General features: G+C 50.2%; 1 protein-coding gene across 2 annotated transcripts; it reads left to right on the forward strand.

Moving 5' to 3' along the window:
* Positions 1-2,725: 2,725 nt before the first annotated feature.
* PKNOX2 (PBX/knotted 1 homeobox 2) lies at positions 2,726-99,134 on the forward strand. Of its 2 annotated transcripts, XM_047071560.1 has the most exons (11): positions 2,726-2,824; positions 20,969-21,077; positions 36,773-36,912; positions 54,281-54,452; positions 66,297-66,485; positions 77,946-78,075; positions 78,529-78,626; positions 79,422-79,541; positions 96,732-96,808; positions 97,711-97,889; positions 98,873-99,134. In XM_047071560.1, the coding sequence occupies exons 2-11, from the start codon at positions 20,991-20,993 to the stop codon at positions 99,097-99,099; spliced, it is 1,419 nt and encodes a 472-aa protein (XP_046927516.1). In that variant the 5' UTR covers positions 2,726-2,824; positions 20,969-20,990; the 3' UTR covers positions 99,100-99,134. The 2 variants fall into 2 exon arrangements, with proteins under 2 accessions (XP_046927516.1, XP_046927517.1); XM_047071561.1 differs by lacking the exons at positions 2,726-2,824; positions 20,969-21,077; positions 36,773-36,912 and having other exon boundaries at positions 54,285-54,452; positions 77,958-78,075; positions 78,529-78,638; ... (1 more) ...; positions 98,805-98,949; positions 98,992-99,134.
* Positions 99,135-111,801: the final 12,667 nt, after the last annotated feature.

Raw genomic sequence — 111,801 nt, forward strand, 5'->3', positions numbered from 1 at the left:
TCAGCATCTATTGTTTTGTGAAGATAATGAAAATTAAGTTGCATTAAAATATTGACCTTTACAGGTTGTTTTAAGAGTTAGGGGGCACCTGGGTGACTCAGTCGATTAAGCGTCTGACTTCAGCTCAGGTCACAATCTCGTGGTTCGTGAGTTTGAGCCCCGTATCTGTGCTCACAGCTCGGAGCCTGGAGCCTGCTTTGGATTCTGTGTCTACCTCTCTCTCTCTGCCCCTCCCCCACTTACGCGTTGTCTCTCTCTGTCTCTGAAAAATGAATAAACCTTAAAAAAATTTTTTTTTAAAAGAGTTAAAGAAGATATTACATACAAAAGTTGTTTGTAAACTGAAAAGTTACAGATATAAGACAGGGTCTCTGCCCATGAGGAACTTCCAGTTTGGAAGTTATGACAGATACATAAGATAACTATAGCATGAGACAGAATGTGGCAAGAGCTGTCAGAGAACGATAAACAGCATGTTACTTGGAAACACGGAGGAGGTAAAATTACTTATGGTTCTAGAGGAGAGCGCCAGAATGTTTGAGTTGAATATTGAAGAACGGTTAAGGTTCTGTCAGGTAGAAATATAGAACTGGGGCAGCAAGCAAAGCAGGAAACTGTGGTACAGATTTGGAGAATGGAAAAAGTTTGTGTTTGGATGGAGGGTAGAGACCATGTGGGTGGCAGAGAAAAGGAGAGTCTAGAAGGGTATTACGGGGCCAGGCTGCAGACACCTTGAAGGCTGCACTTGGTGAAATGCCATCAGTGAACCTTTGTTGGTGCCTTCTGTGAATAGGGAGCCACTGAAAGTTCTGGGAGAGGAGCTGACACCGGCGTAAACCCATCAGGGGTAGTGAGGTTCTACCTTCTCTGGGGCCTGGGATGGATGCAGAATAAGGGCGTCTGCCTGGGAAGCTCAGTCTGGAGGCAGCAGAGGAGCTGGAGGGGCAAACTGCGGGGACAAGGAGGGGCTTGGCCACCATGGTTCTGTGACGGGGCATGAAAGGGAGGGAGGACCATCTTCTGCCCTGACTGGAAAGGGATGGGAAGTGGTAGAAGAATGAAATGAGAGGGTGATCTTGGAAGGAACTAGGACACCTCTCCCAGCGTGGCTGCCTGGGGGGGGGGGGGCGGGGGCAGAGAACTGGGAGCCATTCACAGAATTCACCCAAGGCCCCAGGGAGGAGGAACAGGCTGGGGGCATGAGGAGTGTGACAAGAGCAATCTGGTGCTCAAGATGTGTTCCCCTCAGTTGGTCCTGATCCCTTGGGCCTCTCTGTGTGGTATCCCAGGGGCTGGCAGTGGCCAGGGGGGGCCTGGCTCCCTGCTGCTTTGAATGTGTCTCTATTCCTCAGCTCCTGGGAGGCATCTGAGGGGTGGGGAAGGGGGTTGTTTCAACCCAGTGAGTTTTTGTTAATGGAAATTCATTAAGCAACCCACCTATCTTGGAAGCTTCTCTCAGCCCATCCCACCCTCCTAGCATGCCCCAGCTCACTCTTTCCTGCAGGTGGGAATTCATACCCCCTCAGGACCCCGGATACTCTGTCTCTCTGTCTCTGCCACTCTCACCCCCAGGGAGGCGCATGCGCGTGTGCGTGTGCGTGCACACACACACACACACACACACACAGCCCGGAAGGGAGACGGGAAAGTCTTGTTCAGGCAAATGTCTAAATTTCCATTTCCTCACTGCAACTCCCAGCCCGGGCCACTGTTTAGCTCCTCCTGTTGTCATGTCACTAGTTAATTACATGCTTTACTGAGGTGCAAATGTGTTTTTACAAGGAGACCAAGATGGTGTTAACTAGAAAGGAACTGTGAATGTTAAAAGATGCATTTACCTCTGGTTGTAGGGCCGGGGCTCTCGGCTGTATGCCCCCTGGTGCTGCCCTAAAAATGCAGCCCAGGCATCAAGCAGCTCTCTTCCACCCTCCATCCCGTGACCCTGCCATCCTAGCCCTAAGCGCAGCCTCCTTGGGGTCAAATTAGCACCTGGATTCATAAGAAGAAAATTAACATAAGTGTCTGGGAAGTGTCAGGTCAGCCCTTAGAACAGTACAGACCACCAACCTCAGTTTCTGAACATCTAAGTTCATTTCAAATATTGAGAACCAAAATGATTCACTTCGATCTAAAAATAGATCAGTAAGTGGTACAGCCAAAGCCACCTGTAGGCCAAGGCTGTCCTTCACTGCCAGGCTCTGCTCGGGGTCCACTGCCCTCCTGACTCTTCATCCCTTCTGCCCCCAGACCTCCTCCCCACCCACAGTAGTGTCTCCCCAAAACCCCAGCCAAAGTCTGCCGATGGAAAAGGATCTGAGACTCAGATGCACATCTGGAAAGGTTGTGACTACTACCCTTCCTTTGAGTTCCCTACAGTTTAGAACAGGAAGCCAGCTCTGCCCTGCCCAGGGCCCAGAGTCACTCAGAGACCTGCCCACACGCTGGGGGAGAGAGGACCGAACATACAACCGATATCAGGAGACCAGAAGGTTGACAACAGGGCACTTGGAACCGTGACAAGGATTTGGGCTCTAAAATGGCTCAGTGGGCCCGAACAGCCACACTGAAGAGAGAGACTGGCTTGGCACATATGGCAGGGAGGTCTGTAGAGCAAATGGAATGCTCTCTCACAACCAGAGTGGGCACCCCCTTGTCCTCTGACACCCCCCCCCCGGGCCTCTAACCCCTTCTGAGAGCTGCTCTACCCTTTTTTACAGGTGCTCTGGCACCAGGAGACAGGAAGAATTTCTGGCCCAGCTGGGAGTGAGAAGAGGGAGTGAGTCTCCTGAGGGCCATCCTCGAGTCTGCCAGGATCACCCGAACAGTAAGAAATGCTTCTCCATCCTTAAGCACATGTTGAAACCCTCCAGGCAGATGATCTTTTCTTCTGAAAGCCTCGAGAAGCAGCCCATCACATTAGCCGGCACTTAGCATATACGACCTAGGAACACACACCTCGTATCATTTTGCTTCACATCTTTCCCCCTTAGCTCCTTGAGGACAGGGCCAGGGTTGTGCCTTATCCCTACGTACCTCTCTTTCTTCTGTGCAGTCTGAGAACAATAAAGTGATGTCGATGCAGATGGACAGGCTGTTGCTTACATCCACAGTGATGATAACATTGTACAACCTTCTGGAGCAAGCGTTATCACCTATGAACCGCCTACGGGCATTTGTTAAAAAGCACAACCTGGACCTCGCACCAGAGAGTCTGATTTCTAAGCCGAGGTTAAGACCGAAGCTGCACCCCAAGTGTTTCTGATGAGCACAGAGGAAACTGCGTTCCAGGTGTTTCTGATGAACTCTGCGAAATGGTTCTTTAGAATGTATAAGGCATTTTGAATGGAGAATCTCATTTAATCTTATCAGATAGGGGTTTTTTTAATCCCCTTAAGTAACTTCATGATCTCAAAGACATAAGTATAGGCAGGGATTTAGGAATCCGGTTATCCAGAACAACCCTTTTTTCTTTCCAGTAAGCCATGAGAAGGGCTGGATCTGTTATGGTGAGATTGGGCCCCAACTCCAAAGGACGCTGCCCAGGACTTTGGAAGTTTCTCTGCTGTTCTAGAGCTGCCATGACCTTACAGTTCATCGGCCTTCATTTTGGGGGGCAGTCATCATTGCCCGATTCCTCACAAAAGCTGGTTTCCTTGGAGAGAGGGAAAGGGAGACAGTTAACCAGAAAGGTGAATGTTCCCAGGGCCAGCTCCCCAAGTTAGCAAGACCAGAGATATTCCAGACGACCACACGGGCAAGAACTGGCTCACAGTGCTTGTCCCAGTTCCTATGCCTTCTAGCCATGTGGGGAGCTCTGTGTATCAAGCAGTGGGGAGCACGCTGAAGCATGCTGTGGCTCCTAGAGGTAAACGCCAGAGAAAAAGACATATCTAGAGGGATCAAGGCTTCACCCTTGAGCAAAGGGATTTGGCAGTGTCCATTTCAGGGACAAGTTGACAATCTTTTCAACAGCCTTCAACGAGCCTGTGTGCACGGCCATGTCAAAGGGAGATCACTGCAGACAGTAGTTGTGGTGAGGGCTTAAAGAAGATGAAGAGAGAGAGAGAGAGAGAGAGAAGAAAGAAAGAAAGAAAGAAAGAGGGAAGAAGGAAGGAAGGAAGGAAGGAAGGAAGGAAGGAAGGAAGGAAGGAAGGAAGGAAGGAAGAAGGAAGGAAGGAAGGAAAGGAAAGGAAAAGGGGACAGGGTTAGAGACTCCTGGTGAACCTGTGTGCACAGGTGTTGTGGCCAAGTCCGGGGGACTTTCTCTGGGACTGGCAATCATGCTGAGGTTCTTGCTGAACTACTTGATAGAGTCCTATTTCTCTCCACTCCAAGGCTGCAGATACTAGAGTCCAAACAGACCACAGCATGCCTGGGAGAATGGAGGTGCCCCAACCCTCCTCACCTCCTTACATGCTAGAATAAAGGGAAGAACGGAAATGGGTTGATGGACTGGTAACGATCACTACCGATTGTGTCTTATAGAATGGAAAGTTTCCATGGATGACATAGAGGCAACCTCAAATATCCTGACCTCCCCTCACTCTCCTTATACACACACACACACACACACACACACACACACACACACACACACTGACCACCAAACTATCTTGCTGAATGTCAGACAAGTCTGTTCCAGGGGCTAAATACAGTTGACACCGTTGCTTGGATTGGTGCAGTCGGCAAGGACAATTTTTGCAGCTAATGCTGGCAGTGTGGCAATCAGAGGAGCCGCCAGCTGTCTCACTTAAATTCTTAGCTCTCTCGTTCTCTTTTTTTAAAATCGTTTTGCTTACATAATCCACCCCCTTTTTATTTTCTAATTCTCTCCTTGCAAAGCTGGCACCAGAGGGGAAGGGCTGGGGCGGAGGGGTAGCAATTACACATCAGTTTGGGGAGCATTTACATTTTGCAATTACAATTTAAAAATAAGCCTCGTTAATGATCTCCACGTGTCACCGACAAACCCTAACTGACATACTCTCCTGGGCTTGCCTGCCTCCCCCTGAAGGCAGAGATACCCAGGGAGACACAGAGGGAGGCCGGGGGCAGCATGTGAGGGGCCACAAGAGCAGTTAGTGTGCCCTTGAGATTGGTGGAGGACAGGTGTGGAGCTGAGCACCTAGAAACCAGGAATACGGCTGAGCTCCAGCCGCTCTCCTCTTCCCTGTGCCCATGCTTCATCCTCAGCCCCTCTCCTTCCAGGCTCTGGAACAGCAGGACTCTATGTCCTCAGGAGGCAATGTCAGTCCTCAGAGCCTCCACTGCTGATATTCTCCCAGGTGGGAATTTTCACTGTGCTGTTGGGCAAATGTAAATCCTGGTCCCCAGGAGCCAGCCAGTGTGCCTGAGTATTCGTGGACTGAGTAGAGGGACTGATCACACACGCGGGGCTCAGGAAGAGAACAGGATTAGTTGTTTCGCGGTTCAGGAAGGACATTTCTCCTCTTATAATTGGTTGACATATATTTAATGAAGCCCTCTGATCCCTTGGGCAGGGACTTTGGGACCAGACGCACCCAGACTCAAATTCTAGCTCTGCTGTTTGTCGGCTGTAAGATTTGGGGCAAGTGAACTGAACTTTTCTGACCATCATTGTTTTTATGCAATTGGGATAATCGTATTTACCTTAGAAGCCTTCTTCGAGGATTAAATGAGATAACGTACTAGAAAGCACCTCACACAGTAGCTGGCGCGTGATAAATACTCCGTAAATGTCAGCTCCTTGCCAAGCCCCTCCTTAGGAGCCCCAACACGCTTCCTCCTGCCTCCATTAATGTTTTGCCTTTCCGGCTACCGTGGACACTAAGGAAGGGTGATCTGGTCTAATTTTGCCAGGTCTCCACCTCCAGATCAAGCCATCTGAACGTTGAGCAGCCCCTGAAGGAGATCCCCCAGCCCCTCACACATCTCCCTGTAGGATTCTCTGCAGAGCCTTGGCCTCAGGCCTCCATTCCAGCCCTTCCACTTCTCATGGGCTGGCTCCCCAATCTGGCTTTCAACAGCCCAAGTTCTCTTTTCTGGACACTACTTCAATGGAGTGACCTTTTATCAGGCCCCACCTACGTCCTTCATCTGTGAAAGGAAGGAGGTGGGCCAGGAGCTGTCTGAGGTACCTTTCAGTCTTGACATCTGTAAGCCTCAGATCCTCCTTCCGCGGCGGCTTCCTCCAGGCCAGTCTTGGGACTGACCACTTACAATCAAAAACTTCCATCTGTTACTTGAAACATATATAAAATAGCTCTTCCCTGTGGCAAAACCAGATATGCATCTTATAAAAACCCGAGACAAGCAAGACTTCCAAAAGCAAGCCCCTTGGCCTGGGGCAGAGAACACAGGAGGGGACTATAGCTTACTGGTTTGGGTGCTTAGGCGAACAGACTTAAATATCATATTTTAAATACTTTTTTTAAACATTTATTTGTTTTTGAGAGACAGAGAAAGACAAAGCATGAGTGGGGAAGGGGCAGAGAGAGAGGGAAACAGACTCTGAAGCAGGCTCCAGGCTCTGAGCTGGCAGCACAGAGCCCGACGTGGGGCTCGAACCCACGAACCGCGAGATCATGAACTGAACCGAAGTCAGCACTTAACTAACTGAGCCACCCAGGCGCCCCTTAAATACTTTTTTAAAAAACTTTCTTTTTTAACCTATGTTACATAATGAACAGCTTTTCAGGTGAAAATAGATTGTCTCCTTATTTTCAACTGCTGAATATAGTATTCTCTTAGATGGATATTTCATTATTTAACTTTAGGTATTGTTAAATTGAAGTAAAGTATGTATGTGAGGAAAAGGCAGGGTAAAAGGCACAAAATAGAATAAAAAGTGACCCTTCTTTCCCCTACCTCTACCCACAAAGTCCGACAATCCAAAGTCAACCACAACGAACAGTCTCTGATTCCAGTTATTTGGTGGCCAATGTTTACTGTTATATAATATACTTACGTCCCTCTTTCTTCATTTCCGTATTTATCTATTAACTCCCTGCTATGAAAGCCAGGGAAGTTAGCACACATTCTCCCCTTCCAATTTGAATTAGTTTGATAATTTTTATTAAACCATGTTTGACATTATCTATTTTTAATATATAGTATTATATAGAATATGGTGTTGGGGCGCCTGGGTGGCTCAGTCGGTTAGGTGCCCGACTTCAGCTCAGGTCATGATCTCACGGTCTGTGAGTTCGAGCCCCACGTTGGGCTCTGTGCTGACAGTTCAGAGCCTGGAGCCTGCTTCCGATTCCGTGTCTTCCTCTCTCTCTGCCCCTCCCCTACTCACACTCTGTCTCTGTCTCTCTCAAAAAAAATGAATAAACATTAAAAATAGATATTAAAAAAATAACAAAAAGAATACAGTGTGTATATATTACATGTTCTACACTATATAGCACATAATACTACATATAATTAACTCTATGTTTTATTTATGTAGTGTAATAGCGGTTTTACAGATTTAGAAGATTTATAGTCTATCACTGTAGTTCCCTCTGCATTTCAACTATAGGTTGATTGTAAGATGGAAATATTATCCAACCACAGAACTGAATGGTGTGATTTGACCAGGGAAAAGGAAATGGAACCCTCTACATTACAACTTGGCTGCTGCAGTAGAATCTTCCAAGCCCCCAGGGGTAACCGCCCACCCTTCATTCCCATCCAGCTCTCTCCCCTCCCACTGGGTCACATCAGGTTGCCACCATCCTATGTATATGCTGCCCTCTTCCTCTGATTCCTCTGTCTTACTGGAATACCCCGCTAATTATTTCTGATATTGATGGGTGGGAAATAAACTCTGAGTTCCTTCATGTCCGAAACAGGCTTTATGTTGTCTTCAAACTTGATGCATAATTCGATTGAGCTCAGAATCCCATATCAAAACCTTCTTCTCTTAGGTCTTGAAGACATTGTTCTACCGTCTTCCTATCTCCATCTTGCAATGAGAACTTATGGAAACATTCAATTTTCTCTTCTTTTGCAAGTTCGAGAATGTCACCACTGTGTGTTTGATTTTGTTTGCCTTTCTTTTTTTCATTACCCCTACTCAGGCCTTGGGACCACTTTCAACCTGAAATAGTCACCTGTCTTGCTTCAGCTCAGGGATATGTTCATTTCATTATTCCTTTGTTTGTCCTGCTCACTTGTCTGTTTCCTCCTGGAACTTCCACTGCCCAGCACAGAGCCTGGTGCATAGTAGGCGCTCAGTAAATGATTATCGAATTTGTTCCTTGGGACCTGGGTTCTAGTTAGGTCCCTATATTCAACTCACTGCATGGACTTGGACAAGTTTTCTCATTTGAGCAGAGAAGTCAGACCTCATGACTGGTCAAGATGCTTCCACTCTGCCAGTCCTCTGACAGTCCGCCCTGGAGCCCGGAGTCCCTGCTGCTCCTGGGATTGGGGAAAAAACTGAGGAGTGAGAAGGGAGGGGAAGGCAGAGGTTGGGCAGGAGGGCAGCCACAGCGGCCAGCCTCCCACTACCGACATTTCCCCGAGCCTTTCATCTGCTCAGCATCCCCTGCCTGTCCCCCTTGGGGACCTCTCTCCTTGACTTTCCTGATCATTCTCAAATGGGCCTCTTTTCCTCTTCATCTCCCTGCTCCCTACACCTTCTCAGCTCCCCTCCACACACAGGTCCCATTAGCGAAATAATCTCTGACCATGGCAAGTGTCTCATTAAGTGAGATCTTTTTTTTTTTCACTTTTATGAATTCCCGCACAAAGAGACTTCCCTCCGCAATGCTGCACAGCAGATGCTTTGACCTGAGACAGCCAGGCCCTAAAAAGAGAAGAAAGATTAGAGCGGCCTGCCGATAGCTCAGATATGCCCCAGACTTAGGCTACCTTGTACCCTGGGGGAGGCATCTTGGGTGAGAATTCTCACTTGCCCCTCTTCCCCACCCCAGATACTGCTCTGGGAGCAGACACCTCACACGCAGCTCCCCTGACTGCCTAGACCGACCTGCTCTGGACAGAACCTCTGGATCTAACCTCTAGATCTGGGAGCCAAGATGCTTTGCTCCTTTTTCCTGAGAGGGCCAGAAAATGGAAGATCCAGATTAACAAGAGCTCAGATCCCAGAAGATCATCCTCTGTTCTAAGTCAGAGAATCCTAATTGGTCCCCAAGGGCCAGAGTCTACTGGGCAAAATTGTCTTCTCTTCTTCCATCCCCTGGTCCTTGCCCTGCTATGACGAGTGGGGTCCCCTCTTACTGGAGAGAGAAGAGGGGGAAAGTAGAGGCACGAATTTGAACTTCAAGTCCACAAAGATTCTGTACTGAAGTCAGGACTCTTTCTTTCCACTGGGGGACCACCATGATAGAATGTGAGTTGGCATTGCAAAAGGCAGAATTAAGGTTGGAGGTGAATTATACTTTTCAGACAAGTTAATATGAAACACTTCTTGGTGCCTGAGTGCAGTGGAAAGGGCCAGCATATGAGTAAAGGTTTCCCTATTAGAAGCCAGAGAACTACAGACCCCTTTCCAAGGCTGGAGTTTAAAGGGGCTCGGCAGGGGACAGGCAGGAGCCAGTGGAAGTGGAACACAGCTCTGGTCCTCTGCACTTCTGTTTAGCTGCTGCCTGCTTGGGAGGCTGTAGGGAATAACCCCGCTGCTGGCCTGCAAAGATGTCCTCATTGGCCACCCATTTAGATGGCTGCCTGGAGTCCCTCTGGGCTGAGAGAGGAGGGTGCGCAGGAAGGAGCTTCTGCAGGGTGATAAAGCTAGAACTTGGGGAGACAGGACAAGAGATGGGATGCCCCCTAAGGATGAGCTGCCCCAACTTGCAAAAACCAATACTGCTCCACTGGGCAGGCTTTCCAAAGATACAGCCAGGTGCCTCTTCACCTGTGAGTCATGGGTACACGTCCCCCCCCCCCCCCGCCCCAGAGCAGGGGCTTCTTTGCAGCTGTGGGTGGTCCCTGGAAAACCATGGGTGGGGTGGGGAAAGAACTCCAAGGGGAGACATGGAGAGCAGGTGGACAGTCACTGGCGCGCTCCCTTCCAGCCCACCCGGCCCCACCTGGGCTGCCCCACCTGGGCCGAGCAGAGCCCAAGAGTCCAGCTGACAGGAAAGAGACGCTGACGGAATCACAGTCAATGTGAGTCAGAGCCCCGGCCCTGGTGCCACAGAGTGTGGGGTCAGCCTACAGGCAGGCCCTGCTTTCGCTCTGCACGAGTCCGGAGAGCCGTGCCCCCAGACAGCTAAAGCACATGACCCAGTTGCCACTTACGCATCACCTTTTAGATGCAGTCTTCAACCTTGTACTTCTGTCGTTTCCTATTCATTCTTTAATTTTGTTCTTTCCCTTCATAATTGAACCCACAGTCCAGTGAGTCCACGACGGAGACTCAAGACTCGCCTCTTTCAGCACGCTTAATGTTCTCCATGTTTGTCTCAGTGGTATGATGTTTACGAGACCCCTACTTCTTATAGCTGGTATCAGCACTTCCAGTTTTCCACCTTCCACTCGTTTTTATGAAATAATGAGAGCAAAATGCAATAAAATATTTAAATAGATGTGCGCACACGCTGCCGTCCAAAGACGACAGGGCTGGCAGAAGCGAACTGCTGTCTAAGTGGAAGCACCTTCCAAAGGCGTGAAGTGCGTGTGCATTAATGGAGGCACAGATGCCCAGATCTGGCATTCGGAGGACATTTAGGGGGACTGCTAGAATATAATTCGTGGAAATGCAGGGCATGTGAAGGTGAAAGGGCAGCCTGTAGTGGATGGCCCAACTCAAAGTCAGTAGCTTGTTTCCACACTCATCCTTGCCTTTTCTGTACTTCCCCAATTCCCCGGGGGCCTCTCTCCTCCTCTGGGTTTCCCGCCTCCACCCTGGGACTTCTAGGTTAAATGTTCAGAATCTGAAAGCAGACCGGGTGTCACATTGGGAAACTTCCTCAGCCGCACTAAGCCTCAGTTTCCACGTCCATGAATGAGGACAGCCATCATGCCTATGCCATAAGGTGGCTGGGAAAAAATAAACAAGGTTATGTGCATCAGAAGCTTAGCATAATGCCTGGGGCGTGGGGAAAGCTCAATGCACAGCAGCTGTTATTAATTGCATTTACCATCTCACCCCTATCAAAATTTGCTCCAGGGAAACACACTCATTCTCACTGAGGTGTAAGTGACTGCTGGAACTTGAAGAGCTATCTTTTCCAGATTTGTTTTACATTTTAACAGGAAGCCAAAGAAATTAAATTGTAACTGTGTATATATTCAAGCTCCATGAAGAGATAGAGCTTGTGAAATCTCTATCTCATAAGATTTATCCCCCCTAGAGAGGAAAGGCAAGGAAGAGCCATGATCTGGTCCACCAGGGAGCACAGGGTTCAATGGGCAAGATAGGCCATGTGGATGGGAAGCAGATTTTCCATAATATAGAAACACACGTAGTGATCATCCATGCTCTACTTCTCCTTCATGGAAGAGTAGAGTTTTGAGCAAAATTTTGATGAAGGAAAGGACATGAGTGTGTGATACAGAGACCTTGATGGCAGCTGAGAAGCACAGCAAAAAGCATGGAGGAAAACTCTCATTAGTGATAGAGAGCATGTCTGTTCGCTGGGGCTTGAGTCCGGTTGGCAAAGCCCAGGAATGCACTCTCTGCCCAGCATCACTTTTTTGCACATGGCAGCCACTATCCTCCCTTCCCTGGGGCTCCCTTTCCTGACAGATGAGGAACACAGAGCCAGTGGACCTGTCCTTGTTGCCAACAGCAGTGACGCCAAGTTGAGGGAGGCCCCTGGGCATCCTTTCCCCCTTCCCTGAGTGGACCTCGTTGCTCTGGACTCTACCTGGTCTCCCTCCCTTCCATGAGCTGGGGAAGGAAGTATCAGGGATGAGTGGCTTTTCTATGATAAGCTGAGCCAGAGAGCCACTTGCTCCAACAACCCTGACTCTTGACCATTTCTTTCTGGAGGCCATTAAAAAAAAAAAAAAAAAATGGAACCAGGTATCATCCAGCCAGAGGACATGGTATGGTTCTGAGGACCAAAAGGAGCCTGGCTGACCCCCTTAGGATCCTCTGGTTCCAGGAGAATCTGAGAGCATCACAAGGGACAGATGGGATGGGAGTCAGGGTCCCTTATCTCTATGGATGCCACCCTCCTCACAGTCCTGTTGCCCCACCCCCCTCCCAGCCCATTCTTGCTTTCCTTCCTCTTTCCAGCTCCCCAGGAGTGCTATCCTCCCTGTGTGCCTGCCTCAGAGAAGAGAAAGATTTATGAGAGGGAGGTAACTGCCTCACTCCTCCAAGAATCAGAAGCTCTCCTCCCATCTGGGATCCCCAGCATCTGAGCTGCTCCTCTGTCTCTGTTGAGTTGTGAGCCTCAGGGGCCCAGCCTGTGTTGTTTTCTCAGCTCTGTTCCCGAGCAGCGGCTGCCGTCAGCTCTTGACAAATAATAATAAACCTGGGGATCAGGTTTGTCGAGGGGGATTTCGGTCCCTGGGTTCATTTTTAGATTTGTGTGTGTGTGTGTGTGTGTGTGTGTGTGTGTGTGTGCAGACAAGAGAGCATGTGATGGTGTCTTGGGGGAGCAGCCCAGGGCTCCCAGGTGCCCTGGCCATCCACCTTCACTATACCTGTGGAAGAGCTGGAGGGCTCTCCTCTGCCCCTGACCATCAGGGCTGCCTGCCTGTGTAAAAGAAAAGAGAAATAATTGAATGAAAGGCCTGTGACTCTCTCCTTTCCCTGTCCCTCCCCACCTCACCCACTCAGGCTATTTGGATGGAGTGGCTCGAAATGTAAAACAGAGGGCAGAATCCCAGCTCTAGGTTTGAGAGTTGCCTGAGTGATGGGTGGGAACTTCGCCACAGGCCCAGGGAGAGAGACTCATTGACAGAACCTTCACATGGACTCTACCCCATGTGGCAACAGCATGACCCACCCCCCCCCCCTCCATTCTTGAGGTGTAGCACCAAGGGAGATGTTTCCTGGAAGGGGAAAAACGTTCCAAGTCAGGCATCGCTGCTGGCAAAAGCTGGCCCCAGCCATGGGTGAGTGTGAAATTTAGGACCCCAACATGGTGCCCCTGTGGGGTAGAACAGCACCCACTTTCAGCAGTTTGGAGGTGGCCTTTGGAGGTCATTGCTGCCATCCCTGCCTCCAGGCAGGCGAAAGCACAAACCACTTACCTGTGAGGCACATGCAAGGGCAGTGCTTACCCTTATAACCTGCATGCTTCTCCCCCCCGCCTTCTGTTTTTTTGTTTTATTTTGTTTAAAGGAACCAAAGGGGGAAAAATTGCCAAGTTGTGAAGTGCTTTAAGAGGAGATGAGAATCTTCATCAAAATGCTAAAAGCTGGAGGGGGAGAGTAATGTGAAAACTCTTGCCTGCTATTTATGGGATTGATTCTCAGATCAAGAAGAAGCAAGCAGTCGGATGAAAGGAATTATTGTTAAAGCTCCTCGGTAGGAAGATCTAATGGACAATTGCCGCTATCAGGGGGAATTAAATTGCTGTTTCAGTTTGTAAAATATATCAGCAGCTTTTTGAAGCCGGGAAAGGTGTGACAGCCCAGGCAGGGAGGAGAGGGGGTTCTGTCACTTTCTGGCCCTGGCGTGGGGAAGCAGGAGGCAGGCAGGAAAGAGGGCTGGAGCAGAGCATGAGCATGAGCTGCTATCCTAACTCTGACCCTGGTCCATGTGTTTGAAGACAAATTGAAAAACAGCTAAACTGGGGGAGTCGAGGGACAAAGCAGCAGCCCTGATGTGCCCAGAGTCTGGGCCCTGATGTGCTCAGAACCTCATGTGTCAGAGAGGCATGGCAGGAAGCAATAGGTCAAGATGGGGGCTCGTGTCTGGGAAAGCTGGTCAGGGGGTGATGTGGGTCTTTGATTGCCAGCAGCCCCACTCACACCCAGGGCGGAGTCGAATCCTCTGCCTTCCATGACCACTGAGCGTCCCATCACTAAACTGAGTGCACAGAGGGATCCAGTGTGGATTAAAACAAAAACAAAAACAGAAACAAAACAAAACCTCTCCTCCTAGAATGGGGTCTCTAGGCTTGGGTCAGTGAGTGCACAAATGACCTGCTGACCCAGCCACACACACGGAAGACATACTGCTATTCAGGATAAAGACCAAACCACAAAATGGCTTCAGGAGCGGGGAGTGGAGAGGAGTGGAGGCCCTTGGAAGGAGGACCACAGCCGTCTGGAAGAGACTATACTCCTGGTATAGGGGAGCAGAAGGGTCCCTGCCTTCTCTGATTTCACAGAAGGCTCTTACCCCTTCCAAAGACCATTTGCCCCATGTGGCAGTTAAGGGCTGAAGGAGGAGAGAAAAGTGGGGAGAGAGAGACATTTTCACATCTCCCAGGGAGTCAGAAGCCAGCAGTCCTAGTTAAAGCTCACTCTGGCTTCTGCTCTGTCTCCACTCTGTTCCCTGGAGACCAGCATCATAATAATAGGGCATGACCTGGTACCACCACCCAAGTGGGCTTCCCAGAAAGGTAGCAAATGATAATTCAAAGAGCTCTGGTGGCTGAGGGGTCTGAGTTGCCTGCTGTCTTGCTGAAGTCACTAGAGAATTCTTTCCTATCGAGGGTCCCAGGAACCAAGCAGGAAGCAGAGGGGCACCAGGGAAGTGGCCTTGCTGGCTAGGGCATTCTGCAATGACTTGGGCTCCATGCCAGGTGCAGTATCCCTGGGGACCTGGGTCATGGTGGAGCGGTGGCTCATTCTGGAGCTTCAGTCAGCCATCCTTCAGGACAGTAGTGAGCAGGGGTCTGATCCCGAGTGCAAAGCCTGCTTGATTCCCCTCCTGCCTGTCTGGCCTTCAGTAACAGAGACACAACTACTTTCCAGTATCCCACACCCCACTCTGGACCTGCTCTGCTCTTAGCACACTGGAGGACTTCCATTTGCCCCCAGCACCCACGGTCAGAAAGACGGGGGCAAAACAACGTCCACCAGGCCACGGCATTCCTGTCGCCTGAATCCTCCGGCCCCTGTGCTACCTACCACCCAGTTCCTACAGCACCTGGTCCAGCATTTGGTGGGCTCCTGGGGGGCTGGCCCCTTCCCCTTCATTCCTCAAAGGCCCTTCACTTCTCCCTCGCTTGCAAACAGTGACCTTCTCAACCAGACCTTCTCAGATTTTACAGCTTCACAGCCCACAGGTACATCCTCCCTCCCACCTCTGTCTTCTCCACCATTCCTGCACTGGTCCTGCCCTGTCACTGCCCACCGCTGACTCCATAAACCGGGCACAGTGACCATCGTGCTTCAGATTTCTAGCCCTTCCAGGGTTTTGCAAAGAAATCTGGGGTGTGTGTGTGTGTGTCTGTGTGTGTGCGCGCGCCCCTGCATTTCTTTAGATAAATCCACAGAGTCACATGAAATCAGTGACAGGTTGACACCGTTATTTCAAGATTCATCGCTCTGAGTTGCCAGCACAGGAGACCTAGCCAACTCCTTCCCACCAACAACACTTTTTTTCCAAGCATAATTTATAGCAGTGGGGTGAATTTGTTTCCAAAAGATGAATATCACACTATCAGCAACAGCTGCCTCTCATTTTTATTTGTTTTTAAATTTGACTCAAAGTCCAATTCTCTATACACATCCGAAGCTGTAAATCCTAAGGCGACTGATTACATGATTTAGTAAACAGGTTATATTATATAATGCAATTAAAGTGGGGCTCCGAGGTGCCACCTACAGGCGGCTCCTGGGAAGGGAGCTGGGCCAGAGACTATCATTTTGGAGGCGGCTCTAGGCTGAAGGAAAATAAACGGGATTGCGCCAGGGTTGAGGCGGCTGCTCCTGAGGGAGAAGTTGCAGCCAGCCAGGTTACTAATGCAGCCTTTTGGTCCCTCCTGCTGAGTTCACTCTGTTATTTCAGCCTCCTGCAAATCTGTCTAGACGTCAGAACCCAGGCCTAGGCAGCCGCTCAGAGGGGCCGGCTTGGGGTGGCGGAGGAGAAGGGGGGGATTGGGAACCACCTGGGGGCTTCTGGGCAGGGGGTGCTGAGGAGAGCTCCTGGCTCTCTGGCCTCAGGGTTCTCCTCCCTCCCTCTCAAATGGGAAGTGAGGTAGAGAAGGCTCCAGCTTGGCTAGCCTTTGGAATGAAACTACAACCCAACTATTTCCATCCCCTCAACAAAGCTTGTGTTGAGGGCTAATGATGGGCAAAGATTTTCAGACTATTCTGGTGAAACCCCCCAGTTTGCAGTCCGAGAGGGGAAAGAGGCTTGTACTAGCCACAGATAAGTGGCAGAGCTAGATAAGGAATCCAGACCTGTTGACCCTAAGCACAGGCAGGGTCATGGGCAAATTCATGGGAATTTGCAAAAGAAGAAATTGAGGCCCAGGCAGGGGGCAGGACTTCCACAGCCTCTTCGTGTAGCAAGGCAAGGAAAATAATGAAAATACTGCTGGTGTGTGTCAGAGGACAGAGGAGAAGAGCTTCCAGGAGCCCCTCAGCAGTGTGTCTTAGGAAGGAAGGGAGGGAAGAAGGGAAGGAAGGGAGGGAGGGAGGGGGAGAGAGGGAGGGAAAACCCAGGGTCCATGCTCCCTCCCATCACCCCTCTGCCCTAAACTACAACACTCTTCAGATGAATCAGATTCTGGGGCCTCAAGGATTCTAGCTTCTCCAAAGAACTTTTGTAAGACTGGGCCGCGAATAACTGGGGAGAGGAGCGGGGACTTTCTTCCCTGGACACTAAGAGAGAAACTGGACCAGACGGGGGTGGGGGCAGAGATGGATGAAATAAACAGGACTATCAGAGTCCAGAGGGTAGAAATACACCCACACCATGTCCTGTGCCAAGCATCCACCCAGTCTGCCGTCTGGGGCAATGAGGTGCGACAGTGAGGAGCCGGAGGGAAGCTGGTCCTGTCCCCCCTCCTACCGGATACACTGTAGTCTCAGCTAGGGTCAGAGGGCAAGCACAAATGCTGTTGGGCCAGCTGGCCAGAGAGTTCCCAATTAGACTTTGTTTCTCATCCTTAAGGCCCTGAGCCCCCAACCCCGGCACCCTAGCCCAATTACTGCCGGGCAGCATTAACCCCTTGGTGCCCCAGGCCGTTAATGGAATGTTAATTGGTCTAATGGGTTTCATGTCAACAAGTCCTAATGAGCTCCTTCCTAACGAGCTTGCTATTTTTTTTCTAAGCCTGTTTGTCAACACACTGGAGTTTGGGCTACAGACCCAGGGCCTCACCTTGCAGGGCAGGGGGGAAGCAAGAGTTGAGGAGACAGAGGGAGTGGATGCTCTAGGGCTGCCATTCCTACTTCCTAAAGGGGTATCTTTGTGTGCCCCCTCAGCCACCCACAACCCATGCAACATGGCCTTCCTCAGCTCCTGAGCTCTGTAAAATGGCAGTGTTAGCTCCTTTTGATAATATCAGTGACACAAATTATTTCTTCTTGGATATCATTGTGGGGTTGAATGTTGCATCAGGGTTCTCCCCCCCCCCCCCCCCCCGCCATTGCCTGTCACATAATAAAGGTTTTCAGCACTAAGAACAATCTTTTGACATGAGCCTCTCTTCGATGGCATATTTCTCTGTGGTAAATCAGTGCTCGGTGTCCTCCATTTTGCAATCTTGGCTGTGCTCCCTCGAGTGCCCTGGTGTCTGGTAACAGAGTGCTGAGGCCTCTGGACAGGGCGGAGCAGCCTCTCCGGCCCACTGACAAATGCTAGAACCCTTTCCAAATCCCCAAAGAAAGTTCAAAAAGGGCCGGGCACCCAGCTATTGCTCAATGAGCAGCCCGCACCCAGCTGTGGAGTCTCACTGGGTCCAGTTTCAGAACAAGAGAAGTCGGATTCCCATGTTCCTTTCCAGGGTGGTTCCAAATGGCCCCTCAGCCCCCCAAAACAGCGGGGTTTCCCAAGGACCAATGCGGGGAGGGGGGGAGTGCATATGCGTGTGGAGTGGTGTGAAGAAAAGAGCAAGCTTCCCGAGATGGGCGTGGGGTCTCCCCCAGTGTCTTGTTACCAGAGGCTTCTGTGCCTGAGTGAGCACAGAACCAACGAAACTTAAGCCCCTGATGAAAAGGCCTCCTGTTCTCTGGCAGGAGAAGCCCCCAGAGGGCAATGGGTTAGTGGCCTAGTGGCCTGTGGTGACCCCAGAGAGGGGGAGGGGAGGGGCAAAGGCCATCTGGGGCCTCAGAAAATTGTTCTTGTGTCCTCTGGTGAGGCAGGTCTGGCCCCTGCTCACAGCCTGACAGACTCCAGACTGAAAAATCTCCCCTCAGCCTTGGCAGCCGTGGTTGTTTCTGGGTGCAGACCGCTTTTCACCATCTCTCCTTGCAAATATTTCTAGGGACAGCAACACTAAAGTGCCCCCACCTCCCATTCATTGGACAGTGAACAAAAGAATGCAGATTAAAGACTCTATTTAGCCCCAACCCTCCTCATTGAGCGTCCTCTGCTTTGCCTTTAACTCACTTTCTCATCCGTGGAATTAGGTTACCCCAAGACCCAAACCTGAGGTTAAAGGGAACTAGTTGCCCCTAAGAGGGGAGAAAACCGCCTAGAGGGAGCTCCCACCCCAGACTCTGCCCCCAGGCTCCCTCTTCTGGGGGCTGCTGGCACTACAGCCCCACAGTGGTTTGCTTTTCCGGGGGCCAAGGATTGGCACTCTTTGGAAGAGGTCCTCAAGGCAGGTCCTGAGGCCCCAACCAAAGTTTCCTCATCTTCCAGAGTTCCAGGAAAGGCTGAGCCTAACACACCCCTGAAATATCCCTATTTCCTTTTGTCCCTCTAGGTCCAAAAGAGAGATTCCACACCCATTTCAATATCTCAAAAGTCTTAATTCTGGACGTTTCTTCTGACATCACAAGGAGTCTCTATCCTCTTTTTTCCTCGGGAACCCTTTTCACTCTGCTCTTGCCTTCCTTGGATGTTTATTGCCACCCAAAGACCCAGCCATGAAAACAGGCATCGGTTCTCCCAGTCCTGAAGTGATGGGCTCCTGAGGGCTCATTTCTGAGATTCTGTGAAAATAAAGAATGATCTGGGTGCCGTGTGTGTGTGTGTGTGTGTGTGTGTGTGTGTGAGAGAGAGAGAGAGAGAGAGAGAGAAAGAGAGAGAGAGAGAGAGATGGGGAGACCCTGAGTGTTTTTATTGCACAGATATCCCAGTGGCCCATCATCTGAAGTAAGGCCAGGGTAGGTGAGGTGTGGGTAGCAGTGGGCCACGTGGAATCCCCTGCAGTCACAGAAAAAGTCCTCTCTTCCTACACTGTCTCCTCTGGAACCTCCATTTCATTTTCCTCTTGCCCGCTGGACCATCACCTCCCCGACTGATAACACTCCTCGGAGAGATCTTGCCTCCTGTCATTTATTCAACCACACCTCCTGGCTCAGTCCTTTGCATGTAGTTGACACTTGATAAATAGTCCTTGAATGAGCACCTAAATTTCCAGTGCATTGCGCACTTAAGGTCAAAGCATGCCTGGTGCTTCAGAGACTCAGTTCAGGCCAGGCTTTCTATTTTCTCCTCTTCCTGAAAAATAACCAAAACAACACCCACACATTTTCTCTCTCTCTCTCTCTCTCTCTCTCACACACACACACACACACACGTCCTGGAGACCAGCCCCCTTCCCTTAGGCAACTCCAAAACACCCTCAAGTTCCCACAGAATTCAGGTATGTGAAGATTTCAGAAGACCTCTAGGATAGGTGTGGGAGGGCATCCGTGGGAAGAGGGTGGGGCCCCTGAGGGCCCTGAAGGAGAGGAGAGGAAGGGTCTGAGTCTGTGTCACAAATGTTTCTAGCTCATTAGCACCCTCCAGCCCGGGAGAAGGACAGGTCCCTTGCCCCACAGAGGTTCTTAGGAGTTTCCAGGCCCCACGGTGGACAGGCCTGCATCAGGCAAGTAGCCGCTGCTTTCCAGCGCTAAATATTTCAGGGCATCTACTGTAGCTAAACAGCTTTCCGGGCATTCTGTTTCCTTGGGTGGTATTTCCAGGCTGTCTCCACTTACAGCACTACATTCTAGTTCAAGAAGTAACCTTGAGGTCCAGCAGGGGCAGCTCACTTACTGGTGATGGGAAGGGGGTAGTACAGTGGAGGACACAGGGAACAGGAAACCTGGAGATTTTGGTCCAATCCCTGCTTCACTGCACACACACACACACACACACACACACACCCCGCCCCCCCCCCCCATTATTCCTCTTTGCCTCTGTCTCCTCCTCTACAAGGAGGGCGTGGACTTGGCTCTGACTGCTCTTCTGGCCCCCGATGCCTGGGACGCTATACTGAACCAAGGCTAAGGAGTCTTACTTAATAGAATGTTGCAGAGACATCCATATGTCCATAGTCACAAGCACACACCTAGAAAATTTCGGCAAGTGACGGGGCGCTCACCCGGGATCTCAGATGTTCCCCTGCCTCTTTCCCTTCCCTGCAGAGCTCCAACGGGTCACCCCCTGCTGCTGGCTCCACCCTCCAGTCAGAGGAGCCGACCTGCGCCCCACCTCTCTCTTCGGCCGCTAGGGGGCGTGGCGAGCACACCTGGGAGGGGTTAGTCCGTGCTCGCAGACCCTGGGGCGGGGAGGTGGGGTGGAAGTGGAAGGGCGTGAGGCCTCCTGCCCCTGGGAGCGCAGGTGGCTGCTCCAGAAGCCTGGGGAAGGGACAGCGCCCGTGCCCTGTGGGATACCCGAATGGCCGCCAGTGCCCTGTGCTGCCACCGGCCAAGCCCAACCCCTTCCCCCACCTCCGCCAGGACCCAGCTGATGCTGAACAAAGCATGGTTGCGGTTGCACAGGTTGTTTCACGTGCGATTTGAATATCGTTTCTTTCAAGTCAAAATAGCACAGCAAGCCCCTCCCCACCCAGGCCTCTCCCCCTAGTTCTCATTTGTTCCCCTAAAGGGCCTCCAGCCTTTGCTGTATATCCCGTCAGTCCAGGTGGCCCAGCCTGAGGAAATGTCGAGCCGGCCGGTCCCCAGGGCTCCCTGCGCTCAGCGTATTAACGGTGCGGCCCCCTTTCTCCTGCCACAGATCCTCGATGTGAATCAATCCCATGATGCAACATGCCTCCCCAGCCCCCGCTCTGACGATGATGGCCACGCAGAATGTCCCTCCCCCACCCTACCAGGACAGCCCGCAGGTGAGTGTCGACTGACCAGATGACGGGGAAGGGGGTGCGGTGGCCTTCCCCCGGGCGGGAAAGAGCTAGGCCTCCCTCAGCTGTATCCTGGCCACTCTGGGTTCTTTCCCCCGCCCCACTCTGGAGAGCCGGCAAACACACACCCCTGGAGGTCATGTCATTGCATCTGACAAAACCAGGTTCAGATCCGACTTGAGTAGCTCTGTCACCAGCATCTGGGACCCTTGTCTGGGGCACCCAGTCATGGTCTTGCCCCCACCCCCCACCCTGCTCCCCACTCAGAGCAGATATCAGACAAATGCACGTAACCCCTCCCTCAGATCCAGATGCCGGTGAATCGCTTCTGCGTTTGAGTATCTGGGGAAACTTCTTAGAGGTTCCTTTGCACCAGATCCCCCCTTAACTGGTCACTGGAGACCTTATCACTGGAGCCCTTCTCTGCCTGCCCATTCCAGGAATCGCCCTTCTGTTCAAGATTCTGTCTGCTTCTTTCTAGAAAAAGGCCAGGACTGTATCTCTACACTCTCCAGCCATTTCCTCCTGGTTCCCAGTTTCCACCCCCCAGCTCAGACACAGCAGCCCCCAAGTTCTTCTGAGACTCCATCCTGGTTGCATCTCTTGAGAAGGCGGCATCTTTGTGCTGTCTTCCTGTTGTCTCCTCTCCTCCTTCTAGAGGACTGGCCCAGCTTTTGTGAGTTGGGCTCCCCCAGTCCTTTAGACTGACACTTCAGATCCGTGCTTCCCCTGTGCGCACCTTTCTCCACACATGGTTTTCTGGAGACTCTGAGTTAGTTACGTGCTGGGCTGTCACAGACGCCTCCATTCTCTGACCCTTACCTTCACTTTCTCCTATTTTCTCTACCTTGGTCCCTCAAGTCAGTATTAGTTCATTTGGTGTTTATTGAGTATCTGTAATATGAAATGTGGCCAGCTAGAACATTCATTCATCATTCAACAAACAGGCAGTGAGAGCCTACTGTGTGCCAGGCAGTCCTTCTCATGCTTGACCCAGCAGCTGGTCTTTGCTCTGTCTGATGTCCTTTGCTCCTTAGCATTTCACACACGGCCGTTTTGAGGGCCCACGTGGAAGATCTGTGCAGTGTGAAAAGGATATTAAGGTGCAGATGCAGGGGGGCAGGCCTTTGCTCACATTAGGTCCTATGACCCTGACACCCCCAGCCTAGTGTGAGCATATAATGGCTGCTCAATCCATCCCTGTTGCCCCCTCTTGCCCCAGGAAATCACCACATTACAGAATATCCAGCGTGTGGACCGCCACTGACTCCTCTCCCCCTTGAAAATCCAAAAGCACTCGTCGTTCCCAGACCTTTGAGCACACGTCCTTTTGTCCCCATCCCTGTTCTAACATGTCAACGCCGTGCTCCTTCCTGGGCTCTCCCCAGCCTAGCCTCATATGCAGCAAACCCTCTGCCCATGTCATTAGCTTTCCACGAATGACCGTAGGCTCGGACTTGGCATTTACATGGTCCTCTATTTGAAAACTTCCAGGTGTGTGACACTATGTCCAGCCTTCCCCTCCATAGTCAGAATGAAGTACAGGAGGCCTGGGCTGTAGGGACCCAGGCACCTAGGGGTCATAATGGGGGACGAGCCTCATTCTCCCTCAGTGGACACAGACCGCATCCTCTCGTCTGCTCAGGCAGTGTTGGGGATCCCTGGGGCACTGATAAAGGGGCGGGAACTTTGGCTCTGTTTCTTTTGTCGTTGGATACTGCTCTCCTAGCTCCACAGTAGAAATGGGGAGTGGACACGGGCCACTTCCTGTATTTAGCCAGTGGTGGGTGCAGAGGACTGCGTACACAAGGCTCAGGGACAGACGACGCAGGGCCAAGAGCTCAGAGAGCATTGAACTGGCATAGCTTGTGGCTGCTGCCTCCCTCCCGCCCACCCCACGCCTGCAGGGGCAGCTGGGAGAAGTTTGGGTTTGGTGCGGATTAGCCAGAGAGCAGCAGCAGGACCCATGTTGTCTAAGCATGCTGATCCAGGTGTAGTTAAGAACAGGAGCCTGATTTAACTCTCAGCACACAGTCGAGAACTAATACATCCCAGCTGCTGGGGGAGGTGATAGATGTGGGGCTGCAGCTCCTAGGCACTCGGCCCCCCGGAAGCCACCATTGAGCAGCCTTTTGAGGGAGGAACAGAGGCTTCAGCTCCCCGTCTAGAGCCTCAGAGTAGAAGCCCTGTGTGCGGACTGTCCCAAGGCTCTCCTCTCTGAGGAGCCACCAGAACTTCGCCATTGAATATATAGTTATAGCAAAGGAATACATTGCTCTGAGGAAGCCACACATCTATTTGTAATCCCAAGCAAGGTCCAGGAAAGAAGTGTCTGACCGGAAGTGTCAGTGTCCATGGTAAAGTGACCAAGCCGAAGTCTGGGGTCCTTATGGCCTTAGCTAGTCCACTGGGGAGTGGGAGTAGTCAGGGCAGAGATGGAATGGATGGGATGGAGGAGGTGAATGAGACCCCCAGGACAAAGACCTCTGACTCACAGGGAAAGGCACTTCTCTCCAGAGAGAGCTAGACTTTCATGTCAGTTGGCTTTGGGAGGTGGGGCGGGGGGGGGTCCCTTCTCCACACTCTCTGGGGGCTTCTGGAAGTGACTCCCACATAGGAATGTCTTCAGTGTGAGTCTTCTGCTGGGGAACTTGCTCTGATCCTCCTACTGTCTTCCCTTTGTGCTGTCAAGAGGCTGAGCCCAGCTCCTCAGGGGACGCCCCGCTCCACTGCCCTCCTAAAGCTCATTATCCTAGAGAACCAACTGTTCTTTGACACTCAATGTCCTCAGGAAAGACAGGCCTAATAGGAACATGGGTCAGGCACACAGGGGAGTCACTTCCAAAATTGGGCTCTCTGGAAAGGGACTCTCCACTTCCTCCTATTCCTTTAGGTCTCATCCCATTACTTCTGGACCTGGTATGACTTGTTTCCTCAAGGCCTGGACAGATGAGCACATCTCTCTATCACCTCCTTGGAAACCCAGTTTCTTCTACAGGCAAAAATGGACAGTCTCTGATACGAAGTCCCCAAAATGAAAAAGGAAGCGAGAAGCAGAGCCCTTCCTCTGAGACCCACGCAATCGTTTTAATAATGTTCCCGTTGTGCTAAGGGCTAGCAATACTGAGCATAATCTATTCAAATGCACAGGAGAATCTCACTTTGGAAAATTAGGAATCTGCATTAAAAAATTCCCAAGCCCCGGACCTTCTTTATAATAAATTAGAATTTTTTTTTCAAGGCAAGTTCTTAACTTGGCAATTTCATTTTTGAAGTTTGGGGAATAAAGTTATTAAAAATGAGGGAGGTTTTTTTTTCTTCCCATTTCAGGAGAGAACCATTAATGGTTATGGCCCCATGCTATCTGGGCACAAGCCAAGTGGTATGATGGCCAAGCAGCTTCTGGCCCCGTAGTTCCGTCTCAGTCCATCCTGGGGAAACTGTGATTACTTGTAAGGATGTCACTCTGTGTTTATTGTGCACTAAATGCAGACCATAAGTTTGAAAGATGCAAAACCAACAACCCACTGAAACCCTTCCTGTGGCCTGCTTCCTCCTTCTGGTGGCTTCTGCTTAACTTCTGTTAGAGCCGCAGCGCCCTCTATTGTCTAGCTACAGTACTTCGATTCCAGCATCATGTCACTGAGTCCTTGATCCTCACTTTATGCCCTGAGAGGTAGGGGCAAGTCACTGGGGACTGTGGATTTCTACAATGATTGTTTAATGAAAACATTGTCTCCAGGGAGACGTGGCTATGAGCTAGGTGTGTGGTCCCCCTGTTCGGTACATGCTGTTAATTCCTACATCACTCTTTTTCCCTCTTCTGCATCTCTGCAACAGCCAGCCTGGCCATCTTTCACCTGGACTTTCCCAACCCCCTCCTCCCGCTGCCCCAACCCACTGCCACCCCACACCCCAATCTGAATGGAACTCTAAAAGTTGTGTTCTCTACTCTTCTCCCCTCCCAGCAAGTCTCCCCCACCCCCTCCAACCCCCGAATCTTCAAGGTAACACAATCACCTTCTCATTCCTTCTGGGCATATACCCTTCATTCACGTATTCTGTCTTCACCTCTGAACATCATTCAAGTTCTTCTACTTCCTGTAACACTCCACACGCAATGTCCACACCAAGCAAAATTCTCCCTTCTGCAGTTCCATTGGCAAATTCAGGAAACCATTTGGATTTAACCGTGAAAGGAGTAGATTCCCCTCCCTCACCTTACCCACACACACCAACCCCTGCTATCAGCAACCTCCCCCCACTCTTCCTCAAACACAGACACATACCTACCGTTCCACAAATATCTTTGCCCTTGGCTTATAGGCAAGACAAATATTTTATCTGGTCTATTTGTGTATGTATTCAATGTTTAGTATTCCTCTGTCTGCATGTCCCCGGCGTGTCGGGCTACGTGAGCATTTGACCAGAAAGCAGACATCCTGGCAGGTCCCAGTCTGTCCCACTAGGCACAGCCCCCTGTGGATGTGGGCACTCAGTTAGCACTTTAGGAACAAACTGGTACGTAGGTAGCATGACTTGATGATGGGTGATATTAAAAATGTTTTGGCCATTCACCCGGGATTAGTGACCAGAGGGAGGCAAGGCAGGCCAAGTCAGAACTCTTCGATCAGGACCAGTATGGGAAGCTCATTTCAGTAGGAAGTCAAGCATGTGCTTGGGACCCTTTGGCATAAGCTGCGTTCCTCCATCCCCTTCCATCCTCCTGCCGTCCCCGGAGTGAGGAGACTGGTGCTCAGGCCCCAGAAGACTGTGCGTGGAGATCTGGGGTCAGAAAGATGCTGTCTCACCTTTCCTTCAAGAGGAAGGCTAAGGCCAGGCCAGGCAAGACCCGCCTCTCTTGCCCCCCCCATCCCCCCAGGTACCTTCTTTCCCTCCCTCTCAGAGCACCGTTCCTACTGTTCCTACTCCGGGCAGAGCTAGGGGAGCTGACATCCTGGGGAAGCTGGATGGGCTTTGATCAGTCATTAGGATCCCCATGCTGGTTTCATTAGCTGGAGGCAGAGGGGGTGGCTGGGGCCCCTGGCTGTGAATGGCCCCCATCCAGGCCATGCAGCTGTGACGGGCAGCGCGAGTTCAGATGTTTTCACACTTTCCATTCCTCTCATCTCTTTAAGGGCTGGAGCCCCCTGCCTTGCAGGGCCCTCTGCTCAGCTGCCTGTGAAACACATTCACTTTGCAGCAATAGAGTTAATTCAGCAGCTTTGAAAGTCCCCCTAAGCCTTTTCTGTGGTTGTGATTGACGGCTCCCTCTGCCCCTGGGGGCAACACCCCAGGGACCATATGGGTGACCTGCCTTCCCTTGCTTTGACTCATCAAAATGGACTCTTCTCTTTCTTTTTTATTTTTTACTGGGTCTTTCTTCTCTTTGTGCACAGTGACCTCTCTCCCTGGCCTGCTTGGGCCACCCATGTTTTTAAACCGGACATGTCCCCAAACTCCAACTCACTCAAGACCTTCATTCCTCATTGTGGAAAAGGCAAAGCAGCCTACAGGTCTGACCAGGCGGGCCTTTGTGTCCCCGACTTAGGAGATGGTAAGCATGCAATAGGACTTCTAAGCTTGTGAAGAAATGCTCCACTGGTCTTGTGTAGGTTTTTTATTTGATGAACTTATACCTCAATTCTGACATTTACCAAAAGCACAGAGATTTGATTGTCTATCCTCTCACCTCCAAGCAGGAGATGAGTGCCCCAGACAGCTACAAAAATAGTTAATGGCCCAAGTACACAAAGCTTAAAATAAATCAGGGAACAGGTGATCAAAGTCCGCAGCGGACCTGAGGAGCACTTGAACTTACTTTGCCTCCCTTTCCTGTGTGATTTTCTAGGAGCTGGGGTGTCTACATTGCCTAGAGAGAGGGGGATGGGTGAGCAAGGCCCCAGGGGTGCTTACTGTCCCTGGAGTTTGTGGTCTGGAGAAGTGGGATGACTCCACGTGGCAGAAATTCAGGAATCCTAGGCCTTGGCCCAGCTGCACTGCTGGTGAATTACACACATTTAGGCCAGTCATTTCAGTAAGATTTCTTTCATCCACACATCCATTCAATAAATACTGAAAGCTTCCTGTGATCTTGCAGAACTTGTGCTCAATACTGGAGATACGAAATGAATAGTTCCTGCCCTAATGGAGCTTATAGTCCATTTTGGCCCTTGGTTTCGGCATCGGTAAAATGGGGATAACTGTGCCCTCCCTGCCTCACAGGATTGTTGAAAGTGTGGACATGAAAAGCAGACTGCTCTTTCCCGGCCTCTTTTCCTCCATGACCCTGACATTGATTTTTCACTTATTCTCTTCTGTACATTTTCAGTAGCCAAGATTGCATTGAACTTTAATTCCTTTTTATTAGGAATATGATAGGAATATCAAATATTTGTTTCTAGCTGTAAACACACCCCCTTGCACACAAATGCGCACACACACACACACACACAGGCACATACCTAGCACACAGAGGCACACACACACTGAGATTCTGATATACCAGCTAACTATACTGGAAATCACTGGTTTGGGACTGTCATATAGGTGAGGGTTCTCCAGAGATGGATGGGAAGGGTGGGGAGCAGACAGTTGCCAGGAAAGTGCCCAAGTGCCCTTTCAGATTTAAGTTCACAGCCTTCCTCCTATTAGCCACATGTCAGTAACACCCTAGAAGTGCAGACAGGGCCAGTGAACATTTTACAAGACTCGTTTTATAAACCACTGCCTACAAACCCTTTTAAAACTAATGAATTAACTAAGACCCCTCATTTTACACCACAGAGGCAATTTTTCTGTGGTTTGTTCTATTCAGTCAGCCCTGGGATCAGAATGTAGGTGACCTAGGCCTGCTGTTCCAGGAGCCCCTTCAAGTTAAATTGGTCTGGCCTGGGTCTGCTTTCAGATCATCCCCTCCCTTCTCCCCCCCTCCCCCAGTTCTGACTGGGTCAGGGGACGTTTAGAGGAGCCCTTGCCAACCCTGAACCTTTTAACACCTCCCTCGCACTCATTCTCTCGCTCAGTCTGTCATTCAGTCGTTTAACAAACACACTGGGAGCCTACTGGGAGCCAGTCATGGTAATGGGAGCTAGGAAACCAGTCCACTCAGGAAGACAGACCATTAAGGGCCCCCAAGTGTTACAGGCGTTAAGGTTCAAAGCATACACAGATGAGCCGAGTGTCCAGGCTACCTAGGTCCGGGGGCTGTGGAGTATTGGAAAGGCTTCTGGGGAGACTTAATGCTCCAGCTGAGTCCTGAAAGAGGGGTAGGTTTACATATAGTTGGGAGGGAGGGAGGGAGGGAGGGAGGCCAGGGAAACGTGGACATTTCCTGCTGAGGCAGCTGGGAGAGCAAAGGCATGAGGATGTAAATCATCGGGCATGTTCAGGCAACCCTACATGGTAGGGTCTGATCAGGGTACAGCATAAGGGAAGGGGGCTGTACTGGAGACAAGACCAGGGTCAGCGAGCATGCCCGGGCCTGGAGTACCCTGTGGGCTGTGCCCTTCCCACAAAAACATCATTTTTTGGCCTTGCCCCCTGCTGCTTCCCACCTATTGGGGCCAAATCCGATGTTTACCAAATAGCTTCAAGCCCTGACCTCCTCCCAGGTCCTTGGACTCTCTCCTGGTTGTGAGGGAACCAGATCCTGCCCTGCCAGCTTGCCCGGGCACCGCAGAGAGTGCCAGCTCCCGGGCAAGCCCAGCCCAGCCCAGCCCTGCTGGCGCCCCAGCGGCCCCTAGTGGGCCAGGCGCGTGCAGCCCCCCCCCCCCCCCCCCCCCCCCCCCGGCTCACCACAGCACAGTGCTTCTGTGGCCTGGTGGGGCAGGTACTGGGAATGGGCAACTCCCACCTTGCCCGGGTCAGGTGGAAGGCTCAGAAGAGGGGCTTTCCTCTTTGGAGGGGTGTTCCTGCTGAGTCACGCTGAGAAGGTGCAGGCCTAGGTTGTCCAGGGTTGGAACAAAGGACTCTGTGAGAGATTCCTGGGTGTCGGAGACACAAAGAGCACGTGGGGGGAAAGGGCATATGTAGGGTGACACGGGAAGCGTGGGTGCTGAGGTGTCCGGGGCAGGATATGGGCAGGGAGTGGAGTTTGGATTCAGAGAGAAGACTAGCAAAAAGGAATCATAAATATGCTTGGAAACCAAGGTTTACTGAGTGTCCACCATGTGCATTTCACCCTCACGTATGGCTTCCCTGTAGCCCTGGGAAATGAGATTATTAGCTCCATTTGTCCCTGATGGAGAAACCGAGGCTCAGAGAAACTGAGTCAGTCACCCAAGGTGACATAGCTGATGAAGAGTGATGTCTCCTTCCACAACACCATGGCCCCCTCTCCCTGCGCCTGAACCCAAGCCTGCCCCACCCCCCCGGGTGCTTACAAGAGAGCAGATTCCTTCTACAGGGTCAGGACCCCCTCCCCCTCCAGGTAGCCCGTGGTACAGAAGCAACAGAGGCCAACTCTGAGGGTGGGCTGCAGATGGTGGATTTTATTACTGATAACGACCATACACCATTAAGTGCCAGCTGCTTTGCACACATTGTCTCATTTAATTCCAACAACACTGCACCTTAGGTATTATTACTCTCATTTTATAGATGAGGGCCCTGGAACAGAAAGGTTGAGTAACTCGCCCAAGTCACACAGGCAGAGAGTCAAGTCCAAAGTAAATGCTCATGCCAGTACATCATACCATGTCCCATGATCTCCAGCCCTGGGTGGGATGCCTGCTGCTCCCAAACAATATGCAGGCACGAACTGTGACTTCTCTTTTGTGGCCTGAGGCATTCAGTGTCAAGAAAGTAAACCTGCAGCTAAAAAGGTATAATTTGATGAGAAGCCTATCTACTCCACACCAGTCATGCCTGCATTCAATAGATATTTTGGATACTCTCGCTGTCAAACACTGAGGCTACAATTGTAAACCGAGAAGACATAGCCCATGCCCTGCAGGGTCCTACTGTCTAGTTGATGACAGAGGCAAATAAGCACAGGCAGCTAAATCATGTGCTCGGGGCCTTGGGAACACAGGGCAGATGGGCCTGACTGTCGCCAGGGCTCAGCTAGTGTCCACTGAAGGAGGCAGCAAACCTCATGACAGTGGTGACTGGTGGGAGGTAGGAAGCGTCACCACCGGTTCACAGATGAGGAAACTGAGGCCCTGAAAGGTAAAGTTACATGTGCAAGGTTGGCCAGTGGTGGGTGGCAAAGGTGGGATTCAGTGCTGCTTGATGCCAGGGTCTCCTGTGGGGTGCTGGAAGGACTCTGGTGTCATCCCTCGTCCTGAGTCCCCCTCCCCACCTCCCAGGAGCAAAAGAGAGAAGCCCTGAATGGAAGCTGGCAGCTGGCAGTGATGGAAGGCTTGTAGCCCGTGGGATCAGGCTTCGCCATCTCTAGGTCACTGTGACCTAGGTCACAGGTCCTTCCTCCGCAGCCTCCCAGGAACGTGAACTCAATAGCACTGAGCCACCTTCAATTCATGAACCACCCATACCTTCCTGCTTGGGCTCCACACAGAAGGACTGTTTCTGGGATGACCCATGACTAGTGTTTGGGGAATGACTTGTGTATGGGAGGCCTCTTGGGTGTTGTGGAGAAGCTGGACCGCAATGGGGACAAGTAGCTGCATGGGAGACCCACCAGCATGGCTGAGAGGTGAGACTTCAGCCCATTTTTGGCTCCCTTCCTTTCTGTCCCCTTTGTCACTTGATAGGGAAGCAGGGGGGTCTGTCCATTCTCCTCTTCAAAGAAAAAAAGCTCTTAGTTCTTGCCCTAACAGTTCGTGTAAACTGTGATTTCTAGCAATTTCTTCACCTCTGTGGGCTTCAATTTTCTCATGGAAAATGAGAATGACACTAACTTATTGCACAGGATGACGGTTGGACATGAAAGCCTATAGAGGTATTTTATTAGCTCATTAGAACATAAGTGCCACTCTCCTCCTACAGTTGGAAAAGGGTGGTGCTTAGCAGAAATGAAAGCATGGATGGGCGTTCCAGTGTCCGTGAGGGCAACGGGAGCAGGTAGGGGAGAGGAGCTTCTCAAGTCATCAGCACCTCTCAAATCACACCATGGAGCATCTCCTACTCATTTTCATGGTCAGACTAGATGGTCAGAGAAGCTGACAGGTTTGCCTGCACATTTTGCCTTCCCATATACACAATTTGCAAATGTCAACTCATCGCAGTCCATTTTCGGATGGGGGTGGGGCTCGTGAACTTTCATCTCAAGGTGTTTCAGACCAAGAATCTGGGCCCTTCCGCTCCAAGCTTAAGGCAGGGCCAGTTCTGGCTGAATGATGGAGAGAGGTCCAGTGGTTATAGCTTTTATGGAAGGAAAGAGCATGGAGTGGTGGCCTCAGGGTGTTTGCCCCAAGAAAAGGACTCTAAGGTGAACCCTAGAACCCTGTGTGGGCTCTCACAGCACCCCATCTCTTGATGCCCCCCTTTCCTGGCCATTAGTCATTGCCCTGTTCTCTTGATTACTCCTCACAGCCTGTGTGGTATTATCCCTTTTTTAAAAAACATTTTTCTAAAGCTTATTTCTTTATTTTGAGAGAGACAGAGACAGTGCAAGTGGGGGAGGGGCAGAGAGAGGGAGAGAGAGAATTCCAAGCAGGCTCCACACTGTGAGTGCAGAGTGGGCTTGAACTCACGAAACTGTGAGATCATGATGTGAGCTGAAACCAAGAGTCAGGCCTTGACTGAGGGAGCCACCCCAGCGTCCCTCCCTTGCTTTTTACATATAGGAAAACCAAGAGTCAAAGAGGTCAGGAAACTTGCCCCGCAACATGTAGCTAATCATTGACAGAGGAGCTTCAAACCCAGGCTCTCAGATTCCCTGCTCCTTCTACTCACTGAGACCTTTCTGATCTTCGAGAAAACTCTCAAGATATTGTTCAACTTTGCCTCTCCTTCTCTGTGCTCAGTTCTCCTTGTCGAAAAGGGACTGTCCTTGTGTCTGGGCAATGCCATACCCACACCCTGTTTGCCACCAAGGCAGAAGTTCCAGAGTTCTCTGAAGCCTCCTTGGAGAAAGGTTCAGAGTCTGGAGTGGCCGGTCCTGGAACCAGCTGTAAACATGCCAAGTGGCCACGTGGAGTGTGTATCACTAGTTTTTTTACATGCCAGACAGAGGAGAACCGGACAAAGTTACTTGGAGAGAATGCCTGACACTAGGTGTCCTAGTAAATAGCTGACAGCCAGTTCGGGGAGGGGCCCTGATTTGTAGCATTTGCCAATTTCCATGGTGTAAATGCTCAACCAGGCCACTTTCGAGCCACCGATGTGATATCAACCAGCTTGCAAAAGTCCAGAAGATTTAACAGTTGGCTTTCACCAGCCAGAACCAGGGAGCTCCAGCATGTCATGTCACTTAAGGACCCTACCCTACCCCTGGTCCCTCCAGCCTCTCCCCTGCTCCTGCTCTGGGCGTGCTACCCAGGAACCTCCCAGAACCTCCACGGTGGCACCCCCTCCTCCAGGCCCTGAGGCAGCTGCTGGGGGGCTGCTCCTTTGGAGCTCCAGTTCTTGGGAAATGGAAGTCTCTGGATAGAAAAGGGGATCTACGATCTCGCGGTCCGGGAGTTCGAGCCCCGCGTCGGGCTCTGGGCTGATGGCTCAGAGCCTGGAGCCTGTTTCCGATTCTGTGTCTCCCTCTCTCTCTGCCCCTCCCCCGTTCATGCTCTGTCTCTCTCTGTCCCCAAAATAAATAAACGTTGAAAAAAAATTTAAAAAAAAAAAAAAAAAAAAAGAAAAGAAAAGGGGATCTATTTGGAGGTAAACACTCATTCTCCAAACCTGGAGAAATGCAGTTTGCTGACTTGGCCCCCAGGAGCTAAATAAATCTGAATTATTGTCCCGCTCAGAGTAGATCTGTTCTCTTCTGCCCCCACCCCGCAACCCTCCCTGAGCCCCAGGAACTGCCTCTCAACTGGGGCCTCCTGGGATGCCAGCAAGTGACTGCCTTTGATTTATTCTCATTCTCTGCTTCCCTCCATAACGTAGCAGTCTTGCCTAGAAAGGGGAGATGAGAAGAAAAGGAGTATGTCCCCTCATCCCTCTCTCTCTCTTAGCTCATCTTCATGGAGGTCCTCTGTGGATTCCTTCAGGGGCACGAGGAAATGCACCCTTAGTGGGCAAGGCAGAGCCATACCAGCCTTCCCTACACTTCACCCCTAAACAAGCTCCGTGGACATAGCTGTGCCTTGCTTTAGAAAAGAAGCTCATTTTGGAAATCGGGTGTTTAATGACAACAACCACCCCGCCATCTTGGGAGCCCTTCAGAGTTTCCCAAGCACTCCCACATTCTGTACACCATCTCGTCTGAGCCTCTCGTCAGCCCCATGCAGCCGGTGGTGATTGGTAGAGTTCCCCGATGTGTCTGAGCCTGTCAGGGTGGGGACTTCAGAGGCCACCCAGCTGGAGCTTCCAGTCCCCTCCACAGGGGACCAGCTGATCAGTCTCCACTTGGCCGCTGGCTGCCGCAGTGGAAACTCACGCCTCCTGGATGCAGCCCATTCCGGCCTCAAAATGCTCAGGGGCTTGGAAACGTATTACTTGGGTTGAGCCCAAATCTGTCTCTGTGATACAGATTGAATGCATTGTTTTGTCGTTTGACCCTTTGGGAGCACGCAGAGCAAAGCTGATGTAATCGAATCCCTTGTTCCGATATTCAAAGGGTGCTCTCGTGTCTCATCTCCCCTGTCCCTCAAATCTTCCTTACATATCCCAGATTCAAATATTCCTCCCACGACACAGTGCAGAATGCCTCCACCAGCCTGATCTATCCTCTGAGTGCATTCTCCTCCACTGGTTTCAGCAGAGACGAATGAGACTAGAGGCTTTATGTGAGTCATGCTTCTGTTAATGCATCCTCAGATAGCGTCAGGTTAGGTTGCTTGTCTTGGTTTTTTTGACAGACACATTACACTTTGGATGTATGAGCCTTCTGTCAACTCAAACACTTCTGTTAAACTGTGTCTCTCCTGTTCTGCACTTATATTATTGATTTTTTTTTTTTTTTGGCTCAAGTGTTAAAAGTGTTACATTCCAACTTAGTAGATGCAAATTAATCTCATTAGACTTAGCCTGTGGCCAAAATCTGTAAAGATCTTTTGGATCTCAGTCTCATGTCACCTATAAATTTGCTGAGCATTTCTTCAGACACCCTCTAAATCACCGATAAAAATATTGAAAAAGAGGGCTAAGGAGAAAGCAGGTGGCACTATCCTAGAAGCCTTCCTCAAGCGGACATCTATCCTTTAAATGTCATCCTCTGGGTATAGCTTACTAATCCACACAGTTGTCCACCGGTCACAGCTCTCAGTATAGTCCTCAAGGGTGTCATGGTGTCATGGGAGGTGCCTTGCTGAGGTCATTGACATGTCTGTATGTTTTCCTTACCTGCCAGCATAGTCATTATGTTAAATCCAGAAACTGAGTTCCATGAGAACAGGCACTCATCCTCGGGACCTCAGTGCCTACCTAGCACGGTGCCCAGTACGTTGCCAACAACTCAGGAAATATTTGAAGAAATGACTGCTTACATTAGTGGATGAAAGAAACTGGCCCAGATCAAAGTGAAGATTAGCAGTGTGTAGTTTTTCTGATTCCACCTTCTTTCTCTGTTTTGAAAACTGGAACATTTGTTTCTACTTTCATCCTTGTAGCACCTCTTTAATACTTATGGATCCTAGGGGCGCCTGGGTGGCTCAGTCAGTTAAGCATCTGACTTTGGCTCAGGTCATGATCCTGTGGTTCGTGGGTTCAAGCCCACGTCTGAGCTGTCAGCACAGAGCCTGGAGTCTGCTTCAGATTCTGTGTCTCCCTCTCTCTCTCTGCCCCTCCCTGATTCATGCTCTGTTTGTCTCTCTCTCAAAAATAAATAAACATTAAAAAAAAAAAACTCCTAATAATGGTATGTGAACTTAAAAAAAAATACTTATGGATCCTAAAATGACATCAAATGGCTTACTGATGAGAAAATAAGAGTTCAGGAAAAACAACGGATTTGCCCAAGGTCAAAGGCTAATAATGGGAGACAGCAGGATTCAAGCCATTGTCTGCTGGCTTAAAGGTATCAGGATGCTATGTCTAGCCTCTGATGCTGAGTTTGGGTGAGTCCCCCCAGTTCAGCCAACAATGAGAAGGGTGTTTCTTCCTAACAAAAAATGATGGGGAGCCAGTACAATAAACCAGATATGTGTCTTTTAAGACATGAAAGATCTCATTCACCACCTGTCATTCATTAATTCATTGATTCAACAAATATTTATTGAGTATCTACCAGTGCCAGGCTATGCTGGGCCCTAGAAGTACAACTGCTAGTCAAGCCCTCTTTGAGCTTCAGTTAGTTGGGAGTGGAAGAGAAAATCACTAAGCAAGTAGATATATAGTATCTGATCATAGAAAGGCCTATGGAATGAAGCAGAGTATGGGCATAGGAAGGGACAGAGGGGCTCTATTTCACTCTGAAGACGTGACATCCAAGCAGAGATCTTGAGAAAGTGAGACAGCAAAAGCAAATGTCTTGGGGATAGCAACAGCATTAGCAACGATGTGCCTGTGTTGACGGGAGAACTATACTTTTTCTTCCAAAAAGCAGGGACCTAGATCATATGATGAGTATTCCAGCTATAAAACATCTGATTCTTTTAAGATGTAGTCATTCATTCATTCATTCATTCATTCATTCATTTTCTCAACAAAGGCTAAACACATACTCTGTCAATTGGATGCTATGGATGAAGGTGTAAACAAGGCTTCAGTGGGGAAGTCAGACAAGTGTATCAGGCCCAACAACACTGGTGCTATGGACAGGCTGGCAGAAAAGAATAGTTGAGGCATGTCACCATTCATGACATTTTAGGGATCCATTTGACTAGAGAGAATATATTATAAAAGCATTAAACTCTGTAAGGGTGGTTATCAAAAAAATGTAAGCCATCTCATAGTTTCTTAAAATTTTATATAGAAAGCCCAACATATAACATTAAAAGGAGTCGCTCTGATTGGTACAAAATTTGGGGCCTGGGGATACCTTCAAAAACATTACATAGGACAAAAATCACGGCCCTAAATATTTGTTACGGCTGAGAACAAAAGTCTGTCCAGTGTCCACTAAAACCTGCTTATCTCCAAACACCCAGGTAGACCAAATTTGGGGACCCATTCAATGATCAATCAAAGCCATTAAAACAGTTACTCCTGTCTTGGGTTAAACGGAGTAAACTTCCACCCAAATGAGAACTGATTCAGCTATTTTTTTTTCCTGCTCTTCAAAGTCATGAAATCAACTTACTACTGCCCAGTCCAGCCCAAATGACTCATAAGCACAATTTAAAGGGTTCATCATTTTGCTTCTGCTTCTTGGCAGAGGTCACCACCCTAATTTGCATTAAGAAGAATCAGTCATCTCTTCTAAAGAGTGCCGGTGCACCACCTGGTTTTGTAGGCTCCTAAATTATTCTCTAAAATGTTCTCACCTAGGGAATGCTTCCTTCTCACTGTGGCATGCAAACAAATGGATGCTGGTTGCACACCCACCGTTCCCTTGCCCACCTTCTCTTGTTCACACACACACACGCCACAGGCCGGGGCGGGCCTCCCAATTCCAGCTGGGGAACTGGCTGTCCTGGCCATACTAACCTGTTCGCTCCCCTTTTTTCTCTCTGCAGATGACAGCAACTGCTCAGGCACCCTCTAAGACCCAGGCTGTCCACATCTCCGCACCCTCAGCTGCTGCCAGCACGCCTGTGCCCAGTGCCCCCATTGACCCCCAGGCCCAGCTGGAGGCTGACAAGAGAGCTGTGTACAGGTAGGAGACACTTCAGCTGTGTTGAAAGCCCCCGCCCCAGTCAGCCTCCGGCCCAGCTCAGCCCTGGGAGAGGAGAATGCAGGCCAGTGGGTGGGTGCATAAAGACAATGCCCAAAAGCTGCTCTCCTCACCGTCTTCTCTCTCAAATCCATCTGGACATCCCTCAGCTGGCCCATGTGGATTGACGCTAGCTTCCTGGGATTGTCTGGTGAGGGCCAAGAGGGCCCGGGCAGCATCTTCCTGGAGGATCCTTTTCTCATCCCAGCTGGGGATTGAGCCCTCTTGAGCATCAGAAACCCTCCGCTCAGCAAACTGCCACCTTGAGAGGCTCTCCTCGCGTGTCCGCCATTGTGCCTTCACTCCAGCAAGCCCAGGGGACATCTGCTGGTCCCGTCTAGGACTTGGCATTACACAAACTTTAATATGCCTGAAAATCACTGGGAGAGCTTATTAAAACCCGTATTTCTGGGCTCCATGCTCAGAAATGCTGAATCAGTAGGTCAAGCTATAGGAAGAGGACTTTTTAAAAAGCATTCCAGGTAGATCTAATGCAGCAGGTCCTTTTTTGATCCATGATTGTCTTTGTCTCGTAGCAAGAGGCGTGGTGTGTGGCTGCGTATGTTCTGGCACCCTCCTTCCAGAGGGGGAGGGTGCTGAGAGCCGGCAGCTGAGAGCAGGGCCAGGCCCTGAATGTTGCGGAGGCTGGGAGGGGCCCAGGGCCTGTCTGGTTTGTCCATGTGGTTGAGAAGATGCAGTCCTCTGAGAGCCGCCCTGGCAGGGATGTTAGTCATTGTCTTTCTGTGGGGCACCCACACGGCTAGAAAAGACGCCCGAGTCAGCACTCAATATGGAGGTGACACCCTAGCGCACGCTCACTTGTGTGAGCACATACATTCACGTGTACCAGTAAACGCGTCTTACCTGTGTCTGGACACACACTGCAGCAGGTGCCAGTATCGTCACATGGGGAACGATCCAGCCAAGATGAATGGGAAGAAGATTGATTCCTTCCTCACTCCTCCCCACGGTGACAATGCTTTTATGGTAATGGTGGTAATTATTGCTGTTATTATCATTACCACTGGCATTATTTTTAGTTACTCAGATGAGCCGAGTGCCTCTAATGCCAACACGGAGTCCAGAGCAGTGAGCCCTGATCCATAGGTCCCGCCACGAGGGTCTTTCTCAGCCTTGCTGGAAGAATAAATCACCATGCCTGTGCCCCGCTCTGCCCAGTGCACTGGCCAGGCCCTGCTGCCTGCCGGGAAAGAACTCTGCTTTGGACCCCAAAGAACTCCCACATCTGGTCACGGTACCTGTCAAAGAGACTGGACACTCCTGTCCTCCTGTCTCTCCTTCCTTCACACTCTTGTATTGAACCCTTACTATTAATATGTGGAGGCGCTGAGCTGGACTCCCAGCGAAAGAGGGTAAACTATCAAAGCAAACACATCTCTGTTCCCCATGTCTCCAGGAACAGATAGATAGGCAGATGAGAAACCAACACAGTGTGGTCAGAGCTTTTAACAGAGAAGGCTTTACCGAGTAGACAATATTTGAGCTTGATCTTAAAGGCTGGTGAGAGAGTCCACCAGGAGAAATGGGCTGGAGTAGAGCCTTCCAGACAGAGCAGAGCCTCTGTGCTCCCAGAATGGCCAGTGGCCAGAGCATCTGGGTGTGGGGAGATGAGGCTTCACAACCACCTGGAAATTAAACTGCGAGGTGGGCTTGTGCTTTTGTAGTGAACATGAGAAGGGAGAGTACCATGGCATCTGAAAACCACCTGATGGTCTGATGGCTTGGGGGTTAGAGCCATCATACTCCATGTAGATCATTGCTACCCATAGTATGGCCCAGGGGCTAACAGCACTGTATCCCCTGGGAGTTCTTGAGAGACGCAGACTCTTGGTCCCACTCACACCACGTGATCTGTGTGCATCATCCTGGGCACCTTCACAGACAGGGGACCTGTGGTGAGCACAGATCATAGTCTAGAAAGACCCCTGGTTCATGATACAACAGAAAGTTTCTGGACACCCAGGCTTGAGTCCCAGCTCCTTTTGTGTACTAATCTCTGTGAGCTTGAGTTTCATGACAGAAGCTAACCAGTAGGTTCAGTAAGATTGTTGAGACAGCTCATGTAAGCACCTGGTGCTGTGGCCCTTCCCAAGATCTCAGGCTCATTTCCCACCCAAGCCAACCTGCAGGAGATGTGGGTCACCTCTCCCATGGGAGCTGTTCATCATGATGTCACTTGAAACATAAAAGCCCAGAAGGTCCTCCAACCAACGCTTCTTCCTGCTCACCTTCACACCTGAGCTTTACCTTCTCCCACCGGGCTGAGCCCTCAGCAGCCCTCAGCAGCCCTCAGCCTTTGCCCTGCAGCCTTTGTCTCTGCAGCTGTCTGACCGTGAAGAAGGAATCCCAGGTTGGTTGCCACCAATTGCCCAGACAAACATGGCCACCCGGCATCTCAGGACAACCAAGAGAGCTGACACCAGCACCTTCGCCCGGCTTTTCTCCACAGTCCCTCCTGCCCAGGGGCCCGGGGTTTTCTCCCACAACCACACCTCTCCCATTAATACCAGCTGTTCTCTCTACAGCCATTGCAGGATGACCGGGGAGGGAGCTCAGCCTCCTGAAGGTTCGGGTAATTTTAATTAGATTTGCCTGCCTTGGGGCAGCCTGGCTGCTCCAAAGCACATCAGGGAGTCAGCATTTTATGTCAATAAATGTAACAAGACTTTTCAATTCAGATTAGTGCCCAGCGCCGACTTCTGGGAGACCCCACTGTGGCCCCTCCCAGAACCACAGATGAAGGAAGGGTGGAGGGAGCCCCTTTCTGACCAGGCCCCTGCAGGGTGGCAGGGGGACAGTGTGACAAAAAGGAGGGGTGTGCCTGTGAGCCCTTGGAGCGTCCAATGCCCCTGAGGTTCTATTTGTGTATAAGGACGTGTTAATGAAATGTATTGGTTCCTTCTGATGTGGAAAGTGTGTGTGTGTGTGTGTGTGTGTGTGTGTGTGTGTGTGTGCGTGCGTGTAGTGGGGGAGAGGGGAGGCAGTCTGTCTTTAATTGGATCATACCAGAGCATCATCTGGGCTAATCAGCAAGGCAACCAGGAGCTCCCGCTCAGATTAATGATTGCAGTCTAATCCGAGCAGATCCCATGATTGGATGCACATCGCGGGTAATTGTGTTTGTGGCCCAAGAGCAGTGCTGAGAGGGGGTCTGAGGAGGGGAGGCCCTGTGCAGTGAGGACCACCGCAGGTTTGGACCTAGCTCAGTTCTCCCCTTCCCTAGTCCCCCACCTCAGCCCTGGGACTTACCCCCAAGACGTTCAAACTTAGCTTGGACCGCCCCACTCCACCCCTCCATGCGGATGGACAGTGTTAGGTGCTGTCCAGAACCTGGTGGTTAGATGGCCAGGCGTGCAGAGATAGGGCCAGGAGGGTGGGGTTAATCCAGCTTTCACTCTCCCTCCTCCCCTCCAGTCTCCTTCGTTCCCCTTTGAAGTGAGTGGGTTCCCATGGAAACCATGATGTCCTGGGGAGCAAGCAGAGTGGCAGAGAGCTAGGCCTGGCCAGGTGCGAGGTGGGGAGGAGGTCGGCTTTGCTGAGAAAGCTCTGCTAAGGCTAAGGTGTTGGTTCTCTCCCACAAGGCTGAAAAGCTCTCCAAGAACTGGGGAAGGGGCCCGCCCAGCGCAGAAGTTACCTGCTATTGATAGGAAATGCCAGGCTGCAGGCTTGAGCAGCGAGGAAGTGGCAGGGGCAGGGTGCTTTGCTTCTGCGCTTAAAATCCTGGAGAATCGAGATGCCGTGCAGGTGGAGAGGGTGGCTGACTGCTACCCAACCCCCCCACACACACCCCGTATTTCTCCTCTGTGGCATGGCTCACAATTAAGTTGATTTCATCAACGGTATTTCTGTTTCCCCCACTAGATGGTTAACTCCATGAGGGCAGGGTCTATGTCTGTTTTATTAATCGACCTATCCCTGGCGCCCCATACCATACCTTAGAGTCAGCAGCTTGGACAGAGTGTGTACTAGAGCTTGTTGAATGGATTGATTAACTCAGGCGAGGCAGCACCTCATAAATACACAACAGTCCTAGGCTGGTGTGCTGGCTATCGGGGGCGAGGCGATACAGAGCCCTGGTTCGTAGCATTTGCTGAATTCCACTGTGTAAATGCTCCCACCAGGGCCCACTTCAAAGAACCAACACGATACCACTGACCAGAGTTGCAAAGAGGGGCTCCCATCTGGCTCTTGCCTGCCTCAAGTACAACCCCCATACAGGTAGGCAAGTTACAGGCCCACAGTCTCTGATTTTAAACAGGTCGATACATCTTATAACCAATTCTTTGGAATGGTTTTATTTTTATTCATACCTTTAGCCATGAGCCCACACTTCTCTGTTGTCCTCATGGGCCTGTGCGGTCTACTCCTGGGTTCTAAATTTGAAATGTTCTCTCTTAATGAATTAACTACTTCACACAGTGCCCAGCACGAAGTAGGTGTTTGCAATTGTGATTTTTCACCGTTAACCCTGAGGCAGTGAATTTTCTCCTTCCTAGTTTCTACCCAGCACCGTCGTCTCTTCCCATCTGCTTGAGCAAAGCCCTGCCTTCACCCCCACACTCCCGTCTTCTCCAAGTGGATTCCAGGCCCTTCCTGGTTTACCCGTTAACAAAAATTCCTGCATCAAACCAGACTTCACCTCCCCTGCAGTGTCCCAGCTTCGAGAATCTTGACCTTGCCCTGTGGTGCTTCCAGGTCTTCAGGACAGCTCCATCCCCCTCCTCAACCACAGACTCAGAACTTCTAACCCTTGCGTGACTACCCCTGAGCAGCTCATGCTGGACTCCATCTCTAGTTCAGTAAGGGCAATACACATTTCTAAAGCCCTGTCTGTGCTCCACTTCTTCCAGCCTCCTCCAGACCGGGTCCCTCTAGAATGCACACTCACTTGGGGAAGGATCGGAACAGGGCAGTGGCAGCGTTCGGATCGCTCTATTGTAAGAGACCATCCTTGTAAAGGTCACTGAGGCTCCGGGCTTGGTCCTGGCAGCCCTGGAGTTAGAGGTGTAAATGCAGGAGAATGGCCATGCTGGGCCGTGCCACGAGCCCTAGAAATAGAGTTGGTGATCACTAGCTTTGTCACCTTGGGTGAGTTAATCTCTCCGAGCCTCTGTTTTCTCAACTGTAAAAAAGAAAATAGTAATAGCTAGACTAAAATTAGAGAATACGGGATAATACCTGACACACAGATCAATGTTTGCTGCGTGGGGTGGGGATGGGGTGAGATTGTTTGAAGCAAGAGGGGCCAGCATGTGTCCCCATGGCGTGTTCAGGATGGGAAGCCGTCTGGTGCATTCAGCGGGGTGGAATTCGGGGTTAGGAAATGGGCCTTTACATTTAGATCACCTGCGTTTACCTTCTGGCACCGCCCTAGGCACTAAGCCTTTCTGGGCCTCGATTTCCTCATCTGTAAAACGGTATTATCTCTTCATCGGGGTTGTTGTGAGGAATCCATGAGAGAATGCACATTACGTATTTAGTAAAGAATCCCGCATTTGGGGAGTTCTCTGTAGATGTTAGCGGCTGTCAGATGTTTGGGGAAACGCAAGCAGGTGTTGGTCAGGCCAGAAGATGCTAGAAATGCTGAGAGGCGAGGCAGCCAGAGGCAGGACTGGAAAGGACCCCCCAGTCAAGAGGTGTCTATCTTGCAATTCAGTTAAATGTGTAGTTAGCTCTGCTATGTGTCAAGTGTCGTGTTAAGTTCCAAGAAGGGTTTTGAATAAAGAAGAACCAGTCCAGGGAGTAGGAGAAAGAGAGACATAGAGAGCGGCTCTAATAGTAACTTGGCACATAGTATGGACTCAAAAAGTATTTGTGGAATTGACTGCGAGCCTTCTGACCACAGTGCAGTGTGGGAGAGTTGCACTGCTTTTCTCCAGGGAGGTGAAACCCAAGGGGAACGATAAATGGGGTGGGAGGGACCCCCGAGGGTTGGGGGCTGGACAGAGGGGCTGGGTCCTCTTGTGACTGTCCTCCTTAGCAGCTGCCTGGCCAGGAAGGACCCTGGGAACTGGCACGTCCTGATGAAGTGTTTTTGAGGGAAGGCTTCCACCTTGTGACCAAAGGGTGTCCTGGCTCCAGTGAGTTGACCCTGGGGCTTAACCCTATGCCTTCCCTGGCACTGTGCTTGGTCATTTCTGGAATGTGCTGGGCGAGGTGGCCTGAGAAAGATGTGGGAGAAGTTCAGCCCTTCCAAGCAGAAAAGTCAGGACCAGATGCTTCAGGCTAGGGCTTCTAGACTAGATGCCGGGAGCAGATGTTCCTGGCTGCATTCTGGGCTGGGCTCTCTGGGCTGGGGGCTCCAGCCGACTCCCTGCTCTTGGAAGCAGTTGGATTCACTGGCATCAGAGATAACATTTCAGTTGTTGACTATAGTCAGGGGAGCGATCCTGTTGGAGCCATAATCTGAAAGTAAAACCATGCTCAGTTCTCCCCGGGCACCAGGCAAAGCCTGTTCTCGGCCCCTCCTGCCGGCATCTGGAGGGCCCCCAGCCCACGCACGGCCTCTGCACATGCTGCTGGCAGGCACGGGGGCTGCAGCTGTCTGGTCCAGGGAGCAGGTGTGCCGTGTTGAGAGGCAGTGTGGATCCTGCTGCTTCCATAGCTCACCGGCCTGGCCCAGGCACAGCCGAGAAGTCCAGGTACCCCACCAAGATAAGGCACGCTGATAAGATATGAAGAGCCTGGAACCCACCGACTTTTATCCTCACAAGGTTGTGTTAGGATTAAAGGAGATAACCAGTGCTAACAGCCGACAGTGCTTGCCACGTAGAAGGCTCACGGTGAACGGTGGCTGCATTTGTGAGTAGTTACTGTGATACGTACTAGACTGGATCTGTCCCTCGTCTAAGGGGGAAGATAGCCAGCAATTGGGCCTCCTGCTGCTGTGAACCAGGTGGAGTAGAATAGGAGGAGGGCCGGCAGGCTGGGGCTTTGAGGGCTCATGTGGCCAGGGGCTTCTCACCAGGGCTGGACTGAGCCGGTTTTGCCGTTCTTTTAAATTTTTAAAAAACGTCAGGGCGCCTGGGTGGCTCTGTTGGTTGAGCATCCGACTTCGGCTCAGGTCACAAGCTCATGGTTTGTGAGTTCAAGCCCCGTGTCAGGCTCTGTGCTGTCAGCTCGGAGCCTGGAGCCTGCTAAGGATTCTGTGTCTCCCTCTCTCTGCCCCTCCCCCACTTGTGCTCTGTCTCTCTCTGTCTTTCAAAAATAAATAAATGTAAAAAAAAATTTAAAAAATTTTTTTAATGTTTATTTATTTTGAGAGAGAACGTGAGTAAGCAGGGGCGAGGAGCAGAGGGAGAGGGAGAAAGAGAATCCCAAGCAGACTCTGTGCGGAGCATGGAGCTCGATCCCAAGAACCATGAGATTGTGACCCGAGCCGAAGTCAAGAGTAGGATGCTCAAGTGACTGAGCCACCCAGGTGCCCCTTGCCTTTCTTTTAACCATGACGCCACTCTCAGATTTTCTGAAGCTCTAGTCCATTTCGTGGTCAGGTGGAGAGAACATAAGACTAAGCCTTCAGTCTCAATTCTTACTCTACCCTTGGGCAAATCATTTAACCTCTTTAGATAAGCTTGTCCTACCTCACACGGTAGGCATCAGATGAGAAACTGAAAGAGCTGTAAAAATGTGGAAGCCCTCTCCAAACACACAGAAGTATTATTATCATGAGAGAAGATTCTTTTGGAAACTCCTTTGATAAGATGGAGATTCTCTTGTGCTGCAGTGATCTTGATGCTCGAAGGGTAAACATGGCAGGTCAGTTCTGTGACCCCAAGGACACATATGACTCAAGGACAGAAGAGAAAAAGAGAGAAAGGGGGGAGGAGGAAGTGATTCCAATAATGGTTCAAAAATAACAGATAGGAGGGGGGGAGCGCAAAATTTGGAGTTTGTATTCCCAGATTTAAATCTCAACTCAGGGGCGCCTGGGTGGCGCAGTCGGTTAAGCGTCCGACTTCAGCCAGGTCACGATCTCGCGGTCTGTGAGTTCGAGCCCCGCGTCAGGCTCTGGGCTGATGGCTCGGAGCCTGGAGCCTGTTTCCGATTCTGTGTCTCCCTCTCTCTCTGCCCCTCCCCCGTTCATGCTCTGTCTCTCTCTGTCCCAAAAAATAAATAAAAAAAAAAAAAAAAAAAAAAAAAAAAAAAAAAAAAAAAAAAAAAAAAAAACCTTAAATCTCAACTCAGCCACTTACTAGCTTAATATCATTACTTCACCACAGTTTGCTAAGTGGTGCAATGGGAATAAGAATATTGAGCATTTGAATGCAATAAGCACATGGAAACACTTTGTAACTTACAGAGGGCCACAAAGTGTGTGTGGACGTGTGTTTAGTCACCGCCAGTGACCAAGGCAGAATGGACAGAGTGCCTTCCCCACAACACTCCTTCCCTTAGACTTTGTATGCTTGCTGGAGATCAATCTCTGGTGACTTGGACAGAAACTCTGACTGCTTCTCACTAGCTAACCTTGGGCAAGACACTTCCCTTTTCTGTGCCTGAGTCACCTCTCCGTAAAACGAAAGGGTTGAACATGGGATCCCCACAGATCTCAACTTTTAGGTGGTTTGTATTCCTGCCCTTGCAGACTAGCCTTTACACTTTGTTGAGATTTCACATTTGTTATTATTATTATTATTTTTATTTTTAATGTGCCAGAAGGCAGGGGTGTGGGAGGTGGTGTCATGAAGGGATGGGGACGTAGCCGACTGTGGCCTGACCTGGGCCCCACCCTTGCCAAGAATGGACCTATCCGCCCACCTGGGGGAGGAGAGCCGGTTGGAGCCCAGGAGCCCTAGCAGATGCGATTCCAATTTAGCAACAAGAAGAAGTCCTCTCCAAGGCAACCCAGGCGAACACACCACCCACTAGGCAGGACTAAAAATACACCCGCATGGTTTCAACGTCACACCTGAAGTAAAAATATATCCAACCAGGAGCTGCTGGCTCGTTCTCCCCCACCCCACTCTGCTCTCTCCATCTGGTGCCTTCGAGGGGAGGAGAAATGGAGGGCTGGGCGAGCTCTTCCTTCACACTAACCCCCCTCCCTCCAGGACCCCGCCAGCCCCCACCCCACACACACCCAGCAGAGCCCAAGGAAGGCAGGTCCTTTCGTAGCCATTGTAGCTAGAAGCTGCCAGATGGCAACGTTTTATCTGAGTCTTGCTATAGAGATGGATTCTGAGCCCCAAAGAACCTTAGGATTGTGTCTTAGAACCTTCCTTCCCATAGTTCCTCTGTTCCCACTCATTAATTCACCAGATATTTATTGATCCTCTGTTGTGTGCCAGGCACTGTGCATGACCCTTGGGAATTCAAAAAGAGATCAGATGAGTTCGTGGACCAGAGCAGTTCACCACATAGTGAGGAAGACAGATCTGTGCACAAACAACTATAGTTAGTAGAATTTAATGAGTGTCATAAGGGAAATAAAAATAAATTCTTACTGGCAGTGCTTTTTTGGTTAAAAAAAAAAAAAAAGAAGAGGTTCTGAGTTCTGATAAATTGTACGTTGCCTCTCCTCCTCCTCTTTCTGTGCCTATTTGAATTGGCACGTGGGCTTGTTTTCCCTGCCAAATGAGTCAGTGGATATGGGAATAGAAATTTATTGGAGCCGATGGTGTCAATGTTGCTCTGAATAAAAAAGGTGCCCACACACCTTTCCAGGGAAGTGGAACAAGCATTAATTGATAGCTTACTAAGTGCCAGACGCTCTACGTGTTTCTTCATTTAATCCTTACCATAACCTGCGTGGTAGGTGATGCTATCCCTGTTTTATAAAGGAGGAAACTGGGGTGCAGAAAAATTCAGTAACTTGCCCCCAAAGGCACACCCACCGTCCCACTCTGAAATCTGTGCTTATCTCACACCACGGAGCTTCTCACCCTAAAGTGTGAGTGAGGTCAAGATACAAACCCCAAAACATTTCCCAGGATGGTTCAGAGGAAGCAATGGTTTTTCTCACTGGCGAGACCCGCCAGGAAGCCGTGGTACAGTGGGTGGTATCTTGAGATGGATTCTGAAGATTATTAGAAGGACAGGCAGAGACCCAGGAACCCAGTTGAGGTGATGGGAACAGCAGGAACAAAGGCTAGTGCTAGAAGTCCAGTTTCCCTGAGTCTGTGAAGGCGGTGAGTGAAAAGACAAGGGGGCCAGAGTGCACCTGCTGTCTGTCCAACAGCACATTTTCTGCTCAGTCTGTTGAGAAAAAATACAGAAGTCTGAGGCCACACCCTGATGTACCTGGAACGTTCATCTGAGGACGTGAACTTTATTTCATTAGCCTCCGAGAGAAATTTCACTAGAGCGAAACAACACGAATACTTGTAATGGGCTTCTGCTCTGAATAGATGCCCAAGAAAAAGACAGGGGGCTGTCCTGGAAAGTGACTCCAGGGTATTGTCTATGATTCTGTGATTCTTGTGACCTCTGACCTAGGGCACTAGAAATAAAGGATCAAAATACCAGTGCCTGGGTGGACTTTCCAGGGGGTCAAGTCTTTGGTAATTCAAGACCTGCCCTGTGTTTATGGGTGGAGACTAGGTGGGATAGCTGGAGAGTCAGCCTGGTCACTGCTGTTCCCACCTTACCCCACCTCACTGGCCAGTAGACTAATATCCTCTGCAGCAGTCAGACCCTGACCAGGCCTCTTGTCCCACTGGCTCATCACTGAAAATCTCCACCAGAAATTTTGCTCTCCTGCCAATCATGCCATCCTATGAACCGTCCATCCCTCAACCCGTCCAGGCCTTGGAGGCTCTGACCTCTGTTTCCATTGGAAGACATAGCCAGGGCTCAGGGAGGGGGGGTGAGAGCCAACATTGAGCCTCCTCTGTCCATCTTCCCCCTAGCTGAATGAGTCTGGACTGTGAGGTGAGGTGCAGGACAGGCCTAGGGGCTCCAAGGTCAGTGACAGGGAGAAGAGGTGGATAGCCAGGCAGGCTGCCACACACTTGGCTGGACCCATAATTGAGGTCTGCAGTCCTGGCCAAGGTCACAAGGGAAGGGATGGCTGAGAGGTTCAGAAGTGACAGAGTGGCATGACTGTGAATCACAAGGTTTATCACCCAGAAAGAGAACTCAACACTAACGTGCCTCCCTGCATGTGACCATCCTCGCCCCCCTTCCCCCCCAGTCTGCAGTGCTCTGTTTCCATCTACATATCTATTCTCTGTCTCTTTCTCTTGTGTTCTTTGCATGTTACTTTCCCTGAAGCTCTATATTTTTACATTCCTTCTAACTTTTTCCTGCCTCTGCTTCTGTATTTCTGGTCCTCTAAGCAGAAAGAAATGTTAAAAAGTTGTGTTTGTTTGTTTGTTTGTTTGTTTTCCAAAAACCTAGGTTGTCCAAGGAGGGGAAGGAAGAGAAACAGAAAAGGGTCCAACTGTCTTTTCTTGAATCCTTTTAACAAGCTTCAGCCTTATAGGGGAACTTGAAGTTAAGTGCAAGTATGCGAATTACCAAGGAAATGGTGGTCTCCATCCCTGGAGGCCTTTAGAAGTGTTAGGGAAACCTATAAGGACAATTTATGTTACGAATATCTGTCCTGGGGCGCCTGGGTGGCCCCGTGGATTGAGCATCCAACTTCAACTTCAGTTCATGATCTCAGAGTTCATGAGTTCGAGCCCTGCATCGGGCTCACTGCTGTTAGCGCAGAGCCCGCTTCCGATCTTCTGTCCCCCTCTCTCTCTGCCCCTTCCCCACTGGCACGTTCTCTCCCTCTCAAAAATAAATAAACCTAAGAAAGAAAGAAAAAGAAAGAAAGAAAGAAAGAAAGAAAGAAAGAAAGAAAGAAAGAGAAAGGAAGGAAGGAGGGAAGGAAGAGAAAGAAACGAAAGGAAAGGAATGGAATGGAATGGAATGGAATGGAATGGAATGGAATGGAATAGAATAGAATAGAATAGAATAGAATAGAATAGAATAGAATAGAATAGAATAGAATAGAATAGAATAGAATATCTGTCCTGAGGTAGAGAAGAATAAGATGGGCTGTGTTGAGGCTCTCAGAAGCCTCACCTGGGAGAGGGGCAGGTTAGGGGGATTGCCTTGCCCTGAAGAAAAACCTGGGCTTGAGCGAGGGGTGGCTCAGCCTCTCTGCGGCTAGAGAGAGGGTGATGTTCACCACTGCCAAAGGGCTTCAGCCAAAATCCTGCCTTGTCTTCAATCTGCTCTCCGGGGGGCAGCCCAAACTGGGCATTGCAGGCCAGCAAATGGGTGATGTAAAAAACACGAAGGCAGAAATGTCAGAAGTAATTAAACCAAACGATGGCTTAAACCCCTGTAGAAATCAACACATCCGGTTTAATCACCTTCTTAAGCTAGCACAAGACTGCAAGTCTGTGGAGAGGGGTTCTTTATTTCTTTGGATCGTTAACAGAAACTGCATATCTTGAGCTTGATTTTGGTTCAGATGCTCCTGAGGAGAGGTGATGAGGTTGGGGGTGGGGGTAGGGACTCAGAAAAGAGAAAAGAAATAATAAAATGTTATTTGAGATCATCTCTTCTTCCCCTCTCCTCGCCATGCATCTCCCCTGCTCCTGGCTCCGTCGGCACTCACGGCTCCCCCCGCCCCCCAGCACCCAGGCAGAGGCACAGTGCTGAATGTGCTAAATTAGGCCATTAGAGAAATTCATTTCTCTTTATTAGTCTGTGTCAAATCCTTTTTATTAGTGGCTGGAAACGACCTCTCTTCTGCAGTAAAATGTCATGCCAGTTCACTCCTTTTATTTGTTCTGCACTGACGAGGCTCAAACTCTCACTGAATTAGTGCAGTGAGATTTATTTCCTCCAAATTTTGAACGGCTTAAGAGAGATTGGGGTGGAGGGGGCGGTCAGACAGGAGGCGACGGAGAGAAGAGCGGAGAAAGATCTGGGAGGGAGAAGGTGAGCTCTTATGGAGGTCAAATGTCCTCCACTCTTTGGAAATAAAGTCTAATGACCATCTTTCATATCTTGTTCATCATCGTCTGGGCACTGGGGACTGGGTTTCCACATTCTTCTAGCCTCTGAAGGGTATTGATCTACAATGGAACAGATCTGGACAGCATGAAGAGGAACTCCTTAAAACCCATTGTAGTTGGACAAATGGAGGTTCAGGGAAGGCCAAGAATTAAAGAAGCAAATCCCACACCTAACTGGAAATCCTTCTTCCCATCCCTTGCCCGGTTCAGACAGGACCATTCATCTCCCCGGTGGCTAAGATCCCCGGCTCCCATGGTCCCTGCCCACCCCACCCCACTCCAAGCCTGCAGCAAGGGCTATTGGAAAGGACTCTATTGGAAGACTTCCGGCCTCATCTCCAGCCTTCTAGGGTGATGTTGGAGGGAAGCTTAGAAGTATAGGTTAGCGCATAGTCTGGACAACTGGGAAAGGGGCCGGGAACCGGGCTGGGAACAGCCTTAGAGGAGCCCATGGCATGACTGCAGCCACGGAACCCAGCTGGGTCACCGGGAAACAGCTGGTTTCTCAGGAGGTGGTGCACAGCGTCTCACCTATCCCCACGCTTCAGATAGCAGGTGACAGGTAGCAGTCTGGGTTTATCGAGGGATCCAGGCAGATAGAGCATGGGAGCTACAGGCAGCCCACTGACGCTGGCTATCAGTCACAGAAAAGCTGTGGGCAAGCTCAGGTGCCATCTGAGCCCCTGGGCTCAGGGATCCAGGGATCAGAGTGAGCAGAAGCAGGAGCCTGGGGAGGGTAGGTATATGAGAAGAGTGATTTGGGAGCTGGTAGTGTGGCCCAGGCGGGGAGGGGCTGGAGAGAGGTGGCCATCCCAGTACCCATGAGGTCTGTTCTGTGCTCCAGGGGCCCGTGGTTAAATGGGGGGTTGAGGGGAGGTGGCGACAGAAAGTATGTTTCCTTCCGAGAGATAGCAAAAGCCACAGAAAACATTCCACACACACACACACACACACACACACACACACACCCTCTGGGGAGATCTGACACCCGGAAGTGAGAAATTTATAAAAAGGGCCCCTGCTGTGGCTCCGCATAGAAGATGCACATTGTTCCCCACGTGTGTGACAGTGCCTCCACCACACCTGCTTACCTCTTCAACCTCATCTCCCTCTATTCCCATCCTGCCTACCTTGCTCCACACACACTCATCTGGATTTTGTTCTAGAAATGTGCCAGGCTCATTCCTATCTTTGGTGTTTTGCTTTTTTTCCTGCTTGGAATGGCCCTCCCTCAGATCTTTGCATGACTGCCTCCCCATCATTTGAAGCTTAACTTAAATGTCACCTCCTCAGAGAGGCCTTCCCAGACTACTCTCTGCCCTGCAGGGGCAAGGACAGTGGCAAAGAAGACTACTCTCCCCACCTACCCGAACTCTAGTGCTGGGAGACTCCATCACTGACAGATTCCCTCCTCCCCCACCCCTCATGGCATCCATGCTGTGTACACAGAACACACAATCCCCTCGCACATACCGCATACAGATAACACAGAACGCGTGCACACACACTGCATACAATATGGGGCATGTGCACACTGTACTCACAGCACGCAAAATCTGAACCCCACTTTCATACACACAACCCATATGTGCACACATTCTGCATAGACGCACTGTATGGACACACACCATAAAAACACACGGGATGGAACACTTACACAACACTCACACTCGCTCTCATTGACAGCCTACATTGAGCCCTGGTGCACACACATGCACATGCACGCACACACAGAGACCATCCCCTCTCCATTCAGCAGCTGCCCACCCTCCCTGCAACCCGTGAGAAAGGAATGTGCAGTGACCAGCGGCTGCTGCGGGGTTGGGGCGGGGGCTGCGCCCCCAGCACCTGGCACGATGCTGCGGATTATTAGTTCCTGGTAATTTAGTGCCCTTGTACAGAGTCGATTTGTGCCTTTCATTCCTAATTGATCTAGTGGCTGTTTAAATGGCAGCAGGCATCTGTTGAGAGTAGGAAGGTTCATAAGGCGCAATAATTCATAACACCGTCTAGAATTTGCCTTTCATGTCCCTCAGCTAAACCACTGCAGGGCTCTGCTTAAATTACAGCCACTGAGGCTTTCTTTGGTATTCCACTCAGGGCCAGGAGAATCTTGCATTAAACTGGGATCAGGTTAGATTAGACTATAATATGCTGCGGTATTAGCGGCTGCAAATGAAGACTTACACTGGAGTTTAACCCCTTCACCTGGTTTTCTCTTTGTCTTCAACCGGATGGGTAAGCGAACCCATTGTTTTCCCTACCGGCTTCCTGCCGGAGCTGAATAGATCTTCTAGCAATTGGGGACTGCAGATGCACCATCCTTACATATTGACCCTTTTTTCCTCTCCAAACTGTAACCTTGGCTGCACTCTGGGGATCCAGATGTTTACGCATCAGCTCCCAAAACAAGGGTCGGGAGATGGTGTCTAGAGACAGGCGGCCATGCCAAGCAGCTCATAGGAGGCAGGAATTTATGTCTCCTCATCCCCCCACTGCCCCTGAGCCTGAGTAGAATGACTAGTAGGTGTAGGTATGAGTGTAGATGGAACTAAGCACCTTCTGTCTTTTTGCCCAGAATTATTGAATCCCAATACAGGCTGTGAGGGGTTCCCCCATTTACATACAAACACTGTATAGGCTGGATATTCAGTCTTTCTCTTGGTGTGTTCATAGTGTACTGGAAGGAAAAAAGCATGATCTTTTTTCCTTTTCAAGATTTACTGTGTTCTCCAATATGGTAGCCACTAGCCACAAGCGACTAGTTACATTAAAATTGCTAAAGTTAAATAAATTTAAAATTCAGTGTTGCAAGCACCACAGTCATATTTCAAGTGTCTGTTGGCTTCAGTCATTAGTGGCTACCATATTGGACAGAAGAGATTCTAGACCATTTCCATCAGTGCAGAAAGTTCTATCAGACAACACTGACTAGAATATCCCTGTTGGCAGAGGCCTGGGAGCCAAGCTCAACATACATACTTCCTCCTCTCCCAGCAAGCAGGGCTTAATCAAAAAGAAAAGAGCTAGATTGTGTGGTCCCAAGGGACTGAGGAGAGCCCAGAGAAGGATGGACAGATGCTTTCTTTGGAATCATAGTGGAAGGGAATGAGGCTGCAGGGTCCAGGGTCAACAATCTGTGCAAACACATGCACGCTTACCGGGATGCTAAGACCTGATTGTTCACACATGCTGCGGGGAAACAAGAACGATATGCACTTATAAGTACAAATGGCACACACACATACAATATGCAACAAGTATGTATTGGGATCCACATACCTCTTCTAGACTCGGGACACCCAGTGATGAATAAGGTGGGCTTGGTTCCTCCCTCATATAGCTCGAAGTCTGGTGAGGAAGGCAGATAATAAAACAAAGAGCTCAGAGAGCCATCAGCGTAGGGCAGGGGCAGGGGCAGTGAAGGAAGCTTCCCAGAGTTGGTGATGTCTAAGCTAAGACCCTTAGAGCCAGTCAGGTAGGCACTTCAGCTTACATAATACATCACAGAACGATGCCCACACACCCCATACTCACACTCACACTGTCTTCATTTGCCGATTCATCATCAGTCACCAAATATTTAGTAAGTGCCTGCTATGAGCATGTGGGGCAAGGTCCTAAGGATACAATGATCGTTACGACAGGGGCAATCTTGGAAGAAAACAGTGATGCAGATAATCATCGAATCACGGTTGTGCTAAGTGTACGACAATAGAAAGGTGCAGGGAGATGTTATACATGTAACTGGGGTGTCTGATCTAAACTGAGTCAGTCAGCAGACTCTGGACAGGTGGAGATACCCGCCCACCACGTGTGGGACGAATATTCCAGCTCACACATATCCCCCTGCATACACTTGCAGACACACAGGTGTGCACATCTGTGGCCCTCAGCTGGCTCCAGACAGCCACGAATGGGTCTGTGACCAAGCACTACCGCTCATACCCACGACTCTTCTGGATACTTCCTACATCTCCGTCCCGGGTTGACCCTGACCCAGAAATGGACACATTTCTTTGAAATAAGTTATACCCATCATCTCTCACCAAATATCCATGCAGCTTATCTGACCAAAGAGAAGCGTTAGGCACCCAGTGGGGAGGAACGGAGCCCTCTAAGGCCCCAGCAACGAGGAGACTGGATCCTTCCGTGCCAGGGTATGAAGTGCTGTCATCCAGGCTGGCGTGGGGACTCGGGATGTTCTTAAGAAGTAGGACCTTGGGAGAAGGAGCGATGGGAATGTGGGAAAGGGGCCCTGGTGGCTTCTGAGCCCAGCCAGCAGCGGGTCTCTGCGTGTGCGCATGTGTGAGTTCTTGATGTCCCCGCAGGCACCCTCTTTTCCCGCTCCTGACGCTGCTGTTTGAGAAATGTGAGCAGGCCACCCAGGGCTCTGAGTGCATCACCTCCGCCAGCTTTGATGTGGACATCGAGAACTTTGTCCACCAGCAGGAGCAGGAGCACAAAGCCTTCTTCAGCGATGACCCAGAACTGGACAATCTGGTAAAGACCCTCCGACCCCCACCCTGGCTAGGGTCTTCCTACCCTCTGACCCCTCTAAATGCCCTAGAAATGATCCTTTTATTCCTTCATCCATCCCACAGAAAATTTGGGGTGCCCACTCTGGGGCAGGCACTAGATGCCCCCATCTAGCAGCTGAGAACTGTTTCTGGTTCCTTGAACCAAGAGTTTCATGACCGGGTCTTGCTGCCAACGGCCTTTTCTTCTCTGCTCACTGCGGCACCAACATCCCACCACCCAGCACTCCTTGCAGCACGGACAGGAGGGAAGGAGAGGCATGGGAGCCAGAAGGTCTGGGGTAGCTGCTCTGAGGACTGGAGTCCCAGCATGTTAGTGAATCTGTCTTGGGCTGCCCCCAGACGAGTTGATGGCTGGTGTGCTACAGTGTGGAGGATGAAGGCGACAGGCATATTCAAACACATCAACAGAGAAAAAGAGCTGGAGACACAGTCATGTTGAGAAGGCCAGCAGATGTCCTGTCCATCTGAGGGACACAGACCAGGCTCGTAAACCCAGTTTACCATCCAGATCATCACTACAGGGTTTTTTTTTAATACACATTCCTGGGCCCCACCACCTGGGCACTGTGATTCAGTAAGTTTGGTAGGGGCCTGTGAATCTACATTTTGAAGCTTCCCAGGCAACTGCAATCAACAATATTTGATAACCACTACTATCGGTGACATCTGAAATTCTCTTCTCCCCTGGGAATCCTGCAGGGAGAGAGAGAGAGACAGAGAGAGAGAGAGAGAGAGAGAGAGAGAGAGAGAGAGAGAGAAACTGCTCTGTCCAGTCATCACGATATACAGTCACCATGGAATTATTTATTAACCATAATTCTTGATTTTTCTGTGGGTGGATTACCCACATCATGCATGGTGAATTTGGAAACTGGGCAAAACTCTCCTCCGTAAATTGAGTGATTATAGTGCTGACCTCTTGGATCCAGAGTTTAGCTGATACCTGGTCCCAAACACACACACACACACACACACACACACACACACACACACACTCAGAGCACCTACAGAACAGATTTAAGTGACTTACATATCATTCTATGCTGTGAATTACCCACCCCACTGCTTCTCTCAAGAGCTGAACATGATATTTTACGGAGTCCAGAAGAGCTGCCAGGAGAGAGCCCACCCTGGCCTGGAAATTCGTGAAGTGTCAGAGCAGGGCTGGCGTTTAGAGAGAGAGCACGTGCCAGAGAGTAAGCGCTTACCTGGCATCAGAAGTGCTAGTGTAGGTACCACTCTGCTCATCCCCGGCCCTCCCTCTTCCCTGGCTGGGATTGAGCAGCCATACTTCCCGGGAGCCCGGCCCACTGCCTGTCCGGTTCCTTCCAGGCTGGTCTGGCCCTACCCTGCAGCTCAGCTGATTACCATCTCAGAACTGCAGCTATGAAGCGGGTCCTTGGAACTTAGACCCACAGCAGCCAGGCAGCCAGGAGAGGAGGCGGCTCTTTCTGTGGGAGCTAGACTGTGCCTGGGGGGCCAGGACCCCCTCCTGTCACATGACACAAAAAGAAGCTGAGGCCCAAGTTGGTAGAAAATACCTAAAATCAGACCGAGTAACATAAAAGAATGGAAACCTTTTTAAGAAGCAGGAGTCCTGGGGCAACGAACCTCACGTACCTTACCCACCACTGCCTGCCAGGTGAGCTACCAAAGACACACTGAGGACAGCCTCCTGTTCCAGTATAACCTGGAAAATACCGAAAAGGGGCCAGCTCTGTGCTGTCCCCTTGCTAACACTGCCTAGGTCTCTCTGGGTTTTGTTCACTCAAAGAATCCAATTTCTTGGTTCAACCCAGCAAAACTTGGTTAAGTGTCTGCTACATGCACGCCTGACCTAGGGATGTGGATGTAGCAGCAGCTGCCCCAGTGGCCCCAGATCTCTGGTGTTGCCTGGTCGTCTGTCCTGGGTGACTGGGCTGGGAGTGGGGCAGATATCACACCCACCCACATGGGCCTGATTTACCTAGATGTGCTAGCCACGGTCAATGACTGGCTGACCGGTCACTTGTTTAACGAGAGCCTGGGTGGCTCAGTGGGTTAAGCATCTGACTTCGGCTGAGGTGATGATCTCATGGTTTGTGAGTTCGAGCCCCTCTTCAGGCTTTGTGCTGACAGTGCAGAGCCTGGGTGGGATTCTCTCTATCCCTCTCTCTCTGCCCCTCGCTCACTCACACCCTCTCTCTCTCTCTCTCAAAAATAAGTAAATAATAAAAGTAGACTAATTAATTAAAAAATAAAGTAAAAACAAAATAACAATAATAAAATAAATAAATAAATAAATAAATAAATAAATAAATAAATAGAGAGGGTTGAAGGAGCACTTAGAGACAGAGGGCCTGAGCCTGGCTTCACTGCTTACCCTCTGTGTGACTTTAATGACGTAACTCCTTTGAGGCTCGGTTTTCTCGTCTGTAGATCTAATACACCTGTCTCATGTGACTGTGACAAAAAAATTAACAAGATGGCCTGTGGAACTAAATGTCCTTTAAAAATGCATGGCATCCAGAAGGTTAATCTCAAATGCAGTATCCCTTGGGTGAGGCGATCCACCTTCCCAAACTCTCCTCCTGGCCATCAAAGAGACCGTGTGGCTGGGCCCCTGCAACTTTATTTGGGGGGGTCAAGCAGGACCCTTTGCCACCCCATTTGTAGTTCTGTGTCGGGAGGGGGCAGCTGAAGAGGCCAACCACAGGAGCCATCATTAGAACAAGAATCATGTAGCCAGCACAGCCGAGATGCACATAATTAGAAATTAGAAAAAGGTCAGATCGCGTCATTATCAGCTCAATCAGCTGCTGAGTGCCACAGCCAGTTAATTTGGCATCTGTATTTTTTACAACCCTGTACACGTAGCCCAACGGACTGTAACTCTTTATCCGGACAGATATACTGCGCAGCGGAGCAGGGACATAAAATGAGAGACCCCAAGCAAATGAGCTGAGATAATTGAGAGATTTATTTTTTATATATATGTGTGTCAGGGCGGCTTTCCTTTGCCCTTGAATATTGACTTTCACAAATGGGATTGCCAGGAGGACATGGGTCCCCCCAAACTTTGGCCCACCCTGAACCCTCAAGCCACGCTCTGATCCTGCTTTCTCCCAAGCCCAGAGAGCCCGTCGGCCCCAGTCTTGCCAGACCCGCCATTTGGACATCAATCCTCCCACCTCCAGCCACCCATCCTCCATGCAAATCACAGTGCTGACTGGTCCCTTCCCCTGCTCCCAGTAGTCTCCCAGACAGGTTCCCATGGGAACGGCTGACTGAGCTCTCCCAGAGCTCCCAGAGCTGCCCAAAGATCAGAGAGGTTCCCAGATAGAAGGCTTCAGAGGGAACCTCCCCCCCTGCTGAGCCAGCTGCTCCCACAGCACACTGCTGCCAGAAGGGAAACTTAGATTCACAAACAGCTAGGGAGAAAACCATGGAGAGAAGCTGGTTCAGCCCATCCCACTACCCATTTTACAGATGGGGACACTGAAGTCCAGAGAAGGGAAATAACTCATTAGGACCAGACCCTAGGTCTGCTGGCTCCCAATACCCTGCTCCTTCCAGGGTCACCACCTCTCTTCTTTCTGGGGTTAGTAACGCCCTCATTTATAAATGCCACCAGCTTCTCCAGATCCCCACCTGCCCACCCACCCCCACCCATCCCCTGGTGCCCCACTCTCTGACCCTCTCTACCTCCCTATTTCAGTGCCGTGGGTGGCTAAGCTGGCACACTGCCCCCTGTCCCCCAACCATCCAGAGCTCCCTCCCTCTGGATACTCTCCACCCCAGTCCGCACACCCAACCAGCACTCACCAGACCCATTTCTTACCGGGCCCACTGATCCCCCGTTTGGACCCAGCAGCCTCTGACTGGCAGTTGGTAAAGTTTGTAAAATTTGCAAGTTCCCCAAACCCCTTTGAAAGGTAAAAGCTTTTTGTTTTATAAAATCTGATTTACGGGCCCCCAGTGCAGTCCCGAGGTTTTATATATTATGCAAGATTTCAAACCGAGGCTGTAAAACGTACGGTTTCAGTTTCATGCATGGAATTTTTTTATGTGTAAATTTTTTAACATTTATGGGGCACGTTTTAATGAGACTCTGGTGTGGCTCGAGGGACAGATTATGGCTGCCTGACCGCAAAGCCAGCTCCAAAATGGGGCCCCCCAGACTCCTGGGCCCACTCTAAAGAGGCAGGGCCAGAGGCCGGAGGCTGTGAATAAGGAGACACAGGAAGGAACCAGGCCAGAAGTCTGGGCCCACAGAGACCTCAGGCAGCCCCGTTCAGAATCATTCACTTCAGGCTTCAGTCCCACGGTCCCTACATAGGGACAGAAAAATCTTACCAACACCAGGAAAGGGAAAGCAAATAAGGATAATCAAAGCTAGTCATGATTAACATTTATAGAGCACTTACCAGGTGCCAGGTGCCATTCTAAACACCTTACAGATATTATCTTATTTAATCCTGTTTTCAAACCCACGACGTAGGTTACAAGTATTATTATTATCCCCATTTAAAGACGAGGAGACTGAGACACAAGGTGGCATCACTTAGTTCAAGATCACACAGCTAGTCCAAGGCAGAGGCCCGAGTCAGATACCGCACAGGTCTCGAACTCCAGCGCCCACACTCTTACCCGTCGTGCTGACTTCTAGCTACTCTTTCTCTAGTGCTCTGGATGCACCAGCTCTTGTTTTTAGTTCTTTCTAGATGCATCTCATTTAATCCTCAGTACAACTCTGGGGGAGTTGCTATTATTATCCCATCTTACAGGAAAAATGAGGAAAGTAAAGTCTGGAGATTAAGTAAGTTGTCCAGAATTTCTCAGTGGGTGAAAGACCCCCGAGACTCTGCCTCCAAACCCCATTGTTCTTGACCACCCTTCTCTATTCAGTTCTCGTAATAGCCCCATGAGGTAGTTATTGACATCCCCACTGTACAGAGGAGAAAATCAAGGAGTAAGGGTCCCACAGCCGAGCTGGGATTTGCACCGAGTGGGTCTAATTCCCAAAGCCCACCTCTTTCCCCCGAACCACTTGCTTCTCCAAATTCTGAGGACATCAGAGGAGAAGTGTCGCCTTATTGACTAAAACGTGATTTAGCTGGTCATGCACGATGGCTTCCGTAGCCGTTCGTTTTATCCCCTAATCATCTGGCAGTTCTCGCACCTCCAGTCTTCACCTTTTCTTCCACATCCTGCTCCTTGTTCCAGTGACGCTGTACTTCCAACTGCTCAGATCCAGCCGGTCTGGTCGAGAACAACTCCTGATTAGAATTTAGCTTTGGCTGCCCTAATGACCCGCAGGAAATATCTGAGCACTTTAAGGAATGCAAGTTTATAAACCCTTTTGTCTGTAAGTGAGGGAGAGTAGTTCCAGCTTCCTGACTTGCAGAAGGAGGAGAGGGTGAAAAGAACCTGTCCCCCAGGGAATGGATACCTCCCTAACTGCCGCGTGGAATTCTGGCTACCCGAGCGTATCACCTGTGTATCCCCATGGTTAGAAGACTCCAGTGAGATGATGATGAGAAAAGCATTTTGCAAATCATAAAGTGGTATGTATATAAATGTTTTGGAAGGCAAGGATTTATGACTATCAAGTGAGGGGGCCACGATCCTACAAGAGAGGCCACTTTTCAGAAAGGAACTTGGTGGTAGCGGGGTGGGGGAAGGGTTAGCGTAAGGGATAGACATTTATCAAATAGCCACTATGCACCCAGAGCATTTACATACATTGTTTTATTCGACTTTCCCACCCACTCTACAGTGTAGGGGTTACAATCCTAAGTTTCACAGATAAAGTTAAACCACTTGTCCAAAATAGGCAGGCAGGAAATAGTAGATTTGGGACATCACACCATGCGTCTTCACAGCCAGCCAGAAGCTCCAGTCCCGGGTACTCTCCCGGGACTGGTTGGGCTCATGTGCAGTGGTATGAGACTAAAATGCAAGATGGCATCTTGTTTTGCTTTTTTTTTTTTTTTTTTTTGAAGGGTACTTCTCAGAAGAAAAGGGCTGTTTCTTTATTTTGAAAGAGCAAAAAGAGAGAGAGAAGCTGGAGGTGAAGCAAGACTTGGGGGGGGAAAGATTGAGAATACATCACATTTGATGATGATATTAAATTAAATGGAATTGTTATTGCTCTAGAAGATTTGAAATAACTTTTTATATGACATTGATCACTTAGAAAAATAGTTTAATAAATCAGAGTTTTATTCTGATTTAGAAGCAAAAACCCAAAATTGCAAACACATAGGATAGAGAATGATTTACTAAACATAAATACAGAGGCAAAACACTAGAAATGATTCTGTTTCCACCAGCTGAATATGGAATGGCAATATAAAAGCCACCAGCATATTAGAAATCATTAAAAGAGGTTAAAAAATTATATGCCTTTGGTTCCCTGTGACTTATAAGATATTTTCACATCATTATCTCCTTTACCCCTCATCAGATCTTATGAGCTAGGGATGATCATTATTCCCATTTTACAAATGAGGACGTTGAGGCCCACAGAAGTCATGGAACTGGCCCATAACATCCAATTTGTAAACAGTAGGCCTGGATTCAGGCTGTTTGGCAACAGCCCCCACAGGCTATCTGTTCTGCCACACAGTCACCCCCACTAATGGTATGGCCCATCTTGTTCTCTAGTATTGAATAGGTCCTACATATTCATGCCTCAGAATACCATTATGATTTACTCTACCTTCTTAAATCTTTAAACCAAGCCCATTATCCCATGAAAAAGTAATCCTTCAACTGTGCTCTGTTAGACCCAAAGGTAGGTCCACTTTTGGCCACCGTGCACCGGATCTGGTGTAAGCTCACTGTGTGTATTTCATTTAAACAAAAACTTTCTGCATAGATTTTACTTTATAGTTTGTCTTACTTGTACTTTCTGATTCTTTTTTAATAGTAAGTATTTATTGGCTATGTTTTTTAAATAAATGAATAGATATGTGTACCTTAGTGTGATGTGAATGTGTATATGTATATTTAAAAATAAAGAAGTGAAATCTTGATTAAAAATGAAGACAAGTCCAGTAAATGAAAGCTCAGAGACAGAAGGAAAGATAAAATGGAAGGAGAGAAGGAGAAAGGAAGGAAGGAAGGATGGGAAAAAAGAAGAAAGGTTTAAAGAATTAGGATGATTTTGTCTCGAGAAGACAAAGCTAGTTGGACAAGTTATTCAAGTCCGATGCCTTGTTCTGTGTATGGCATATAGTGAGACTCAATATTTGTGTTGAATGGATAACATTAAATTAAGGGAGGTGTATTGACAGAGGCACTAGGTAGGTATTCTTAATGCCTGCAAAAGGCTGAGTAAGCTCTTTATATTCAGGCAGGAGAGATTTTGGTAAATGTAAGGGAGAACTTCTCAATCAGCCGACTGAGCGAAAATAGAGATGGTCTGAAGCAAAGGTTCTGACTGGGAGAGCCTCAGAAGAGAGGAGGCAGCCATGTATCCTAGAGTTTGGACCATCCACTCACCTAGACACCAGCTCAGGTCATCTCCTGGGGTCCCTTCCAGCCCCATCAGTGAATTGAGGGCACAAGTCCTGGTCATGTTCAGGGAATCAGAAAATGGAAAGCACCTGAGAGCCCAACCCTCTCTTTTTATGGAGGAGGAGGCAGACACCTACATCAGTAGGTGTTTTGACCCCTGTGCACTAGGCCAGGAATGAGAGACGAGAAGCCAGAGCAGCTGAATAAGGGAACATTACCAGGGAGAGTTCTGGAAATCCAAACGTTTAATGTCCCCAACACTATTTGGTCTTCCTGGAACCTCATACTTCCCATCACTGAGCCACTTTCCCCCCAGACCATGCACCCTTCAAACTGCTTTTCTCCATCTACACAAATCCCAAGAGCCCATCTTGAGGGTGAAGCAACATAGGTCACCCAGCTTCATATCCTAGTGTTATCACTTACCAGCCGTGTGACTTTAAACCAGTAAAAATACCTCTAGGCTTTATTTTCTTCAACTGTAAAATGTGGGCAATCATGGTGCCTATTTGCAGAGGTGATTCTGTGGTATAAATAAGATAAGTCATGTGATAGGTTTAACACAGTGCCTGAGACATAGTAAGAATAAGAAATGTTCGGGTATTGTTATCAATCAATCAACGAGTCAAGGGCATTTATTAAATGCTTTATGTGGTGCTAATTACTCTGAAAGACATAAACCAAGGTATCCATGGCCAAAGTCAAGTAGGAAACTTAGAGCAGATGTTCATTCAGTACCAAATAATCCATTCTAAAGTCATGATTCTTTTCTTTGCCTGGGAGAGCACAGTCTCTTTTGGTCTCAGCCCCACAGAGGGAGCACTCCTTTAGGGTAAGACCCTAGGATTGAGCCCTGTGTGAAGACACAAAACTGTTGGTTTCTGTCTTTGAGTGACAATTAGTCTAATTCAGTACTCTGAGAGCCCTTAATTAGTTGAGCACAGTTCCAGCCCATCAGGCCATGCAAAAAGCTAACCCAGAGACTACTCAGTAGTACTCCACTAGAAATGCCAGCGAAGCTCAGACAGGAGTGTGGCACTGATGTCCAGCCGCCACACAGCTCTACTCACACCTGACCATCAAAATTCCGGGAGAGATTCTCTGCTTGTTTCCTAAGCACCGAGATGTTAGCCAATAGCTAGAAGGGTAGAATTAAACAGGGACTCCCTGTATACTGCTTATGTCGACATCAGTGGGTCTCAAAAGGCAGCAAGGCCCACCCCCTTTTCATTTTTCATTTTGTTGTCATTGTCAATTCACATGCAGTCCTAAGAACTAATACAAAGAAGTTCTGATTCCCTTCTTGCATAACTGTTAGTACAGTTTCACAACCAGGAAACTGACAACGATACAACCCACCAATCTTATTCAAATTGCACCATTTTACATGCACTTCGGTGTGTGTGTTTAGTTTTGTGCCATTTTCTCACATATATAGATTCATGTAAATGCTGATAGTCGAAGTACAGAATAGTTCTTCCCTTCTCCCTCCCGCCCCCTTCTGCTCCCCCTGGCCACCACCCATCTGTTCTCCATCTCCACAATTTTGTCATTTCAAGAATGTTAGATTCATGGCATCATACACTGTGTAACCTTTTGAGATTGGCTTTTCTTTAAAAATTTTTTTAATGTTTATTTATTTTTGAGACAGAGAGAGACAGAGCATGAACAGGGGAGGGTCAGAGAGAGAGGGAGACACAGAATCCTAAGCAGGCTCCAGGCTCTGAGCTGTCAGCACAGAGCCTGATGCGGGGCTCAAACTCACGGACCGTGAGATCGTGACCTGAGCCAAAGTCAGACACTTAACCGACTGAGCCACCCAGGCGCCCCTTGAGATTGGCTTTTCTTTCTCAGCATAATTTCTTTGAAATCCATCAAGTTGTTGAGTGTCTCAATAGTTTGTTCTTTTTTGTTGCTAACTAGTATTCTATGACATGGATGTACCACAGTGTCTTTATCCATTCGCCTATTGAAATATATTTTGGTTGTTTCTAGTTTGGGGCTGTTAGAAATAAGGCTGCTTTGACTGGTTTTTGTGTGAACACATATTTTATTTCTCTGGGATAAGGGCCCAAGAGTGCAATTGCTGGGTATATGGTAAACATATATGTAGTTTTATAAAAACAAACAAACAAAACTGTTATACTGTTTTCCAGAGAAATAAACATTTCCAGAAAAATGTTTTACCATTTTTCATGTCCCCCGGTAATGTATGAGTGATCCAGTGTCCACTTCTTTGCCAGCATCTGGTGTTGTCACCATTATTTATTTTAACCATTCTGATAGGTGTACAGTGATATCTCATTGTGGTTTTAATTTGCATTTCCCTGGTAGCTAATGACTTTGAATATCTTTGCATGTGCCTATTTGCCATCTGTATATCCTCCTCAGTGAAATGTCTCATGTTGTCTTTTGTCCCTGTTCTAATTGGGTTGCTTGCTATGTTACTGTTTACTGCTGAGAGCTCTTTATATATTCTAGAAATAAGCCCTTTGTCAGATACATGGTTTGCAAGTATTTTCTTCCAATCTATAGTTTGCTTCTTCATCATCTCCTTCACAGGGTCTTCTGAAGGGCAAACACTTTTCATTTGTGTGGGTCCTAATTTATCAATTTTTCCTTTTCTGGGTCAAGCTGGTATTGTCAAGCCTAAGACCTCTTTGCCCACGCTTAGGTCCTGATGATTTTCTTCTGCATTCTTGTTCTAAAAGCTTATAGTTTTATATCTTACATTTAGGTCTTTGATCCATTTGAGCTAACTTTTATAGAAGATGTTAGATTTCAATCAAGGTTCACCTTTTTGCTTGTGGATATCCGATTGCTCCAACATCAGCTTTTTGGAAAAGCAATTTGGCAATAGTTATCATGAGCCAAAAAAATGCCCATAGCTTTTTTCCTGTCATTTCTGGGAACTCACCCTAAGGAAATAATGCAGACACATGAATAAAAGCTGTAACTTGGAAAACAGTCACTGGAACGTTTTTTGTAAAATTGAAGAATTGGAAGTAGCCTGAATGCCCAAAAATCAGAGATTGCTTAAGGATGGCACACGTGGGAAAAAATATGCAACAATTAAAAATATATCTACTCAATTATCTTTACCCATTCAACAAATATTTACTCAGTACCCATAGTGTTGCTGCCAGGATAACGTGGTAAGCAAATTAGACACCATCTCTCCCTTCTAGAAGCTCACAGCCTGGAAGGGACAATGGAGAAAACAGTTCCGGTGCTTAGAAAAATACATCTGGGAACACCTGGGTGGCTCAGTCAGTTCAGCGTCCGACTTCGGCTCAGATCATGATCTCACGGTTTGTGAGCTCGAGTCCCACGTGGGGCTCTGCACCAACAGCTCCGAGCCTGCTTGGGATTCTCTCTCTGCCTCTCTCTCTCTCTGTCCCTTCCCCACCTGTGCACATGCACTTTCTCTCTCTCTCTCTATCAAAAATTAATAAACATTTTTTTTAAAAAATGAAAAATACATTTGGTATACCAAGGAAAAAAACAGGAAACAAAATTGCACACGGTGAAAAGACAAAAAAAAATCGTTTTTTTAGGGTGATTGGATCAAGCACAGTTTATTGTCATCTTTTCCAAACCTCCCGCAGCATTTTTCTTTGCATAATAATAACAATGATAAAGAGAAAGCTCCAGTTGAGAAACAGCTCCTTGCCAGGGAAGGTTGGGAATGTCCATTTGAAGAGGCAACAGGCACACATACAACAATCCAAAGGGCACAAGAGTAACCACCACGGACAGCAAGGTGTTCCAGAGCCCAGCTAAGTCATGCTGGATGATTCAGTCAGTCAACAAGTATCAATGGGGGCATCTGCAAGGTGACCTGTATTACATGAGGCACTCAGAGTACATGTGCAAGAATAGACAGTCCCTGACTTCTTCGGGCACTCACAAGAAATTCTGATCTCCATCTTCCTCGTGCCTGTTCAGCACTTCACTTTTCCACTTGTGAATCCTTTCGACCAACCTAGACAGTTGTTAGGGAGGGCACAATTATCCCCATTTTTCAGACAACGTGGCAGGGCCAGTGCTAGAGACCTGGCTTTCATCTCTGTGGTCCTCAGAATACCATTACTCAAGAAAGATTGTGTTAACAGTGGGCTCAAAGCATGCAAACAATCAGCAGACAGCCGTAACTAGAATTTAAATCGAGTGGATGAGAAAGCGTATACCTGGGGCAGGGGATGGGCTTCTCCCCCCTGGTGTGCTCAGGGCTCGGGAGGTCAAGGCAGCACGGGGAGTGTCATCTGAACACCTGGGCTCACTTCTCCCCTTTTCTCCCCAGATGGTGAAGGCAATCCAGGTCCTGAGAATTCACCTGCTGGAATTGGAGAAAGTCAATGAACTCTGCAAGGACTTTTGTAACCGCTACATCACCTGCCTCAAAACCAAGATGCACAGTGATAACCTGCTCAGGAATGACCTCGGGGGACCCTACTCCCCCAACCAGCCCTCCATAAACCTTCACTCACAGGTAACACACAGGGCTGGGTCCTAGCTCCTAAGCCAGGTGTAGAAATGTCTGAAGGTCCCCTGGTGGCCTAGGAAAGTGGAGCAGGCTCACTGGATCCTTTCAGCATAAGGGCCCTCCTCTGATCCACTCCTTCTCATCAGCAGTACCAGAACGCACCGTGCCAAGGCATTAATATTCCTTAGAAGATGACCAAAGTGATTCCTGGCTTCCCGGCCCGAGATATCCTAAGAAATGTGCCTAAGTGTTGAGATGGAAAGCTTTCCTGGAGGATGAGGCAGGAGCAGAGCCCGCGATGGACTCCAACCTCCTAGCCTCATGCACTTCTCAAGAGGGCTTGCTAAGCTCTCCATGTTCTTGAGAAGGACAGTTTGGGGAAAGTGGTCCTTCCCTGAATCCCGCCCACCTAATAAATGAAGACAGTTTCCCATGCAACTGCTTCTCCCAGATCGTTTTCTAGTTGCTTGCCCTACCCTGACTCCTCTGTCTTCCTAAGGTTCAGGGCCACTGTAAATGTCACTTCAAGTTACTCCCCTCCCAAGAGTCACCTGCCACCTTCATCCTGGGGACCGGGGATGTGGAAATGGCAGCTATGTGTTGTAGGTGAGAATGGAGTTTTCCCTCCAGGGCAGAATATTTTCCCCAAACCTACGAGCTAAGAAAGCTGCCTGGTGACCACCTTTTCATCAAACTCACTGACATCTACTTAAGCCATAGCTCACCACTTTCTTCCTTTCCCGGTGAGCTCCCGAGTCTAGGACAGACACGTGGAAGGCCCCTGGAGGTTTAGAGTAGCCTATTCTCATGAGACAGTCGGGCTTGGGGGAAAGGATAAGCTTTCTAAGATTAATAGGTGCTGGAAAGAATGCCTAAGAAAGGGAGTGCCATTTTTATCTCTAAGCTTTAAGGGCCAACACACTTAATCCATCCCTCCAGGTTGGTAGAGGCAGGGGAAGGGTCGGGGGGGCCTCTAGAAGGTCAGCCACGCCTTGCACATATTGACAACAAGTATTACATTAAACCCACCCCAGAGGGATCTCTGTGGGACTTGACAGTGAGTACTGCATGGGACATGAGGCAAGAAGTTTATTTCCTCTTCCCATTGCTTGAAATCACCAAATCACTTTATTACAGATCTAAAAACAGCCGCCCAGGCTTCTGCTTGCTAATATTCTCTTGAAATAGACTCATTCCTTCAGAGTCTTATTGTACTTTCCCTTATGATCAAAATTAGCAAGAAACTTGCATAAAAGAGGACAATAATTGCTCAACGAGCATCTCGTTTGTAATTTATTAGTTTCTATTATTGTGGGTTACCATGGTGACGCTGCGCAGCCCCGGTGACGGGAGAGATGCAAGATAGGAGCTGAGGAGGCTGTGAGGCCTCACCAAATGGAGATGCACATTTTTATCAGTAATTTTCATGAAAATAATAAGTGAGGAGTTAATGAGATGGAAAGCCATCCTGTGGCTATTGTGAATTTTTTTTAAGTGTTGATCTAATTAGAATGCATCGGTCAGGAAAAGTAATGAGGATTTAGTGCCTCACAGAGATGTGAGGATCATATCAGAAAATTAGCACAAGTCTTTGGAAATAATCAGGTCCTTGGAGAGGCTCTGGATTTCCCCTCCTGGGCTCTCCAAGTCTACCTCGAGCGCTGACATTGGGGGTGTACCAGGGCAGTGGGGGGAAGAAAGGAGGGCCAGGGGGCTTAGCAGCCACAGCGGCCCGCTTCAGGTTGGGGTCCTGGGGCTGACAAGTTAGTCTGCAGCAAGCAGGGCCACTGGGGACGTGGAGTTGGCAGAGAAGGATAACATGGGCTCTGGGTGAGCCAGGGCTCAGAGATGCTGCCTGTGAAAGTCAGTCCTCCCGGGAAATCCCAGCATTCGGTGCCTCTGAGCTTTGAGGACGGAGGAGGGAGAACTTTGATTCCCGTCATTGTAAATATCAGATCTCTGCCCGACAGCGAAGCTGGCCCTGGGGTGGCCACTGCAAAAAAGCTTCTGATCTGCTTAGAAAGAGGAACTCAGACAATCGGGCAAAAACAAAGACAGCCAGAAAAAGAAGAAAAGACACTTAGCAAGTGCTTCCGTTTGGAATTTCTCAAACTTGTCCCTTCATTGCCTGTGACTGCCACCACGTATGTAGTTCTGACTTCAGTGGGTAAATAAGATAATTACACACAGGTTGCTGCCCTAGATTCCTACCGGTTCCCCTGTCCTGTCTGGCTAGCCCTCAGCCCTCCACACGCACACACGCACACACACACGCACACACACACGCACACACACACGCACACACACACACACTTACCTACACATGCCTCTTAAGCTTCTGTTGCTGGATTTGTTGTCCTAAAGCTCTGTTTTTGTCATTCTCTGAGCTTGAAAGCTTGGATTGTCCTCAGAGGTTTCACATCCTATCGCCTGATATTCAAGGCTCCTTCCAGGTCCCCATTCTCCCATGCCTGTTTGTTAGGGTGACGCTTCCACACCTCTGCAGGACCAAACCCAGCCTCTTCTGCAAGGACAATAACAAGGCTGCTCTACCCTGGAGGCCTCTCTAGGTGCCCCATGCAGAAAGCACTTTTCTTGCTCTCAACTAACTGCTGGAACACCATAGGCCACTTATATGTAAATATCACATGTGACTTTATCTCTGAGTCGCTAGTGTAAGTGTTATTCTCCCCTCCTAGATGACAGACGTGTTTTGGGTACAGACAGTATTTTATATACAATTATAACCCATGCCTGGCAGCGGCTAACCCAAAATCTTATGCATGGACGGCCAGTAAACATCTGTTGAAAAAAGTAAGACAAGGAGAAAGAAGGAGACAGATCAAGAGAGGCCAGAGGAAGCCAAAGGAGGGAAGGAGAAGTCAGAAGAAAGATAAAGGGGAAGAAAGACAACTCTGGAGAGTCACATTCAAGAGAGGAGATACAGGAAGGATGAACATCTGCGGCGGGGCAGAGGGGGGGGGCGGTTGACAGGAAAGGGTAGGAGACGCAGACCGAGGAAAAGGGAAGCGAGGCCCCAGAAAGATGGAGATGGAGGCAGAAATGAGAGGGAAAGTATGGCAGCCACAGTGGGATGAAGGGACAGGCCAGGCAGGTGTGGTGTCAGTGCAAAGTCAGGTGCGGGGAGAGGGAATGTGAAGAGGACGTGCCCAATGCTATCCAGGTCGGACTCCCGTCACTGTCTCCCTGAGCTGCTGGGGGGTGCAGGGCTGGCGGGGCCTTCCCGGGAAGGAGAGTCTCCACTGCCAAGAGACTTTTCAGGAGAGGAGGCAGACGTCAGGGCATGGGAGCCAGTATGGGAGAGAAGAGAGAAAAGGAGTGTCTGGTGTGGGTGCGTGTGTGTGTGTGTGTGTGTGTGTGTGGGTGTGTGTGTATGATGGTTCACATTCGTCATGGTTCGACCTTAATCCCCCCAGCCTGAAATAGCCACACCGAGCGCCAGCCTGGTCCAGGGAGGGGTGTCTCCCCTCTGGAACATGATCCTCAGGACCAACATTCCAGCCGCCTGCCAGCTTTGTTGCAAACTGCTGGCTCATGGTTTTCCCTATGTGCTAATCATTCAGCCTGTGTTGCAAAGCGGGAGACATTTTTTTCTTCAAATTGGTTCCCCCCACCACCACCAGATGCCATACTGTGTCCCCATTCAGCTCTATGGCAGCTGGGTACATTCGCGGCTTGGCCTTCCATTTCTGAATGTGAACTTTCTCTTGGGGATGGAATCAGGGTAGGGAGTGGGGGAGATTGCTTCCACCGAGTGAGAGAGCTGAAACAGAGTTCCCAAGGAACTGAGCCACAGCTACTTTTTCCCACATCCCCAGGAAGCCGTCCTGTACTGCCCGCACTGGAATGACATCCAAGCTTCCTCATAGCTCCAAGCCCAGGCTTCCTGCAGGGGCAATCCCCTCGGTAAGGAGGCTCATTCTAGACTCCGACTTGGGCTTCTCCTATCTTTCCCTAGAGGGCATAAACTAAACCGTCCCACTAGAGAGACCCTAACTCCTGCCTCGCTCAACTATTAATTTGACTTGAAACTCACCCCTCTTTCTCTGTAAGGATTTTAGCTGCAGCCCTATCGTGGGGCAAATCAGACTTACCTGCGGATCTCAGCCACCAAGCATTTGGGGGGCACTTACTGCATGCACTGTGCTAGGTCCTGTGAAAGCATAAGTGAATTGTCCAGAAGGAGCTCCCAATCTCAGTGTGAGGGAGCTGTGAGTCATACCTGAGGATCCTGATCAGTTATATGAGCTATAGTAGGCTCCAGGTCAAGTAAACATTGAGGAAGGCAGGAAAGGAGCAGCTGGAGACAGAGCCACAGGAAGCAGTCTGGATTGAACAAACCACACGTGTGGCTGCAGGTTGCCCCAGCCATCACTCGGCCTCCTTCCTCCTGCCCTGGGAAGGCCTGGGCCCAGCCTGCACACCCTCAGGGCCAGGGTCTGTTCCTGCCAGAGGCAGAATGAGCAAACCTCAGCATATGGATTAGATAGGCCAGCAGAAGGATTTTGCCCATTGTCATTGGAGAAGTTGGAGATTCACTGGCCTTGGAGGACTTCCTGGAGGAGGGAGATGGGGGGGGTGTGCTATCTGGGAACTCTAAAAGTGAGCGTTCCCTATGTAGAGAGAAGTCTGGGAGATGGTAAGGAACAGAAACAGCCTTTCAGAATCCCTGGAGAGAAGCTGGTAGAGGAGAAGAGGCCATTCATTCCCACATCATGCATCTGTTCAAGCCTATTGAGCCTGCTGAGTTCCAAGGATATCAAAGTGGATATGGGATAATCTCTGACCTCCAAATGTCATAATGGAGTATCTTGCAGCCAAGTTGTAGGGGGTTATGCTTTGAGGCTGATAATGATGGCCAATCTCCAAAGATGTGAGAGGTAATGGAGAATGTGGGCGATGGGATAAGGACTGAAAACATGTTGGAGGCAAATTAATTGAGTAGCCTCTTATGCTGCTCCAAGAAGATCTGGCAGAGAAAGGGGAAAATGTCAACATTTATTGAGCCTCCCCCACATCTCAGGCACAGTAGGTACTAGGTGCTTTACATATATTATCTTATTGACTCCTCACAACAAGGCCACAAGGAGCACATTATTTTCTCCATTTTCTCCCCCAAGGAAAGAGAAGCTCAGAGAAGTTAAGATACTGGCTTAAGGTCACACACACACCTAATAAACAGCAGAGGCTGGGATGGGCTACTCCCAAGGCTATGTTCTACTTGTTAAAATCACTCCCTTTACCTTTTTTCCTGACACCTATGAAGAACCAGAGGTCCTGGGCCCTGGAGAGGGAGAGGTGACCCCACTTAACTGGAGAGCAGGGATTTGAACACTAGAGAGGAAGAAACTAATTGCTGGGAAGCAAGAATTTAGATTTGCTAATAGATTGAAAGCAGGGACAAGAGTGGTACAGACTGAGCCCAGTTCTGAGACTCTGGGCCTGGCAGAGAGGGTAGAACTCTCCAACCCTGTGAAGTCCCTAAAAAAAATAGGAAGGGACTGAGTACATCCCTCCCTGGGGAAGGTAGACTTACCTCCTGACCTACAGGGAGTTTGCATTTGCAAGATTAGCAGGAGGTCAAGGAGGTGGGGGCAGTCACCTCAGTCAAGCCCCAAGTTCTGCCCAGTGGCCAACCATCATGAAGATTTGACCAGGGAGTTTTAAGGCTGGTGGAAATAAAGGGAGGTGATCTACCCTGCAAGATCACCACTGGGCTGGAAAGGGGACAGCCCCAGACCACAGTGACAAAAAGTGGAGTTCTAGGAGCTATTCTGCCTCACTCTTGCCGTAGCCATTAAAGCTGTGCTTTCTGCCAGTTCCTAGCCCCCAGCCCTCCAGCTCAGAGGACCCGGAGACCATGAGACCGCCCTACCAGCCAGGCTAGTGAAACCTGAGCACTTCTCCCCTTCCGAGAAGGAATGTTCCTTAAGAGCAGCAGCTGCCACTTGTCCCCACAGGCCAAAAGTGCCTTTCCCTTGAGACTAAAGCCCCCAACAGGAGCAGAACAGGAACAGGATTAGGTGGCTTGTTTACATGTGTTTGGCTTCCCTGAGTTTGGGAGCCCAGCTTTTCCCAGCCGAGGACAGGACTCTGGGCCTGCCAGAGTGGAGGAAGGCTGCCAGGAACGGGGTGTCTGGGGACAGGGTCAACCTCCCCACCCTCCTCACCCGCCTAGGGCGCATACACACACACACACACACACACACACACACACACACACACCATTCCAGGCCAAAGCCCAGTCAGGCCATGTGTTTATTGAGCATCTGTCATGCACCCAACACTGTGGTAGGCAGTTGGGGGGAATTCAAGGAAAGATCCCTCTTTCCCTCTAAAGATCGGCAAAGAAGGCCGGGGAAAGAGGACACAGAAAGAGCACCATTATGCTATATGTCCAGGATATCAGGCCAACAGGAAGCATTGAAGGAGTCAAGAGAATGGGCCATGGGCATACCCAGGGTGAGTCAAGACAAGCTTTCCTGCAGAAATGTGGTGCCCAGAACCATGTCCCCACCCCCTAGCCCGGGCCAGTTAGCCCACAGACCTGCCCTCCTGGGAGGTTTGGGAAGTTGTGGGGAGTGTGATCTGAGCTGGTGGATCAGCAGAGACCCCTAGTGGCCTGGGGGTGGATGGCAGACAGCTGGGGTGGGGTAGGGTGGGAGACAGTGCCCCCCCAGCCCACCGCCATCTGCTTACCCCCACCCACCCACCCACACATTCCTAGGGAACAGCACTGGTTTCTCTAAAGTCCTCAGCTGGAAAGACCTTTGCAGCGTCATCCAGTTCGAATCCCCTGCTTTACAGGCACCCTAGTAAGATAAACATTCTGGCTGTTTCAAAATAACTTAAAGGACAGTTTTTCTATCGGTTTTTTTCCTTCACTCCTTCCTTTCTTCCTCCCAACACAGTTTATTCCAGGAATTTCTTCCTTCAGTGGAAGTTAAGTCTCCCCGGGGCAACATAAGCCCTTTCCCTGTTAACAGTGAAGACCCGTGGCTCCAGGGACTGACCTGGCTCCCCCTAGGCCAACAGCAGACCCTGAGGTCAGAGTTCAGCCATTGTCAGGTCACACATTGTCAGGTCACACCCCACCCTCCCACCCTCTACTTCCAAGAGTAATCCCAGAGACTTTCACTTTTTCTTCAGTAAGGTTTCCTTTTGCACAAATCATCTTTTTCTGTTCCCAAATGAGATTTGGAGTAAAACTCACCACAGTGAACACCGTGGCTCAGAAAGAGTGGCCGGCCGACGGCCCCAGGCGGCAAAGGCTTTGCAGCTTGTCCCCGGGTGGGGATAGGAGGCGCAAGCTGTCAGCCCATCTAAAGCTGCTCCCCTAACCTTGCTGTGCCTGCTCCCGAGAGGCTCTGTGCCTCTCTGTGTGTCAGGGAAACAGCACGCGAGAATCAGCAGTGGGACAGCTTCTGGGGAGGCCTGCAGAGCCCAGCTTGTGAGTTTCCATCCAAGTCGTGGGTCACCTGGTCCAGGCCCTGCCACTGCATTCCCAGGAAACTCTATGGACATTTTCAGCTTTGGGGCCTATTTCGTACTCTGAAAGCACGTCCTACTGCTAGAAAGTAGGAGACCGCACGCTTCCCAGTTAGATGGGATGGCTCCAACCAGGGAAGCCAGGCTTCTGGCAACTTTCCGAGGCTGGGAGACACCACAGACATGTTCCTGGTGGGACAAGGCAGAGCTCTTGACCTAGACAACCAGCTCTGAGCCCCTGGCTCCTGGACAGTTTGGGCAGGGATGGGGGACTCTGGATGCGGAAGAACGTCACGAAAACTGTACCACATGTGCTCCTCACCTCTTTTTGGGCGCTAAGAAGGACACAGCTCTATTTGGGTCCAGACACATCATCCACCTGGTGTGGAGTCTGATAAGCCCCAAGAGGAAGCTGTCAAGAAGATGAAAATACTGTGTGCTTAGCCAACATCTTCTCCCCAAGGGGCTTCCTCTGCTCACGTAGTAGCCCCCTCCTCAGAAAAGACCGTAGAACATTCCCAGGGCTTCAGAGCCCCCTTGTCTCCATAGACAAAGGCTCCAGAGAGCCAGACCTTGGGCTTGACCTGAAATGGCTGCAGCCAGGTCACAGAGCTCGTCCAAGACAGGGACGCAGCTCCAGCTCTGGAGCTTGGCCTGGGCCTGGGAACGTCTTAGGCAGGAATGAGCCGGGCATGTGGCAAGAACCGGTCACCGTGACTAGGTCGGCAGTCCCAGATGAATCTCCACTGCTGCTAAGAACCCAAGTGGCTCTAGGGACCTTCTAGGACAGGTTTTAAATCCTGACTATGCCAAGCCCAGCTCCCCGGGTGAGTAGCGTTAGCCAAAGGAAGCGGAAAATGATTTATTGGGTGTTCAAATGTGCCAGGAACCTTGCTTCTGTCAAGCCTGGATGTCTGATTCCAAGGCACATCTCTCTCTCTCTGAACATCAGCGCAAGAGCCGAAGGACCCGCATGCGAGGCACAGCTGTGACTCCAGGAATTCACTTTGGTTCTCTGGACCTCAGTTCCTCTTCAGACAAATAGAATAATCTCTCTCCCGATGACATCATCATAGTGGGGAGATTAAAATGAAATAGCATGGTGAAAGCATTGCTAATATTCGATACGTGCGACGAAGAGGTAGTCTCAGGCCCACTGATCTCTGGGACCAGCTGAGGGAGGTTTCTAAATATACAGATTGCTGAGGGTCTGATTCAATGATGCTGAGAATCTGTGTCTTTAAAAACTCGCCAGGGCTCTGGCAGGTTTGTGAAACAGCTCGTATTTACAAATGTAAGGGGTGGATGTTATTCCCCCACACCTCAGCGATGCCAGATTTTGCTTCCTCTTTTTTTTGCCCAGCTAAGACGTGGCCAGCCCTGGCCCTGCCCATGATCTCTGTCCCTGAAGCTCTACATTCCATTCCTTTGCTGATATCACTTGGCTGCCTCTGGGCACGTCCCAGCCAACGACCCCAGAGTAGGAGGAAAGGGTAGGAAAGAGAAGAGTCTGATCTCATGCATAAGGCAAATTGCCTTTAGTTACCCAAACTCAGAACCTGGCATGGAGGCTAGCAAAACCACAGGGCAGAGAACCAGCCAGAGCTTGAATAAGCAGGTGAAGCATCCAGGCTCCTCACCCTTCTGCCTCTGGCAAGCAAATATGTGTGCTGGTTGAATCCCAAAACACACATCTTGTATTTATTTTACTGATTTTGCTTGTGTTTCCCTAACCTTGCTGGATACTTTTTCGGGGGAAAAGAAAGTCTGGGACAACTTTTTATGTGTGAAATTCCCAAATACCTTTACCCATGAGGAGCACCGTGGCATGAATGATTCCCGACAAGAGATTATTGAAAAGTCATTTCCATCAGTTTTAGGGGGAAAGGCAGGGAGGGACACCCTCTTCTATTCATTGTACCTTCCAACTTCACCTCAGCTTCAAATAACATCAGCATTGGTTTACATCCTATGAGACTTGTTGGCCGGGGTATTGGGAACGAGGGCAGGATCGACCTTAGATGGACACATAGCTGAAAACAGGCTTTGAGGGCTCCTGGATGTCAGCACTGGGCCAGACACATTTTATGAATGAGACTGAGGCTCACAGAAGGGCCATCATTTGCTGACTCCCAAGTCTCTCATCTTTCCTCTGGGGCCCATGCCGCCTCTGTACTTCCGGGGTTTGATTGTTTTACCTGTTCACCTTGCCTCCAGTAACTATGTGCTGAACCCCTGTGATTCCAGGAGCACCTCGTAGCCCAGTTCTTGGGACAAGGTGGGTGTTCAATATTTGTGGATGAAGGAGGGCTGTGTTCTAGTCCCATTGCTGCAAACCAGCTGGGGGCCTTGGGTGAGTCACTTGGGTTTATAAGCCTCAGTTCCTTATTTTTCCTCAGGGAGTTGGAATATGTGGCTTTTAAGGAATCTTCTTTAGGCTTCTGAAGGTCCGACTCAGTGTTAGATTTGAATTGCTTGAGTGAGGAGGCCAAGAGTTTGGCTCAAAGAACCTCTAGACCTTCCCTGGAGGCTGAAGACCCAAGCTTCTCCCAGTCCTGAAACAAAAGCTAGGAAGGTAGGGGCCTTTTTTCCCCCCTGATTTAGTCTATTTTCTTGACTGTTTACCCGTGTAAATTCTTACAGCTCATGCCCTGTGACTCCAGGCTTTGAGCATGAGAGTGTCAGCCCTAGACAGCCATCAGACGGGTCACCTGGTTCAAGCCCTGTCGTCAGATGAGGAACTATGGTTAGAGGAGCTCGGAGACCCACGCAGGTCTCGTACAACTCCTTTTGCTGCATCTCGTTGGCCACCTTTCTTGCTTTCTCCAAATAAAGCCTAGACACCCCAGCCTCTCACATACCCAAATCCTTCCTCACAAGTTCTCCCCACACCGAGCAGGCAAGCAGGGAGGACTTATTGCAGCCTTCGTGCGAGGCAAGCGGAGTCCCTCAGCATCCAAGGACTTCCTTGCCCAGCTGTTACAAGGCAATGACGAGGTGACCGGAGTGCCAGGGAGAAAAATGGTCTTCTTATCTGCTTTGGCTACTGCAAAAACAAACTGGAAGGATTGTTTACAGGGAAAATGGGGGCTGGCAGGTTGATAGCACGGGGCAAAGGGAGACTCTGTTTGCAGTGGGATTCGGTGTTGTGAGCTGGAGGTAAAGGAAGGAATTGATGAAATGTGCAGACGGGTGGCTGAGGTTGAGGCTCCTATGAGATGCCCTTAGGAGGCAGGTTATAAAGAGACTAGGGTGGCTGTCTTTTCTTATGATTTAACAAGTATTTTAGTAGCCACTGTGTGCCAGGCACCTGAGCTAGGTGCTCAGGTTACAAAGATAAAACATTGGAGGCCACTTATGTGTGGAGCTTGGTGTAATAAAAAAATGTCATCATAGGTAGGTGAGGAAGTGAGGTTCTGGGGGAAGACAGTGTCAGGGAAGGCATCTGTAGACAACAGTGTGAAGGGTGAAGAGATGGTAAGCAGATAAAGCCTGGTCCTCAGCCCTGGCCACACATTAGAACTACTTGGGGAGTTTTTAAAATGCCAAAGCCCCAACCACACCCCCAATCAATTAAATTAGAATCTCTGGGGTTGGAACTCGGGCATCAATATTGGAAATTCCCAAGTGAAGCCGAAGTGGGGACCACTGGTTTATGAGATAATTTATGTCTCAAGTTTCAGAAGAATGGAATGGCTAAGTGGGTAAATATTGTTGGTTGGTTGGTTGGTTGGTTGGCTGGTTGGCTGACTGGTTGGTTGGTTTTTAATATTGAGCCTTCTTATTCACCCCTTCTAGGAGGCCATAAGAATTGTCTGTCAGATTTGGGTCCTGGGAGGAGCAGGAGGAAGGGAGGAGGGCAGGCAAGAAGGAAGAAAAGGGGAGGAGGAATTTAGGGTTGTGGCATCTAAGCATTTAGTGACATTGTCACAAACCACACACCTCCCTTACTGCCAGGACCTCCTGCAGAATTCCCCCAATTCCATGTCTGGAGTCTCCAATAACCCCCAGGGGATTGTGGTCCCAGCCTCAGCGCTCCAGCAGGGCAACATCGCCATGACAACCGTCAACTCCCAAGTGGTGTCAGGTTGGTGCAGGGGATTGTGGGGAACACTCCTGGGAGGAAAATGGGGTGCCCCAAGGTGGGGGGCAGGGTACTGTAGGAACTATCTTAGGAAATGGGAAGGGGTGTCCCCTGCCAAGGAGGGGCTCCTAGCTCGATTCCTTGACTAAAATGCTCTATAAGTTTATAGATGCTTAGCACCAAGACCTGATTGTGATGGTTCAGAACAAATTTGGGTCAGAGTCTCATGAGCCCCTCAAAACCAAATAAAGCTATTGTCCCTTCCCCCAAACAGTTCCCACCAGAGGCTCTGCTCTCTGGACCCTGTTCCCATCCCACCCACCCCCACAATAGGGGCTGAATGCCTCCAGAATAGAGGGTGTTTGCATAGGAGTGCCAAGTGATTTGGAAATCCTGCTTGCCCTCACTCCTACCCACCCCCATGGCAGGGGACCCAAAAACTGGTTGTCTCCTCAGGTGGAGCCTTATACCAGCCGGTTACCATGGTAACCTCCCAGGGTCAGGTGGTCACCCAAGCAATCCCCCAGGGAGCCATCCAGATCCAGAACACACAGGTGAGTGTGTGTGCATAGGGCATGCACTTGGGCATGGGTATGGGGGAGGGCAGCCGTAATTGTTTACCATGTGCTGGGCGCTTTACACAAGTAGCTCATCTCATCCTTATTATTCCTCCAAGAGGGATCAGTTACCCCCAGTTCACAGATCAGAAGCCGGGTGTTGGAAAGGCTTTATCAACTCCTGGGATTTCACTCAAAGGATCTTCCACCTCCTATTCCTGGTCTCCACCCCGAGCCACTCTGTAGCTCAGTGGGATAGAGCACACACACAAGTGGCGGGGAGTAAGAGGATCTGAGGTCAGGCCCGAGATGTGACATTAGCTCTGTCATCTTGGATGAGTCGCCTGACCTCTCTGAGTCTTGGAGTTCTTATCCACAGAAGGGGGATTCACACCAGCTGCACAGAGACCTCCCAACCTGCAGGGCTCTGTGAGTGCTGACCATGATAATAGGTAGGAAGGTGCTTTGCAAACTGTGAAGTACCCTAGAGATGCTAATAACTAGTAGATGGTTTCTGGCAAATTTGTCTCTCCTATACCCTCCACATGTCCCTGTTTCCTCTGTGTCCTCTCTCATCTCCTTCTCCACTCCTCTTCCTCTTTCTTCTTCTTCCTGTCTCCCATTCTCTGAGGGGCTGGTGCACGGTGACAGGAAAGGTGACCTCCCCAGGGCCCTAAGAATGAGTTGCAAAAGGGGGTTGGCAGCGAGAGCCTGCCGTCACTATAGCAACAGGTCCCTAGCTGCTGGCCCGCCAGCCTGCTGATGCTGATTTTTTCTCCACGTGCCCTGAAGGTTAACCTTGACCTCACCTCCCTCCTGGACAATGAGGATAAGAAGTCCAAGAACAAACGAGGAGTCTTGCCCAAGCATGCCACCAATATAATGCGTTCTTGGCTCTTCCAACATCTCATGGTGAGTGTGTGTATATTGGGGGTGTGGAGTTGCAGCGTGGGGCATGAATAACTCCCCCAGGGTCAGACTCTGCTGTCGTCCCCAGATCTGCACAGGGTGTGGCCCCAGAGAGAGGCTCTCTGATAGAGATCTCATCTTCCAGAGACCGGGTCAGATGGGAGGATTTAGTGGGGCCTAAAGCTGGGACACTCTCTCTAGTGCTTGCTACTGACATGAAAAAGCGTGACATCAAATGAGGGAATGGGGATAGACATGTTCTGAAGAGAACTAAGGACTGGGAAAGTGTCTCATGAAGGCGGTGAGATTCCACGGGGTCAGGGCTGTGGTTGCTACGTGTGGCCACGCACACCCCTGCCCTTCTCCCATGGAAGGAAATGATGATTCTCAGCTCGTGCTCTTCTGTTTCCCGGAGTCCTCACCACTGGGGTAGCAGTGTATGTGTGTCCCTTTTCCCTATCCCTCTGGTCAGACCAATGAGGCACGGTGCTGGGGAGTGGTGGCTGTGACCATCGAGTCTGGAGGGAACAGCCCAGGGAGAAATCTCCTTCCTTACGTAACAACTGCCTTCATAAGCCTCTATGGTTGCTTCCATAAAATGGCAACACAGCCTTGGGTTTCAATGTAATGTCTATAGAGAGCCTGCTGTGTGCACTAACGTGATGGCAGTTGTGTGCTGTATACATTGTTAGTAGCAGCAGATAGGACTTCGGTTGAATGTCAGGAATGAATTTGAAACTATAATCCCCTAGCATCATTCAAAAGTTGTAGCAATAAATGAAGACCAATGGCCATGTCTGGGCTGCCTGTGTAGGATGTGTGTGCATGCGTGTGTGTGTGTATGTTTGTGCACATGTGTGTGTATGTTTGTGTGTGTGTTTGTGTATGTGTGTGCGTTTGTGCGTTTGTGTGCGTGTGTGTGTGTGCACGCACACACATGTGCGCACCAGAGTGGGAGGGTAGATTCTGGACGCACCAGCAAACTGGCAGGAGTCTGCGAGGTCTTGGCCTGGCAGTACAAAGACAGACAGAAGCAAACAAATACCAAGGACTGTCTTGGCCTGTGAAGTGTGGGAAAGAACGGGGAGTGAGGGAAAGTCTTTCTTCAGAGAGGAGAGGAATCAAAGGGATCATGGGAATTAGTCAGTCGGTCAATCAGCAACCCTTCATTTGAAATGCCTCGGAGCGCCTGGGTGGCTCGGTCAGTTAACGGCTCAGGTCATGATCTCGCGGTTTGTGGGTTCAAGCCCCTCGTCGGGCTCTGTGCTGACAGCTCAGAGCCTGGAGCCTGCTTCGGATTCTGTGTCTCCCTCTCTCTCTGCCCCTCCCCCACTCATGCTCTGTCTCTCAAAAACTGAATAAATATTAAAAAAAAATTTTGAAGTAAGAGTACCTCCAGAAGCCATGAAGCCCAAGCCTGGGCCATCATTCCCAGATATGGGCATCTTAGGGACCCTGCCCTGGAAGTGCTGGGCCCACACGCCCAATGAACAGGAAGAATTGTTCAACGGTGACCAGTGAGGGGCTGGAGCTCTGCCTCTCCCCTCACATGGCCAGCCCCCAGCTCTAAGGTCTTGGGGCCACCCCAGTGAAAGCTGAGGAAGCAAAATTTGGAAGCACCACCTAGAGAACAACCAGGAACCTAATTTGGAGAGAGGGGGTTGGAAGGCTATGGGTCAAGGTGAGGAGAGGAGGTTGGAGAGACTCCAGGAACTTAGTGTTGAAGCCAGGAGCAGGGCCAGGTATGGAGGCTTCCCTCAGGCCTCCTGGGAGCAGCTCTGACTCAGTAGCCAAAGACGGTGGTGGGGATGCCCAGGCCTCTTGCCTGTCCTGGTTTTCCACACCATCAGGGAGCCCCGGTGGCCCTGTGAGCCCTGTGTCCATGCTACAACTCCCAGCCCCACCTGTGGGAAGAGGGGCTCCCTGGGAACGATCCATTTCTGTGCCCTGGCCCATCATACCCAGCATGGGGGCAGCCATCCCTCTCCCAACCCCACCCTGCCACGGGTCCAGAGCTGGCTCCACACGTTGTGGCCCAGTGATGTGTAACTCTACACTATGAGCATGGTTGAAGCTCATGGGCGTTTGAGGGAGCCAAACCTGAGCTCAGATCTAGACTCTACCTCTTACTCTGTAACCTGGACACACTCACCTCTTGTGAAGATGATGAAGAAGCAACGGAATAATTGCCAAGATCCTCGCACACTGAGGGGCTTAATACACATTAGTTCCCTGTCCTTCCTTCCCTGCCTCCCCCACCCCGTGCATTTTTGAAGACTGATGTGAACATACCTGCAATATCATCCCTGAGGGGGAGAAAAGGCAAGCATAGGAGGGGAGAGGAGGCTGCAATACCATTTCCCCTGCCCAAGCGCCCAGGCCAGCACCTGCACTGACCCCTGTGGGCTCCTGCTTCAGCTACCTGCCACACCCCATTTGCAACTCGCCCCTGACTTAAGTCTTGAGACTACAGCGTCACCCTATCTGTCCCTCCTGGCTGTGTCTCCCCTCTGACCTTGGACTTCAGTTTACATCCTGCCCTTTTACCCCCTTCCTGCTGAACCCCCCTCTACAGCTTAGGGTCGTTTCTTTCCACTCCATGGCCACTTCCAGCCAGACTGGGGATGGCGGGAAAGTAGAGGTGGAGAAGAGGGGGAGTAGTCACTGAGCACAAAGAAGAGGGGGAGGAAAGACCCAGATCGGCCCTACAAAAGGAACTGGGAACCATTGAGAGGGCTTGCTGAAAAGCATGAGTAAGACTTTCTGCCCCACACCCTCCCACCCTGGACCCTCTCCAGCTCCTAGTGCACTCAGTGCGGATACTATTAATAAAGCACTTAACATTGGCAAAGTCCTCCCTCGGTTAATGCCTTCCTCACAGCGGCCATCAGGAGAGGACAAGGGAGTGACCCCTAGCCCTTTAAAAAAGTCACAACTCAGAACCTCTGGACCGGAGAAGGAAGGGATGGGGAGATGTTCAGGCTCTAGCGACACAGCACGGCACAGCTGTCGCCTGCAGGCCCAGTCTGGGCCATGGATCAGCCTGGCTACCCAGACACAGGTGGACGCACACACCCCCAAACCCCAGCTCAGGAGAGGCTATGAAGACTGGGTAGGGGGGCACAGCAGAAAGAAGGCAGGCTTTCAAGACAGACACACAGGGGCATGAACTGAGGTCCTGCCCCCAGCTGTGCCATCTCTTGGAGTCTATTTCTTTGAAAAAAGATAATACCCATTTCTCATGCTTGAAAAATTAAATGAGATCACATGTATAAAGAGCCAACCTTGGTACATAGTCACATTTGAGAAATGTGAATCCTCTTTGAACTTTCTAGAACAGTGCAAGGATTTAGTCTAGGACTAAGAGCAAGTTTTTGAGACTCGGGCCCATAATTTTTGCAAATTAGAGGTGGACGGCTGATCTGTTGTTCTGATCTATAACACTTACTGATTTTGCCATCTTTTGACCCTAAAAATATACTGAAGAATACCGTTACTGGCCTGTTCTGCGTATATATGTGTATGTGTGAAATCTCCATGTCTCCTTTCTCTGACTCAATTGTAAATTACTCCAGGATAGAGATCATACATTACATCTCTCCTGTGGGTCCTAAAGATTTGCTTCCCAAAGTGTGTACCTTTATAGGATGTTACAGGTGTTGCTACCAAGACAGGTTAAATGAGGGGCGCCTGGGTGGCGCAGTCGGTTAAGCGTCCGACTTCAGCCAGGTCACGATCTCGCGGTCCGTGAGTTCGAGCCCCGCGTCAGGCTCTGGGCTGATGGCTCAGAGCCTGGAACCTGTTTCCGATTCTGTGTCTCCCTCTCTCTCTGCCCCTCCCCCGTTCATGCTCTGTCTCTCTCTGTCCCAAAAATAAATAAACGTTGAGAAAAAAAAAATTTTTTAAAAATTAAAAAAAAAAAGACAGGTTAAATGAGTTGGGGAAAATCTGGGTTATACAAAGATTAGCTCAGTTCTTGATTCTTAGTGAATGTGCAAGAGGGGTCATGATTGGAAGATTTCCCCAAACATATTTGATCACTCGAAGACCGCCTTTGTTTTCATTGTCACTTTGAGGAACAACTCTGAGACTGTAGCTCTTGGGAGATACAACTCTGCGGTAATGCCTTATGGGCATAGAGTAGCTGTTCAAGTTTTAGGAAAATAGGGTAGAAAAAAGTATGAAAAAGGACAGATCTCAATATACAGTAGACGTTCTCCTATCCAGTACAGTGGGGACAACCCATTTGTTGATGGCTTAATTGGAAAAGTTGGCTGAAGAAAGGAACAGCCATTAAAAGATACATTTCAGAGGCACCTGGGTGGTTCAGTTGGTTGGGCATCCAACTTCGGACCAGGGCATGATCTCGCCATTTGTAAGTTCGAGCCCCACATGGGGCTGTTTGCTGTCAGTGCAGAGCCCAATTTGGATCCTCTGTCTCCCTCTCTCTGCCCCTCCCCCACTCACACTGTCTCCCTCAAAAATAAAAATAAAAATAATTAAAAAATAAATAAGAACAAAAAGATACATTTTATTTTAATGTAGAATATATGCACACACATTGGTTTGCAAATGTCCTGATAGAGGGGGGAAGATCTTTTTCTGATTAAGGGTCATACTTTTACCAGCACAGACCTCGCCTATAGTAGAACATCTATAAATTCCATCCTTATTTAACATCAATAAGAACTTTGATGTCTGGGAAGTAATCTGGCTACGGGATCTTTCTAGACTTTTGTTATGTATTCCAGCCTCTTAAATTTGCCTCACCGATCCTAACTATATGGCATTTTTTTTTAATTTTTTTTTTCAACGTTTATTTATTTTTGGGACAGAGAGAGACAGAGCATGAACGGGCGAGGGGCAGAGAGAGAGGGGGACACAGAATCGGAAACAGGCTCCAGGCTCTGAGCCATCAGCCCAGAGCCCGACGCGGGGCTCGAACTCACGGACCGCGAGATCGTGACCTGGCTGAAGTCGGACACTTAACCGACTGCGCCACCCAGGTGCCCCTATATGGCATTTTTAAGGAAATCGGAATCTCGAATCTTTCCAAGCATTCCAGTTAGTTTTCTTAGCAAGAATAACCTTCTTTTTGCACTTCGATGGTATTGGTTTACAGAATGGTTAATTAAATCACATGATTACACTAGCACGTATAGTCGGAGTAAACCAGTCTGGATACAAACACTGCCAACTTCCTGAGAAGCAGATACTATTGTCTAATGAACATTCTACACAGTGTTCACCTGGGTTGCAGAAGAGATGGAGAGCATATGCTAAATCCACAGTTTCCATTAGTAGAGATTGTTCATTAAAACTTCTGTCATAAATACTAGTCTTTTCTGTTGTCTTCTTTCCCTCGGGGAGAAGCTCGTATTCTTTGACTCCTTTCGTCCTGTGTGTGAGGCTTCTTGTCATTTCCACTGTTGTGTGGCATTAGCAGCTACAGAAATAGATTCAGATGAGAGAATGCTCCTGAACTGGGACTTTCCCCCCAGAGACTTTTTTGCTGTGAGGCTGCAGTGAGATTGGGAAGGTTTCATCCATTAGCCGCTTGCTATTGGGTCCCCAAAGAATCCAGTGATATTTTCTTACTATTGGCTTTTGGTTGAAAGAGGCCAGACTCCTGCTGGAAGCAATCACTCCATAGCAAACCCAGGCCGGGGGAGAAACCCCAGCAGAGGGTCCTCTCCACGGAGGAAGGAGAGAAAGGCTCCGCTCTCCTTGCCCAGCTTCTGCCCCCACCCCCTGTTCTCAAGATCCTAGCACCCCTGGCCCTGCCGGGTCACTCTGCTCATCTCCACCCAAAACATGACTGTTCTCTGTGCTACTGCCACTGAAGCACTTTATAGAATATTCTCTGCATGTCGGGGGGGGGGGGGTCCCAGAGAAGAAACCAAGCCCCAGCAGCCCCTGCAGGGCGGGGGACAGATCTATGCGAAGCATCTTCAGACATATCTCATTGAATCCACCCAGCCAGTTATCCTCATATCCAATATATCCTCATATCCAATATTGGATATCCTCATATCCAATAACAAAACTGGACTCAAAGGAGGGAACCTATTCCCCAATATCTCACGGGATTTGAGCCCAGGTCTGTGGTGCCTCGCAGCTCTAATACGTCACCCACTAGGCTACACTGCCTCTGCATTGGCCCAAGAAACACCACAGCATCTCTGGGCTCCCATGCCAAGTCTAGGTGAAGTAACAGAAGCTGCGAGCAGAGGCTCTCAGTGGAGACAGAGAGCCCTGTCCTGGGGGTGGGGGGTGGGATGCAGGACTTTTATATGCCAGCCTTAGTTTCCAGACGCAGCGAGGCCGCCTCACCCTCCCTTCCTTTCCTCTCCCTTCTTCATCCATCACATTCACAGCGCCAGTGTGGCATCCAGCCAGGGTCACAGTTGTGCGCTGCTCACAGCCATCTCACCCGACCCTGTGTCCCAGGTGGCTGCCTTTCCACCTGGCCACGCGCAGCTGGAGGGCCTTTCTCCAGGGCCCTCGTCTGAAGTCTGATGATATCACAAAAGCTGAGAGCATAAAATGTACCAGCGGACTTCTCTTGGTGGTTGGTTTTTTTTTTTTTAATTGAAATGTAATTTATATACCATATCATTCACCCCCTTTTTAACTAAATTTGGAGATGCTTAGTATATTTAGAGTTATACAGTCATCACCACTAACAAATTCCAGAATATTTTCATCACTGAAACAATTTCTGTACCCATTAGCTACTACTGCTCCTGGGCCCTAGAAACCAGTAATCCACTTGCGCTCTCTGAGGATTGGCCTATTTCAGATATTACATGAATGGAATCATAAAATGTGTGGTCTTCTGTGTATGGCTTCTTTCACGCAGCAGAATGTAACCAAGGTTCATCCCTATTGTGATACGTATCAATGCTTCCTCTGTTCTATGGCAGAACAGTATTCCATTGTATGGATAGAACACATTTTGTTTATCCACTCATCAGTTGGTAGGCATTTGGGTGGTTTCCACTTTTTGGCCTCCGAATAATGCTGCTATGAACATTCCCATACTCTACATGATCCGAGCCCGTCCTTATCTTAGTGAGTCTTTGTCAGATCCCCAGCTATTCTCACCCACAGCACCGGAACCCTCCATGCTGGGCTTATCCCCGCTGGGTGAAACAGGCTGCTGCACCCATGGGTACACCGTGTGCCCTGCATATGGGCTCCTGACCAAGGAGAGGGTGTGGACATGAAATCCAGCTGTAGCTTCTGTGCCTTGGCGTTATCTTCAGTTACTCAACAAATACTCTACGTGTGCCTTGCCACCTTCCCTGTGCCTACCATTGTATTAAGCCCCAAGGAATTATACATCTGTCCCTGTCAGAGACCCACTAACAGGATCCGTCTACAGCTGACTTAGAAAACGGTGATGTCTCTTACAAACAGGAAGAGTGCGTGGTCTATGGAACGGGCATGGTTCTGGATGTGAGTGTCATACCCCTTCTACCTAGCCAGGGGTACCTGGGGCAAGTTGCTTAACCCCATCAGGCCTCAGTCTCCTCTGCTCTAAAATGGGAATGACAATATCCAGCTCACAGCGTCGTAGTGAGGGTAGAGTAAGATGATAGATGTGACAGTACTTTGTCCTGATACAGACACCGCCATTGTTGCAAAGGCCGCCCATCTCCCTCCGGGAGTCCCCATAACCTGCCCTGTCTCAGAAAGAGCTGAGAGAAATCTTAACACTTCTAGGGAATCTGCAGGGAAAAGTAAGAAAACTTGAAAAGCAAAATCGGAGGGACTTAGAAAGACCATTTTTGTTCCAGAATATCTTGTCTGCTACTTTTTTCCTTTAACTGTGTCACACTATCTGAAATTCCACTCATCAGATGTCCACTTAAAGGTATCCAATCCCTGTCAAAAACAGATGCCTATAGAGAGACCGGGACGCCATCATTCCTTCACAGCTTAGTATGAATTAGTTCCAAAGCTTGCTGTTTTACTCCCACTCAGCTAAGATCCACTTCATGGCAGGAGTACCAATGCTTGTTAGTGGTAGAAAATGAAGATAGGACATTTTTTAACACAGTATTTTGAGGAGGCAAACCAGGCTGGCATGCCAGGGAAAAGGTTTCTAGCAATTGTTCTGTTTCTAGCAGATTCTTCGAGGTCCCTGACCTTTTGAGAATCCGATGAAAGTTTTATCTGCATCATCATGAATATAGTTTCAGGAGATTTGACCCTGAAGTCCCAGCAGCCAGAGGCCTCAGATTCAAAAAGCTGAGCACAGGGTCACACGAGGGTCCTGGGGCTGGTGAGAAAAGGTGCTCAGAAGTGCCAGCAGGGAAAGGAAGGAGGTCCAAGTCTGTGCTTACCATCTCAGAATTTACTCAGGTCTAGTCCGCCGCCTGAAATTACAGTGAGATCTCTTGTTTGTCCCTGAATTCTGTGGGCTCCTTTCCACCAGAACACAGATCTTTAACTAAATCGGCCTTTGGGGCTAGCCTGGAAAGCTAGCTGTTAAAACAAAATCACTTGATTCTATGGGGAAATGTAATCCAAGTTCCAAGTATCGTATCTATCCACCAACACCTAAGTTTCAGGTATGAGACATGATTTCCGCAGTCAAGGGACTGGTCATTTAACTGGGGGATAAAGTATACACAGAAACCATGAGTGGTCAACCCATGATGTAATCAAGCGCTAACACACATACACACACACACGTACTCCAGGGGTCCGAGAACGGAGGACTCAGTATAGGTGAGAGGAGTTTGACCATCTGTGTTGGTCAGACACATCCGGATTAGTGTGTCCAGTACTGAGGATCACATTTCAAAAGGTCCTTTGGCAAGTTGTGTCTAGAGAAGAGCGGTCAGGATGGGGAAATGTCTGTTCAAATGACTAACAGGAAACGTGTCATATGATGATTGGTTAAGAGGACTGGGGATGTTCGGTCTGTAGAAAAGATGTGTCCCTTATAAGGAACAAGGGTTTTGGAGGTACACAGGCCTGGGACTGATCCCAGCTCCATTTTGTACTTGCCATATGACCTTGAACAGGTCAACTAGCATCTCTGATGTTAATTTCCTCTTCATAAAGTGGAGACAATAATACCCGCCTGTGGTGAAGATGATCAATAATATGTTAAAAAGCGCAGTGCCTGACAGATGGTCGAGCCCAGAGGTGGAGTGGACGTGGTTAAAGATACAGGGGGTGCGAGTCTTGGCTCTGACACTCACTGCTTGTATAACCTGGAGCCAGTTTTTTTTAACCCCTCTGGGCTTAGTTTTTCTCATGCGTGAAATGTGAAGAAGGATGCCCGTTTTATAGGTGCCTAGAAAATTCAATGAGAATACATGGCAGGTACTTTGACAGAGTAAGTATTCAAAGTTAACCAAAAACTATAGACATCCCATGCGTGGTGGGTAGCTCTTGTCATGAAGTGAGAGGCAGTGCTAGAGGCCCCTGTGTGACTTCAGAGGACAGTGTAGGCTCTCTGGATGAGTAGGGAGAAGACTTGAGTTCAACAGAAAGACCTTCTCCACCATCAGAGCAAAGGGCTCCTGCACCGTGTCCATTGGCTCCGCAGAGCCACGTTTCCCCACCTTTTCAGAGATGGTGCACACAGAAAATGACAGTAAACCAACTACGTTGCTTGTAGCTGGAGACCAGCCAGGGGACTCCCGCCACCCTAGACCCCACCAAGCCACCTTGGCACTATCCCTGCACACCTGTAAGTTGTTGGGGTGCATCGCCAAGAGCACTGGCATCAAGGACTCCTGCCCAATGGGAGAGCTGGTCTCAGAAACTTCGAAGGCTCTGTGCAATACAGAGATGTTGGTTTTTAACAAGCCCCGCAGGTGATGCTGATGAACCAAGTTAAGGTTCAGTGGGGGAACTGGGACTTGGGCGAGGCCTGGAAGGGTGGCTAGGATTTAGGATTGGGTAGAAAGAGAAAGAGGAGTTGTTCGGGTAAGAATTCTCTCCCCACTGACCATCAGTGCCCCCTGTCTGGCCTGTGATTACTGTTGACCAAAGAGAGTGACCCCTCCTTCTAGTGTTATGAGCATGAAATCCTCCTTTCCCCTTACTCACTCCCCTGGAGGATGGGGAACTGTGTGGCTCTTTGCCGTGCCATGACTTGTCTGTCCCATGCTGCTCAGGCATCTGTACCTGTAGAGCTTCAGTGGAAGGTACATCAGGAGCTGGAAGAAGTCAGGCCAGCCATGTCTTGACACGTTCATCTCTCTGTGCCAGAGAAACATTAGGTCTTGGATTCCTGCCAGTGACGTGACACTGTTTTCTCACACCCACCCTTCATGTGGGATGGAGAGGGCACAGTTGAAGCTGCCCTCCAACTCCCCCAGGACAGACAGAGAGTGTTGGAGGCATGCCCTGGGGCAGCTGTAGTCCCAGGGCATGGGCCGCACTGGCTGCTTCAGCAGCAGTGAGTCCCAGGGGAGGAGGTGAGATTGGTGGTCTCCGTTAAAGATGGGACCTTGTTGACAATAGATTGGGCAGCCGCAGGGCTGGATGGAGCCCATCAGAGAAGACGGGGGGTGGGGGGTAAGAGACCACTGGCGTGCACTGTGTCCCAGGACCCTCCCTTTGGGAGCCTGCAGCTCTCAAAGATGCCACCTGAAAAATGGCCAGGGGAGATTTACAACCTCACAGCATCCCCCAAGAAGCCTGAGGCCCACGTTCGGGGGAAATACCCCATCGTGTGTGCACAGGGACTGGAGCAGTCCCAGAATCCAGGAGATAAAACCATTTGAAAAAAAGGAGCATATCTCTACATGCGCGGAAGGGGCTGCCGGGGGCTCCTGCCATGTGTCAGAAAAAACAACCTGTGGCTTTTTCTCAGAGACGGAATCACGTGTGCCAAGCAGCAGATTGATTTTATTCATGATTGATTGATTGATTGATTTAACAAACACAGAGTGCCAGGCTGCCAGGCACTTTTCTGAGCACTTTTCAAACAGTAACTCACTCAGTCCTTATTACCACCTCAGGGTAGGTGGAAATCTTTCCCCCAGTTGACAGAAGAGGAACCCGTCACAAGCCCAAGGTCTTGGGCTGGTGAGAGACCAGGATTCCAAGCCAGAGAGCCTGGCTCTAGAGTTCACGTTTTACCTACTTCGCACCATGCTGCCCCCAAGACTCCTCTAGAAAGCCGGCCGGTGCGCCCCCGTGGACCCTAAGGCCCCCAGTCCCCCTCTCTTTGCCCACAAACATGCATGGAATAATCACTTAAAGGAACGGCCCTTTGAGTAAGTAAGGGAGCCTGAGTCTAGCTAGAATTCCTGGGAAGTCTGAATCCCTGATGCTCCCCACTCTCTCCCACTCTTCTTCACTCTCGAGGACACACAGGGAAGGGTGGTAACCACCACTTACCCCCTTAGGTTGCTATGATCATCCAGGCCACAAATACATACTGAACACTTACTGTCGGCCAGGCATTTTCCTTAGCGTGGATGAGGTTGGAGTGGAAAGAAAGGTGGGGGTCCCTTTCCTCAAAAACAGGCAGCATGTCTGGTTTGGGTGACAGACAACTAAGCAAATCATCCATGTAGCGCATGGAACCCTGGGAAGGGTAAGCACTGGTGCCCATGGGAGAGGAGTCCGAGCAGGCATGAGGGACTGGGGTAGGGTTAGGAAGGACCGGTCTTGTTGCAACGTGAAGGAGGGATTGAAATAGAGAGCAGAGGGAGGGGGAATCGTTCTGAGATTGCGGGAGGGTGAGGAACTGGGAGGTGGCAGATTTTTTTGCAAGGGAATACTATACAGCAATGAAAATGAACAGTACAGTTATGCAGAACAACCGTACATGAATCTCACAACTCTACTGTGGAGTGAAATACTGCATGCTGTCTGATTCCATCTACATAGGGTCCAGAAACCAGGTGAAAGTAAACCACGATGTTTAAGGATGAGACATAGATAGCAAAACTACAAAGGAAAGCAAGAAAACCATAAAAATCAAGTTATCTTTGGGGACGATATCTTTTGGGGGTAGTGATTGGGAAGGGGCACAAAGGGGGCTTTTGGGTGCTGGTGGCATCCTATTTTTTTCACCCGGGTGGTGGTCACACTGGTGTTTGTGATATTATATAAAGCCATATACGTTTTCGTTCTTTGTACTTTTCCGTGCGTGTGTACAACTATAAGGGGGAAGGGAGTAAAAAGGAGAGAAAGAAGAAAGGAAGGTCTGCACAAGGTCAATTACAGTAGAAAGAGAAATTCCTCTCCATTCTAAAAGGCTCAGGTTTTCCCCCACTTAGCCTCTCTGAAATCAGGATGCACCCCGCCGTCGGTGGCATCTCCGATGTGATGAAACGGGGTTGTTTCAGGGACCCCCACCCCCACCATCCTGACTGCCTCTGTTCACTTGGCATCTGACCCTCCTAGAGCAAGGCCACGCCCACAGAACTGGGGCTGCCACAGGGCGCGCGCCCAAGGTTGGTCAGGAAGGAGAAGGGAAGAGGGCTGTGCTGGACACCAGTGTGGTGCCGGTCATGGCGGGAAAGGGGGGATGGAAAACTGGCTCCAAGCCCTGCTTCACCGACAGCACAAGGCCACTGGCACCGGCAGTCTCCCACTTCCTGTGTGATGTCCCTCGGTGACTGGCCGGCCTCATGCTTATGTGCCTGGGCTAGGAGGTGGAAGGACAGTCTCGGGGTGCAAGAAGTGGTCAGGGACCTATGAACCATCCCTGGCCACACTTCTTTCTGGCCCAGAACCCCAGGAGGAACTCACTCTTCCAACCAAAAGGTGCCTTTAGCTTCAATTTAGGCCAGATGAGACCTGAGTTAGGAGGCCGTAAAGCGAGGTATCAGAGAGAGGCGGGAAAGAGTGTAGGTCAGATTTCAGAGGGACTTCCTGACGGCAGCTGTGGCGCCATGAAACAGCTCCTCTGAGTAAATGCTGCAGTTCCCTTCCCTGGAGACTCAACAGTTGACTCCGTGCTGTCTGGGGGGTCTCGCTACACGGTACGGATTGAGTCCCTGGAGCGCAAGTGCTCTACCTGCATTATCTCATTAGATCAGCCCCCAAGTCCAAGAGGGGCGCACTCTTTTGTTAATTCCACGTTAAGCCAAGGAAGCTAATGATGTAAAACCTAGAACAAGTTGCCAAGCTCACATAGCTGGTAAGTGCTGGGTGCAGGAGTTGACCTCTCCAAAGGCCAAGCTCCTTTCCACCAGGCAGCTCGGCCTAGTTGTGCAAGCCTCCATGCCGGCCCTGAGAAGGATCTGTCATTTTCTGGTCCATTCTGTATCTCTTTTTCGAGGAAGGATTATGTACTTCCAGAAAGCGGCTGCCACTTCCCTCTCCAGCTCCAAAGGAGTTCTTCCAAATAACGATCAGAGAACAGCTACTATGGCTTGATGGCTTACCACGATCTCATCTGATTCCTCTTCCCGTCCTTGGCCCCGAGCCTTTCCAATTGTGCTAAAAGTAGCACTGACCAAATCGAGGTCTGTCCAGGGCTCAGGACTATTTTGACTCTGTCCTCAGGAATCATCTGGTCTGAGGCGTGTCCGAGCTGGACTGCTCCCATGAGAACTCAGATGCGGAGCCAGGAATGTTCTGGCCGGCACACCTGTCCCCAGAGCTGAGCCAAAGCTGCCACTCACCCCATGGCCTCCACCACGTGCCTCCTGAGATACTGGTTCCAGGAGGGTTGGGTGGTGGCACCTGCAATGTGGGAGGATGAGAGGTTTATATCTTTATCCATAAGAGAACAGCCAGCCGGTTTCCGTGACACTGCCTCTTACCCTCTCCATTACACGGGAGCATGTTAATCTATGGATTTATGACATCCACTCAGCACAGAGGCCTGCACCAGGAACCTCCTTAGAGACAGCAAACATTATCCTTCCATGAGAGGCTGAAGGATTTCCTGCCCTGGAGGTCTTTAATAGTGGAAGAGATTCGCATCCGACTGGCTTAAATGTAAATCCTGGTGCAAGTCCCCTGCCTGAAATGCCGATCCCCTCCTTTGCTAGAATGGCTTGGCCATTCTTCAAAGTCCAACTGAAGTCTCACCTCCCTGGGGATGCCCTCCCTGACCAGCCCAGCCCACCCTTCTCTTACCACTCAATGGGAGCCAACACACTGCCCTTTAATAGAGGTTTCTTCCCCCTGTGCCTGTAGCTCTTCCCTCTACGCTGTGAGCTCTTACAGCCAGGTACCTTTCACTGCCAGCACCCAAGACGCTGGAGCCCCCCACCACTTGTGGGCAGATGAACCGGCCCAGCGGGCAGGAACAGCCTTGCTCTGCTCAGGAACCAAGTTGGCCATCTCCTTCTTGTGTTGGTTCACTCCTGTGTTCCATACACAGACACCAAACATCTACTCTGCCTGTTACCGGGCTGGACAGTGGAGATACATTGTCTGATAAGACCAGCTTCCTGCCTGAGAACAACTCTCGGTATCTTAGGGAGACATATGACCATATGGCGGGCTATATACCCTCTAGATGGAATATGCCCACTATGTGGGAATTTGTTATTGAATTCAATAATATTCGATAATATAGTTATTCAAACAGCAGTGACGATCTCTGCCCCGGGAAGGTGGAAAATGCCTCACAGAGAATCTGATCTGTGACAGGTCTTCCCAGAAGCTCAGGAACACACACAGTGGGAAAGTGGGAGAAGGAGCTTTGCAGTGGAGGGAACAGCACGTGCAAGGGCAAGAAGGCACGAAAGGGCCTGGCACAGCCTGGGAAGGCCGGAAAGATGCCGTAGTTTGCTGTGTTCTCAGTCCACCTGGCCGTGGACAGGGAGGCCGCTTGGCTCCTTATCATGAGTAGGGGAATTGGAACTCCACGGGGCAGGAAAGTAGGGCTTGGGCCCTGCCCCTTCCTCAGAAGGTGTCAGAAGCATAGAGCCCCTGCTCCCCTACCCCTGAGGCCTGCAGTCTCTCCTCCCACCTCCCTCTGTTCCTTCCCAGGTAGGATGAACTTGGCTCCTGTGACGCTGATGTGTTGTCCTGCTTGTTAGAATCTTAATGTTGTATGAATCACAAGGCACGGCTGCCCTGGCATGGCGGTCAGGGTCAGAGGTGTGAATTACAACAACACGTGACCCTCACTGCTTCAGTCAGGGGGTGCTGAGGCCAACTGCTTTCCTCTGTCGCTGATAATGAGAGCGCTTCCAAGGCTGTTGCTCGCACACTCATTCCTTAGACAGCTTTAAGCACCTTGCCAACACCATCCCATAATACTAGTGTGAAGAGCCATCTCCTGTAGGGCACTTGACGATTTTCATTCCGTTTAATCGTTAGATGACTTTATGATTGGGGGGTTAAGGGACATGCCTAAGAACTCATAGCAGGTCGTGACAGAGCCAGACTCTGAGTCCCAGCCTCTGGGACTCCAGAAAGCCCAAGCACCACTTTCTAACGCCACCCTGATCGTGAAAAATGGTCCTGGCTTACGGAGGCTGGACAGAGCCCCCTCGCCAACCCCAGATCTCCCTTCACTTCAGGACAAAGTTCTGACCCGCCCAGGCAGTCATCACACATTTACTGCATGCCTACTGGGTACGGGGTGTGGTGCGGGGACCTGGGAAAGACACAAAGACCCAGAGACCCAGTTACCATGTGGCTCCCCACCCAGTAAGTGGGACGCAGAAGGACTCCTATTCCACCACCACCCCAAACTTTCCCATTCTTTTTTTTTTTATTTTTTAAATTTTTTTTTCAATGTTTTTATTTATTTTTGGGACAGAGAGAGACAGAGCATGAACGGGGGAGGTGCAGAGAGAGAGGGAGATACAGAATCGGAAACAGGCTCCAGGCTCCGAGCCATCAGCTCCGAGCCATCAGCCCCGAGCCTGACGCGGGGCTCGAACTCACGGACCGCGAGATCGTGACCTGGCTAAAGTCGGACGCTTAACCGACTGCGCCACCCAGGCGCCCCGAAACTTTCCCATTCTTAATGTGACCTGTGCAGCCTTCCCATCACTCCTTCGAACCTCCTATGGTGACCATTACCCAAACCACCGCACCTATTGCTTTGTCTCTGCTTTCTTTCCCTCAGCAGTCATTTGCATGTCATTTGCACGTGGAAGGCACTGGGGATACATTAATAAGACAAATTAATAAGACATGGTCTCTGCCTTCATGAAGCACAATCCAAGAGAGGGAAACCAACATGTAAACAGCACCGGGACTGACATGTGTCGGGACACCACTTTCTTACTCCCACAAAGACACAGACCCAGTCTTACAAAGTGGCAGCATGAAGTGAGGGCAAGAAGACTGGAACAAAATGAAAAGAACTGAGTTCCAGGCTGGTGCCACCACTGGGGGAGTCGCTCAGTTTCTCCGTCTATCAAGTGGGAATAACAATACTTGACCTTATAAAATTTTAGTGATATGCTCCATTAAATGAAATTTAGTGCATGAAAACAGTTGACAGGTTACCAAGTATTATTCAACTAGAGTTATCATTATATTTATCTTCTGTCTCCTGGGATGCCTGCATAAATCTGGGCACACAGTAGATATTCAGTAAATACCAGTTAATTTAAAGTGAACTGATGGGGCACCTGGGTGACTCAGTCAGTTAAGCATCCAACTTCAGCTCAGGTCATGATCTCACAGCTCATGAGTTCGAGACCTGTGTTGGGCTCTATGCTGACAGCTCAGAGCCTAGAGCCTGCTTCAGATTCTGTGTCTCCCTTTTTCTCTGCTCCTCTCCCACTTGCACTCTGTGTGTGTCAAAAATAAATAAACATTTAAAAATAATAAATTAAAAAATAAATAAATAAAAATAAATTGAATTGGTTCATACACCCATTTACCACCTTCTGATAGTCCTATAGGCCGCTGTCAATCCTAACACTAATAATGCTTGACCTGCCTGCTGGGGGTTGGCCGTGAAGACCAAGTCAGGATATGAAAGTGCCTTGGAAGCTATCAATATTGAACTGTACTGACTCTTGGGGAACCAATTGGTCCGCCACCCTGTGGGGGAGCTGGACTGAGGCCAGGTGGCCCTGAATGTGGAGCCACAGTCAGGGGACAGCCTCTCCCAAGCCTTAGTCCCATTGCTTTTGGGAAACAAACATTGCACTTGTCCCAGTTTGGGCTTCCAAACCGCTGAGTTGCCTGGACCAGGGTAGTGCTTGTGATGTAGGCATGATCTCTAGGGGGCCCGGGACCACCAGGTGCCCCGCCACATTAGCCCTTTACTTCTCATTTCAGCACCCCTACCCCACGGAGGATGAGAAGAGGCAGATCGCAGCCCAGACAAACCTCACGCTCCTGCAAGTAAATAACTGGTGAGTTATCACCTACCCAGAGGCTTTCAGATCCGGGGCCACTTGCTTGGCAGGGGAATGCACAGCAGGGAAAACAGACAGCTCAGCACAGCCCAGCTACCACAGTGGTCCTCCCAGTTGGCCTAGAAGCGGAAAGCGAGGGTCAACCCACCCACCCGGAGCTTCATCTGCGGCTTCTCAGCGCCCTCTGCTGGGAGATTGTGTCAGGAACATCACTGGAGGCTTCTTGCTAAAAATAGAAAACCCTGCCCCGCCTATAGTACAGAGGCACACAGGAATGCAGGCATCCAAAGCCTGGAGGAGCTGCCGGTGGTCATCTGGTCTACCCACCAACTATGTAAACTGAAAAACTACAACATTCTACAAAGCTGGGAGTGGGAAGGGGGAGGGACAGTTGACTGCGGACCTCACGGGGATCTGTTTTCCCCTTCTCTGTGTCTGGCTGGGCTGTCATGGAAATCTCAGAGAGCGAGGTCTGGTTGGATGGGAGTAGACCCAAGAGTTGGGCCCCCTGATCTGATCCCTGAGCCCTCTGGAGAGAAGTCAGAGTTTAGTGCTTCTGACTAAGGGGCCTCTTACTTCCTCTGTTCCATCCTGACCAGTCCTGAGTAGAGACTTCTGACCCTCCTCATGCATTCCTCCCAAGCTACTTTGTGGTTACCAAGCTCCAGGTGATCCCACGAGCCTTGCAGTGCCCAGGGGTCTTCTCCCGGCTGGGCTTTCACACCCTAGATCAGACCCCAGTCTTCCATACGGTGGATCAGCAGCTGAAAGTCCGGGAGCAGCTCTACGCTCCCTGTATATGTGCACGCATGCCCACATGTGTGCGCGCGCACACACACACACACACACACCACAATTCAGGGGTGACTAACCAGGTCTCTACCTTTACCCCTGGGCAGGTTCATCAATGCCCGGAGGCGCATCCTGCAGCCCATGCTTGATGCCAGCAACCCAGACCCTGCCCCAAAAGCCAAGAAGATCAAATCGCAGCACCGGCCCACCCAAAGATTCTGGCCCAACTCCATTGCTGCAGGGGTGCTGCAGCAGCAGGGCGGTGCGCCAGGGACAAACCCCGATGGTGAGACCGGGGGATGAGTGTGCTCTAGACTGGGGCTGGCGGGCGGGCCTCCTGGACACACGAGGGCTGAACATCTACTCGCCTGAGCGGCACTGGCGGCTCTGTCGCCATAATGAGCCCCACCCGCTCTCCATCAAAGAATGTGTGTAAGCCTGAGAGAAGGGAATGTTTTTGCACATGTCTTAACAAGCCGCAAGCAACCTCACAAAGATGAGTGGGAGGCCATGGTCATCAGAGTCCGTGACTGCTCAGCAGAGCCCCCTCCTCCCTCCCACGCCCTCCTGAAAGTTCCTTAGTGCTGATGAGTGTCTGCACGGCTCCCCAAGAGCTCGGGCCATCTATAAATACTGAAGCAGGCAGCTGGCTCGTGAACGGAGGCCAGGAAGAGCTTTGTTTTCCCAGCTTCTCCATCACACCCTCCATATACACTTTTCTAATTGCCGGTCGCCTGGTGCACAATGAATAATTCAGTAAGCCAGACATTTTATAGCTTGGCACGTGAAGACAGCTCTGTGTGGGAAGTGAAGTGGAAGTGTGCGTGTGCACGTACATACCTTCGTGTGCATCTATAGGGTTGTGTTCAGGTTCCCATGCGATGGGCAATTGCCACGGGAGGCGTAGAGGAAAGAAGCAGATTTTGAGCTAGACTGACCAAGGAGAGAATCCCAACTCCTGCTGACTGGCACCTTGAGCTAATAACCGTCTGAGACTCGGTTTCCTCCTCTGTCGAATGGAGGTAATAACACCCACAGTGCAGAACTGTTAGAAAGTCAAGGTATTTAACGTACTTACATAGAAGATGCTCAGTAAATGGAAACTAGGAGCACCTAGGGATGCTAAGGATGAGGCGGGGAGTGGCCAACAAGTGCACAGGCAGGGGCCGTTATACCCGGGAATTGTCCACTGCCCCCTGAGCCAGTCCACACCACTCTACCCAACACTGAGATTCCTGGGCCTGACCCTTGCCTTCTTGTCTCACATAGGTTCCATTAACTTGGACAACCTGCAGTCCCTGTCCTCAGACAATGCCACCATGGCCATGCAGCAGGCTATGATGGCCGCACACGAGGACTCATTGGATGGGACAGAAGAAGAGGATGAGGATGAGATGGAGGAGGAGGAGGAAGAGGAGCTGGAGGAGGAGGCCGACGAGCTTCAGACGACAAATGTCAGCGACCTGGGCTTGGAACACAGTGACTCCCTGGAGTAGTTGGCAGCCCAGCTGGCACTGGTCACCGAGCAGGAGAGGAGTGTCGTCAGGAGGGCTTCAGGGTGGGGGGGAGGGGGGCACGGGCAGGCAGCACCGAGGAAGTTGGGCCCTAGCTTCCCCAGATCAGTAGCTTGAAGAAATGCAGAGCAGATGCCTGCTCCTTCCCAAACCACCAAGCTTCAATGAGTACCCCAGCCCCACTTCCCTAGAACTGCAGAGGACTCCGTTTGCGGGGCCGGTCAAGCAGCCCATACGGAAAGGCGGGAGTGAGAGCTGGACTCACCAAATCCCTGAGGACAGATGGCACCCACGGCCCCCCCACTGAAGGACTTGAGTCGTTTACAAGCCCTGCACTGTGAGGCAGATCGGTGCTGTTCAACAGAATGAGCCTTGCCAGGGACACAGTTAGAAGGAAAGGGAGAGTCAAGGGCATCTGGATTCCACCCCCGGAAGGTTCTCAGCTCCTCTGAGAGACATTCAAGGGCAGGAGGAGCCCAGACGCATCACCAGTGGCTAGCAGAGTGGGAGGCCCTGAGGCCTGCCGGCCGCAGCTCCCTGGGGCTCCCGCTCATTCCTCCAAGGACCTGTCTCAGGCACGGGCAATCACGGACTTGGGAGAGAGGGTAGGAGCCACCACAGCCACCTTCTCTCTCTCTCTCTCTCCCCAAAATGGATGGTCAGCTGGCAGGCTCAGATCGTAGGGGGTTGAGCGGAATCCCTTCCCCTGGGTTGGCTCCAGGACCCAAGGAGATGGCACAACCTGAGCTAGGAGCCATATCAAGGTGACTCTGGGGACCACAGCCATCCCCAGGTGGTCACAGAGCTCAGCTCCCATAACAACAGGACAGTGGTGTCTTATCCCAGGTGTTCCAGCCCTCAGCCCCCCATGGCTGTTGCCCTGCTCCCAGGCTGGCCTCACCAGCCCCATTCTCTCTTCTTCATTCTTCAGAGAAGGCAGAAGAAACATTGGAAAGAAGCATCCAGTCCAATGGGAAGCCAGGGGTTGGCGAAGGTGCTACATCCCTCTTCCCATCAATATCCAAAGTGTGGGCCAGGGCCCAGAGCCAGGCGGTGCCCCACCCCACACGTCTCGCTGATCTAGCCACCACCACGACGCACGGCGCTGGAGGCACCGGGGCTCCCTCGAGGAGGAGGCTTTCTACCACCCGCCCTAACTCACACCCTCCCACCCAACTTCCGGGCCCCCATGATTGGCACCCTCCTCCCCTCCTGCTCCACCCCTTGGCTGTGAATGATGGGACTGGTCACACGTGTGTTTTCCATTGGATTTAATTTAATGGACTTGCAGTTTCATTTGTAAATTGTGCGTTGGCCATCTCCTTCAGTGGCAGGATGCGAGTGGCTACCTGGCTCCGCTTGAGGGGACCCCTCAGGGCCCTCTGGGGCTTCCCTTCCCCCTCCTGGTTGGGGTGGAGCAAAAGGATGGTCGCTTTCCTGAGGTCTCCCTGAGATGAATGTATTTCTCCCCCAAAAGAGCTGATATTTAATGTTTTAATAGGGATTTTTGAAAAACAAATAACCTTATTTATAATCTGGGTGATCCAATCATTTTTTACTCCCTTTTGATGCCATAGGTAGAGGAAAGTCTAGCTTTTTTTGGCGTGAGACTTTTGCAATGTGCAGTGGGATAAAATACATTTCCTTTTCTTCATTTTTCTTGTTCTCTCTCTCTCTCTCTTATTCTGTCTCTCTCTCTCTTTCTCTCTCTCTCTCACACACACACACACACACACACCCTTTCACCTACCACTTTGGACAGCGACCTGCCCCGCACAGGCACACCCGCACACATGTGCCCACACATCCTCCTCCAGCCCCTCCACCTGCCTAATGTTATGCAACCTCCTTCTGATGTATCCACCAAACCAGTACTGAATGTGGCCGAGAAGTTTTCAGTAAATCTTATTACCTACCATAATTCTGGTGCGCGGTTCTTTTTCTGTGGTTAGCGGTTACTGGGACCCCGGACCGGAAAAAATTTGGAGCCTCAGCCTACCTCTTGTTGAACCGACTACCCATGGAAGGGAACAAGGTAGAAGTCTCTCTGGGTGGCCTCAGTTTACCTTTCTGGGCCCGAAGACAGCCACATTTGGCACACGCTGTCTACGCGTCTGGCTGAAAGACAAAGAGATTAGGGAGAGACAGGAGGAAGCTCTGCGCTGCCCTCTCCTGGCAGTTCTCCCCCATAGCAGCGGAGCGCTCAGACTGTGGTCTCTTCCACCACCCTCTACCTCCCTCCAAGGCCTCTGCTCTTCCCAGCTGCATCCTAGGCTCTGAGGATTTTCATCCTCGAAGCTGGTGGCCCCAGTGCCCCTCCCCCAGCCCTCACATGCCCATCCGGGTCCCAGGAATCGGGAAGGAGAGGAAGTCTTGACAGCCGCATTTAATCCTAGAGCTGCGCCCAAAGGGGAGCCTGCCCTCTGAACCCGAGGGCTCAGCACTGTATTCCCTGGGGCAAGTGGAAATTTAGGGACAGCTTCGCCCCCTAAGCAAGCAAGCTTTCTTACTTTCAGTCCCAAGGTTTTCTTATCTGGGCACTGTTGGTGAGATCGAAGTCCAGGGCATCGGTTTAGAAGCAGGAGTGAGGAGTTCCTTGCTCGCTCTCGCAAAGGCTGGGACACCCTCCCAGCCAGGCTGAAGGTGCGGAAGGGAGTGCTTACACAGGCAAAATGGCTCTGCACCCACCGCAGCTCTGAGGACCGCTCCCCGGGTCACCTCTCTCACGGAGCCCAGGCCTCCAGTCAGAGCTGGAGAGTCTGCAGAGACCCCGCCTCTAGGCAGCGAGAAAGTCTCAAGATCTGCGAGAAGACGCCACTTAGAGCCTCACCTCCCAGAGCCAGGAAGCCAGCCCGCTTTCAAAGAAGTGGTTTCCAAGGAAGACATTGTTAAAAGATACGCTATCAAATAAAAAAACCCACGGCCAGATTAGTCTAGGATGAACTGCATAATCTATTTTGCTGGTGGAGTTCGGTAAGGCACATTACGAATAAAGGCTCAGCAGAGTCCTGCGGGAAAGAAACCTGTTTATCTTGCCCCCCAGATTTATTTCCCTTTTTCTGCCCCAGTAATATCTATTCGAGTTATACTCGGATCGCCCAAAACACACTTTAGGGAACACTATTCTAAGAAATTACAGAGTAGTCTGTCCAGCCTCTCACGCCCCTTCCTATTTCTATCAAGTTCTGCCAGTTTTTCCACCATGCCGCCAATGAAAAGGGGGGTTCCTAAATCATTTGAGACATGGCTGGGGGTGTTATGAGGAGGCAGCAAATTCTCTCTCCGTGTACGACCCAAATCCTATCCATCCCAGGGACAAGATGTGCCACAATCCCTGTGGAAGGAAGGAAAATGGCAAAATGCAGGATTGGACTGGCATGCTGGCCCCTACCCTAGCAGGGCAGACCTTTTGGGTTGGAAAATTCCTGCTCAGGGCAGCTGATGGCCAGAGCTACACTGCCTTGACCAAGAGACCCCTCTGCTGCCTTGACCTGGGCCAGATGAGGGCATTGGCACTATCACACCGCAGCCTGCCCAGACTCACTCATTCATCTGATGTATATTACTGAGCCCCAACTCAATCTCAGGAGGTTTCGGGTGTGGAGGGTACAGCTGTGATCAGCAAAGTTCTTGCCTTCAGGGAGTTTCCATTCTAGCAGAAACTTGAGACTGAATGTGTGCTGCTAACATCCCCTTAATGGTGAAAATATGAGCTCATCCCAGGACGGTGCCCTCAAAGGTTAACATTCAGAATTGCAAACAAGACCGTCAGGTCAAACGTGGCCTTCCGGTCAAATTCAGCTCCCAGACACGTTTTGTTTGGGCCATATATTGTTTCTAGGCACTTTTGTGCCAACGTTGAAAAGATGGACAATTGCAGCTCAGGACCTGTATTCCTACAAGGCCACAACAGGGTGTAATTGAACCATCGCTACCCCTTATGATGTGCTCTCCAGGTTATCACAACACTGGCCATGCACGTGGTCTCCCCAGCACTGGCACTAAGTGCCACTTGCCACTTATCCAGCTGTCACTGTTTGGTTGGCTCATTGGCTAGTTATGCTTCCCCTACCCTGTCTTTTAATTTTTTTTTCCTTTTTTTGACTTTCCTTCAATATTTGAGTGCTTGCTTTTAAGAAGGGAACTATTTCGGGGCACCCGGAAGGCTCAGTTGATTAAGCATCAGACCCTTGGTTTCCGCTTAGGTCATGATCTCACAGTTCGTGGGATCACAGTTGGTCGGCTCTGTGCGCTGATGGAGCAGAGCCTGCTTGGGATTCTGTCTCCCTCTCTCTGTCTCTTCTCTCTCTCTCTCTAAAAGAAAAGAAATAAACATAAAAAAAAAAACCTTAAAACAAAGGTGGGGGAGGAACTATTTCTCTATACCCACTGCTCCATCAAGCATGAGAAAACAAGAGCCTGAGAGGCTCTGCCTTTGAAAAAACAAAATCAGAGAAAAAGTATCTGTGGAAGTGAAGATACGCCTACCTTTAATTGCAAAGTGTCTCTGTGTCCTATATCCAGACATCTTCATTCATATCACCTGCCTACCTGACCTCTACAGGCAAACATTAACCTCGAGGCATAAAACCCCCCAGGGTTACTCGTTATATATGCAGATTCGGTCCCAGGACCAACTTTTTCCCAGATTCCAAGGCAAGAGGTCTGAGGACTTTGAAAAACACTGCTCTCAGAAAACACTTTTCTGTTGCCGTTTAGAAATTACTTGTTTATCGCTGCTCCCTTAACTTCCTTTTGCTATTTAGACTACAAGACCTTGATTCAGCCAGTAGGATTCACAGGTGCCTACTCTGTCCTCAGACGGGAGACAGAGGGTAATTCTACTTTGCACAGCATTGCAGGGGCAAAGGATCACCAAGGACTGGCAGACAATGTCGATTGTGTCAGACTCCATGCATTTCCACTTTGGCATCTTATTTCCATCCCACGGATAAGGCAGATTTTATGATGCCACTTTCAAGTGTACATATCTTCTAGTTTTATATTAGCCTCTCTCTGGGCAATCTCATTTAGCCCCCTTGCAAATTAAATGCATCTCATTCAAGCGAGCCCATTTAGGACAATGCCCGTCAGGTGTGTGCATCTTGGTACATCTTTCATTTTAAGACAAGTGTGTGATTTATTTTTCATCTCATTACCCTCTTTAGGATTATGTGCATCTCATTACACTGGGCGCGGTGAGACGACTTATTTCAGGTGTAGACATTACACCCAGTATTATCAGGCAAGAATTTTTTTTTCATTTCATTACAAGCCTTACAATTTATGTACATCTCATTACAATCAGCCATTTAATGTCTTAAACTCCCTTCAGTTGTGTGTACCTTATTATATCTTTTCATTTTCAGATTTTTTTTCATCTTCTTACACCCAAGCACTATTCAGAGAACTCATGTCAGGTGTCTACATCACACATCCACCTGTTGTTTCATGAATTTCTGGGTGGTTGCTTCCCCCCCTCGTATTGCAAAATTTTCATTAGACGAAATGCATTTAAGGCTGGCTCCGCCCACCCGTGGACCTCCCATGCTCCTTTGCGCGGAGAGGAAGTGCGCCGGATTCTCCTGGATTTGGGCAATACTCCGCTAACAATTCCCCCTCACACACAGGGACCCTCTCAGTTAACTTCCTCACCTGCACATTGAGGGGTTAGAGGAGATGGTTGCTAAGTTCCTCTCAGCTGATGCTCCATGAAACTAGTCCTGTGGATGATGACGTGGGTCCCCAGCTTCTCCCCCGGAGGGGCACTGCTCCACTCTCTGGACAGCCCCCATCTCTGCTGGAGAAGCTGAGATTGACATCACCGCCCAGGCCTCCCCGCCTTCCCGCTTCTCGCTGCCCTTCTGATGGGGTCACATTTTGAAAGGGGGTGGAATAACTTGGCTCTCGTGTTGGAATCTCCCCCAAGCACCTCGGGGCCCAGCAGCATCTTGCCTCTCCTGCAGCCCCACCCAGGAGCGGTGGGCTCGGGGCACCTAGAATCGCTGAGCAGCCATGGGGGGAGGGCAGGGGCTGCCGCTGGAGCCCAAATTCTGTTCTGTGTCTGCTAAATCAGAGTCTCCCAGGCTGGGACCAAAGTAAGTGCCTTTTTGACAGCATCCCAGCGATTCTGAGCCACCACCACCTCACTCAGACTCGGATTTCAGACCAGGATCTGTGGAGCAGGTGCCCTGTAGGGGGCTGGGGGTGGAGAATGCCTGATGCTGTGAATATGGCCCCTCCCAGGCAGGTTTGCCCACAGCAGGATCCAAGCCCAGAATGAAAAAATCGTTTCTCAGCCCCAGAAAGGGTCAGGAAACCCAACCTGCTCGCCCCATATAGGAATCTCATCCACAGCACACCGTAAATTGTCATCTGCCTTTACCGCTCACCTCGGGCCTTGGGGAGCAACGCCACCCAGGCAGAAAGGCTACATGGCTACGCAGAGCCACGGCAGTCCCTCCAACCCGCCACCCCCCAACTCGTGATCCAAGATCATGATCGGAGACAGTCCGAAGAAGCAGAAAAGCTCCAGACTGCTTCAATGTGGTCTCCAAGGCTCAGTCGGTGCGTGGGAGCAGTACTTAAGGAGACCTGAAATGCCTTTCTGGAACCTCTTGGACCACTCCGCACATTCCCACCTGTCTGGCCTAATCATAAGGCAGATGTGAGGCTCCTCTAAGTGCCTCTGGGGTGGACTGTGGGTTTCCTCTGCTGTCGCCCTACCTGTCGCCTTGGCAGTGAAAATAGAATCTTTTCGCTAAGTGAAAAAATCAATTGGACTTTTCGCCTTCCCTCCTACACCCCCCCCCCCCCCCCGGATGAACCTGCTGAAGAATCAGAACATGATCCAACTCCTGCCTCACTCCTTTGCGTCCTTGTCCGGGAGTGCCCGGAGGCCACTGGCTCTGGAATCAGCAGGTTCCGGCACTCACTGGGCCACCACTAAGCAGGATTTAGACAGGGTGGGGGGGAGGGGTACGGCTGATTTTCGGGGAATAGCCCATACCTTGTTTTGTTTTGTTTTGTTTTGTTTTGAGGTCCTCTGTGCCTGCTGGATTGAAAACATGATCCGGTCCCCAACAGTAAAGGGGCCACAGTGTCCAGCCCTTTCTCTATGTTCCTCAAGCTTTACTAGTAAAAAGCCACAATTTATTGAGCGTTTAGCATGTATGCGAGATCTTGTATTCAGAATAACCCTGAGAGAATGACCGATACTACTAGTGTTAGTATTCCCATTTTTAAAATGAGGCTCAGAGAAATTATTTTCTCAAAAATTATTTACTAATATGTAGCAGAGCTGGGATTTGAACCCAAGGCCAAAACCCATATTCCTCCTATGAGATAATGTATCTCCCTAAGGCTCAGCTTGACCAGGGCTGGCCTTCAGGGTCAAAGGCAGAGGCCCCCCTCTTCCCTGAAATCTCAGAGGTACCTGCATCCCTGCACCTGCCTCAGCTTTTGTCCTCTAAGGACCCCACATGCAATGACATTCAAAGATGAGGGATCCAAACCTTAGCCTGCTTCCCCCACAGCAGAGCACCTACCCAGTAGCCCACCAGCTCCTAACTTGAACCTGCTACATTTGGGGGATGGGGGAGGGGAGGGGCCGGATCTCTGCATACTTCTCTAGGAGCTGTGCTATGGAAGGGGGCCAGGGAGCTCCTGTTAGAGAAGAGGCTGCTGTTGACCACCAAAAAAACCGGGATAAAGAAGCGGGCAACAGCAAGGCCATTGTCCTGTCGTTGACGGCTGCTCAGCTGCTTGGCTGTGTTGTAGAGAAGGCTGAGTGAGGTCAGGAACTAGGGAGGTCCAGTGATCTGTCAGTGATGACAGCTGACATCCAAGCCTCCTCTCCTTCTGCCTTTGAAGTGATGCCTTCCCTCCCATTCAGACGGCAAGGCCAGGGTCTTGGATTTTTAGGCTGGATGGGTGGAGCGTGAGGGCAAAACCAGGTCAGAAGGGGAGGAAGAAGGACAAAGGAAAGGGGGCTCGTCTCTGGGGAAGATGGCAGAGAATGTGTCCCCAGACAGAGTGGACAGGCCCGGAGCCCAGGGGCATTGTCAGACTGGGCAACACTTCACGGGGAGAATACCAAAGTGACTCTGTGGGAGGAGGCGGGGATGGGAGAGGATGAAGTGGAAACAAACCAGACTGGAGCACGGACCCCGGCAGCTCCTCCCAGCTCCCGGCAGGTTGGGAGTACAAGAGAGAATGAGGAGGGGGACACGAGGGTAGGGGAAAGAGACAGAGAGAGGGAGAGAGAGAGGAAGTAGATGTGCAAGTGTCTCTGGGGTTTTTCAGACAAAGCTATTATCAAAATGCCAACCAGCTCCTGCCTGGCCAATTTGCATATTCCATGCTGTGCTCTTTGAAGCAGGATGAATATGCATGAGGGCCTGGGCGGGGTGTGGAGCTGCTGGGCTGTGGGCTAAGGTGGCTCATTGTTCTTTTAAAGGAGAGGCATTGGTTTGAAGCCAAGGCACCTTTCTGGTCAGTAGAGTGGCCTCCGATTCCCCTCCCTAGTGAAGGGAGGAGAAGAGGAAAGCGGAGGCCCAGACAGAAAGCCCAGAGACTATCCCCTCATCCTCTCAAGGAAATAATCAGGCGCCATCAAGAACTCGAGTCTCTTCTCCAAGAGCAGCATTTAATTACTCTGCCCTCCACGCATGCTAATCACAGAGGCTGGCTCCGTGATGGGAGTCACCTCTTCTGGCTTCCGGGGAAATGAGGCTGCTTCTCCCCATTTTGTGCTCCTGCCGCAAGGCAGGCTGGGCGCCCCGGGGTGCTCCCTGCTTCTGGCCTTTGGTGAGACCGCTCCCCCCCCCCCAATGCTGCTGTGACTGGGTGGGGTGGGAGGCAGGACGCTGCGGGTACTCAGAGCACGCACCACACGGACCGGGTGCCCATCAGAGCCTGGTTTATTGTTCCTCCTAAGACACCTGCAGGATGTGCCTTCTCACCTGCCATCCGCGTCTCTTCTTCCCCAGCCGCCGGCTGGCCAGAGTCACCCTCCGGACCTTCCAGTGGGCACGAGAAAGGTCTAATTTTTAAAGGCTATTTATCCCACAAACGGTAGGGCCACAACACACTTAGCTTTTCCTGCTGAGTTACCACGTCTGTCTCCCTCCTGAAATAGATGAGGATAGGGAATATTTGGGAAACGGCTTGTCCCCACAGGATTGTTTCAACTTCACACAAATGAAGGCCGGTATCTGGCTCTACAAGTGGAGTTTCCCTACCAGGACTTGGTCACATTACACTTGGCAAAACCCACATGGGGGCCTTTAATTGCAGGGAACCCACCTCGGTTAAAGCCCACCTGCTACCTACTAAGCAGGGTGCCCCACAGGCCTGGGCTCCCCGGTACTCCTCACTGCGTGCACACAGCCGAGCCCGGACTTGAGTTTGGCCATCAGGGCTGAATGGAGTCTGAAGTGTCCACCCTTAGGGCACCTCCTCTGTGTTCCTACATCCCCAAGGACGAGAAGAGGGGACACTGGGGGAGGAAAATGGCGTTCACCTGTTAACCACACTCCGCACTTTCCCCTGGTTCAGCCTCCATGAGGAGAAGCTTCTCCAAACCTTAAGGCAAATACCAATTGCCTGGAGAGCTTGTTAAAATGCAGATTCTGGGGGCACCTGGGTGGCTCAGTCGGTTAAGCACCTGACTCTTGACTTCGGTTCAGAACATGATTTCAGGGTTGTGAGATCGAGCCCCGTGTCTGCGGAGCCTGTTTAAGATTCTCTCTCTCCCTCTCTCCTTGGCCCTCCTTGTATACACACACACACACACACACACACACACAATGCAGATTCTGATTCACGAGGTCTGGGGCGGGGCATTTCTAACAGGCAACTCGAGGTTGTCAGTGCTGCTGGTCCAGGCACCACACGTTGAGTAGCAAGGAGAGAATTTGACTGAATAGTCCCTCTAAGGCCGCTAATGTGGACAAAAGGAGAGATAAGAAGAACCATGGTCCCCACCTTCCCCTGCTCACCTCTGCTAGCTCGAGTTTGTCCCTGACACTTGAGATTTATTTTTAACTGCCAGCAGCTTTGATTAGCTTGTCTCTGCTGCCTCAGACACCTGCTGGCAGGATACATGAGGTTGGGGGGTGGGGGGGGGGCGGTGGGGAGGAGTGGCTGACCCAGATCTGACAAATCCAAGGCAGGAAGAAAAGCTCTGGGGATTCGCTGCTTCCCCTTTGCTGAGGCAGGTGAAAAACCCCAGAGCTGGCAAATGACCTCACACCACCGGGGACCCTTTGCATCCTTAACCATAGTGCCAGTGAATGCGGAACTGAAGTCATCCCTTTTTGTCAGCGCACTGATACTTAACGTCATATGGCCCCTAAGGATTTGTGTGGGTACCTGAGGTTGCCTCTGTCTTCCTACAGACGCCAGGGGTCTGCATAGGTGGTCGTTCTGCTCTAGCTAGATGCCCGAGTCAGACCAGCTTCCCTGGAGGGGTAGGTCCCCCCCTCCGCCCGTGGTAAGATGGCTACTGCTCGGCCATACTCCCAGAAAAGCAGAGCCCCAAGAAGTAAGAGGCAAGGCACCAAGGATGCCTTCCACTGTCACCCACGTCGACCCACGGGCTTCCGTGGAGTTGCCAGCACCATAAAATATGGCTTTCTGTTTAGTCTGTCCCGTTAAAGCCAACACTATACTAAGAGCGAAATGGAAGGTGGCAGTCTGACCTGCCACTTCTGAACATCTCTGCTTACTGGTCTCCTCATCCAGAAAATCTGGGTGACGCCATTGCCTACTTACTGGGGAGGCGTGCTATGATGTGAGACAAAGTCATGGGTGATAAGGTCAGCGGCAGGGGCGTGGCAAGTGCTTTTTGTTTTTAAGACAGGGCTGTGGGAATTCACAGGGCTACTATCATTTGAGCCCGAAGGTGGAAGCCAAGGATGTTCCGGCTGCAGTGAAATCAAGCCACCATCCAGGTCTGAGGACAGCACTCACCTGCTGGTCAACCAAGGCCGGCAGGTGCCTGCCAGTGACAGTGGAGACAGCACGTAGGGGTCAGAGGTGCCGGACCCCTAGGGCTGCAGGGAGGGCAGGGGAGGGCATGCACGGCCATAGGATACTGTTCCCAGGGGTCACTGGGGGCGTTCAGGAAGGAGCCTCGATCCCCCAAACTGGGATTGCTCAGCACAGCCGACTCCCTCCAACCCCCCGCCCCCAGCCTCCAGGTCCCGGCGGAGGGGCTGGCAAGTGGCCAACGTGGCCGTCTCAGGGGGAGGCCCTGGCGCCTCCTCGAGGCTCACTTCCTATCTGCTAATTTCACCATCACCCGGCTAGTCTGACACCCTCCAGCCAGTAGTTCCTAGAACACACTGCACAGCTCCCTTTAAAGCTGCCGAGCGGTAAGACCTTGGGATTCTGTGGATGGCCTCCCCCTTCTGACTGCACCATGTGCAGCCCCCACCACAGCCCACAGCAGGGCGCGCCCTGGTCCCTCGACACCAGTGGTCTGCCATAGGCCACGGGACATCAACGTGAAGGCAGCTACACAGCCTTCTCTCCAGGTTTGAAACACCACACTCCAAAGCGCATGAAGAATATTAATTAAATGAAGGTTTATTTCAAAATTAGTCTTAGAATGTAAGCTGTTTTCGAGGGCTGGAGCCAGACTACATAAGTGAGCAGTGAGAGCGCCTGCCTCTCCACGTTGGAGGCAACGTGGGCGGAGAGGCGTCTCAGCAGCCCTGCCCCTCGGTCATGCATCCAATGGTCACTAGGACTAGAAACCAACAGCAAAGGACCCCGCGCGCTTGCTCATGTTTAATCCGGGTTAAGCTATACACGTTTAAATACACGTCGGAGGTTACGTAGTGTCATGCAGTCCCTGTGATGGAATGTCTCTTGCTCAGTGACCTCCGCAGCAAGGCTGCCCCCAGGGGCAAGGTTAGGTGGGACAGAGCACTGAAAAGAGAAGGGGAGAGGAGAGAGGTCAAAGCACAGCGTGGGTCAGGACCTCCCAGCACAGGGTGGTCCTGGCCAAAAGGCACTCATGTCCTGAGCACCGAACTGCCCCTTAGGAACCTGGGAATAACTGCGATCACGTGTCTTCCTTCCAGAAGAAGAGACCGTGGTAGGTATTCCTTTGGTGTAATGATTTAAGTCTCCGGTGCTCGGCTGCCTGGGTTCAAACCCCGCATGCGGCCTTTGCTAATTCTCCGACCTCAGGGAAATCTCTTCACCTATCTGTGCTTCCTTCCTGATATGTACAATAGACTGTGCCTCTGCCCACCCCACAGGGTTGTTCAGAAGCAAACAGAAAGTGCTCAGTAAATGTTAACTAGTTTTATGAATTCACTGACATTTCTGTGGATCACAGTGGGGAAACGGGTCTAGCCCTCAGGCTCCCAGACTTACAGAACCCGTTTCTACAAACCTCCTTTGAGAAATTTGCTTTTAAAGCCTTTAAGAGTTAGAAGTTCTTCCCAAGGTTTAGCCTGAAGTCTTCCTACAGAAACTTAAGACTAATCTTTCTGATCCTTATGGAAACAATATAACTCAGAGGTTCTTAACTGAGATCCAGAAGCCTATGGAAACTATACCCAACACCGTGTGTGCATATGGAGCAAAGCCTAATGAAGTCAAGAATCTGGACATTGATGACCATCAATGGACACCGTTACGGCCTGAATGTTCGGGTTTCTCCAAATA

The sequence above is a fragment of the Lynx rufus genome, unplaced genomic scaffold, assembly GCF_022079265.1.
Source record: "Lynx rufus isolate CCGP_SWC_20201006 ecotype Redwood Valley unplaced genomic scaffold, mLynRuf1.p SCAF_9, whole genome shotgun sequence".
In the NCBI taxonomy this organism is placed as follows: domain Eukaryota; kingdom Metazoa; phylum Chordata; class Mammalia; order Carnivora; family Felidae; genus Lynx; species Lynx rufus.

Bases quoted from the DNA above. Each gene is read 5' to 3' on its own strand.
- PKNOX2 (XM_047071560.1), top strand. From the start codon at position 20,991: ATGATGCAACATGCCTCCCCAGCCCCCGCTCTGACGATGATGGCCACG. The intron at 66,486-77,945 runs GTAACACACAGG...CCTTACTGCCAG, and splicing joins CCATAAACCTTCACTCACAG to GACCTCCTGCAGAATTCCCC. The intron at 96,809-97,710 runs GTGAGTTATCAC...ACCCCTGGGCAG, and splicing joins CTCCTGCAAGTAAATAACTG to GTTCATCAATGCCCGGAGGC.